The sequence below is a fragment of the Lemur catta genome, unplaced genomic scaffold (assembly GCF_020740605.2).
Source record: "Lemur catta isolate mLemCat1 unplaced genomic scaffold, mLemCat1.pri scaffold_41_ctg1, whole genome shotgun sequence".
In the NCBI taxonomy this organism is placed as follows: Eukaryota; Metazoa; Chordata; class Mammalia; order Primates; family Lemuridae; genus Lemur; species Lemur catta.
This window is the reverse complement of record NW_025423849.1, coordinates 1542707-1664602: the sequence shown is the minus strand read 5'-3', so window position 1 is coordinate 1664602 and position 121896 is coordinate 1542707. Positions and strand designations below refer to the sequence as shown.

Here is a 121896-nt window from a genome sequence, read left to right as displayed (position 1 = left end):
TTCCACTGTGTTTTGTAGCTCCCTGAATAAATTCTTCATTTCTAGGAGTTCAGTTTGATTTTTCTTCAATATTTTGATTTCTTTAGTGAATTTGTCTTCCAAGTCCTGGATCTTTTTTGTGGTTTCTTTGTGTTGGTTATCCATTTTTTCTTGCATAATATTCAGCTTATTTATGATCCATTTTTTTTTTTTGAGACAGAGTCTCACTTTGTTGCTCGGGCTAGAGTGAGTGCCGTGGCGACAGCCTAGCTCACAGCCACCTCAAACTCCTGGGTTTAAGCGATCCTCCTGCCTCAGCCTCCCGAGTAGCTGGGACTACAGGCATGCCCCACCATGCCCGGCTAATTTTTCTATATATATATTTTAGCTGTCCATATAATTTCTTTCCATTTTTAGTAGAGATGGGGTCTAGCTCTTGCTCAGGCTGGTCTAGAACTCCTGAGCTCAAACAATTCACCCGTCTCGGCCTCCCAGAGTGCTAGGATTTCAGGCGTGAGCCACCGCGCCTGGCCAAAATAGTTCTTTTGAAGGGATTTCTTGCTAGCTATACCAGATTTTATTATGTAGGCATTACATATGACATAATGCATGTATGTATATATGCATCAATATATCTAAATATATATATATTGTGTATATATATATATATATATATATATATATATATATACAGATAAAAAAGGTCTTAAAGATTTCATTTTAGAATTTTAGTCATGAGATAGTAAAACATATAAACTCGCCAGTTTATAAAAACCAGTTGGATGTAAATCATTTTTTCTGACAAAATGGCATAAGGTTAAGATTTTTTTTAAGTAGGCCATCTTATAAACTCTGTGAACCCAATTTTGAGTAAAGCAGTTTGATTCAGTTATCAATATACTAGATTGTACAAACAACAGTTAACTGTGAAAATGTGACTGAAATATGTGAGAAGGCTGAAACTTATGAGTTTAAAACTCTTATGAGTTCTAACAAGGTCAGACAGTAGTTTCTTGGACTCATTCTTTGTCCTTGAAGATAATAATGTCACCATTTCCTTTAGTATAGGGAGGGTGTCTTTATAGGAATTTTACGTTTTACTTTTAAAACAAGTATGAATGGCAAGAATATTTCTTAAAAACTGCTGATTTTCAAGAGGGTTTCTGTTTTTGATAAGCAGTCTGCCAGAATAGTTAAAGCTTTTGTAAAAAGAAGAGTTTAGCTAAGGGAACGATTAAGAGGAGGAATTGTAAAAGGGGAAGAAGAAAGTCTCAGAAATAAGAGCACAAGCCTGGTTTGAGATATTTTGTGGCCAGGCAATCTTTGGGTCTTGATTGATTTTTTTTTCAGCTTCAAGGTATCAATGAGATGTGCGTATCTTATTTAGAGTCTACAATTTTATAGCCATGGTCAGCAGAGAGAGACCAAAAGGCCACAGGAGTCTACCCCTGTCAGTTCCCTGTGACACTTCCTATATGACAAACACCAGGTCAGGGACTTTAACCAGACCCAGGCCCAAATGCCAACACCCAACAATGGGAAAGCTGTCTATTGTTCCAAATCTTGGAGGATCATATTTTATTCTACCTCTCCACTGACAGCCTCTTTTCCCACCACTCATACTGAAAAGCAATTGTCTGCACCAGCTTTAGGTATTCAAAACAGAAACACATTTTCTGATAGAAAGATTTGGAAAAATAGCTTTATTTAGAATCTGTAATTTTATAGCCATGGTCAGCAGAGAGTTCAGCTGGCTGTAAACCCATAGGCCCAGGGGTGCCACCCTCAGCGAGCCCGAGGCAGCCCCGGGGTGAGCTCCGCCAGGCCACGTAGGGGCCCGAGTTGCAGCCACACATGCAGGCCACGCGGCAACAGGGACAGAACAGCCCCGAGTGGCTCGTTCTGGAGTGTGTCACCAAGGGGGGGAGGGGGAGGGGTGGGCGGTTTCCCGCTGGCAGTTGTGCGCATGCACAGTAACGGCTCATTCTCATGCGCATGTGAGCAGTTGCTTTAAGGGTTCTGGCGGTGCCTGTGGTCGCTTGGCTGTGCTTGGCGCTGCCTGGCCATTTACAGCTGTCAGAAGTTGGAGACCGGGATTTCCCTTGCTGGAGGTCGTGGTCATATCGGGTTGTCTTCACTGCACTGGACTCCCGAGGCGGGGAATAGGCAGGGGTGGGCTGGGGTGGGGTGAGGGGTGAGAGTGGGCTGAGGTTCCCCCGAAGCTGGCAGCCGCCACCATGAGGAAGATCTTCTGCTTCGGGGCAGACAAGGGCGGGCCGCCCTCCGGCCCCTCCAGCCACTGTGGCCAGACCAGGGTGGGCCTGGAAGGCGAGGCTGGTGACAGCGCCTTCCTGCAGCCACGGTACCACATCCGGAAGAAGGATCTCGGCCAAATCCACCAAGCTGCCAGCGCTGGTGACATCGCGAAAGTGGAGCAGATCCTTTCGCTGAAGAAAAAGGTCTTGGATGCCAGAGATAGAAAGAAGAGGTAATGGGCGCGGCCATCCCGGGTTGGGGGCCAGGCAGGTGCGGGGGAGACGCCCTTCCCAGACTGGCAGTAGCCCAGGGTCCTGCCGGCGAGGGCGCCCGGCTGTCCTGCCTGCGGGCTCCGCAGCACCTGGGATATGGCACCTGGGAGGGGTCCGGCGCCAAGGCCAGCTTCATGGGCAGCAGCACAAAAACAGGACTTCAGCTGCTTCCCCATCCACTCATGATTCCCCTTCTAGGACAGCTTCTTGCCAGTTTTAGCTACTTAACTAGCACAAGTATACTGGGTGTTTGATTGTTAATGTACACATTTTAAATCATTATCTTATATACCTTATAGAAAGGTACATAGTGAGAGGAATAATAAGTATACTATAAATAATTCTGTGTTAAAACATCTTAGCAAGAAGTTCAATATCCATTTCATGTCACTGTACACCTATGAAAATGTGTTCTTTACTCAGGGAACTTAGAAGGAAAATTTGAAGTGGGTATATGGTACCATAGTCTTCAATAGGAAGACTCATTTTTCTGAGAATATGAGCTCTTTCTATTTTATCAGTTTTACATGAGCTAAATAAAAGTTATAAGGTTTCCAAATTTTTTAGTTAACACATGCTGTCTCGCTTTTACTATTGTGATGACATGAAGAAAAATTTTGTAATGGAGTAAGACTTGCTCTTCTAGGTATCCAAATGTGCTATGAATTTCCACAGATTAATCATTTATTAGCAGTTGAAGAGATAGATAAATGAATGGAACAGAATAGAAAATCTAGAAACACCCAAATGTATGAAAGAATTTAAAACTTGATGATGGTGACAAATCAAACATGATAAAAACTGACGTCTAATTTAAAATTGGGCAAAGTCCTTTTTTTGCAGATCTACAAGTGACCTACAAACATAAGAAAAAATATTAAGTGTCCCTGCTAAGAGAAGGATTTTAAGTTAAAAGAGAAATTAGATAATGTTAAGCTATCCACAAAGTTTGTCAGAATGAAGACATTAAATACTAATATTAAACATGGAAAATACTTATACTGGTGCTTACAGTTTATGTTGTTGATTTCTTTTCAAATAGACAACTTGGTGGTAACTACATACAAATGAGACTGACACGCTCCCTACTGCACTAAGGAGGCAACTGGAACTACACATTTAAAAATTGTGTATGCCCTTTACCCATCAGTTCCATTATACTAAAATATCCTCAAGAAATAGAGATCATACAATTTGTTTTTCTAAGCACTTAAAATAATAAGGTTTTAAGAGGAATGCATATGATGGATTTACAAATCAATTAGATTGTGTCCATAGATGGAATAATATGTCACCATAGAAGGTGGCATAGATACATATGTGTGCTGACATGTAAAGAGTATTTAGGTATATCAAGTAAGAATAAAAGTCAATTTGATTATTATACATATACACAAACACACTGTGGTGTTGTGTTAGCTTAAAATATGTACACAATATGATAAAATTTGTTATTTCTGGGCAATTAGGGTGTACGATTTGAAAGTTCTAGTAAAAGTTTGTCATTAAGGATATAATCCCTGGGAAGAGCCGTAATATGAATCTTGCACAGATAGAAGTAATTTCTTAATTTCTATGAATTAATTTTAAAATTATTTTGTGGATTGGAATATTCCACCAACTTTTATCCCTTCAGAAGTAAAGGGAATCTTTTCATCTGTGCTTGAAGATTTTATTACATACACAGTTTTTTAATGTGCATCTGTTTTGTTATATAATTTATTGCTTACATGCAAAAATTTTAGATTATTCATTATAATTTAGGTGTATCATTATGAAAATGAAAAATAGGAAATATAAATGTTACTATTACAAAGGTATAACTTTATAGGGGTCTTCTTTCAAAATATTTAACTCTTGTACTCTGTTTTCTCAATGCATTTATTCATCAAACATACTATGAAGACCTGTTATGTAACAGATGTATTCTACTAACTTTCAGGACACATCCATCCTTAAAACTATTTACCTGACCAGCCTGAGAAATTTGAGAAATTTAAAATTGGAGGATTAGGACTTAATTTCAGTTAAAGTCATTGCTCACTCCTTTCAAACAAAAGCATTTCTGAAGGTAGACAATTGTAAAAGATGACTTTAACTGCCCTTTTAAAATTTGTAACAGTATTAATTATTAACAGTAAACGTTCAAAATATCTGATTCTCACACAGTGTATAAATCTATATATTGAACAAATGAGGCATACCTATTCATTCGAATCCTGAGTTTCTTTTGGTCTGAAGTATTTGAAAATCAAAGTAAGAATTATTTGGTTTTAAAAATTTTGTTATTTCAACCTTCTTTTTCCATAGTACTTTTAAGAACTGAAACTTACATAAATGCCAGTGATATAACTAGAACTTCCATAGACCTATTGTATATGCCCTATTTCCCTTAATGTAACGCAGCATTGATTTTGTGATGTCCCGTTATTTTGCTTATCAATGAGATAATTTTTCTGTGCTGCCCATTGTAGTTGAAATAAATCATGAATAAAAGGTGCTGTTCCAGTATCAGTGATGTTAAAATGTGAGAAAATGAGCACCCTAGCATCACTGAAATACAATGTTATCTCTAGTCTTTAAATAAACCACAAAGTAGGTATAATTGCATTATTTTGCTTAATTAAAATGTTATCTTTGTTAAGCAGTAGTAATAATTACATTATGTAACAGTCATTGAGCTGTTATTTGCATTAGGAACTGTTCCACATACTTAGTACAGATTCTCATTTGAGCATCACAGTGATGTCCTATGAGATAGCTACTGTTTTTTTTCCCCTATTTTATTGAAGATGAAATTGAGGCACAGAAGGGCTAAGTGATAGATAATAAGTTTTTTTTTTTTTTTTGAGACAGAGTCTCACTCTGTTGCCCAGGCTACAGTGCCATGGCATCAGCCTAGCTCACAGCAACCTCAAACTCCTGGGCTCAAGCAATCCTGCCTCAGCCTCCTAAGTAGCTGGAATTACAGGCATGTGCCACCATGCCTGGCTAATTTTTTCTATATATTTTTAGTTGTCCAGGTAATTTCTTTCTATTTTTAGTAGAGACAGGGTCTCGCTCTTGCTCAAGCTGGTCTCAAACTCCTGAGCTCAAATGATCCACCTGCCTTGGCCTCCCAGAGTGCTAGGATTACAAGCATGAGCCACTGCACCTGGTCAATAGCTAATAATTGATAGAGCTTAAAGTAGGATGCAAATCCAAGTTGAACTGACGCCAAAAGCCAATCTCTTTCTAATAGGCTGCTCTTTTATTAATCTAGTGAGGAATAGCAGCTAATAAATATTGTACTTTTTTCACAAGAAAATTAAATATTTGCTTTAAAGGTAGAAGAAAACATGCTGTTTAATATTTATAATTACATGAATCTTTGTATATTTTAAGATAGTGCACTACAATTTCCTAAAAATCTCTCTCACTTTCATAGGACTGCTCTCCATTTGGCCTGTGCCAATGGCCATCCAGAAGTAGTTACTGTCCTGGTGGACAGAAAATGCAAGCTCAATGTCCCCGACAGTGAAAAAAGGACAGCTCTGATTAAGGTATATAGCAGCCACCTTTTGCAGCATGAGATGGATTTCATTTCAATATACACAATAAAAATAAATTTGTTTCATTTAAATGTAACTAGTCGGTGGGATCTTTGGAATGTTTCTTTTGAACTGTTAGAATTTATGATCTATTTCTTGATCTGATACTGATAGGCGGTACAATGCCTGGAAGAGGAGTGTGCCACCATCCTGTTAGAACACGGTGCCGATCCGAATCACAGTGACGTGTATGGCAACACAGCTCTTCACTATGCTGTCTATGGCGACACCCCATCGATCGCAGCAAAGCTCCTTTCACATGGCGCAAATAAAGAAGCCATAAACAAGGTAGAGATCAATGAACTGTATTTGAAAAATATCAAACGTTGACATATGTAACTATCAATTTTCCATATTTGGAAGCTCAAACGTTCCGTGAATGAAAATATTTTGAAATACCTTAATTGTTTTAAAATTTTACTTAAAATGTTTATACATTTAAAGAAGCATTAGAAGATGCAGTTTTCTTTTATACATTCATGGTTAATATTTGTGAAAACCCTGCATTTGTTAAAGGAAAACTTGTTAACTTTTTTTCCAAACAAGTGTTGTGTTTTTTTTGTTTGTTTGTTTTTTCTATTTAGTATAAAACAAGCCAGGGGAGCCAAATTTGCCCTGGAAATACGCTTTATCTTATAATTGAAAACTAAAGCATTATATAATAAATGGAATTCTTGCTGCTGCTGACAAGTTCCTTAGAAATGCAATTTATATCAAAGTGACTAATCTCTAATTGGCAAGTCGTAAGAGAAAGAAATGGAAAGGGAAAAAGAGAACAGTCAGAAATATGCTGGCCATTTGGAAATTAGGTAATTTGGGGAAATACAATGAAGAGTTTTTTGTGTGTTTACTTGTCTGTTTGTTCTTGGTTTATATGTTTAGACAAAGTGCTCTTCAGTTTTACGGAAAGTAATTCTTAGTTTGGGAAAGAGTGTTAGGGAGTTGTAAACTTGCCCAGAAATCAGTGTTAGGAGGACTCTGAGGAAAGCAGATTGGCAGTGAATAGGTGGTGAGGATGTGGGAAAGAGTTGAGAAGAGGGAAGAATATCCTGCTCTTGCCCAAACAGCCACTTATCCTCCTCTTGCAGAAACAGCCACTTCGACAAGACTCTACTAGAATTTCTTGTTGGGAAGGTGGAAGGTACAAAACTTCTAAATAGCAAAATCAAGTTGCATTTTGAGTTTCTTAGTCCCTGTTCTAACCCTGTGCAGCAAGACTAAATGGAGTTTTCAGCAAATGACTCCATCTCTCACTATTTCCTGTTTTGGGCCAGATCTCCAAGTGATAAAGGGCCTTGGCCATGTGAGAGAGACAGGACACTGAAGTGACTGCCTGCTCTGCTAGTGCTCAGCTAGAGCTGTGTCACAGTGACCGGGGAACATTTTTTAACAATCTAGAAGTCTAGGCTCAGCCCTGCAGATTTTAATTTAGTAAATCTAAGAAGGCCTGGATATGTATATTGAAACAGATTTCCTCAAAGCTGGGTGCAGAAGCGTGTGCTTGTTGTCCCAGCTACCCTGGAGGGTTGAGGCAGGAGGATCACTTGAGCCCAGGAGTCTGAGTCCACCTGTGCAACATAGTCAGACCCTCTCTCTAGCCAATAAAAATACTTTTCTTGAGATTCTGATGCATTCCTACTTAACAACCACTGAATAAATAAATATAATATAGAAATTCCCATGTTTCAAAAACATAAGAAATCTCCAGAAGAATTGGAGTTTGATAGATGCTACTTCCTTCAAATCTCTCCTTTCTAATAATATTAGCCTGACTTTATCTGCCTCTCTCTAGCTCTGTGGTTGAGCAGTTCCAAAGAATATTATTGGCAACATCTATCAGCTTATGGAATAACACCCGTTTCCTGCTATTTAGCAATCATTCACTGCCAGTCAGAGGGTCTTTAGAAATCTGCTTATGGACAGTCTTTCAATAAGTAGTAACGGGCCCTTTTGGGATTTCACATTTCTTTGTTATCATTCAGGGGATTAGTTCAACAAATGTTTACTACAAGCAAGGCGTTCTCAATTAGCACAGTAGCAAATCTTGAATCTTTTATTCAGGTACAGCTGTATTATGGACTATCTCAGTATGTCTGTTAAGTTCATACAGCTTTGACGTAATGAGGATGGCAGTTTTAAACACTTAAAAGCATGAAGTTTCCAAGAACATAGAGAGGAATTCTTTTAATAATTTAGTTTTAGCAGTCCTATGAACTAGTTAACAATTTGGGTAACAATCTGGGAAAAATAAACACAAGTAGATAGTAAACGAATAGATGTTTGAAAAATTCTTGTTGTGGGTATTATAAATCTTAATAGCAATTTTTATTCCATATTGGGGCTTGATATTTTGGCAAAACCTATGACACTAAAGAAAACAAAGATTTCACATGCAAGTACTTGCTTTATACATGACTATTTGGAAACATCATTAGTGAATTTTAGAACATGAGACTATAGTCAAAATGCAGCCCATAAGTAGGTTTACTTTGCCTCGATAAATTGAGTTTGCATGTAAAATTTGGGAGACATGCAGGAACCTGGGTTTCAGGCTTCCCTAAAGAGTCAAGCCTATTGTCCCTTGAGCTCATATGTTTGCTGTGCTGTGCAGAATCTTCCCCCTTTATACAAGGTGTATGTTCTCCAGTTTGCTGCTGTGCCTATCTAGGTATTTCACAGGCTCAGGACATCTACTTGCCTACCTAAGCACTTGAGAGGACAAAGCTTGTTTTTTAGTATTTTTTGAAATAATTTCAAGGTTTTCAAGACAGTTTATACTTGTTTAGAATGTATGTCATCTATATTATAATATACATTTATCCATTAGTAATATGTTTGGATTTTAGAATATAGAAATTTTTTTAAAAAATCAATTTTTTATTATATATACCATAAAAAATCATCTTCGTATTGGAATACCTATAAGCTTTTTAGGTTACCCATGGTGAGAACACTGAATCCTAACCACTAGACCACCAGGGAACTTTACCCATGGTTATAGTTGGCTAGGCTGTGTGTAATGAAGACAGCATTATATCTTTCTCCTCAGCATAAACTCTATAAAATGCAAATGATTTAGTGGCTTCCATTGTGCTAGCAATAATCCATATAGATCAGTATTAGAACTCTAATTGATAAGCCATTATATTTTTATTTCTGATTTATATTTTGCATGAAGTAAAAACCAACTGGAGTATCAATTAAAATAGAAATCAGAATACAAGTGGATTAAAATAAAGCAGATAGGCATTAGCATCTCAGGATCATCAGGATAATTGAGGAAAAAAATCATAGTGAGCCTTCTAATAACTAAGATAAAAATCTGTCACCTTGTCACAGGAGAAACAACATGGACCATGAAATAATGAGTTGAAATTCATTTGAAACCTCTCTCTTTTATTCAGAGCCCATTTCCTTAGTGACCCTTTGGAGAAGGAGTACCTGACATTGGTACCCTGGGGTCCTACGCTACTGTTAGAAGAGAATCACAGGAGTTTGTATCACCTGGAGGAAACCTCCACATTCACTGGAAAGTTCTTAAAACTGTATCTCTAAAGATTTAATTCTTCACATGTTGTTTACCAAAAAAACTAAATAATAATAATACTTGTCAAATAGAGATCAGGCAAAGCTTGAGAGATTTCTTTAATACTGGACATATGATGCACAGTTTTGCAGTACTTCTCTAGCCTGGATGGTCATGGAATCTTCCTTTTGGGATACAGTGTTTAACTTATGGTATCTAAATACTCTTTGGAATATCATGTAAAAAACGTTGCTGTAGGTACAATAATTGATATTAATTCAATAAAAATGCTTGAAGCATTTACTACTACATCTTAGGGTTTGGGAATATGGAGATAAAAGATACAGCCCCTGCCCCCAAGAAGCTCTTGGTTTAGATGGAAAACAATAAATTAAGTACAGCATATCATGGTAAATGTTGTGATAGAAACAAAGATTCTTAGAACCCAGAAACGTTTGAAATGAGTTTTGGAGATGGCAGGAGTTAGCCTGGAGAGGCAGAGGAGGGGAGTTTCTAAGGGAAGGAGCAGAACAGATGGGTGAGTGGATGAAACTACCTTTCATTTACTTTCTGTATGATACATTTAAGTTCATAGGCTCTTACATCAAATGTTCAGTTCAGTTGAGAAATATGAAATTTTTTGAATGATAAATTGATTTTTCTGTATTACAGGATCACCTCACTCCACTTCTACTTGCTGTAAGTGGAACTAAAGAGGAAATGGTAGAATTTTTGATACAGAAGAATGCAGATATAAATGCAGTAGATAAAATGAACAGGTATAGTATTTAGTGCTTTTTTTAAAAAAATGTGAATGTTATTTTAGGGTAGTAAGAGTCACTCAAGTCAGAATTATTAAATGAATGAGAAGATTAACATAATTGTTGAGAGGATAGAGTGACAAATATCAACACAAATCATCAGTTAGGTAGAAAAGCAATTATTTGGACTGGGGAACCTAAAGAACAATATGCAGTAGGATTCATCATCTCTTATGATACTGACTGATATTTGTTATTTGTAATCTGATGTTTTTGATCATGTCATCTTATATCACCTAAAGAGGTTTCATATTAGTTTTACTGAAGTGTGGACTTTAACTTTTAGATCACTTTATGACTCAATATGGAACTTCTTAATCCTTTTATAGTATTTTTTTAACTTCTTCTTATAGAATTTCCTTCAAAAATGGTATATGAAACATAAATAGAAGTTGAAAATCATTTTTTCTTTGGGACGACTCTTTTGCCTTAAGTGCTTTCTTTGAAAAATATTGATGTTAGGTGATCTGTAAAGGATTATTAATTGCTATAACTAGATACTGTGGGTTCATCAGTTGTTTTCCTTTTTCATTTCTAATGTATTTTGATGTTTTCTTTTTAATTGTTATGAAAATGAGAGAAAGACCACTTTAAGTGGATAAAATTTTTCTTTAATGAAGATAAGTCATAAGTGGATGATAAAGGGAAGAGACAGCTTTTCATTCACATAAAACCGGGTTTAAATTCTCGCTTTCCCACTTGCTAGGCGTGTGACCTTGGGAAGACCACTTCCCACCAAATGTGTATTCTAATATGAGAAGGAGAATAACACTATGCCCTTCCAGGGTGGTTGTGTACAAGTAAGATTATGTATAGAACATTGAATTCAGTCCCCAGCACGTGCTCATCAACATCATTAACTGAAACTACTATGGTTACTATTTTCACCATTACTACTAATGTTATTGTTTAAGCCTGCAGATAGCTCTTACTTAACTGACCCCTAGTTGACTCTGAATCACAGTCCATTATGTCAAAATAGGGAAGACATGGAGCATACTTCATGCAATGCTTTGCTTACTTTAGATAAGTGATCTCAGCAGAGAATGACCAACTTCTACTATGTCATACCTTAATGACACAAGAAGCTACGTTTTTGTCCCTTCCTTTTAACCTAGGTGGTAATTTACAAAGAGGCACGCTTGAGCACCCAGGATGCTTGTGTCAGTTAGTACATATAAAAGGTTAATTCTATACTGATAGGCAAAATATTCAGCTGGCAATCTATATCAAATTAGCATTTTAAATAACTATTAAAGTTCCCAAGGGTGAGGTTATCTCTTTGTTATTTTAGAACGGCCCTCATGCTTGCTGAACATCATAACTCACCAAGTATACTACACCTTCTTGAGGAAGGTATGGATGTTTTTTCTGAAGATATCTCTGGAAGGACTGTGAAGGATTATGGCACTACTAGTGGTTTTAATACGTAAGTATTTACATTAAAAGACCAGTGAACACTAAATCAAGGTGTAAAATATTTTCAAATTTTATATCTTATACATCAGGTGAGATTTCATAGTGTGTTTCAGGTAGTGTTGGAATGGCAGTGAATTAGTCGAATTCATCAGCCAGAAATCAAACAAAAGGCTAAACGAGTTAGAAGTAGTAATGGGTACAGAATTCATCATCTCAAGACTTTCAAGAAACCTTTATCATTAGGGATGGTATCAGCATCATCCATTTCATTTGAAGAATAACTCGTGCATGAGATAATATGCCACATGTTTGATCCTTCTAATTAGTTATTTGGGTCTTGAAATGTCTACTTAACAGAAAATGTTGTAGTGTCTTCTGGGGGCTATTTCCTATAGCCTCCTCCTTGAACTTTTCAGGAAATGGAATGGTTCTCTAAATGCAAAGAAGACAGTTGTTTTTACAAGTCTGAGAGAGGGGAATGAAAGGACACTTCAATCATTCTGTTGTTTCATTTATTCTGTTATTCCATTTGACACTGGTCTTGCTGTCTGGAAATGATTGACCTTTGCAGATTCAGATCCCTCAGTCTTCATATGGTGATCCATATTTAGACTTCAAGGCTACATACACATTTTTTGAGTTCGTGCACATATGCTCAACCATTGTTCCTAAATCACCAGTACCCTGCTCTGGCAGCTGGGCCTCCTAGCTACAGCCACAAACATAGTGAGCAAAAGGGCCCTCCCTCCACACTCCAAACCTTATGTGGAGCCCTCATCTCAGCCTAGACTTAGCCTAGGTCTTTATGGTAAGTTATCCTTTGATGCCCCTGATTGTCTTCCCTCTAGCAAATAGTTGAGATTGTTCTAAACTGTCAGAGAGTTTCAAATATCATTGTAGGAAGATATTAGAACTTCCTTTTTTCTTTGCTACAAATTTGTATGCCAAGGCTCCTTTTGCCTCTGTTTAGTGCCTTTTTTTAAGTATTGGAAAGTCACATTTCATCCTTCTGCAGAGTAATGGTCACCAACTTGTAGCTGGTCTCTCAAGTGATCTGTTTTCCATAACAATGAAAATCTCCCAAGCTACTTGGACCTGTACCTGAGGTTTCTTAAATTCTTTCAAATTCTATCTCTTAGGGAAACCATTCATCAGAATTCTCTGAGCTAAAAGTAGGTTAATTGTTTGGCTCTTCTGTTGATACAATACATACATACATACATACATACATACATACATACATACAGGAGGTTGATTGGATTTAACAGGGCCAAACCTCATCCCTGACTCATCAGTGTCCATATAGGGCTTTGAGCTTGCTTCATCAGCACATACATGAAAATTGAAAGAATATAGAGAAGATTACCATGGTCCGTGCCCAAGGATGACATGAAAATTTATGAAGCATTCCATATTCTGTGCAGTCCTGTGAACATCATTTGACTGTTTGCTGACTAGCTCAGAGGAAACAGTGTATGTCAAAGCAAAACAGGTGTGACTCAATATTAAGATTGTGAGTTTCACTAACAAGAAAATTGTGTAAAGTGATGTATGAAATGACAGTGGAGTTGAGTGTTGAGCAACATGTATAATGTCATATGCAAATATGTTGTCGGTACTGATCTCAGACATGAGAAAATATGAACCAGCATCTCCTTCATTGAACTTAGTAAAAATAAAAGTAAGGTTTTGCCTTCCCCATCACTTGGAGGGAACATGGAGATTAAGCATCTTGCTAACGAAGATCTGCTGGTTCAGAGTTTGAGTAGGCAGAGAAGGAATAGTAGCAGTCCAAGGCAGGTCTTGACATTTATTGATTATTCTGCCTTTGGTGTGATTGATTAGCTCAGTAATGGGGGGAGAGTTATGTTATCTAATTTAATGAGATAATATATTAATAAATTTGTCACAAATTATGAAATAACTGAGATACCCTGAATTACAAGCCACAAAGAATAGGAAAACTAATAATCAAAATTAGGACTTAATAACATTTTCTTGAAACTTCAACATTTCATTCAATATTGCAGCCTAGGGAAAAATGCAGAATGGGTTGTATTTGGGATTCTAAAATAATTTCAGCAATTAAATTAAAGAACAAAGTAATCCATTACTTGACTATTTCTTCAAGCATTGTAAAAATGTTATAGTATTAATATTAAATATTTATAAAAATGTCTATTAAGAGTGACACAAGGAAGAAAAATCGTCATGTTTTGAAGACATTGAGCCTAAGACAAGCAACTTTTCCATGAACAAATAGCTGTTGGTCATAGCACCTAAGACTTCTTTTAAGTTCAGGACACTTTTTGTTATGTCAAGCGTACTCTAGTTCGTTGACTGAACTATGCTGCTCACACTTCATGAGGACTTCACCTTAGTTTTGTATTCTTGAAATCAAAGCGTAATAAGTTTGCAGCGCTTACACATTTGAAGTGTGTGGGCTAATTAAAGTTCTGATATTAGCCCTGATTTTGTTGAAATACTCTGAGAATTTCATATATTTGGTAAATGTTTTCATATCAGCATTAAAATAGTAATATTACTTATTACATTTTTATACATAGCATTCACCACCAAATTTCAGAATATAAAGAAGAAAAGATACCTGACGATCTTTCTGAAAACAACAATCCAGGTAAGACTTCTGATAGTGAATTGCTCTTGGTCGTTCTACCATGGATAAAAAAATAAAGAGTAAGGAAGTTTTGAGCACAAAAGGGGCAGTTAAAAAGTCAATGTGTAAATTGTGTGCATATTTTAAAAATTTGTTTCTTAGTAATCTAGAATTTAGAATTATGTAAGAAGTTAATTGTAGGGAGTTTATAATCACAAACAGTATTGTCTAAAAAAAGTCTTCATTTAATTATGGTCCTTAAAATGCTCTATGATATTTTTGTATAAATAATAAAATAGGTTTTAAAGTTAGTATGTTATATGTTTCCTCTGTGGTGACATTATAATCAATTGGATTTCTTATTAAAATGAGTTATTTATATTTTATAATAAATGTTTCTGTCTAGGAAATGAATATTAATTAGAGTTGATCTGAACATTGCAGGGGTTACGGGCACCAATTCCCTGTGTGGTGAAAAATTTGCGTATAACTTCTGGGTCCCCCAAAACTTTACTAACAGCCTACTGTTGAGCAGAAGCCCTACTGTTAACTTAAGCAGTCAGTTAAAACGTTTTGTATATGTATCATATACTGTATTCTTACAATAAAGAAAACTAGAGAAAATAAACCATTATTAAGAAAATCATAAGGAAGAAAAACTATTTACTTTCATAAAGTGGAGGTGGATCATCAGAAAGGTGTTCATTCTCATCGTCTTCACACAAAGTAGGCTGAGGAGGAGGAATAGAAGTTGGTGTTGTTGCTTCTGTGTGGCAGAGGCAGAAGAAAATATGCATATGAGTTGAATATGCATATGAGTTGACCCCTATAGTTCAAATCCTTGTTGTTCAGTGATCAAGGGTATTACATAGTGTTTCCTGTCACTAAGGAAGTAATTATCTTTAATACTGGCAATTCAAAAATAGCTTTCTGGTATGAACAAATAGCAATAAGAACTGTAAAAAGTAGCCAGTGTGCAGTAGTGTCAGAAGAAGATTCATTTTTAAAGATACTGAGTACAAAAGTCAGATATTACTTGTTGAGAAGCACAAATTATCTTACATATTTTTATTCTAACGTGGTCTCATTATTATCGACCTCATCCCAAATAAATTGAAACTGCATGAGATATATTTACTTTGTTAAAACAAGATATATATTCTTCTATCTGCCAGATAGCTATCATGATAACAGTAATTTTATTAGAATAGGATACCCTGTTACCATTAGGCAAAAGATTACCATAGTCAGTATTCCAACAGACTTGCTTTGGGCTCAACAAATTGTAATAAAAGTACACAAACATTTCACAATAGCAAAAATGGTACTATTCTCCCTAGGTGTGACAACTTAAGCACCTGCTAATCTGAAGCGTACGAGACACCTTTAATTTAGTACGTCTTTATGAAAGAGCCTTTATAAGTTAGGTTTTGCAAGTTGCAGTAGACAATGATAGATGTAGTTTCAGTCCTTAGGGTTCTCATAATAAAATAGAGCTGTCCTAGGAAGTAATGTCTGTGGTTTTTCAACAGAATTGTCAAAAATCATTTTCATTCATTTATTTTCTTGACCAGTTGACAAATAACGCTCAAGAGTCTTTTAGGCAATAAGCATTTTTGTTATGTTACCAAATATAAATGTCTAAGAAATACACTCAGAAGCTTTATATTTTTATTGTCATTTTTATTATTTATTACTTTATTCAGTGCTTACTATGTGTCTGATGCCCTCTGTGAGCTCATAACTACCATTTCTAATGTACTTACCATGTTACATATGTGCCAGACAGTTTAAGTCCACGGCAAGGAATTCATGCTTTAAAAAATTGGGTAACATGTCAGGTAAGCATGCCAGGTAGAGCGACAGAAGAATGATGCTTGGCAGAAGGAACAGCTGACAAGATTGCATGTTTGGCAGAAGGATCAGCAAGTGCAAAATCTGAGATGCATGAGTGAACTTTGCAGGGTGTGTGAGCAGTTCAGTTTTCCTTATGCAAAAAGCATAAAATTGTAATGCTTGGGAATGAGATGAACACTTAGCTAAGACAAGATTGTGGAAGACTTTTTAATGCTTCCACACTAAAAAGTAGAAATGGAGAGATCTTATTTTTTTGGCCATGGGAAATTTCTCAGGTTGAATGCATTTGGCTGCAAATAATGGATGACCTAAGGAACAGAGGCTGAAACAATAGGAACCAAGTTGTTTTGGTGGTTCAGTAATGCCACCAGGATCCACTTTGTTGTCCCTCTTTCAAGGGTGCTCTTGGCACTGTTGTGCTTATGGCTCCTTTCCTGGTTGGCTCATTAGCACCAGTTCCAAACACAATGTTCTTACAAGATAGTATCTAAAGGTGGGAAGGGCTGCTTTTCTTCATATGTTTTTTGTAACTCGGGAGAAAAGTGGGAAGGATGCAGTGGTCTCCCTGTAACATTTTATCAGGTGGGTCACACCATATGCTCATTTTTAAATCAGTCACTGGGAAACAGATGTAATTACTGTGATTAGCTTAGAATAATTATTTCTCTTTTTGGAGCCAGGGAGGGGTATTAAGATGATAAATATTGAAATAGAATTGTGTTTCTCCAGCAAGAGACAAGAAGGAATGGCTACTGGGTAGGGAGCCATTAAAGTTTGTTGTAGTGATTCATTGAAGAATATTGAGCAGGGGAGTCTTAAGGTGGGATTTCAGTTTTAGGGCATTTTGTATATGGTCTAAATCAGGCATGGGCAAGCTTTGTCTCTAAAGGATCTAGTATTAAATATTTAAGGCTGTGTTATCGCTTTCACAACTACTCAACCCTGCCATTGTAGTGTGAAAGCAGTCATAGAAAATATGTAAGCAGATGGGCATGACTGTGCTCCAGTAACATTTTGTTTTACAAACCATATGGCATATGCATAGAGAAGAGCAGCAGTTCACCAAGGAAGATGAACACTTTTCTATAAATGTTGAATTTAATGGATATTCATATAGAGTCTTTTTAGTGTTTTCCAGACTCCCAGAAGGAAAGCCGCTCTTCAGAGTAAGTCACATTGTTTATATGAAGAGTTTTTAGGCACAGTGTGCCGCTCTTTTCACTTAGGGAATGGTGGGAATCCTCTCAAAGCCAATGTCCTGGATCCCAGCCATGAGCCAGCCTTGCAAGCAGGCCTTTCTAAGGATGGCAGTCTCATCCTTGCTGTATAAAATCTGTTCTGCACAGCAGTTACACCGCAACTTAATTTTTAGTGGTTTTAAAATTTTATTTAATAGCAGATAATATAATGATATAGCATAACATGGTAGTTGTTTTAGTTGCATGATCCATATTAAGTTGCAATGCTGTTTACTTTTTTTTTTTTTTTACTGTTAATGAATGTTTAACAGATATTTGTGCATAAGTTACTATGGCAATGCAGGCACTTAAAACAGGGGATGTGATATTATGAAATATATATGTGGTCTTTGATTTGGTTTCCTGGCATACAACTCCTAAAATTTTTGTACTCTCCAAAGTGATTATCTTTTTGTGTGTGAAGGATTGACTGATGGCTGGCAGCCACCAGGTAGCTGCAGGATGGAGGCTGGTCATCACAGACCAAGGCATGATTAGGGGGCTGGGACTTCCACCCTACCTCCAACCTCCAGGGAGGAGAGTGGGGCTGAAGATAATGTGATCTTCAATGGCCCATGATTTAATTTGTCGTATCTCTGTAATGAAGCTTTCATAAATAGCCAAGGAGTGAGTTCAGAGAGCTTCCAGATAGCTGAATATGTGGAAGCTGTTCTAGGGTGGTGCCCCAGGAGGGTATGGAATTGCTCTACCCCTTCCCCCATACCTTATCATATGCATCTCTTCACCCATATCTTTTGCAACATGTTTGCCTGAGTTCTGTGAGCCATTCTGACAAATTAGTGGAACCCAAAGAGGGTATTACAGGAACCTGGATTGAATCTGATCATTCAGAAGTTCTGGAGGCCCACATTTGCTACTGGTGTGGGAAAAAGCCAGCCTTGGGAACTGAGCCCCAACCTGTGGGATCTGAAGATAGTGATGGAACTGGATTGGAGGACTCTCAACAGGCGTCTCCAGCAGAATGAATTGCTTGATTGTTCATGGGGAGCCCCTGAACCACCACCACATTTGGTCAAAGAAGTCCTTTGTGTTGATAAATGCTGTTGCGGTGTGAGAACATACAGCAGCAAGGGGGACTGCTGTATACTCTGTGATTACATCTCCCAGTCTGTTAGTCCAGAAATCATGCTGTTTAAGTTTGACACTGTCTTCTTACAATACTGACTCTGCTAGTGAGACCATTTTCTGTCACTGTGGTAGGTTTCAGTTGGGATTATGATGATTGTACACAGCGGTTCACCTGTAGGTATCAAATTTTGAAAAATTCCAGTCTCCCTTGCATTTGATAAATCAAAGGAGGGGAGGCAACTGTTACTAATGTATTGATTGCCTACCAATAGTATCAATAATATTAATACTAGTATAGTCCTCAGGTATGACCCCAAAAGAATCCTTTGTAACAAAGCATGAGTCTTTTTCTTATTTTGGTCCAAAATCTAAAACATATACAAAAGTGTGCATTAATTATTTATGTTTTGTGAAGGTGGAGCCTTGCTGTGTCACTCAGGCTGGTCTTATTTCCGAACCCTTCAAAGGATCCTCTTGCCCCAGCCTCTCGAGTAGCTGAACTTATAGGCACATAACACCATGCTCTTGTATGCTTTTAATATTCTATATTTGTCTGTTGTTGATTTAAAAATACTTTGCTTTTTTTTTAATAGTGGATGGAATTTCTGAAGACTCTACAATCAGGTAGGATTTTGCAGATTTAAAAAAATTGTATGATAACTAAGGGAATGCAGAGAAAATAACCTAACTTTTCAGTGTTCTATTCTGGGCTGCAGACCACATTATGTGCTTAACATTTCATATCTTCTATAGTCATCACAACTGCTTCTCAAAGAATCCATGCTATTACTTTTTACTGATTAAGTAACTGTGGTTCCAAGAAGTTAATTAATTGCTCCATGATCCCATAGTTTGATTATCAGCCTGACTGGCTCCCAAATGTGTTTGCTTGTCCTTTAGCATAGATCAAGAGAAACCTGTGCAGTATTGCATCAAGGTACAGGTACAAATTAGATCAATTTAGAAAGTCAGATTTAGTTATATATTAATTCTCATCAAGAGTTCTTCTTAGAAATCTGGTTATTCCAAGAGCATGTCCTGATGTATTTGAGAATGACAGTGGTCCTTCCTTTTAACATCAAAGGTTTTAGGGCGGATCTCACTTCACTGTGGTTGTAGGACGATAGGTTTTACATAAGCAAGACCAGGCAAGTCCTAGAGAGGAATTGTTTTACTTTAAGTGAAGTGAAGGTTATCTACATATATGCTATGTTATGTTAATTATTTATCAGCTATTTAGAAGTTCTTTCTAATTGGTTTTTCTACTTAATGACTTACCAGTTTAGTTTTCCCATTAGGCTGGTATCCTTGCCTAATCCCATGAACGTGTTTTTTTTTTTTTTTTCCTAGAATCTTTTTTTCTCCCATGATTTTCTATAATTTTGTCTTAATATTTTTTTACTTTCTACTTTGCATTTCTTGGTTTTTTATTGTTTTTTTTTCCTGTTAAATATTCCCTACTTTTCTAAACAGAGAATGCAAAGCACATAGAAATTCATGATTTTAAGGAATCTTAGGGACTAATAAAAATGTCCTCTGGTACTTTAATCTGTGTTTAACATCCTGGTCAAGTAGTTGTTTAGATAGCATACCTGAAACTTTTTACTTTGGTAAATAACAAAGGATTGAAACCCAAGATATTTAAGTGATTTATTTGGATATAGTCAGAGGCAGAAATGAGATTTGAACTCATGTTTCTTCATTCAAGCCCAGTACTGTTCCTTTTTCATCATCTTGTAGGTGAGTGTTTTAATAATAGAAATGGAGAGTAGATCTAGGGAACCCAATGGAAGAGAATAAGAATGAAATTAGCTGCTGAACCCAGTGGCAGTGGATAAGAGTGGAATTAGCATTGGAAGGCCAATTTTGAAGAAGAACAATGCTGGGTTGGAGAGAAATACAGGTTTAAGAAAACAGATCAGAATATTGGGGCTTCTGACAAGTGTGATAAAGAGAAATCATATGAATGAATGAGAAAGGATGTTGGGATTTATCTAGAAAGGCACATTAAAATAGAGGGTTTGAGGGAGTTCTGAACAGGTTGCTGTGTTTTTGTTTGTTTAATTGGAGGAACTGGCAAACTTGAAATTTCTGTCAAAAGATGTTAAAAGAATTTGAGCCACTGGGAAGAGTCTCTGTAGCAGATAGGAAGGTGGTATCATCTACTTCCACTCCAACCTACACAGGGGTGGCTTACAGCCCCTTGAGTACTAGGGGGCTAGCGGTTGCTGAATTACATAGGTCTGTGGCCCATGGCACGTGTCCCTTCACCTCTGTCCTTTTTCCCAGTTCACTGATGTCTTTCCCATGTACATGTAGAGTAGAGACGGGGTAAGATTTGCCGGGAAATCAGTCATGGAGCTGGGGTAGCTGGTAATGTTCCTATCCTGGGAGAGGATGACTGAGACTCGTTTAGCCTGCTTATCAGGATGAGGGAAATAGAGGATTTCTGCTCTTGGTCATTTGAGCCTATTTTTCAGGAACCTGTGCTGTATTAGACTGAAGATTAAAAGTTTGAAGACTGCCATGGAGTCCTCCAGAAGAAGGACCTGGAATCAGGAGCCCATAAGAAGGTACTTAGATAGTACTTTGGGAAATAGAAGTATGACTACCAGGATTCTCCTTTTCCAGTAGTCTCTCTCCTTGAGTATCTGAGTGTCTATGAAGGTTTTTAAAGGCTTGCTAGTTTATATAGACCTGAATAAGGAATGACCTGTATGGGCAAAATAATCGGGTAATATAATTTTTAATTTTGTACTTTTTCTTGGAAGAATATCCCCAATAACAACATATAATTTTTTTTTACTTTTGTACATTTGTCTTTCAAACATTTCAGATGTTTCCTGGAACTCCCTGTATGGTTTTAGAGTAAAGGGGAGATATAGGGCCTTCTTAGGTGCTTTTCTTCCTGAAGAAGCAAGCCTCCCGATTTTCTGAGTTACACAGATTAGTCTTTGAAACAGAGACATGTAATGGAGAAGGGACAGCATATTTTTCTACCTTGTTTCAGGTTATCAGGTTTCTTCCAGTTCAGGTAAGAAGAGTCATGTCAGTCACTAAGTTAACAGACAATTTGTGAAGACATATTATACTCGGGATTTGCTAATATATTGGCGGTCGATATCTCTTATGAAGCTAAAAGTAAGTCTTCATTGACTACTTCATAGACTGTGAGAGGTGGAGACAGAAGTAAGTAACTAGAATATTTCTTAAAACAGAGACCAAATTTTACTAATAATTATATCAAGAAACATCATTTAATATCTAGATAGCTGACCTTTCATGTTGTTTTATTTTTTCTGGGTGAGTGCACCTAGATAGAACCCTGTAGATGTTTTTATTTTAAGGCGATAACCTCATTTATTTTTGTTGTATATTTTTTCTCTAAAGGATGTCCACCTACCCGACTATTGATGATTTAAGCAGTGTCGATACCAAGGTAAAGTGGTTTCTTGTGAAATTAATTTTACTACTCTGAATCTCCTTTTGTATAGTATATTCTCTTAAAATTTAGCAGTGGTTTACATATGACTTTATAATAGAAAATTGGTCAGAGAAAACCATTCTACATAAGTTTGATGAAACCCTTGTGTTACCTCTGACCTGTTATCTTCCTCTTCACCTCTTCCCAATGGAGTGTAGGGAGTTCGGTCCCCCAGATTAATTTTCAAGCTTGTGGACTGTACTTGTGGGTACGAATCCACTGCTCCTTACTAGCTTGAGATGGAAGGAACTGTGTTTAGCTATGGGGTTGTTCCTGCTGTCATTGCTTTTAGTTTGTGTGGAGGAGCCAGTTACTGAGGTAATCCTTTGTGCCCATGGTAGGCTCTGGTCCACCAGGTGGGGTATACGAATGCCTTAAGCTTTGGGAGGGGCCGTTAGCTTCCAGGTGTTGCTTGGACCCTGCTCCCTCCTTAAGTAGGGGGAGGAGCAAGATGGATCACAGCTGGGGTGCAATAGCCTGGTTGTGTGGGCTTCCATGGGGCTCAGAGTTTGCTTATCTGGCCATTAGGGGGAGCCACTGATACAGAGTTGAGAGTTGTCTCTGGAAGATTAGAGGGCTGCTCCTGATGGCAGGTGCCTACTCATGTGATTGCTGAGGCCTCTGGCCAGATTTTCCATTCTTATCTACAAACCTGGTCACTTTTCCCTCTGATCGGTCCGCTTTTGTTTCCTCTCCACCCAAGGTGGGCTCTCAAGCTTCCCCACAGTTTGTGTATCTGGCCTGTTGGCATGTGTCTCTGCACATCACTGATAGATAGGGGGATCTCCAATTGTACACTGCTTTTGTGCCACTAGACCCCAACGCAAGGTGGGTGGGCCTCTCTACCCCCCAAAGTCACCACTAAAGTGATGCTCCCACTGGGAGAATAATGGCAGCTAAAGGAAATTTTGGTTCAAGCTTAACTCTCTATTAAAGTGAGTGGGGATAGGGATGGTTGCTCTGATTCAGCCTGTGGCACTCAAGGCATTTGGTTTCCATAGGAACCAGTACTTATGCAAATTGCATCCCAATGGCACAGCCAACTCCAATATGGCACTTCTCAGTGGGGAAGGGGGCATGGGGCTCACCCATAGAACCCTGCTCTCTTGTGCTCCTCCACACCCTCCCAATGGGCATGGGTTCTCACTTGCCACCTGAACTTAGAACTGGATCTCTCCCCCATGGCCCCTGCCCTTCTGTCTGCACAATTAGCAGCTGAACACACCAAGCACCTGTAGGCAGCAAGATCACAAACTGAGGGCTGTGGGTGGAAAAGTGCCCCTGGCACTGAAGCATGTTACTGAGCACAGAGAACTCCAGGGCTGCTATGGTTTGGGGAAGGGGCTGTGGACTTCCTGCACCACTCTGAAGTTTGGAGTGGCACCTGTCTGTCTGCCTCTCTGAGCCCTGGTGGCAGCTCTGCTGACCCAGGCAGGCTGAGCTTGGAATGGGGTCTGGGAGTGCGCTTCTCTGGCTCAAGGCAGGCTCAGCTGGGAGTGTGTTGTTGTGTGGAACCAAGTCACTCAGTACAAGGTGCTTTGGTGGTTACTATGGTGTGGGTGCAGCCTCATGGCTAGGAGTTGCTTGAGCCAAAATTACTTCCTGTGATGCCAGGAGTCGGGGAGTGCAGAGGAGATGGCATCTGCATGCAGAGATGCCAACTCCCTTGTCTCTTCTGGCACTCCCCTATTGGATGAGAACCCTGCATCTCGTTGCTGCCCTGAGGCCTCTGGGTGGGGGAGGGGAAAAGAAAACCCTTACCATTTCCCTGGGCTCCAGGACATGCCAATAACTCCCTTCTACCTTCCTCTCTCAGTAACTCAGTTCTTCTTGGTGGTGTTCCTGGACTCCAGTGGTATCTATCCCCGAAGTCTACTTCCAAGCGGTAATCACTCTCTGCTCTCAGTCCAATCCTCAACTGTTCTGCTGGGATGGTCCAGCAAGCTTTTTCTCTAGTCAGCTACTTTGGCTTTCTCCCCAAGGACTCCTATGACTCTTATGTTAGGCCTTTTACAGAATCCCATATTTCTTGTAGGCTTTGCTTGTTCCTCTTGCTTATCTGCTCCATCTCTTGACTGACTTGTTCAATTAAAAAGTGTTGTCTTCAAGTACTGAGAATCTTTCCTCTGCCTGATCTAACCTATTCTTAAGGTCTTCCACTGTGTTTTGTAATTCCTTGAATGATTTTTTCATTTCCAGAAATTGTGTTTGATTTTTTTCTTTAATATTTCAGTCTCTTTGGTGTTTTTTTTATTCATTTTTTGCATTGTTTTGGTCCTTTCTTTGTGTTGGGTTTCCTTGTTATCTTGTATTTCGTTGAGCTTCCTTATAATCCACGTTCAAAATTCTTTATGTGTCATTTCAATATTCTGGTTTTGGTTGTTACCCATTGCCAGAGATGTGGTGTCCCCTTTTGGGGGTGTCCTTTTGCTTTGATTCTTCATATTTCTGGAGTTCTGTCTCATATTCCTTCTCATCTGGAGCAGATATTGCTTCTTACTTTTGGATTTTCTTTTGTTTAGAGAATGACATGCCCAGTTTATTCTCTGAACCAGTAGGTGGTGCTTGGAGGTGAGCATCAATTACAGCCCATATGATGAGTCAGTAAATGCAGTAAAAAGATGTACAAATTGACTTCACTGTTAGTAGGTGGTGCTTGCCAGAAGGAACAAGCTGCAATGCTTTTTGGGGGGGTCATGTGACCAGGTCTAGTCCCTCAAGAAAAGCACTCTCATGCCCCCAGTGGTTGGATGAACCCTGGGACTTCCAAGTGTGCCCTTACTTTCCACCACAGCAGTTGTGGGTGGGGGAGTGAGGGTGGGCATGTTTGGCTTGGGTGGTGAACTTGCCATCAAGATGAAAAATGCTATTAACAAGGGTTGAAGATCTGCTCCCTACCTCTGGACAAAGCTGCCAGGGAGGGGCTCAAGTGGCCCCATTCAACCAGAAAGTCTGTGTGAGGAGGCAGGGCTATCTGAGTCCCTCAATCTGGCAGTCTAGAGCATGCCTCACTCCTTTCCACCCTCCTTTATTACATGGTTTCTCCCAGGCCTCTGCCATTAGGCCCTCAAACCAGCCAAGGTCCCCTACAACTGTTGTGCAAGCCAGGATGTTCCCTTCCCAGGATCCTGGCCTCAGCTGGAAGTGTGGTCCTCCCATGTAAGAAGGGGTGCCCTTAGAGCACACTACATCTAGGACCCCCACTGCACTCTCCTCTTTGTCCCTGCAGGCACCCACATTTCATGACACTTATTCACAAATATTTCTTCTGTGCCTCCGGGCAATACGATTGAGACCTGGGCATACATGATCTGGTGTGTGGGCCCATCCCTGGGATCCAGTTCTTGACTATACCAGGGATGTGGATGCTGTTCCCAAGTCATCCATGGGGTACCGAAGCTGATTCTCTGTCCCCCCACCTTTGGTAGTTCCATGCTTTACTGGAGTTGCTGGGGAAATATCACCAGGGATGGCTAGCAGACAGGGAGCTCATGGTCTGTGTTACCCCTCTCTCCACTGCAGGACCAATAAGGAAAAGTGTGAACCCTGTTTCCTATAGAGGCCTCCATGTGGTCGCCCATTTGTTTCTCTTGGCAGCGATGGGTTGGGGAGGGAAAGGAGAGAAGAAGAGTTTGGCTGGAGGAAAATCCACTCTGGTCATCTCCAGCCCTCTCTCCAGGAGGCAGTCTGTCCAGAATGATGGGGTATCAGATTCATGCAGATCACCTGGGACCCACAGGGCCCCTGTGGCTCCTGTAGTCTGGGACAAAGTTGAGCAATGTCTATGTGAGAGTGAGTAATATGGAACCTGAGGGGTTGAAGCCCCCTAGGGAGGACAAAGGTGTCTGGTGGTAGACAAGAAATATGACACCTACTGTCCAGCTCAGATCTGTGGGGTGTTGTTGGAATACAGAATTAAGAGACATGGAAAGTTTCAAGAGTTTTTCAGGGCTTTGCTTGAAGGAAACTGAGCATATTAGTTCACATTCCAGAAGCTGCTTAGCAACAGGGGAGGCATTCCACTGACCAGGGGTGACTGCAAGGCTATGCTTGTCTCGAGGCCTGCAGGCCAGCACCTGGAGCTTGTGTAAGGCGGAGCTCGGCATAGGGTCACAGGTTAAGGAAGTGATCAAAGGATGCCAGCCCAGCAGGCACCTGTAGCTAAAGCTAATTAGCCTCATGGACAGTTCGTGCTTCACTCTGGACCACATGTCTCAGTTAATGACAAACTAGATAAAGAAATACATGGTCTGTATATTTCTGTTTTAGCTTTATTGCTAATTGGTAATTTTATCTTTAACTTGTATACTCAGCTAGGTCTATTCTTAACTTAGTGCTTAAGAAGTTTATCTTAGAAAAATTTTGTAACCATTTGCTCACGTAGATAGAATTAATTAAAGGATCTCTTGAAACCTTTGGGGAGCCTTTAAACCTAAATGAATGATCTGTACACATATATCTGTAACCGCTAACAGCTAATTGTTGTACCAATAAATACTGATGCAGGATTTCACTCAGTGACTCCTGGCTCACGGGAATGCTGGAGGACCTCTGCCTCCTCCATCATTTTAAACTACACTTTGTCTCTATCTCTATTATTTCCAAATGTCTTGCAAGGATTCTGCTTGGAACCTGTATTTCTTGGAGAATAGCTGACTCCCAGAAGGGCGGGAGGTGTCCTGGGAGGCTGGGAGCCTGGTTTCCTGTTTTTAAGGAGCTCCTTGCTCACTGGTGGCAACATTCTCTGGGCTTAGGTGGGCAGAAGGATGCTCCAGCAGCTCTGGAGCCCACCGACAGTCTGAGATGTGAGGGAGGGGGATGTTAACTCTTCCTCCACCTACCCTTCTTGTAGGTTTCCAAGCCTCTAATGGGTTAATCCCCACTGATGCCTTTCTCCTTCCAGTTGTGTTTTGCAGCCTCTTCCTGTGGAGTCTCCTGTAGGTTCAGAAACCCTTCCTTTAGACTGTCACTCAATCTGTGTTCGTTTGTCTGTTTGTTCTTTCTCTTTCATCTAAAGCTCCTCCTTCTTACAGAGATGCTCTGGCTAGTGGTGCCTCTGGTTCACCATCTTGCAGTTATTTATTTTAAACTTCTTGATCTGGGCTCCATTTAACATGAGCTTCTTGGGAAGGCTTTCCAGATATTCAAAGGAAATTGAGTGTTGTTAAGTAACTTGTTGGTTACTACAGGTGAATCAGCACAGGGGGAACCCCACGTCCAGTAATTATATGACGATTGCTAAATCCTTGTAGTACTGGCTTGGTGGAGTTGGGAATGATATAGGAGAATTTCCTGGATTATGAGGAAAATTTGTCATTCTCTTTCCTCACTCTGTGTGCTGAGTTGGTGGAGTTGGGGGAGGAGCAATGTGGGCACTCCCTCATGGTCATCATAGCTAAGACTTTGCTTAGGTCACACTGGACCCCAGCCAATCTCAACAAAAGCCCATGGTGACTGTTGCCTGGCTCCCTCTGATGTTTATGCTAGCCCAAGGGCTCTTTAGTTAGCAAGTTGTGAATCCTGCCAGGACTGGGTCTTTCCTTTAATAGCAGAGTGTATCTTTCGGGCTCAAGGTGATTCTAGGAGTGTAATTCATGGACTATGTTGTTAAATCCAGGGCCTTGGGAGTCTGCTATGTACTTTATTTCGCTGTTGGCATGCAAGTTGCAAAACAAAGTCTTCTGAATTTTTTCCTTTCCTTTCCCCAAATGGAAGAAGACTCTCCCTGAGCTGCACTGCCAGGGTTTGTGGGAAGGGTGACATAAGCACTGTCTTGGCCACCACCATTAGTGTATCTCTGGGTCATGTGTACCTCAAGCCCACTGGATCGGAGCCAGCACAGGCACAGGAACTACCCAAGGATGGTGTCCTTTGTGAAATCACTGCCTTACGAATTTATTTCAGGCCCCAGGCTGCTTTTTCTCAGCCAGTTGATGGACGTAGTCAGAACTAAGGTTTCAGGACAGAGAATTTCTCTTTGGCTGGGTGGGTCCAAATGCTCCCTCTGTGGGCACTGGCAGCATTCTGACCTGTGCTATGTTCCTCTGAAATTCAATACAAAGTCCCACAATCACTTCATTCTCTCTGACTCAGGGAAATGTATTCTCTTTGCTTGATGTGCTGGTGTGGCATTGCCTGCGGATGGAGGAGGGATAGTGTGCAAGGCTTTTTACTGCCCCAGTCAATGCCTCTTTCATTGATTGAATGTGAAACCTGGTACTGAGATCACTCACATGATTTTTGGTTTCCCTGAAGGTGCTTCCTTGCGTGTCTAGTTGTTGAATTTGGTGTTCATGTGGAGGGATGATTGCTGCAGGTTTCTATTTGGTCATCTTGCTCTTCTCAGATCTCCTACAGATGTCCTTCTTATAATATAATATGACTTTCTTTTTCTTTTGGTATGTCTACTTTTAGTTCTTTGAGAAATCTCCATATAGTTTCCATAGAGATTGTTGTAATTTATTCTCCTACCAAAAGTGTATAAGCCTCTTCTTTTCACCACATCCCCACTAGCATCTATTGGTTTTGACTTTTTAATAACAACTATTCTGACAAGGGTAAGGTGGTATCGCATTGTGGTTTGGATTTGCATTTCTCTAATGAATAGTGATGTACAATGAATAGTGATGTGTTTTCATATGTTTATTAGTCATTTGTTTCTTTCCTTTGGAAAAATGTTCATTTATTTTGCCTACTTTTGATGGTTTTTTTTCTTTTTTCGTGTTGATTTGAGTTATTTATAGATTCTGGGTATTAGGCCTTTTTCAGATACGGAGCTTGTGCATACATTCTGTAGGTTGTTTACCCTGTTGATTACATCTTTTGCTATGTAAAAGCATTTTAGTTAACTTAATTTCAATTTATTTATTTTTGATTGTATTGTATTTGCTTTTTGGGTCATAGACATGAATTCTTTACCTAACCCTATTTTGAGGATAGCTTTTTCTAGTATTTTTTTTCTAAATTTTTTTTATGGTTTCAGGTCTTACATTTAAGTCTTAAATCCATTTTGATTTAATTCTTGTATATGGTGAGAGATTGAAATCAAGTTTCCTTCTTCTGTATAGGAATATCCAATTTTTCTAGCACTATTTATTGAATAGGGTTTCCTTTTTCTAGTCTATGGTTTTGTCTGCTTGGTGAATGATCAGTTGGTTGTAGGTATTTGGCTTTATTCCTGGGTTCTCTATTTTGTTTTATTGGTGTATGTATCTACTTTTATTTTAGTAGTGTGATTTATTGGTTAATATTGCCTTATAGTGTAAATTAACATCATGTAATGCGATGCCACCTGATTTCTTTTTTCCTTAACATTGCTTTCGCTGTTGGTCGTACTCTTTTCTGGTATCATATGATTTTTTTGGTTTGTTTTTTCTAATTCTGTGAAAAAAGTGACATGGGTGTTTTGGTATAAATTGCATTGCATCCGTAGATTACTTTGTCAATGTGGCCATGTTCACAACATTTATTCTTCTAATCCATAATCCTGAGATACTTTCCCAATTTTTTGTATCATCTAGTACATTTTTAAAGTAGTATTTTGTAGTTCTTCTTGTGGAGATGATTCACAATCTTGGTTAAGTATATTCCCAGATTATTTATTTATTTATTTGTTTATTTGGAAGCTGTTATAAATGAGATTGAGTTGCTGATATTATTCTTACCTTGTTTGTTGTTAATGCATAGAAATGCTAGTGATGTGTATACATGGAATTTGTAACCTGAGACTTTACTGAATTTATTTATCTATTTCAGGAATGTCTTGGAGGTGTCTTTATGTTTTTCTTTGTATAAGATCATATTCTCAACCAACAAGGATAGTTCGACTTCAATTTTTTCTAATTTGTATGCGCTTTATCTCTCTTTTTCCTCATTGTTCTGGCTAGGACTTCCAGTGGTGTGTTAAATTGAAGTGGTGAAAGTGGGCATCCTTGTCCGTTCCAATTCTTCAAGGGAATGCTTTCAGATGTCCCCCATTCAGTATGATGTTGGCAGTGAGTTTTTTATATATGGTTTTCACTATTTTGAGGCATATTCTTCCTATGCCTAGTGTCTTGGGGGTTTTTGTCATGAAAGGGGTATTGGATTTTGTTGGATGTTTTCTCTGCATGTATTGAGATTAGGCTTTGGTTTTGTTTTTAATTCTTTTCATGTGGTGAATTACAGTTATGGACTTTTGTATGTTGAACCACATTTGCCTCTCTCAGGTGAAACCCACTTGATCATGGTGAATTATATTGTTGAAGTGTTTTTTGCTAGGTTTTGCTTGTATGTTTGTTTGTTTTTGAGGAATTTTTAAATCTATTTTCATCAAGGACATTGGCCTATAGTTTTCTTTTTTTGTTGTTGTGTCCTTACCTGGCTCTGTTATCAGGATGATATTGGTTTTGTCAGGTGAGTAAGGGAGGATTCCCTCCTTGTTGTAGCACAATTTCTGTAGGATAGTACAAGTTCTTTTCTGTAGCTCTGGTAAAATATACCTGTGAATCCATCTCACCCTAGGCTTTTTTTTTTTCCCATGGGAGTTTTCTTGTTAATGACTCAATGTTATTATTCATTATTGGTTCATCCAGGATTTCTATTTTATCCTGATTCAAGCAGGGGACTTTGCATTTTTCCAAAAAATGTGTCCACTTCCTCTAGATGTTCTAGTTGGTGTGCATAGAGGTGTTTGTAGTAATCTCAGATTTTCTTTTAAAATACGTCTCCTTTTCCATTTTGGATTGAGTTTATTTGAATCATCTCTTTTCTTGGCTAATCTGGCTCATGGTCTGTCAATGGTTTTATCTTTTCAAAGAACGAATTTTGCATTTCATTGACATTTTGTATTTTCTTTTTGGTTTTACTTTTGTTTAGTTTTGCTTGGCTATTTGTTATTTCTTGTCTCCTGCTAGATTTGGCATTGGTTTGTTTTCATTTTTTCTAGTTTCCTGCGGTATGATATTTGGTTATTAATTTGTTGTCTTTCTCATGTAGATATTTTGTGCTCTTATAAACTTCCCTCTTGTTACTACTTTTTCTGCATTTTAGAAAATTTTATAGCTTTTGTTGCCATTGTCATTCAATCGAAAAATATTTTTTCATTTCTGTCGTGTTTTCAACTTTGGCCCAAAGATCATTTCACAGGAAGTGGTTTAATTTCTATATATTTGTCCAATTTTGAGAGTTCCTCTTGGAATTGTTTCTCATTTTATTCCACTGTAGTATGAGACAATAAATACATGATATGATCTTGATTTTTTAAAACTTTTCTGAGATGTGTTTTGTGGTTTAGAATAAGTTCTGTCTTGGAGAATGTTCCATGTGCTGATGAGAAGAATGTGCATTCTGCAGTTTTTTTTGCAGAATATTCTGCAAATGTCTCTTAGGTGTATGTGTTCTACCATCTTAAATCCATTGTTTCCTTGCTGATTTTCTGCCTCAGTGATTTATCTAGTTCTGTCAGTAGAGTGTTAGGGTCCCCCAGTATAATTATGCCCCTATTGATTTCTTTTCCTGGCTGTAGTAGCATTTGTTTTATGAATTGGGGAGCTCTGGTGTTAAGTACATATATATTTAGTTTTGTTAAATCTTCTTATTGAATTGATCTCTTAATCATTATATAATAACCATCTTTGTATTGTCATTATTGTTGTTTTAGAGTTTATTTTACCTGGTATAAGATTAACTACTCTTGCTTGCTTTTTATATCCATTTGCATCGAATGTTTTTTCCAGACCTTCACTTTGATTCTGTGAGAATCTTTATGAATTAAATGTATTTTTTTGAGACATGATATTTTTGGGTTTTGTTTTTTTTATCCATGCCACGAATTGATACGTTTCAGTGGGATATTTAGAAGGTTTACATTGAATGTTAATATTGATTAGTGAAATACTGTTTCAGTCTTGTTGATTTGTACCAGTAGCTTTGTATTCTCACTTAATTTACTATTTTGTAAGAATTGTGACTTTTAACTTCTACTTATTTTTACACTGTAGAGTATTGACTGTACTCTGATTTTTAGAGCACTTTTGAGCATTTTCTGTAGAGCAGGTCCAGTGCTGTGAGTCAGGGGAGAAGAGTCTGAATGGAGGAGAGCTGGCACTCTGGTCCTCTTTTTCCCAAGGTGTACCCTGCAGGGGATGCACTCTCTTTTTACTTGAAGGGAGCCCACCCTGTATGTCCAAGCTCTGGGATCACACAGTTCCCCTAAGACCTACCAGTGCACTGTGGTTACTGCAATCTGACTGAGTATTAGAGAATATTTGTGTGGGTTCCAGTGTCAAGAAATGTAAAATGCTGAATTCCCCTGGGCAGGGCAAAGGCACACAATAGCTGGAAAAGCAGTATGACAACTGCTGCCTCAACTTGGGTCTGTGGTAAGCGTGAGTGATAACCAGTGGGCTAGAAGCCTGGTGCTGTATTGTCAAGAAGCTCTCAGTTCACTAAGGGCAGCAGTGCTGGGCTTATGAGGCTACAGGGTCTACCCAATAGTTTGGAGCCTTAGGACTGCCAGAGGTGTGAAAGGAGGAAAATCAAACACACTGACCTACCCTTTCCATGGGGCCACTAATTCCCTGGGGGTTCATTTCTTCTAAAATCTTGTTCCTTCTTGTTATTTCCTGTGACTTCTTTCCTTGGTGTCTCTGGCAGATTCTGGCACTCTTCCTGCAGAATTACACCTGGGCTATGATTTCATCTGAAACTTTCTCTTCTTTCTGAGATGATCTGGCTTCTGATATCTCTAGTCAGCCATCTAAGCTATATCCACTCCATGTTTTTCCTAGTTATTTAAATAATAATTTTATAACTCCTGCATTACTATGAGTTACTACAGGTTAGGAAACATATTTGTGTGTGTGTTAGAGTATGAAGAATGTAATCTGGCATGTATAAAGCATTTTAATATATTTTAATGGGAATAAATGAATAGATAAATGAATTTTAGTGCAAAGAAATGTTAGAATATTAAGGTTACAATGGAATGTTAAAAGTAACAATATCCATAGTATAATTAATAATTAAATCTATTGAATTTTTAAAATATAATTTAAATTTATGTTCCCCTTTAATAATTAGATTGTACAACTTCAGGAGAGTTATTATGAGAAAATATTTCATGAAAATGAACAAATTAGCAACATATCATAAGTAGGAAAGAGAACTATGTTATCTTTTCTAGTATCATCCAACTAGAAGTTTAGATTAGGATTTCAGATTAAAATTTCTTAAGTGTTCCTTATCTTCAACCGAAGTTCTATTAAAAAATGTCTTTTTAAGCAATACATTAATCTTTATAATTCTAATTACCAATTTTTTCTCCAAGTACAAAAGAGATGGAATATTTCTTTTTCTGATTTTTTTATCTCTGTAGCAATAGTGTCACAGCTTCCACATAGTGGAAGATGATTATGTTTCAATAATTTATTGTTTTATGGTAATTAAATTAAATTCTTTCCTATAGAAGGATATAGGAAAGTAAATTGTAGAGTAAATATTAATCAATTATCAGTTTTATCATGGATATACTGTAAACTAAAGTCTCTGTTTTATTCTCATATTTCTCCATGTACCTTATCATACAGAATATTTTTCCTTTTCTTCCATGGTTTAATCACATATTAGGTGGAGTGGTCATGTCTCTTTTTGTTTGTTTGTTTCATCCTCCTCTTCCACCTTGCAAAAATGATTTTCCCCAATCTAAATATTTCCTTGCAGAATGCATTTCCTCGGTGTGTACCCTGTCAGTGCCTCTTTGTCTTCATTGTCATCGTATTTAGTGAAAGCTTTCTACTGAGTAGCTGTTTGTGGCTTTCATTCTTCAATGATTGCCCCACAAGGTTTATTATTGTTTTCTGTCTTTCTTGGGAGAACCTGAATCTATACAATAATTTATCTTTAGAATTTTGACAAACATAATAGAAGTGATTGATAATATTTGCAAAGCCAACCCATTAAAATAAGTTATTACTAAAACCTAAACTCTCCCATTTTCCCTGGCAAGAGATAGTTAATCCAAATGTAAATCATGCAAACACATTTCACAATGTAACACAAAATTGATTAATTTAAGTATCTTAATGATAGTTACTTTAATAATCCTGTAAGCTGACTAGGTCCATTTTTGTCTCAGGCTATTTTGGCTAAGAATATAATCTAATTGGATATTATAGCATTTGTAGAATAATCAATTATGGGCAAAGGGAGTAACATTCTTAGGACATCTGTACCATCTCTCATAATCTTCACCCCATGAGAAGATGTAAATTAGTAAATGACAGAATTGAGGTTGAATCTACTCCAAAACCTCTTTTCTTTGCATTAGGTCATATGGTAATGGTGAATATTATAATTATTTTACCACTTTGATACTTGTTATCCTTAAAGCTATTGTTTTTTGTTCTAGGATGTTTCTGAACCAAACTTAACCAACTTAACTACTGCTTCTCAGCAATCCAGGAAATATTGTAAGCTTTTTAAAGATTGCCTATTTTTGTATTATCCACTGATTCTTCATTACAAATATCTTTATATATTATTTACTTTCTTTTTACTGTAGTAGAAGCAAAATATGCTACTGTGAGAACAGGTAAGGGAAACGTGTTTGAGGACAAGATTTCTGATCATCCAAAGGAAGATGTGTTTGAATGCTTTCCCACAACATCAGGCAAAGTCCAGGGCTTTTTAAATCCTTCCTTTCCACCACCTGAGCCTCAGCGGAAACCTTCCTCCGGGTCATTGGAAAACTGTGGTCTTACAAAGGTAAGTTATTATTTGAAAAACTTTTCTCCCCCATATATTTATGTACCCCTCCCCCATCCTCATAATGCTGACAAAAATACTGTAAAGAAATGGACCTCCTCAAGGCCATAATAGAAAACAAATGTAATAACAAAAGGAAGGATGGACAGGATTGAGATTTGTAAAAGCTGAGGGGAGTAAACAATTCTTAGGTTAGAAATTGTAGAAGGAAAGAATTAGAAAGCAACCCAAAAGAGCAGCTCAGAAATGTGGAAATGAAGAGGGGGATGATGGGGAAGAATTCATGCGAAGAAGGGCAAGATAAATACAAAGTTTGATTAAGAGAGTCAAGATCACACAAATTATTATGAAAAGATAACAGAAATAGTAGAGATAAATGAGAGTGGGAACTCTGTATCGTAAGGTATGTTAGAAATTGTTTTCATGCAAATCAAGAAAAGACAGGCAATGAAAAAGAGGCTGATATTCTTTTAAAAACTTATAGATTGCTTTAATGAAAAACAAACCGAAAAGTTAAGGGTGGCTATAATTAATATATTGTACATTTAAAACTAGCCATAAGAGAATAATTCAAATGATTCTGCCATAAAGAACAGATACTATTTAACATGATGCATATCTCAAGTACACTGATAAGATTCTAGAAATGTATCAAAATTTAGGTCCCTTCAAAATTTGTACATCTGTTATGCTCAAATAAAAACTATGTAAAAAGGAAAAAAATGAATCCTCATTTTTAAAAAATTATTAAGGTAATACATTTAATCTAGTAAATTATTAAAGTAATATATTTAATCGAGTAAAACCTATGTTCCTGGATAATGCCAAGTGAAATATATTTCAGGCCATATCTGATATTATGAATTATTAATTTTTGACTCTTTCATTTCTTCTTTAAGGTTTATAACTTATCTTTTGCATATCCATAACTTACTTAAATAATTTGTATTACTGTTTGGTATAATGTTGACAATCATTTTAGATCTGTTTGAAAATAGAGAAAGGAATAAACATTTTATTTGATCTTTTTTAAAATTTCAGGTTATATAAGGGAGGTTCTTAATCAGTATTCATTAAATAAGAATATAAATTTTGAGCTGCAACCCTCTTGAAGAAATAAATGCTACAATTGTTTACTTCTGGACATGTGATTTATCTTGTACCAATAATTTCTACATATAACAGACACACATATGTATACATCACATGAATGCAATCATAATTGATTATTGTTCCCTAGAATAAACTACTTATTGTCATAGCATTATAAAGAAGGGGTGACTGTCAACAGAGTATACACATTCATCTCTGGAAGATGGTTGTTTACTTTTAAAAAATATTTCTAGCATTGGGAACATTTTATATTATTCTCAGGAAGATTTATTAAGTTTAGTATTCATAGTTGTTATATCTTGCACATAAATTTGTTCATCTGCAAAACTCAGAAAGCCTGTAGACTTGATTTTGTAGTCCTCTCTCCACTCCTTATGTGAATATTGGGGCCTGTTTGACAATTGTAGATGTATTTAAAGATTCTTAAATCTTCAATTCGGGTAATCATAGCTTTATGTTCTTTATAGTAGATGCTCTGTCCAATTTTTAACTACCGTCCTATATGATGGAAATAGGAAATTAGAGCTATGAGTATGTTGCTTACATGGGAGTAAGAAAACAAGGTGAAATTTAATGGAGGGCTTTATGTTTCTTTCTTACATGATCATAGTACTTAGAAATACATCATAATTCTGCATCACATAAGCATTTCTCTTCTACAGTTTAAAATTTTAAGATTAATTTTATTTTTTTTAGTGTCATTCCTTTTTTTATTTTAAATTTTTTAATTCAGGATATTTTGGGGGTGCAAACATTTTGGTTACATGAAATATTGTTTGCCTCACCCTAGCTAGGGCTATAAGAGTGTCCTTCCCACATACAGTGTTCCCCATTTCCATTAACTGTGGGTTTACTCCCCTCAGTCCTCCACCCCCCAACTTGACCAGCACCCAGTGAGTATTACTACCCTATGAGCACCTTAGTGTTTATCAGTTAGTACCAATTTGATAGTGAGTATATGTGGTGCATGTTTTTTCATCCTTCTGATACCTTACTTAAAAGGATGGTCTCAATCTCTATCTAGGATCACATAAGAAGTACTAGATCACTGTTCTTTTTTGTAGTTGAGTATTATTCCACGGTATACATATATTATTTTATTAATCCACTCATGTATTGATGGGCACTTGGGTTGTTTCCATAGCTTTGGAAAAGTGAATTGTGCTGCTATAAACATTTGATTGCAAATGTCTTTATTCTCTTCCTTTGGATAGATGCCTAGTAGTGGGATTGCGGGATCAAATGATATCTCTATTTTTAGCTCTTTGAGGTATCTCCAAATTACTTTCCACATGGGTTGTACTAATTTGTAGTCCCACCAGCAGTATAAGAGTGTCGCAATCTCTCGTATCCATGCCAGCATTTGTTATTTTGGGCCTTTTTAATAGAGGCCATTCTCACTGGAGTTAGGTGATGTCACATTGTAGTTTTGATTTGCATTTCCCTAATGATTAGAGATGTTGAGCACTTTTTTATATGTTTGGTGGCCATTAATCTGTCTTCTTTTGAAAAGTTGCTGTTCATGTCCTTTGTACATTTATTGATGGGGCTATTTGATTTTTTCTTGTTGATTTTCTTAAGTTCTATATAGATTCTTGTTATCAGCCCTTTATCAGATGTGTAGAAAGCAAATATTTTCTCCCATTCTGCAGTTTGTCTGTTTGCTGTAATGATAGTTTCCTTGGCTGTGCAGAAGCTTTGTAATTTGATCAGGTCCCATTTGTTTATTTTTGTTGCTGCTGTGATTGCTTTGGGGGTCTTCTTCATAAATTCTTTGCCAAGGTGGATGTCTAAAAGACTCTTCCCAACATTTTCTTCCAGAATTCTTAAGGTTTCGTGCCTCAGGTTTGAGTCCGTTATCCATCGTATGTTGATTTTTGTGAGAGGTGAGAGGTGGGGATGCAGTTTAAATCTTCTGCACATGGACATCCAGTTTTCCCAGCACATCTTGTTGAATAGAGATTCTTTTCCCATATGTATGCTTCTGTCTGCTTTGTTGAAGATTTGATGACAATATGAGGATGGTTTTATGTCTGGGATCTCTGTCCTACTCCAAAATTCTATATCTGTGTTCTTGTGCCTATACCATGGTGTTTTGGTTACTATAGCCTTGTAGTAAAGTTTGAAGATACTTTCAGACCCAAAGTCAAGGGCTGGAAAACAAACTTCCAAGCAAATGGAAACCAAAAGAGAGAGGCCATGGTGATTCTGATTTCAGACAGCATAAATTTTAAAATAGCAAGACTAAAGAAAGACAAAGATGGTCACAAAATCATGGTGAAAGGAAAAATCCAACAAGAAAGCTTAACAATTCTTAATATTTATGCACCGAACACAGGAGCACCCAGATACATAAAGCAAACCCTGTTTGATCTAAATAGCATGATAAACAGTAATTCCATATTAGGAGGGGATTTCAGTACCCCACTGACTGAATTGGACAGATTCCCAAACAAAAAGTAAGCAAAGAAATCATGGACTTAAACAAAGCTCTAGAACGAATGGGTCTAACACACATCTACAGAATATTCCACCCAAATAAAGCTGAATATACATTCTTCTCATCATCTCATGGAACTTTCTCCAAAATTGATCAAATCCTAGGCCACAAATCAGACCTCAACAAATTTAAAAACATAGAAATTGTACCATGTATCTTGTCAGATCATAGTGGTATAAAACTAGAGATCAATTCCAACAGAAACACTGCTTCACAAGGTCATGGAAATTAAACAATCTCTTGCTGAATGATTACTGGGTCAAGGGAGAGATCCAGATGGAACTTAAGATTAATTTTAAAAATAGTCTTCTTGCAGCATCTTGAATTGGTACTTTAGAATTAAATCTTTTTATTCAATTTAAAAGTGTATGTTATGATAATATTCCAGAAATAAATATTTTCATATATTAGTACTATTATATCTCACATTCTTCAAATTTTTAAAAGTATAGTTGAAAAAATTGAACTGTATTTTTCCTCCTCTTATTCTCATTTTCAAAATTTCTGAGTTCTGTATAGAATTTCATTATTTAATTCTACCATTTTCATATACTTTACAAATACTCATCCTTTTTCTCACATTGCCCTGTCTTGAAATGCTTCACACCCATTCTCAGCACTTTTTCTATCTTTCACAATGTGGCCATATATCTTTGCAGTATTTCCTGATCTTCCCAGGCAGAACTCACTGCTCTCTCCTTTGTGCCCTTACTGTCCTTTATTCACTTTAATTGTAGAATCAGTGAATTATTCTTTTCCATCTCTCTTTCATACATCTCAAACTCCTCTTGAATCTAGGGCAAAATCCACCGTTTTTTTATATTATCAGCTTCTGCCAGAATAGTGCCTGTGATTTGATAGACAGAGTAACGTTCATTGTCTTATAGACTAATTGAGTGAGTGAGTGAGGGAATAAATGCAATGTTTTCTGAAGTTGGGATTTTTTTTTTTTTTAAATAGGAAGGAGCAACAAAGCCAGCATCTGGACAAAAGGAAAATGGTATTGGTATTATTGAACATGCTCCGCGAGAGCAAAAAGTAATGTCAATTTTATTTATGTGCACAAAAATAACAGAAGTGGTAAGTTAGTGAATACCTATGATACTCTTTAATCCTTAAATGCCATCACACACATACACAAAAAACATTTAAAGTATGCAGACCCCAATATATTATCCATTTCTTTTAAATATATTTCTTTTGCTGTCTTTCTTGATACTGTCTACTTTTTTCTTCCTAAAACTGGTTCAACCTTGAAATTATTTTTGCTATTAGTTTTATTTTATTGAGATAAAAATGAATGGTGATAGACTTGTATATGTATTTAAAATGTATGATAAAAATGTTCTCATGAGTGTATCTGTGAATACCATTTTATAGACAAGATGTCTGCATTAAAGCCTGGAAAAAATGAAGATGCAGAATCACCTCAGGATTTGGAGGTACTGTCTATTGTTGTTGTTATTTTAAAATATAAGTATCAAATGATGTTAGAACCTAAAAGAAAATGTTTAGACTTTATGTTCTCACCTCTGTTTATGCCTGTAAAGAGTTAGTTTCTTGTATTTTCAGCTCACAATTAACAAATTGGTTATTGCATAGTACAATTCTTCTCACCTGTGGGATTCATTTAAGAAGCTACTATAGTATAGTGCAACAAAATAAAGCTTAGAAAAGGAATCAGTTTGGGTTCTCAACTTAGGTTTTTCTACAACAAAAGAATTATTCCAGGTCAACTTATGATCAAATGAATCATTCTATGTTATATGTGGGTGTGTAAAAGTCCTAATGATACTCAGAGAGAAACTGTTTGAACGATTGTCTTTTCCAACGTGGAACTTAAAAAGATAATATCTGCAACTTGAAGGTGTTCGTATAATTGGGTTGTTAAGTATAGATCTGCAAACAACATTTCCAGACAAGGAAAAGTATGGGAACAGTAAATATGTAGGACTATAGTAACAACAGTTCAGTTTAGTGGTGTTTTAATAAGTAGAATTCATTTTTAAAAATAGAAGCCATTGGATATTTTTGTGGCATCCATGTTTGTACTAGTGTCAGCATAATATAATGACAGTGTACATTGAAGTGACAACTGTGGAAAGATATGGGAAGGGTCTGATGATAGAACAGCTGCTGCACAGTGGTACCAGCACTGAGTGGAAGCCAGAAGACATGTTAGTGTCCTGGTACTGTCGCTTAGTAGCCATGCAATCTTGAAAAAAATGAATGATTTATCCTATTCAGATATCAGTGACCTTCTTCATAAATATGGTACTAACATCTATTCCTTAAGTACGCGCAATGAACAAATGTGGTAAGAAACATAAAAACATTTTGTAAACTGGAGAGAGTGTTTATACAAATGAGGGACCAAATGATTACACTGATACTCACTAACTTAATGAATGCTGAAGGTACTTTTTGCAAACCAGAAGGCAGTAGTCCTAAGAAAAGAATGGAAGTTATAGCAAGCATATGGATTCCTAATTTTGGTTATGTTCAGTTTCCCAGCAGACTATTACCAGAGATGTCCTGTGGGAATATAGTGATTTGATGCTTGAGACCTTCCTGATGGGATTTTACATGTTTTGACGTTGATTAAATGTCTGTTATTGAGTACCAACTACATGCTGGGAAGTAAGACACTGAATATACAAGATGAGGGAATATGCTATAGGGGTAGGAAGAGAAAAATAAGTAAACAACAAAGAGCTATAGGTCATTATAAGTTCTGCATATAAGGAAAACAGAGACTGGTTAGAAAATATTGAGGTAGTTTGTAGTTAGGATGGGGATGGAAATGTGAATAGAATTCTGTAGTCAGAGAATATCTTTCTGAGGGTGACATTTACATCGCCGACTTTCACATGACTAGGAATGAGCAAGCTACGTGAAAGTCTAGGAGGAGGACATTCTGGATGGAGAGATGAGTGGATCACATCTCTTCATTTTACCCTTAACATCCTGGAATGACCAGGAAGCAGGAAATGGGACAACCACCATCCTACTCAATTATTATTAAGTATAGAAAAAATGTACAAATAAGTGTCCAGCACCATTTAGATGCTTTATGAATAAATATTCTTATAATTCTCTCTTCATTAAGGTTTGCTATTCTTTTTTGCAGTTTTCTTTTTAATTGGGAAAGAGTTACATATACTTTACTTTGTGTATCTCTAATATTTGTTTGCTTTACCTTGTACATGTGTAACATTTCCTTGGTTTTATTGAAATATGACATAAAGATATGTTTTTTTACTACTCCATCATTTTATTCATCCGTTTATACTATCAGTAAAAACTTTATTAAAAAATATTTAGATATTTGCAAGCCCTTGTTTCCAAAATGATGCAGCTTGTTAAATGTGCTGTTCTTCCTGAACTTGACATACTCTGATGTTTGTTATCATGCTAAGTATCTTATTTTAACACTAAACATTTCGAAGGTTAAAATTATTCTAAATATTTAATTATGTAATTATTATAGTAGGTGTATTGTATGTATGTATATATATTAAATACTCTTCTTATTTTTGGTGGGGATTGTAAAGTACAATCAGGTATTTTGAAGTTACTTCCTTGTTGAAATGTGCATACCCATTAATATTTTGTCTGTGACTATATTGCCTTTTTCCTCCATTCTTGGTTTTCAGAGTCAATAGCCAGAAATAGATAAAAGGTAACCTTGAGCTGGATAACATTTGTGAAGTTCCCTGTACAAATGTTTTGGTTTTTCAATACATACTTCTCTTATTTTTAAGTCTAATTGCCTTTACAATAGGAAATTCAGGTAGTTTTAAGAATATGATTGGAAAATTTTGATGGAATTCATTATTTTTATTTTTTAATTGAAACTTATTATTGATATTAATTTTAACAGAATGTCTCCACGAATCTCCCACAGAAGTATGGTGGTGATTTACGGTGGGCTGCAGTTCACAAACAAGAATACACCATAAATGGACAAGTAGAAGGTAAGAACCATATTTTATTAAAAGAAAATCATTTAACAGACTGTTTATTTAAAAACATGTACACTGATACATTCTAAAATCCAAAGAATATCATCAAGCATCAAGAAGCAGGCATATGTAATGGAGGGTGGTCAAATAAAATAATTCTTCAGAAAAAGGAAGAGCAGAGTGTTTGAAATGTGGGAAGCATATAAAGTGAGCTTCCAATACCAGAGTGTGTCAGAGAAGTATAGCAAACATTTCTCACTCTTCTTATCTCCCTCACTGTTGGGAAGGCACTAAGGATTGAGGCACCTAAGCCTGCAGCACTATCTTTTCTATACCATAGAGGAATAGAAGCATATGTGGTCAGCTGTACACATGCATAATTTAATGTGGTTTGAAATGTTCTTACTTCATAGGGTAGAATTAGTACTGCTCAAGATAAAAACTTTGGAGAGAAGAAGAGAATAGGGTCAGTTATTGAGAGATGAGGGAAGATAGAGGCTGATAAGCAGCCCATTAGAAACATTATGACTTGTAATACAATTTCATTTGTGGGGACATGATAGGGAGGAACATGAGGCTAGATTCCAAAAGGGTCAGTTCAGGTAGAGGAATGTGGAAGTACACTCAGTGTAGACCAGAGCGTCTCAAACTTTCATCAATCAGCTGTGTTAAAAATGCACATTCTGAGTCAGCAGCTCTGGGATTCTGCATTTCTAGTAACTTCTCAGCTGATGCTCCTGCTGGTGGGCCTTGGGTATAGACTTCTTTTTAGAGAAATCTGGAAGAAGAGCCATTGGATAACAGTTTAAGACGTTACAGGATCAGGGGAAAACATTATTTTGTTATCATTTCTGAGCATGTTTGTAGCCAGAGGGGAAGGAGCCAAGTGATGAGGAAGGAGAAATTAGAGATGTGAGGTACTACTGCTAAATGAAGAGGAAAGATGTGGTGGGAATAATAAATCAAAGATGTTGAAGGAGGAGAATAAGGGGCACAGATCTCTACATGACTGCTGTAAAGGAAGAAAGATTGTGAGGGGTGAAGGAGGGAGGAATGAAAGAAGTTAGGAAGGTGATTTTGGAGTTGATGAGGAAACTTGGGAGCACTTCAGATGACTTCATTATATTTACACTCAAACAGAAGCTTAGATTCTTGCTACTTTAAAGGTTAGTAGAAGCAGGAGGGAGTGCTAGAATTGGGGTGAACAATAGTAATTTATTTTTCCTCCCCATAGCTGTCAGACAGCAAATATACATGTTGCATTAATATTAGTTAATCAAATGAGATTAATTTGAATATAGAAGCATCAGCCGCTTTTTTAAGATAGCTAAATTTTTGGTAAGGTAATTGTTTCATAAAAGTCTTTTAAAGACTACTTGGTAACCAAACTAATTTTAAAAAGAAAAAAAATTACAGAGTTCATCCTTGAATACTAAAATTGTTATTTCAATATAGAAAATTTATTATACATTGCTTCTTAGATGTGGTGTTAAGGCTTTTTGTATGTGTGTGTATCAAGAAAGTTTAAGATGACTAACCCAGAGGATACAAGAAATGTAGGCATACCAATAGCCCATATAACTAATGAAAAAGGTGAATATTTTCATTAACTAGCATTCTACAAATGAATCCAAGCTGATCAGTTCAGAATAGTTTTTCCGATGAAAGATGAATTATGCTCTCAACTGCATTGCAGCTGAGTACTTCTAAATCGTGGGACAAATTGAAGAACATGATAACTAATTATAGTATAATGGTACAAATAATTCTGCTGGGTTGTGTTACAGATATGCTGTAGCATTCTCCCATCAGTTTTGATGGTTACCCTCTCAGCGTCATGACTTTCTCCGCTGATTAATGATCCCTTTTCCCCTCATCAATCAGCATGTTCACACAGATCTATGGCCACTTTCCTCTTCAGTTAACAGACATAGCTAATAGTTAATAGAATTTGTGAGTGAATCTTTGAGATGTTGTATGCCTTGGACCAGGTGTCTCCCCAAGTGGTTTCTTGAAGCTTGGGTTTTTTTTCTTTTTTTAATTAGAAATATTTCTTAAAGAAGTAAGTATTTCATCATAGATTTAGCTTCATTTAAACTCTAAATTTATACAATGAAAATTTTATTTTCTATCTATTTCTATAAAGACTGTCTTTTACCTCACTCTTCTAACTAATCCAATTTAATTCAATGTATGGATTTTTTAGCAGAAGAAGACCTAGAAGTGACATCAGAGAATGAGCAAGAGAGTCATGAAGGAAGTGAAAATAACCAGCCACCGGTATGTAAAGATTTAAATTTAAATTTCTGGTTTAACATAATTTTCTTCATTTTAATAACATCATTTTGCACTAACCTGTTAGAGTAAATAATCATTTACTATTTTATAATTTTATTTATTTATATTTTTATTTTTCCAATTTATTTATTTATTTTCATTTTTCAAAAAAATTTCAGAATATTATAGGTCTACAAACATTTTGGTTATGTGTAATGCCTTTGCATTGCCCAAGCCAGAGCTACAAGTGTGCCCATCCCCCATACAGTGTGCTATGCGCTCATTAGTTATGAGTTTACCTACCCCCATTTAAAGTAGTTATGCAACTGAAAATATTCTTACAATCTCTAGTAACTTATAGCTGATGTTTACCTTGGAGTTGAAGCATATGTTTTTCCAAATTTTGTTTACTCTTCCATTTTTACAACTTCCTTACATGATAAAGAGGGTGACATCAAATATTGAATTATAAGCAATAGAAATTATGAGTAATTTAAGAGTGATGACCACTGAGTTGTATTCATGTCAAAGGAGTAACCATTGCCAGTGGTTCAGAATTTTCAGTTTTATGTTATCAATCATTAATGGCACGGTTAAAGATTTCTTCTGCCTTGTGGTCTCTAATTGACTTCATCATCTATGTCCAGGGTGAGAATAGGGTCATAAAGTCATCTGTACTGTCTGTTAAGGGACTCATATCTTTAAGAAGGGGTCCTTTGGTGTTAGGGTACAAACAACTTTCTAACTTGTTTTAATGTGGGAAATCATGAAATGTTATTATATTTTTAAATTCACTGTCATTAGGAGACTTTAGACTGTTAGTGGCCTCTGAATGGAGGTTTTTTCCAAGTTCTTGGTGTTAATCAGGAAAAGAATTTTAGGATGGACCATGAAAGTCAAGCAGGAAGCTTTATATTGAATGATTGAAAGCAACAGTGCACTCTCTCAAGAGTAAGAGAGTGGGCAGGCTTTGAAAAGAGCATCTGCATCAGGAGGAAGAGGTTTTTGGTGTTCTGAAGTCTTATTAATCGAGGGGAGGAGTATTTATGAGTAAGGGGCTGACTTTTGCTATGAATTTGGGTAGTAATTCCTAAAATTGGGTTTGCTCTCATTTTAATACTGTATATGGCTGTCTTTGAGCCATCATGGTGATTTCAAGGGTGGAGCAATTGTAAAACTCCAGTAATAATTGGCCTAAGTTCATGTAAAATGACAGAAATCATAATGACAAGCCAGCTGAAGCTGGTTCTTGCCTATGGTTAACAGCCCCTCTAGTCAGCTCCTGTCTAAGGGTTATTTACTGTAACATCTGCTCCCACTTTGCAAGTCCCCACATGTGATCTCAGCCCTGTCTCTGAAACTTCTCTTCTAACAAGACTATATTAGAACTAGTCTTAAGCAGATTGTCCATCTAGATTCGTGACATTATCATCTTATGGTATATCATTTGAATTAACATTTAAGAAATTCCTTTTCTTTCTAATTGGTGTGTTGATTTTGGATCCTAATAATTAAAAGTGTGACACTCCCCAGTTAGCAATCTTTAGAAAAAGTACTTAAGTGCTACCCTTTCTACTTTCTCTTCATCAATTGCCTGATCCATTCTGATTTTCTACTTATAAAAGTTCATGGGTAAGATGGAGTTATCTAAAGATATAATTGTATATAGAAATAGATTTTATCTGTTATGTAAATGATAGGAGTTCAGAATATTTTTTTCATAATCATTATTCCTTAATCAACCTGTTTCTCCATCTCCAGTCTTCCAAGTGGCCTAAGGACTGGGAAGCTAATTCATTCATATGCCATATCATCTCAACAAGAATAAATGTAAAATAAGTTAATAAAAGTATGTAGTAAGGTCTAGGATTTTTTCACCCCCTAGTGACTTAAAGATGAATTGCATTGATTTGAACAATAAAATGAAAATACAGTGGGAAGGAAGCAGTGACTGAGAAGAGATAAATATGTGTCTAACCTTGAGATTTGCAACAAATATGCCCAGCCAAGTGAATCTGTTTAATGTGCTTTTATGTGTGCAAGATTCATCTATTTGATTCAAACTGTTGGAACTTAAAATTCCATCATAACCACTTTAAATATTATTGACCAGAAACATATATAGTTCCACATAGCTTTTAAAATCGCCACTCTCAAATGTTTGTGAAATCAGAATTTACATTATGTTGCAAATATGGTATAAGATTTGACAAGTATGATTTGATCATATGAGTAGAAAAATCCCCAGCCAAAAATACAGTATTTGACTCCAAAATGGAAAGGTGAGTTCTGTACGTTGAGTTTTAAAGCTACACAAAAATCTAGAGATACTCTTTTTTAAATGTCGATGTAGATGAGGCCTGCCCCCCAATTAAGGCATTTAGTTATTTTGCCAAAGTCAGACAGTTAATTTATCTGACTAGTTTTTGACTAGTTTAATCTCGTAATTTACCTGATTCAGCATGATGCAATTCCACTATCTCTTTTTCTTTTTTTGTCAGAAATTGCTAGGTAATGCCACTTTAGGAGCTTTGAATGAATCATTTAATCTTTCTCGGTTTTACTCCAGTTATCAGTAGGTGAAGGAGCTAAAATAGATAATTACTTTATACTGTACATCCTCCAACTGTAAAATTGTATGGCTACTGAATGTGAAATTTGGGAAGCATCTCATTTTTCAGGACTCCACACCAGCAACTGAGCACTTGCACTCTGCTCGTTGTGTGGTGACAAACTTGGTTCATATACATTTGTGTGTATCTTCGTCTTTTGATATTTCTCTATCCAAATGAAAAAAGAATGATAAACGGCAGCGTCAAAAGATTAACTTGGTGCAGAAAAGGGAAAGCTTTCTCTCTGTTCCTGAAGCCTTACAATATTGCATCCTCTAAATCTGGCCATTTAACGTAAAATCCAGGTGATAAGACAGAAGAAGACGTGATTTATGTCTTTGTCTTTTTCTTTCTGTCTCTGCCAGTCAAATGGGGGTGGAAATTCCTATTATCCAGAGAAGAGTGGATGTGAATAACAACAAAAAATTAAGAAGGGCCCTTTTAGAAATTTGGGAAAATTCTGTTTCATTCACTCAAACAGAAATGAAGTAGACTTTATAAAAATTTCAATAATACCATAATAATTATAATTATATGGTAATTATGTACAATAATATTCAAGTAAGCACAAAATATTTAATGATTAAAAATATGACAGTTAAGGTGAGTCAAGGGATAAAATCAATGAAAAGAGAAAAAGTTATTTTTATTGATAAGGTAATAACAATTATTCGTACTATCAAGCTTTCATTAAAGGTTGAAGAAAAGGAGAAGCACAAAAGCAATAAAATGGCAGCATCAGAAAACCTATGTGATGGTGCTGGTGATGACAGTGACGATGACGCATTACTTCAAGAAAGAAAGAGTAGAAAAACTGACAGTTGGCAATTTCCTAGGATGGAGAATGAAGTGTGTGATAGGTAAGCCTGTAGCAATATTTAACAGTAGATAATTTTATTGTGCTATACAATTAATTCTAATTGGACTAATATTCATGATTAACAAATTTTATGCTTTCTGTAGGTATATTCAGCCTTGCTCGGTGATCAGAAAAATGCACATTAATGATGTAACATATTTTCCAATGATACTGGCATTTTATTAAAAGATTAGCAGTGTTGGCAAATGTGAGGAAAATGCATTTTGATACACTGTTGGTAAATAAAATTGACAAATCCTTTTTGAAGTGTAATTTAGTAGCATGTATCAACACTTCAAATATGTCACTCCTTTGGCCTACCAGGAACTTAGGATCTGGGACTAGATGCTGCAGGAAAACATGACTTGTAGAAACACATGTAAACACATACGAGTTAAGGACATTTATTCTATATTGTATATAACATACAAGAAGCCAATATATTCATAAAATAGATAGCCTATGTATGTCAAAGATCTATAATATATGTGTGTTCAGAATATTTATACAAGTGTGTTACGTGCATACATGTATATGCATGTTAAAGATAGTTACTGTAACATCATCATCTCAAAAACTTCGAGGTAGTCTACATACCAATCAAGAAGGAAATAGTTACATTGTCATGTCCATATAATAATGTCATATGCAACCATTTAAACAACAAAGTTAGATCTGTAGTGTACTGATTACTTCACAATTGATGGATATTTAAAGCATATAGTTTGATGACACATCTTAAGCAAATTATGTTAGAATTCTTGTAATATCTGCTGAGGTTCAAAAGGATGCTGCATGCTACACTGCAGCTCTACCTTGTTCCCAACAGAATTGCTAATTATTGATTTGTTGGGGTTTTGTTCTCAATGCATGAGTGCTCACCTGCTGGATCCTCACATTAATCCAGATATTGCCAAGGGATTGCATATCCATATCCCATATAAACATTTTCATATTTTGGGTAAAACTTACTAAAATACATCAAAGGATCTTTAATCTACTAACCAGGTATTGGCCACCTCATTCTGTAGAAAGCCAGATAGTAAATGATTTAGGCTTTGTGAACCACAGGGCCTCTGTTCATTGTAGTCCACAAACTGTGATAGACAGTAAATAAATAGACACGGTGGTGTCCCAATTAAACTTTACTTATGAAAACAGGCAGCGGGCTTGACTTGGCCCCAAGACACTAATTTGCTGACCCCCGTGCCAACACCAAGGTGCTGCTAATGTGGTGAATCTTCTTTGTAAAGATAGCCTGAATTCATGGCATTAACCTTCCTTTTAAATATATGTCAGTATGCATCATACCGTATTTTCTACAGTGACTTTATATGTTACAAACATTCAGTTTAAAAATGAGATTATTTTGTGCATTTACCCCTTTTATTCCTGTCCTTGAATCAGTATTTTAGTATGAGTGATTGCTTTCTATATTTGATGAGTATAAAATATCCTGCAATTGGATGATGTTTCTAAAGGCAAAAATACTACTTTTGAATGTTTTGGTGTTTCTATGGTCTTTTTTATAAGTATGGGCAAAAGTATAAGCAAAAATCAGCTTATATGATCTAGAAATGTTCATAGGATCTTGTAATTCTATAATTTTTGTGAATTTATTCTTTAATACCTTGGTCTGGCGTTTTTTAAAATGCCATATGTATACAATTTGGAAACATTTAAAGTGTGAAAATATACTATATAATTATTTTATAGTGATTGAAATATATAGCTAAACAAGAAGAACATTAGAGTGTCCATGATCATGCCACTTAGGTATGATGGCCTTGAAAAAACTGCCTAGTGTCTGCACATGGACTTGAATTTCTTTGCCATTCACTCTTGAACTCATTCCAGCAATTTTCACTCCCAACTCTAGTGCAAAATTGGTTTTCTCAAAGTTCCCACTGATTTTCACTTTAATAAATCTAGATATAATTTCTGAGACCTCATTTTACTCACTCTGTCAGCAATCTTTTCTCCAGTGAAAAACTCTCTCCTCCATAATCCCTTTTACCCTTGACTTTCAGTATATCACTCACTCACCTGGTTTTTCCTCCTTCTTTTCTAGTTCATCCATCTTAGTCTGTTTTGTGTGTTCATCCTCACACCCCACCTTTCGCACATTGAAGTGTCCCAGGGCTCAGTCCTCAGGCTTCTTTCTCATGACTTTTACTACCTTGTGTGTGCTAATGATTTTCTTAATTCCAGACCTATAGACAAAACTGCCTACTTGACCTCCCTCTTTGGTTAGCTATTAGGTATCACAGCTTACGAGGTCCAAAATTGAGCTATTGATGTTCTTTCTTATACCTCACCCTCATCATGGAGTCTTTCCTACCGGAGTTAATGGGAACCCTTTCAGTTACTCTGGCAAAAACCTTGGGGTAATCCTTGACATCTCTCTCTCTCTCATTCTCTCTTTTTTTCTCCCTCTCTGTCTCTGACATCTCATACCAAATCTGTCAGCAAATCTTGTCAGGTCTTCCTTCAAAATAGATGCAGAAACCATTCACAGATTGGTGAAGCCACCACCAATGTCTAAGCCACCACCATCTGCTGTCTAGATGAGTGTAACGCACTCCTAAATGGTCTTTTTTTTCTAGTCCTCTTTCCATCAATGCTTAACCCAGTGCTCATATTAAAACAAGTCAGAGGATGTCATTCCTCTGCTCAGAACATCCCAATTGCCTCCCATTTCAGTCAGAGTATATGTCACCATTCTTCTTAATACCTAAAAGGAAGCACGTGATCTGATCTTTAGTCCCTCTGCCTTAATTTTCCATTTTTTTAAATCCCTTTAGCTCTGCTACTGCCTCATTGAACTTCTCACTATTCCTTAAACTCTACAGGCACACCTCTGTACTTGGCAGTTCTGTCTATTTTAAATGGTTTTCCTCAGAAATCTTTCTGGCCTCCTTTTGTCTATTTCTTCAGTTCTTTCCTTAACAACTGTTTTCTCAGCAAGGCTTTTTCTAGACATGCTAACATTTCCACCATGCCTCTTCTCCGACACATAAACATTTCATTATCCTGCTTTACCTTTTCTCCTCTAACATATGATGCAGTTTGCCCAGCTTTTCTGTTTACTGTCATTGTGTGTTTCCTTCACTCTCATGATAGGACTTTTGCGTGTTCACTGCCATACCCCTGTGTCTGGAAAACAGCCTAGCATGTAATGTCATAAGGACCTACTCCATACACTTGTATTAACTGAGTGTATGGAGTTTACCCTGTGGGTATTGTTTTAATCATTAGACTAAATCTCATTTAAAAGTGTGACATGGGTTCATTGTGACAACTTTACCTAGCGGTTATGCATTTTTGAATTCTTACGTACACTTTAATAAGCTATATTCTGTATATTTATTTGTTTTCATTTAGGGAGAAAAGCCCAATAATGTGTTTACTCAGTATTTACTCTTTTACTGTAATGATGATTGTCTTACATATGGTAAGACAGATCAAAGGAATTGCAAACTTCATTTGTGTTTATTAAGAAAAGTAAAATATAAGTGAGGTAATTTTAATGGACTTAACAATTCTTTCCAAAGAGTGGTGAGCCTTCAATATCTGAAATAAGAAGATGAAGTTGGAATTTATTGCTTTCTCTAGTAAGAGAGCTATGCTGGTGAGGCAGTTTCTTCCGACAGAGCAGTTGCTGATCTTACACAGGGTTTTGGGAAGAGTGGCATTGAAGGACTGGCAGCCTTTCAGAGGAATACGTGGGTTGACATCATCTGTACTAGCACGGTTATTTGAGTGACACAGTGGTTGAGTGCTGGGCACTCCCAGGCATGTTTATTGGAATGAGTTTGTGTCTGACTGGCTGTCTCTCAGAAGCAAGTGGCTGATACTGATTGGTGAATGAGGCCAGTGGTCACTGATGGATTGACTAGATTTAAAACTACTTGGGGGTGGCTATTTGTTACCATGGCTACAGATCAGTCATTTTCTAAGTGTGAGGACCAGACATTTTGTGTTGAAATCAGCCTTCTATCAACTATGTTCAAAATGAAAACTATTTGTTATTCTAGAATCGTAAACTTATTTTGCAGTTTGAGTCAAGAGCAGTTGTTTGATAATTGCTCTCAGGAAGATTTCTCCCCAACCCCCTTTTCTTTCTGGCCTGCTTAGTCTTAAACAGAACAGTTATCTACATGATTCATTTTATAGCTGTTACTTTTGTTTTTGTTTTTGATATATTTAAAGGCTCATGCTCAACTCCTAACATAATCTCCTGTGGGAAATTTTGGTTTCTTTGTAAATTCATATACGTATATGATAGTGATTTTCTTACACATGTGTTTATTCCACAAAAAAGTAAATACACTTTTCTGTTGGTATATCTTACTATTTACATTAGAATTAGCTAGGCTAAAAGTATATAAAAGTCAAAAAATTATTTTATTTTCAAACAAAATTATAATTCATCACAATATTACCATTTATAAATCCTATATAGAATGATATATAGGTATTCTAAAAGTAAGGATTTCCCCTAAGATATTTGCCGATTTCTTACATTCATGTTATGTGTGCTTCATGCTATTTTATAACTTTTGAAGTGAAACATTGTCATATTTAAACAGAAAACCAAAAATATAGCACAAATCTAATTATTGCTCCTATGCCTAAGAATCATTTCTTGTAGGCAGTGAGCTCCCAGCTTTCAGTGTAGGATTCAAGGTCAGCGTAGCGTTCACCTCTCAGCATTTGCTTCTATGTATTTTACACTTTTCCTTTCAAGTTCCTAAGAAACACCTAGACACCCTGTGCCTCATCTTGGTACTCACATTCTTTCCTTAAGTTGGTTGGCTTTCTCCTACTTTTTGCCTGGTGAGCTTCTTTTATGTATTTTGTCTGTTCTGTGAAGCCTTCCCTGGGCTCATGTAGAACTTTTCAAAAAGATTCAGTCTTGTGTATCACATTGTATCATAATTGCATTTGACCTTTTTTTTTGAAGCAAGGAATATGTATTTCTTTGCATATTGTTGGTGCTTCATAATATTTTTTTAAATTAATAAGTGAATTGAAATGGAGAAGATGTAGAAGTTTATAAAAAATTCCCTTTTATATATTGTCAATAGAATTATTAGAAAACATTATCTCTTTTATGTGTTTGTTTTAAAGTACTGGTCCTGCATTGCATATAAGGGAAGTAAAGAAAAATGAAAATGAAAAACAGACCTCAAACGAATCTGTGATGAGCAGTGTATGCGCAGGCCAGTTTAGTACCTGGAGGTGTGAATGATGACAGCGCCTGAAGTGAAATAGAATGAAGGAACATAAAATCTATAAGTCCTTTATGTCCTTGTAAAAGAATGTCAGCAGTGATTACTTTTACTGGAAATATAATAGTGTTGCCTGCCAAAACTAGAGAATGCTCAACTGTATCCATGCTGTGAAATGATTGATTAAGATGAGGACAAGTGAACTTGTACAAGGAGTAGAGCAGTAGTTTCTTTTTTTTTTTTTTTGTATTTTAAGCTAAGTATTATTATTTTTCATTTCAAAATATTAAGAGAGTACAAATGTTTTCATTACATGGGTGGGTTTTGTAAAACTTGAGTCAGGGCTGTGAGTGTGCCTGTATCCTCTGAGCAGTGTTCAGTATACCCTTCAGGGTGGTCTGTGCCCCTTTCCCTATTTCCCCCTGCTTGATTTCCAATGACTTTTAGTTCCCTGTGTGTCTGTGTGTGCCCCTTAGTTAGTTGTAATTTATTATAGAGTGGATGGAACTAGAGACCATTGTCCTAAGTGAAGTAGCTCAAGAAAGGAGCAGTTTCAATAAATGGTTACCATGGAACCCTGACTGTAGTGGACAGCATGGACAGCTCTTGAGTGACATTTTCCTGGGAAAGGCAATGGAGAAATGGGTAATAACTGAAGAAGAATGTGGGATTCAAGGGAGTTTTATTTCTTTATTTTAAATTAGAAGCTTTTAGAGAATATATTTGTATGCTGTTGGGAATGACCAAGTAGAGAAGGAAATTTAATTTTGTTTACATGTCTGAGCACTAGAAACCTTCATACATTACGTTTTAAGCATTTGTAGTAAACTAATTGTCCTTAGAAGTTCTATTCATGTATGATTTTATAGTAGGATGTTATTTCTTCAGAACTGGTTCAGAAATGAAATTTTCTAATTGAATTAAAGATGCCAATGATGACTTAAAAATTAAACTGTAATAGATAGGATTTTTAAAAAGTGTAGTAAAAACACACAGACACTTAAGGCATATTTATTACAGTTTAAACATTCCTTTTTGACCATGTATATATTACAGTACCTTTGCCAGTAGCATAATAAATACCTATGATTTGGTAAGGTGCTCTAAAGTATCAGGTATATGTGTCAACTTTATAATTATTTAGATTGTGGGGAGGGCTTTCTTCATGTACAATAAAAAAGCAAACTATTATGATCTACCACAGATTATTACTTCTGGATTATAAAGTTCTAAAGTATAAAATAAAGTTTCATTGTACCAACAATGTCATTCACATGTATTACATGCTGAATAGAATAAGTATTTGTTGAATGCATGAATGAACAGTTGAATAGATAAATGAATGCTTGCTGATGACGTTCTGTAGAAAAAATAAATGTTTAGTTTATTAAAATATGTTTCCAAAATTGGTTGAGTATAAAACCTTTTAAGAAAACATTTGTAAGGTTTAGAAGTTATTATGTATGATTTTGGAAAGAAATGGAATGATAATATTGTTTCCTCTGCTATCATCTCACTTAAAACACTTAAAAATAAATGTTACTTTCACATCACATGGGGAAACCCATGCTTTGGAGTCAGAAACCTGGGTTTGAATGCTGGGTCTGCTACGGACAAGCTTTATGGGCTTGAGCAAGTTCTGTGGCCTTTCTGTGCTTAGCTTCTTCCTTTATAAAATACCTAATGTGTCACCTACCTCACAGGATTATGGTGAGGACAAAAATGAGTTTACCACATGCACAGTGCTTAAAATAATGCATAGTATCTGCATAATAAGTTCGGAATGAGCTAGCTAATACCATCATGAGAAAAACGTTTCCCTCATATAAGGACATAAGTATGATTTCCCAAATAGGTTTCAGTGCCAGTAAAAGCTTGTTTTTAGTGAAAAGGAGAATAATCACAATAAAAATACCCTGATAGATTTCTTTCTATCAAATAATGTAGCTAAGATGTGTTTCCTTTTGTTTTGAATGTCAGAAAGCTTGATCTAAATTTAATTCTTTGTTATGATATTATTAATATATTTTCTGTATCTCTTCATATTACTTTCTATCATTTAAACTTCCTTGTAAAAATTATTATATTTTATATTGCCTGTAAATATAATTACCTGTAACATTTTGAAGAGGAGAAATAAATTTACATATGAATTTTATCATATAAAAATTAGACATTTATATATACAAAAGTTTTAGCTATTCTTTGTATTTCATATATTTATTGTTTCTCTGAAAGAAATTGTTTGTGTTTTTCCAGGCCTGCAAAGAAAACACCTAATGAAAAGAACAAGGTATTTAAAAATAAATTATCAAAAATATTGTTAGAATATGTATTATACAACATAAAATAAGAAAATAGTGGACATTTTGTTGTAAAGTCATTTGCTTTGAAAAAGTGGTAAGAAGCAGTAGGCATCGATAAAGGTATCCTTCGAACAAAAATCCCTTTCTTTTAGAAGAACCTATGATTTTATTCATATAAAAGTTGGATAACTAGCACTTCTGTACATTTTTTTATGCTATGAGTATTTGGAGACATATTGAAGCAGTGTTATTTATTTTGTAGGTGAAAGAACAAATACAGTCTATGAGTGACCATGATGACTTAACTTGGTCATCTGCAACAGCCCCAGAGGATTGTGAGTTGCCTTCCTCTTACTATCAGCATTTTATCTTGCTTGTTGAACAGCTTGGAATGTATTGTAAAGGTAGAACCATTGTATAAATGTAAGACCTTCTTACGTATCCTAAGTAACATATATGTACCCATTGCTTAGCACGGCACCATACAGCACTGATGTGCTATAGTCACGAGTTCATCCCAGAAATATACTTTATGTTAATGTACAATTAGAACTAATGTATATTGTGCACTGTCAGCTGAAGAGTTATGATAATTCCACTGTGTTTTTCTCTGTGTGAATGGCATGCCCAGTCTTTTTGTTGACTCTGCTTCTCCTCCTACCTATAGCCAAGGGCAGGTTGCCATTAACTCCCACCTAGAATATTGGAATACACTTAAAACTGTTTTCCGTTCTACCCTAGCTGCCCAAACTGTGGTCTACTCTTCAACCATAATTATATATTTTGAAAACTCCAGATCTCATCATGGTCCTCCCTTGCTTAAAACGCAGCTATCACCTTTCATTGCTATAAGGTTAAAGATCTCAATTCTCCAGCATTATACTGCATAATTTTCTACCCTTCTTTCTCTCTGTGTTCCAGCCACCATCTTAGATGCTTGTCGCTCTAATCAATGGCTTTCATGAAGCATAATTAATATATGATAAAGACATAGATAAAATATACATTTTGATAATTTTGGACACATATGGAGACATTAAACCATCACCACTGTCAAGATAGTTAACATCCATCACTCACAAAAGTCTCCTCATGCCCCTTTATATTCCTTTATTAAGAAACTACTCAATTGTTTTCCAAAGTATTTGTACAGTTTTTCATTGCCATCAGCAGTATCTGACAGTTCCGGTTGCGCTGTATTGCCACAAACACCATGTTGTGCCATTTTTTAGAATTTTTAAATTTTAGGCATTCTGGTGGGTGTGTATTGTGCATATCATAATGGTTTCAATATACATTATCCTAATAACTAATAACCTTGAGCATCTTCCCATATGCTTACTTGCCATCTGTATGACTTCTTTGTGAACTATCTTTTTGGAGGTTTTTTAAAATATATTTTGGATACTTTTACTTTATTAACAATGTTTTTGTTTTTTTTTTTCTGCAAGGACTTTGTCCCAGTTTGTGGTTTAACTTTTCTTTCTGTTGGTAGTATCTTATAAAGAGAAGAAGTTTATAGTTTTAATGAAGTCCAATTTATCTATTTGTTCAATTATGGATTTTGATTTTCATAGCATGTCTAAAATGTCTTTGCCCAGCATAAGATCACAAAGACTTTCTACTGTGCTTTCTTCTGGAAGTTTTCTAGTTTTAGGGCTTATATTAATATTTGGATCTATGGTTCCATTTTGAGTTCATTTTTGGTTATTGATATTCAATTGTTCTGGCACCAGATGGTATCTTTCCAATTATATAATGGAATGTAATTATTTCAGTGATATTGTATAGTTTTCAGTGTATAGGTTTTCTTGATTTTACCAGTTTTGTCTGTATTTCATTGTTTGATGAAGTTGTAAATATTTTTAAAATTTTAATTTGCTTGTTTTTTGCTAGTATGATTTTTTTCCCAGCCTGGCTCATGGGAATGGCCACTCTTCCTGGCTCTGTGTGAACACCAGGCATGGTTTCCTCTATTTCTTTTAGCTTTTCCCCACCCCCCACCCTTGGTTTAGGTAGTTTCCTAGCAAACATGCACTGTTCGTTACTCTACTAAATACCCAACAGGGGATCTCTGCAGGTCTCCAGGTTTCTTTCCCTGTGCTATTCTCTCCTATCCAGTGTTCTGTCCTGTGATCTCTCTCTGCCTTGGTTTTACCAGACTCTCAGTTTCATCACCTCAACTCGGGGAGTCTGGGAGACTCTACCTGAGGTTTTTCCTCCCTCAGTCATGGCCTGGAACGTCTGTCAAGGCAGAGAGCTGAGGCATTCATAAGGCTTAGCTCACTTGTTTCCTTTCTTTCGGGGATCATGGTCTCCATTGCTTGAAGTCCACTGTCCTGAAAATCGTTGTTTAATGTGCCTTGTCTATTTTGTTCTGGTTGTTTCAGGTAAGAAGGTCAATCAGCACCTGTTCCTCCAACTTGGCTGGAAGCAGATTGCAGTGGAGCTTCAGCCCAGGCTGTAGAGTGGCTGGAATGTTTTCCTTCTCCCTTTGCTCAACTGCTTCCTTTCATCTTCTGTTTTTCAGTGTTGCCATCCCTTCCTCAGAGACAGTTTGCTGGGCTCAGTGTAGATCAGTTTTTCTTAAGTGCTCATAGAACTCTCTTTACTTATAGCATCTATCTGAATTTATAATTGTCTTTGTTCCTGACCACACTTAAAGTATTTAAATAAGAACAGAGGTCTTATCTGTTTTATCTTCAGAGCTGGGTGTAAGGTCCTCCACATTGCAGGCCCTCGCTATATATTTGTTCATTGTATGAATGAATGACTGTTAAATGTGCAGTCCTTTATATCCCAAAAGTACTCATGTATTTTATATCTTTATTGTTTTCTCCCTAATACAGATTTTGTTATCCTATTGAAAATGCAAGATGCCATTCTTTCCCAGCAAAGATTAGTAGAACTTAAAAGCAATGAGTGTGAAAGACTCACAATAAAAATTGGAAAAATGGAAAACGAGGTTAGCGTTCTGCAAGATGAGCTCTATGAAGCTAAAAAAATAATGTCACAGTTAAATTATGAAAAAGCCATATGGGAATGTGAACTCTCTACTTTGAGGTATGACATCCTAGTTTTAAAGAAATGTTTGCATGTACTGTTTACTTCACACTAAAGATCTACAGGAGAATTTGAGTAATTGCTACTTCCATTCTGGGGTTTAACAGGGGTAAAATCTGTGATGTTGTAGAGTGTGAAATTCTTCAAAGTAAGACAGTAAGTTATAAACTGTGAATATGTCTACTAATAAATGCATATTCTTTTACTTCTTAATGCTAATGGCTACATAGAAGTCTAAAATTTGGAAATCTCATTATTCCAGAAATTATGTTTTGAATTTTAAAATTTTCTGTATTATAATCAATGCTACAAGGAACAGCTTTGATATAAATATTTTCCTACATTTCTAACTATTTACTTTGAATAATTTCTTCAATGTAGAATTTTTGGTGAAAGTATAGGAACTTTTAAAGAAAGATCTTTGATCAATATTGATATTTTTTTCTCAAGAAACTTCATATTAATTTACAATTGAACAGAATGTGAAATGGCCATTTTTCTCAACCCAGAATGAATTTTAAAAATTTTATATGCTTTTATTCTGAATATGCATGGAACAAAAAGTAACATGGAACATAATTACGGATTTGTTTCTTCAACATCATTCTCTCATACAGAGATAAAGTTAATTCAGAGTTCTATGTTAAAATACATATTATCCTATGTTATTTAATTAAATATTAGATCTTCTCTTGTTCCAAAGCAGATTTTAAAATTTTTTATGAAATATAAAATAATGAGCAAGATACACTGAACATGTTACCAAACAAAGAAATGCAAAAGGTGTGGGGTAATAGATACTGGACTCCTTAGGCTGTTCCTGGATCATGGTAATCTGTAGATACATGTTCTGTGAAAGACATGGGAAGGTGCTCTCCTACACGGTAAATTATTGTTAGGGATACCTGCAATATGTCATGAAGTTGACAATTTATTTCTACTGAATGTCTAAGCTTGTTTATAAACAGTGACTTTTTAAAACTTAGTTAACTTGAAATGATCTGCCCTAATTGAGGGGTAATTATGACTGTGTGAAAACAAGGAAACTTTCAACTTGTATCTTTAGTGGATCATTGCCAGTATTCTTTTCCATAATATTTACCAGAGGTACTAGTAACACAAACTTATCAGTTAGCAGATAGTTCTTTCATCAGTACTCTTTATATCCTTTGGAAGAGACTGAAATGAGAAATTAAAAACCTGAGAAGTAGGAAAAATATTCAAGAGCATGGAAATTTTATTAGGATAATAAACCAACATATGAAGAGGCAGATCATAAAGTGGACTTTGTATTTTCTACAAAAAACTAATTTTAAAAGATAAGTGTATTTAATTGCAGATGTACCTTAAAAGAAGAAGGAGAGAAGAGAAGAAATGCTGATCTGTTATATGAAAACACTCGAGAAGAGATAAGAAAAAAGGAAGAGGAATGCAGGAAAGAAGTTGAAATGAAACAACAAGCTGAAGAGTCTGTCAAAACACTGAATGCAGAAATGAATATATTAAGAAACTATTTGTCTGAGGTAAATTGATCTTCGGTAAAACTTTCTATTTTTTTTATATTTCAGCTTATTATGTGAGTATAAAAGTCCAGGTTATATATATTGCCATGTCCCGCCCATCACCCCCCCCGCCCCCGAGTCAGAACTTCAACCATGTCCTTTCCCCAGATTAACTTCATGTCAACAATATTGCTTACATCAATTTGGTAAAATATATGTTATGTAGGATTAAAACACAAGAAAAATGTTATCTTAAAAATGAATTATGGCATTTTTAGCTAAAATTCCTTATTATAAATATTGGCATCTGATAAGTGTTCAGTATATGCGTTCTGCATGGAGCAATGAAGGGAAAGTTGAGTTTAATCACTAATAAAAATGTTAATTTAGGCATTTTTATATTACAGTAAGGTCTATAGCTTTGAAACTCTAATGAAACTAGTTTAATGTTCTGTAAATTTTTTTTCACAGTACTATATATGTGTGTATTTAAAATTGTTGATCTTTGATGAATTTAGCTGTCATTTATTCAATTAAAATTGGAGTAATTCTTGAGACAAAAAAGTCCTTGTCTTCCATAAGCTCTTGCTTTTCACAGCTTTGTTAAAGGTTATACTCTTAATTAACTTTTTGGACTTTTTTCCCTGATGCTATTAGACCAAAAACTTTACTATATCTCTAGCTTGCAGAAAAGTACAACGAGAGTCAGAGGCAGCTATATGGAGAGCGGAATGCCAGACAATTACAAGGTTGGATTCTGGCCAATCAACTTTACACACAAACTGAAACAGAAATGACTCTGAGGGAAATGGAATCTCAGGTATTTTCTTTAGTCATTTTCACATACGTGTTTGTGTGTGCTTGTATGTGTATATATTAATATGTAAAACACAAACTATATGCATCTTGGAAAGTATAAAGTATTTTAAGCTGCGTGTCTGTGTATTTATACATGTATGGCAGTGATGGTGGTGGCATTTTTGGCCCATTGGATAAAATATTGTTCTCAATTCAGTTACATTTCTCTGCCATAGTCCAGTAGTTATAGTCACAATGGCCTCATCCAAATCAGAGGCTTTTAATGTTTTCTGTAGGAATTGATGGTATTTTCATAATCTCAAATCCCTTGCTACTAAGAATAGATGTTCTAGTTTTGGGAAGTGATTCCATTCCCTTGATATATTAATGGAGAGGTTAGTTTATTACTTGCACTGATGGTTAAGGAGGAAAAGGACAGCCAGTTCAGAGACCATATTTGGGATGCCATGCTCCTCACTATGGAGAGGAGTTACAATTTGCTCCAAGTAGTGTCTTATTTCAGTACAAAGAGGTTTTGCAAACAATAGTATGCCATAACATAGACTTAGTGAGAATTTTTTGATAAGTGTTTTGTTCCTAGTAAAATGATTGAGTGCATTTTCCCCTGTTCACACTGATTACGGTTTCAAACATTGTAACCAGGAGAAAATAAGAGCCATTGTGATGGCAATTCATGATTTTCTTAAGAAGAGCTCAATCAATGTTATCTTAGTTATGGCTGGTGTTTTGAAATGAAAGGCTTCCTTTGTGTTTATATGCTTACACAAGAGAAGTAACTGTGATTTGGTAGAGGTAGAATCAGAAGACCTGGGGGAAATTCCACAGCTTGCCTACATTGTTAACCTCTCCTTTTCAGAACTGTGATAACTAAATGAGTTTGTTGATGTATGTAGAAATGGTGTAGGACAAAGCCTAGATACATCATTTGTCCACCAATGTACCATACACACTGACTACAAATAGCTAGGAAGGTAGAATATCTATAAGGAAATTTTATCTGTCCAAATATATGCAAAGCTAAGTCTCTTCCTATGGGTAACGCAGAGGTTAGCTGTTACAGTGTAAACCCAATTTTTTAATGTAGTCAAATCTATAAATCTTTCTTCTTATGCCTTTGATTTTGTTGTAATTCAGGGAAAGGCTTTTCCAATTCTGAGATTCTTAAAAATTCTCTAATGGTTTCCTTTTTCCTTTCATGGATTCATTTTCCAGAAATGAATGTTTGATGTTTTGAGAATTTATGCTCTATTATACAGTGTGAGGTTTTGATCCATCTTCTATTTCCAGTTGGATATCCTCTTATTGCATCATTTTCAATGTATAAATGGATAGGTTCTCCTTTATTTTAAGAAGAAATCATATGTCATTTCATTGAGTGCTAACTAAAAGTTCCCTTTGTTGTACTTAGATTTGTCAGAGTTATGAAAAAGAACGATTTCTCATGCATACAAATGACATGTTGCATGAAGAAATAGCCATGCTACAAATGGAAATAGCCACAATAAAATATCAGAATGAGGAAAAAGAAAATAAGTATATCAACCACATTAAAATTGTGGAAGAAGTGAATGAGAACCTTCAAATGACCATGAAAAAGAATGTGGAAAAGTTAACAGACACAGTATCTCAGTATAGTGACCAGCTTAATGCTCTGGCATGTGAGAATGCCTTGCTAAATGCTCAACTACAAAATGAAAAAGAGAGCAAGGAACAACTGCAAGCAGAACTTGAATCCTGCAGTTCTAGACTGACTGCTGCAATACATGATCAATACGTTGATCAAATTCTGATGTCAGGAAGAGACGTCGAAATGTCTTTCCAGAGAGCAGGACATGAGTGGTTTTGCTTACGGAATGAAATAAATGTACCTGTGTCTGATCTCAAAGAAAACCATGAGATTTTTGGTCAAAACTGTTCTAAGGCTCAAAGTCAAATCGGTAGCCTGGAAGATGAGCTCCATAGCACAAGAAATGTTCTGAGAGATAAGACTCTGTCTTTGGAATGTGTCCAAAGACACCTCTACCAAACAGAATGTCAAATGGAAAAGATGAATCAAATGTATGAAAATGAACAATATCACGTGAAGAAATACATTGGACAACAGGAATATCTAGAGGAGAGAATATCTGAACTAGAAAGAGGAAATATGTTGCTTCGAGAGCAACTGGTGTACGCTCACAGCAGAGCAGAGCATAAAGAGGAGACACTGATGAATATGCGAGAGCAATTTCAAGATACTGTGAAAAACCTTCTAGCTGAGAACGGAAAGCAAACCCGTCTGCTAGAAGATAGAAGTAAGCAGTTAATCGGTGAATGCAATCAGTTGAAAGAAAGGCTGTATCAAAATGAAAAAGGGAAACCAGAAGAAGTAAGTATCAAGAAACATAAATCTTTTTCAAAGTTCCTGAAAGAAAATTTAAAGTAATCTTTGTTTGTGACCATATGTTGAATCTAGTTGAATATAAACATATCTAGATGATAAATGTATTTGCAATATCAGGCTAGAAACATACCTTGTTTCCAGCTAATAAAAGTTATACATAAAAAATACTTTTTTTAAATTTATATTTTATTTCAGGATATTATGAGGGTACACATGTTTTGGTTATATTTTATGTCTTTGCCTCACCCAGGCAGGGTTTAGAAGCACGCTCTTCCCCTCTACCATGCTCACCATGTCCATTAGTTGTGAGTTTATGCCCTCCCCAAACCCCTAATTCCTGGAGAATATTACTACCGTGTGAGCGCCATAGTGTTGATCAGTCAGTGCCAATTTGATGGTGAGTACATGTGGAGGCTATTCCTCTGATCCTGTGATACCTTATTGTGGATAATGGGCTCAAGCTCAATCCAGGAAAAGTATAAGTGGTGCTAGACCACTGTCATTTCTTATTGTCATACACAATTGTGTAATATTCTTTGTATACATATACCAAATTTTAGTAATCCAGTCATGAATTGACGGGCACTTAGGTTGGAACAGAACATGGTAGACCGTGGTCAGGTTCAACAGTAGAAGCAGGAAATTCAAGAAACAGCCACACAGTTTATTGCAGAAAAATTAAGAGAAGTCAACCTATTTTTACAGGTTAGTTAAGTGTGAACTGCACTTGCATTCATTTCCCTGCAGATTATATTGTCATATGTACATTGTGTGTGTTTTTTCTACTACACTTTTAGCAACTGGTTTTGTAGATTTCTAGAATGAGGGTGGCGTTTGTTTCTCCCTTTAACTTTTTCAGTTTCTATCATCATTACAACTAAATCGATCTTTGAGAGTAGTGATGCACCTTAGAGAATCATTTGTATATTTAGGCCAGTTAGCATGCAGTTAGCATAAAACAATAGTACTAGGAAAAGAAAAAAAAAATGGGATTTAGAAATTCTACCATACTCTTGAATTGTACTTGTGTTACAATGTTCAGTTTTTAAAATTGTAAATTATTTCTATTCTTTAGATTATTAGATTCCTTGAGTACTAATTTATGAATGATTCAATTTTTTAAAACCCAAATTGAATGATCGATTTAGTTGATAATTGCTGATAAATATTTTAAACCTCATCTTCTTTTGTCATGTATTTAAAATTGCTCTCTGAGGATGGGTGTGGTGGCTTATGCCTGCCAGCACTTTGGGTGGTGGAGATGGGAGTATCACTTGAGAACAGGAGTTCGACACCAACCTTGGCATCATAATGAGACCCCGTCTCTCCAAAAATAATAAAATGTGCCAGACATGGTGGTGCACATCTGCAGTCCCAGCTAGTCGGGATGTAGAGGCAGGAGGATCGCTTGGGCCCAAGAATTGGAGGCTGCCGTGAACTGCGACTGGGCCACTGCACTCCAGCCTGTGTGACAGGGAGATACTTTCTCTAAAAACTAAGATAAAGCAAAATCAAATAAAATCACCGTCTGATTCAAAAGTGAAGGAAACAAATATGCAAGAATTGTTTAGGTTGTCACTGCTAAAAATGTATCCTTTTAATTTGTTTCAGGCACAAGCAGCATCGGAAGAATACAGACGACAGTTGAGAGAGAATCATCTGGCTGCAGTAAGCAGTCAGAGGGAATTCAGAATGAATAATCTTGAATCCCAAATCTCCAATATGACAACTGCTCCAGAAGATTTTCATTGTATTGAACTGGAAAAATATAAACACTTCTATCAATTAGAGTTAGAAGACAGAAAATACTTGCCAAAGAAACTAAAAATGTAAGTCAAAATATGGAATGGAAAATAAGTTAAGATCATTAATTTGCCTTGAAAGCACGCCTTTTACTAAGACAGGTTCATGAAATTAGTGGGAAGTGAAAGATAGCTAGATAATATAATTTTGGAAAATTATATTAATAAATAAACTTGCCTTTAAAATGGGAGTGCAGAACAGTTTACATCTCTCCCTCTTTTCTTGTTTTATCTGGCTTTGTTTCTCCTTAATAGTCTCACGTAGTTAACCTGACCTGATAGTCCTTGAGCTAAGTATTTTGGAAGCTTTATGATTTAGAGAGGGATACTGTCATAAAACTGCTTGTCACCATCCCCCTAAATGAAAATATTAATGAGTTTGACTCCTTTTTGGAAGACTACAGCCCGAACCAAATAGCCAAGTACTGCAACTACTTTTGGTGCATTCTGGCACTCAGTAAATTATCTTGTTTATATTGGTTTACCAAAAATAATAATTTCTACATTTTCTTTTTTTTTTATTTATTCAGGATGTTATGGGGGTACAAACATTTTGGTTACTGAAAGGGTGAATGAATGACCTAAAGGACACATTTCACACACAGGTTATGTGAGAGCAATGTGGCTGGTTTATTCACCCGGGTGTGGGTGGGCTGAGTCAGAAGTGTCAACACAGAAGGGAGTTCAATCAGGTTTTTTATAAACCGGGATAGCCGACCCCCTCCCACCAGCTGTGTTCAGTTCTTTGTTTCTGGGCCACACTGGCAGGTGGAGAATTGCTTCCTGCTATGGGCAGCAGAGGACAGTGGGCACAACAGTTGTTTGTAGTACATTTTTCTTAAAATGACCAAGTCCTATGGCCCCTTTCCCCAGTCGCATCCATCCTTCTGTTCTGGCATAGTCCTCATCAGGAGACCTAGGGAGGGATAGCCTTGGTCTCCATCAGGGAGGGAGCGGGAAGGAATGCTGGCTGCAGCTGTCTGATCTACAAAGTCCGGGGTCTCCCCAGACTGCTGTGGCTATTGTTTTATGAGCCTAAGCTTTGCATTAACCACATTCTGTCCTATACATCCTTTTTGGGTTTCTACCTGTAATAAACCTAACGGTTGCATACAATGCTGTTTGCCCTGCCCAAGCTTGGGCTACAAGCATGTCCCTTCCCCATACAGTGTGCTCTGCTTCCATTAGTTGTGGGTTTACCCTCTACCCTTCCCCCGACCAGCACCCACTCAGTATTACTACCATGTGAACACCATAGTGTTGGTCAGTTAGTACCAATTTGATGGCGAGTACATGTGGTGCATGTTTTCAACCCTTGTGATACCTCACATCAAAGGACGGGCTCAATCTCTGTCCAGGATAATATAAGAGGTGCAAGGCTCTTTCAGACATCAGCCTAGGCAAAAAATTTATGAAGAAGAACCCCAAAGCAATCACAGCATCAACAAAAATAAACAAATGGGACCTGATCAAATTAAAAAACTTTTGCACAGCCAAGGAAACTATCATTAGCGTGAATAGACAACCTGCAGAATGGGAGAAAATATTTGCTTTCTACACATCTGATAAAGGGCTGATAATAAGAATCTATATAGAACTTAAGAAAACAACAAGAAACAATCAACCCCATCAATACATGGGCAAAGGACAGGAACAGAAACTTTTCAAAAGAAGACAGAATAATGGCCAGCAAATATAAAAAAGTGCTCAATATTTCTACTCATTAGGCAAATGCAACTCAAAACTACAACGAGATATCACCTAACTCCAGTGAGAATGGCCCGTATCAAAAAGTTCCAAAACAACAAATGCTGGCCTGGATACGGAGAGATAGGAACACTTTTTACACTGCTGGTGGGACTGCCAATTAGCACAACCCCTGTGGAAAGTAATTTGGAGATACCTCAAAGAGCTAAAAGTAGAAATACCATTTGAGCCAGTAATCCCACTACTGGGCATCTAAACAAAGGAAAAAAAGATGTTCTAGGGCCAGGCATGGTGGCTTCCACCTGTAATGCTAGGACTCTGGGAGACCAGGGCAGGTGGATCATTTGAGCTCAGAAGTTCGAGACTGAGCAATAGCCTGAGCGAGAGCAAGACCCTGTCTCTACTAAAAACACAAAGAAATTATCTGGACAACTAAACATAGACAGAAAAAATTAGCCAGACATGGTGGCACATGCCTGTTGTCCCAGCTATTCAGGAGGCTGAGGCAGAAGGATTGCTTCAGCCCAAGAGTTTGAGGTTGCTGCGAGCTAGGCTGATGCCATGGCACTCTAGCCTGGGCAACAGAGTGAGACTTTGTCTCAGAAAACAAAGAAACAAACAAAAAGACATTCTTTCATAAAGACATCTGCACTCCAATGTTTATAGCAGCACAATTCACAATTGCAAAGATGTGGAAATAACCCAAATGCACATCAATACATGAGTGGATTAGTAAAATTTCAGATATGTAACTATGGAATACTACTAATCTACCTTTTTATAGGGATAATCATTTTGTTGTGTGTATTTAAGGAGTATAAAATGATGTTTTGATATGTTTGTACATAGTGAAATAGCCATTATATTGCACCAAACTGATAAATTCACATTGTTCATTTTCACTTACTATTCCTTTCAATACAAGTGTTTCTTATGGCATCCACAAGAATCTTATAAATAGATCCATTGCAGAAGGCAGCAATTATTACTTGTTAAGCCATACATTGCTGCATCATTGATAGACATTTCTCTACCCTCCTTACTTTATTTAAATTACTTCTTTTTTAGCAATTCCCCTAGGAATATATATATATATATATATATATATATATATATATATATACACACACACACACACACACACACACACACACACACACACACACACTCACTTCTTTGGAACAATTGTGAAAGCGTAACTGCACAGAGTAGGCATGCTTTGACACATCTTCAAAGTTAAAACACTATTTACTGGGAAGTTCCATTTACTCTTATGGTCACTTTTTGAAAATTTAATCATTTAGGAATCATTTAAGAAAAAATGAAATACTAAACATTTGTCTTTTTGCAATCTTCACAGAGCTACTGAGAGGCCAGCAGCGTTCAGTAGCAGTCTTGTTGCAGAGACACAGGAGACCAGAAGTTTCTCTGGCCCTTGTACAATGAGCACAGAGTCAGCTTCTGCTGGAACTGTTGTTGATGGGTTAGGTCTTCACAGAGAATTTCCTGGAAGAGAATACTCACTGTTTTCTTCTTCCTGCCCATGGACTTTAGATACCAGCTTGAAGAATAACTTGAGTGAGGTTAGTTATATGATCTTCTTTCCTTTGGGTTTCAGATTTCTGATATAATTACTGTTTTTAGTTTGGTGAAATACTGAGTTGTTTAAATGACCTATGCATGATTAGTAATGGTTATAATTATCTGAGTTAATAAAGAGAGGAAAGAGAAAGTTTTCTATTTTCTTAAATTCCCTGCAGCTCTCATTTTCAAGAGATACCCAGATAGTAATGTTATTCAATACATGTAAGTAAAATGACACATTTTAGATTTGTTTAAAGGCTGCATTTAAGTTAGATGTTAGAGATTGAATTTTCTGTAATAACAGGAAGTATATTGAGAGGTCCTTTGGCTTCCTTCCAATTGATTTTAGTTTGGCTGTGGTTGTGGTTCATAACACTTTTGAAGTTTTCCTCTACCATCTCAAAGTTTCCACCCTTAGTCACAAGGGAATGATTGGCATCCAAACACTTAACCACATCTGGATATTTATTATTTATAGCAGTCCAAGAGAGGTAAGTTTTATGAATTAAATAAACCTGTAGTACTACAAAGATTAACTTCTCTTTTTAAATTAAAAGATTTGTCATTTCCTTACATAAAAGTACATGTTTAATTGCTAAGGTAATTACAGCCTTTTAATCTCAAGTTTTGTAAAATTTGCCTATTGGTGGGCAATTGCACAGCACTTTTTAGTTAAATGAGGCATGTACTTGAACTTTTAAAATGGCATTCACTTTTGTCTCTCTATCTTGCCATCACTTGAATGATTGATGACTAAGATGGAAAATCTATCAAGACATTTTGCTGTCTTTTTTCCTTCTATAATCTGTGCCAGGCACTGTATTGCCCTTCAACTGGCGACAACAATTCTGAATTTCTAGTAAGGGAAATATGAGGAAAATGTGTGATTTAAGGGGAAAGTAAGAATAAAATGAAAGAGTCTTTTAAAACATCATTTAATATTTGACAGTCTCACTTGTCAATATAGATAAAATCACTCAAGCCTCCCACCAGCCAGGACAAAACTAGAAGCATCAATACTCCAGACACTTTTCCTAAGCCTCTGGGTGCCCCTCCCAGAGCAGCTCCCTTCCTGGGATCTGGGTCCGTCCCTTTCCCTTCTGAGCTTTCATATGTAACCTGGGAAAAGATAATTACATTAATAGGCCCTTAGTTCAAGTCACATTACGATGTACATTTTACATAGTGTTTATTAATGGTAACGTAAGATTCTGTTGATAAAGCCTTCTCCCTTTATCTGGTATTGAGTTGTACTTTTACAACACCTGGCTGGTAATACTGTTATCAGATTATTCATTTGTTCATGCCTTTCTATGGTGGTGTTCTCACAAAAGTGTTCTTGAAAACAGTCTCTCAAAATACTGGGAAAAGTGTTAGTCAGACATTTGTGAAGGCATCAGATGTCATATTATGATTATCACCACAATATATTTATTAGCTTGAATATACTCTTTCAGGCCCCGTTTTGGGCATTTAGAGGGAGAATACCTTTTATACAAAGGAGTTAAACAAGAATCCTCTATATGAGAACATTTACAATACATTAATAGTTAGAAATGTTTTCACACATTTTTAGAAATAACTAAAAATTGCAGCTATAAGCAGCCAGATGTTTCCAAAACCTGGTACTAATTTCTGAAAAGAAATAAAAATTACAATTCATGAGCTATATATTTTTGACCTCTTTTCTAATTCTAGAACATCGTGAATCAAAGAAACTAAGTTTGAAAACTGGCTCTAACCTATATTTATCCTTATTTCAAGCAAATTTTGGGAGATCTTAGTGTTCATATGACAAAATGTCAGTCATAAGACAGGCAGCACAATATTTTTACCTAATCTTAGCCAGTAGAATATTCACATGACATTATGACAGTGCCATTTTCTTCATATGTGTATTCATGATTCTGTGCTAAAATGTTAGTAGCATAGAACATACTTTAATATTTTAGTTTTATTAGAAGTGGAAAATAAAAATTTTATTTTAAGGAAAAATCAATTACAGTGAAAAAACCTCATCATGTTTTATAAAGGGTAGAGTTTTCCTAAGAATTTCAAAGTAACACATTCATGTGAAAATGTGATTTGAATTGTCCAACCTTTGTACTGATAAGAGAAAATGTCACCCTTTTTGAAGTCATGTATATTCAGTAGACCAATATTAATTGTACTTTTTTATTAGATGATTGTAGACAGCATCACACATACACATTCTGTTATCTAAATGTGAAATAAATAGGAATTTTATTTTATTATGTGATTATTTCTCTATTTAAGCAATCCTCAAGTTAAGTCTAGTCTCTCTAGCAATGCCATGAAAATGTCTCTGGTTTACCTGAAGATTATAAATAATATTTGACTTATTTCAGATGCAGCAGGAGTTGGAAGAAATAACTTCAGGACTAGAAGTAGGTATGCTGCCAAATTTTATGAATTAAATTGAGAGTAATGATTTGATTTCTGAAATCAGCTGTAAGTAAGAAGTGGCATCCCTCTCTATTATTTGGTTAATAGATACTACATTAAATATTTCCTCTTACATGAATCTAGTGAAAGATGTGAAAACACTAACATTCATACTGAACAGTATACTTATGCTTCATGATTTCATTATCATATTCCATAGCTTCAGAGAAATCTCATGAAATTTATGTTTTGTTTTGTTATTTTCTGGATCTGCACTTTATTCACTCTACCATCCCTATGAACCTATTCATGTGTCAGGCAGCACACTGGAACTATTCTCAGAAAACGAAGGCATCATCAGCTTTCTACGTTTATGATAATGATTTAAGGCCAAAACCCCCAAACTCATCTAGTGACACTAAGCCAAGCAATTATAGTTCATAAGCAGTCACTTGACCTGTGACCTTTTAAATCCATCATCTACTTTTTCACTGGCATACTTTTGCCCTCAGAAAAGGTTCCATATTTCTTAGCATGGAAACATCACCCACATCAATGTGGTTCTTGTCAATTTTTTCAACTTCATATCTTGCCACATACCCTACACTGCCCCTCTGTTCTAGCATCTCAAAAACTAGACTACTTAGAATTCCACAATGTCCCTCCTCACTGCCACCTGTTTTCCTTTACTTCTTCCCTCTATCTGATAATTGTCCCTCAGCTATCAAGTTATGTATCACCCCTCCCAAAAAGTGTACTCTACTGATAGAAAACTTGGACAGATGACCCTTGTCTGTGTTAAAAGAGTGCCCATTTTATACTTGTTATGGTCTCTCTGACTCTGCAGGGTATTCCCTGCTTCTCCTCTTTGCATATTACAGTATACGATTGTTGAGGTCGGTCATGTGGACTGTGTCATCTTCACCTTGTCCTTCCAGTGCTTGTCATAGTTCCTTCGCATGTGGTTGTTGAATGAGTGAAGGGAGCTGAGAAAACCAGATGCTGAACCACAATGATAATTAATTTAATGTGCAACTATGGACAATAATATTTAATATAATAATAATAATATGATAATATAATATTAATATTACAATACGAGTTTTGTATTGCCTGTTTACATATATATTTATCATTCTTATTAACACCAATAAAGTTCTTGCCTCTTTCTTACTAGCTTACACTTATTTCCTACAAAATCTTTTAGGTAAAGAATATAATTCTTTACTTTTATTTCCAGGTGCTACTGGATACAGTCCTCTAGAAGAGTTTCTCCTCTAGGATACATTAATGAGTCAAGTCTAAATGAATATATTCTTTGGAAGGCATCTCAACAATATATGCCAATTTTTTTTTAAATTATATGATGTGAAAGACTTTTAATTGGATCTTGCCAATGAAAGCCAATTTTATATCCTCAAACTGTCAAAGTGTGAGCTCTTTCAATAACCAAACACTCAAGTTTTCATGAATACTTTAGTGAAGTTACTTGATTTCTCATTCATCTTTTACCATTTTCATCACTATACATAATGATAAATTTACATTTAGACAGACATCATTTTGGTTCAGGTACTGTGGTCATTGTCAATGTTTGGAGGTGTTACAATTCTTACAGTGCCATCAGACTTATGTAATTTTAATTTTCAGCACAGATTTATATGGCTCTTTCTTCCTGGAGACAAAAAGTTTGCCTAACTCTTTTGATTTTTTCTGTTCATTCAGATTTAGATCCTGTGTGTTTTGACAAGTGTATCACAGAAGTGGTCCTGTGGATCTTCTCTTTGCATCCTAACATGGGATCTACATCTGATTTGTCTTATTCCTGATGATGTTAGCATTGACCGCTAATGGTGGTATCTGCTGTGTTTGAGATTTGACTTGCTGAATGAGCCAAGCATAGTACCTGAAATAAATCTAACTCAGTCAGGTGTGTAATTCTTTTCACACTAACCTTACTTGCTTCAATTTCCTCATATTTTGGTGCAGATTTTATTTCTAAATTAGTGACATCCTTTGGTCTGTTGTTCTCTTTTTTTCTTTTGCTGTCTTTGTCTGGTTTTGATGTGAAGGTGATACTGGCTTTATAAAACTATTTGGTAAGTAATTGTCTTCTTCAATTTTTTAGGAGAGTTTGTATAACCCTGGTGTTAATTCCTTGAATGTTGGTTAAAATTCTCCAGTGAAACCCTCTAGGCCTAGAGACTTTGGGGAGAGGGAGCTGTTTTATTCCAAATGCCATTTGTTTCTTAAATAGTTACGGAGCTATTCAGGTTATCTATTTAATATTGGCTCAGTTTGGATAATTTGTGGTTCTTGAGAAATTGCTCCATTTGTTATACATAGTTAAGTTGATGAGCATGACATTTTTTGTAGCATTCATTAGTTATCATTTTAATGGCTGTAACATCTGCCTTTTTTGCTGCTCATGTCTGATATTAGTGATCTGTATCTTCTCTGTTTTTATCTTTCTCGGTCTTGTCAGATTTTTGTTGATTTTATTTATTTTTTTAAAGAACTAGCTACTTGTTTTCTTGATTTCTTATTATTTTCCTGTTTTTTCATATAATTATTTTTCTTCTTATATTCACTATTTCCTCCTCATTCTTATTTTCAGTTTCTCTTGTTCTTTTTTAGTTTCTTAAACTAGGACTATTGATTTGAACTTTTCCTTTTATAATAACGTAGGTACTTAGTGCAATAAATGTCATCTTCAGCACTGTTTAAGTGGCGTTCACATAATTTCATTAGTTATATTTTTATTTTCATCCAGTTTCATGTATTCTATATTCCTTTCAGCTTTCTTCTTAGACCCATGCCTTTCTTTGATGGGTACTATTTAATTCTCAACTGTTTGGAGAATTTCTGTTATCTTTCTCATAATTTCCAGGTGTATTCAATTATTTTAATTGAACGTACTTGTATGATTTCAATGGTTTTAAATTTCTTGAAGTTTATTTTATGACTTAGAATATGGACTATTTTTGTGAATTCATCATGGATTATTGGAAAAAAAGTTTCATCTGCTATTATTGGGTGGACTGTTCTATGACTACCCACTTGTGGGGGCTGAGAGTGTTATGCACTTGTTCTACGCCTGTGCTGATCTTCTGTCTGTAGATTACTAGTGTAGGGTGGTGAAGTCCTCAGGTAAAATTGTGCATTTATCTGTTTCTCTTTTGAGTTCTGTCAGTTTGTACTTCATGTGTACAGAGGCCATATTGTGTACACATTTAAACAGCTCTTATGTCTTGCTTGTTTGTTGGCCTTTCCATTATTGTGTGATGTACCTCTTTATGTCTAGTAATTGTTTTTGCTCTGAAGTCTACTTTATCTCATATTAACATAGCCATATTAGTTTTTAAAGAGAACTGAGGTTGCGTAGTTTATCACTTCCATCCTTTTACATTCGCTGTAACTATGCTGTTAAATTTGAAGTGCGTTCATTAACAGGCAGCATAAATTTTGTTGAATCATGCTGTTTCCCACTCCACTTTGGTATTATCTTTTAATTGACACATGCCCACTATTTGCATTCAAGGGAATTGTTATATGCTTAAGGGTCAGGTGTGTGCTACTTTTTGATTTGTTTTCTGTTTGTTAATTATCTTGCTCTTTCCTCTGCATCTCTTTCCTTACCCTCCTGTTGGATACTTCAGGAATTTTAGGATTAGATATTGATTTTTTTTTACAGTGTTTTTGATAATATATCTTTTATAATTTTCTTAGTGGTGACTTTAATTATTATTATACATGCACAACTTATCAGAGTCCACTGGTGTGGATGTTTTACCATTTGAAGTGAAATGTAGAAACCTTATTTCCATTTAGCTTCCTTCAGCTTTTTATTTTTTAAAATGGAATGGTGCTAAGTGACGCCCCTGTTGCACTGGATGCCACATCAAATATCATTCAAAAACGTATGGGAAGAAGCATATTTTATCCTCCCCTATTTTCCCATTCTGATGTTCTTCTTTTTGAGGTTCCAAGCATTCTTCTGATACCAGCTCCTTTCTGTTTAGAGAACTCACTCTATACATTGGTAAGAGGAGGTTTGCTAAGCACAACTTGTCTTAGTTTCCTCCATCTGAGGACGCCTTTATTTGCCCTTCCTTTCTGAGTGTGAATTTTGCTGGATGCAGATTTAGTGGCTGATAGTTCTTTTCTTTCAGCAATTTAAAAATGTTAGGCCTCTTCCTCCCATCCTCCATGGTTTTGAATGAGAAATCTGTCATTTGAATCCATATCTCTCCATCAGTCTACATCATTTCTCTTGGGCATGCTTTGAAGAGTTTTTATCTGTCTTCATTTTTCAGTTTTCAGAAGGTTTTAAAGGACATGTCTTGATCTGGACTTCTTTGGGTTTATCTTATGTAGAATTCACTTAGATACTTGAATCTGTAGGGTTTTGTCTGCCAAATTTGTGATATTTTCAGATATTACTTCATTGAATATTTTTTTCAGTCCTACTGTCTCTTTCGACTTTCTTTTTTTCCCTGGGTCTCTGATGATACAGATGCTGTCTGATGGGTCCCCGCGGCTGTCTTGTTTGTTCTGTTTTATATCTGTTTTTTTCTTTATTGTTCAAAATAGGGAAATTCTATTGATTTGCTTTGAAGTTCATTTATTCTATCTTCTCCCTTTTACTATTGAGTTTATCCCCCAAATTTTAACTTAGTTATTATAGTTTTAAAATCTACAATTTCCATTTGGTTCCTTGTTTTTATTTTGTATGTCGGAGTATTATAGGGTTACAAAGGCTTTGATTACATAATTGCTTTTGCACTGTCCCAAAACAGTGCCCATTCACTAGGGAGTATGCACCATAGCCGCTATTTGTGGATTTACCTAATCCCTCTTCCCCATTCCTACCTGCTCAACACCCTATCAATGTTTCTTCCCATATGTGCACATTAGTGTTGATCATTTGGTACGAATTTAATGGTGAGTGCCTGTGGTGTTTTTCCATTCTTATGATATTTCACTTAAAAAAATGGACTCTAGCTCCATCCAATATAATAGAATAGGTAGTTAATCATTTTTAATTTTTTTATACGGCTGACTAGTACTCCACGGTACACATCTGCCACATTTTTTAAATCTGCTCATGTATTGATGGGCACTTGTATTGTTTTCATATTTTTGCAGTTGTGAACCATGCTGCTATAAACATTCGAGTGCAGATGTCTTTTTCATAGAATATCTTTTCCTTTGGGTAGATGCCCAATAGTGGGACTGCTGGATCAAATGATAGTTCTACTTTTAGTTCTCTGAGTTATCACTATGGTACTTTCCATAGAGGGTAGTATCAGTTTCCAGTCCCAGCAGCAGTATATGAGTGTTCCTATCTCTTGGTATCCACACCAACATTTGTTGTTTTGGGACTTTTTGATAAAAGCCGTTCTCACTGGAGTTAAGTGATATCTCATAGTGGTTTTTATTTGCATGTCCCTGAGGATAAGAGATGTTCACCACTTTTTAAAGATGTGTGTTGGCCACTAGTCTACCATTAGTCTTTTCTTTTGAAAAGTTTCTGTTCATGTCATTGACCACTTTGTATGGATTTGTTTGATGAGTTCGATATAGATTCTGGTTATCAGCCCTTTATTGGATGTGTAGCATGTGAATATTTTCTCCCATTCTCTAGATTGTCTGTTTGCTCTCATGGGAGTTTCCTTGGCTGTGCAGAACCTTGTTAATTTGATAAGGTCCCATTTGTTTGTTTTCACTGATGCCATGATTGCTTTTGGGGTCTTCTTTATTAATTCTTTGCCTAGGCTGATGTCTGTGAGAGTTTTTCCAACATTTTCTTCTAGAATTCTTAAGGTTTCATGCCTTAGGTGTAAGTCTGTAATCCATTGTGAATTGATTTTTGTGAGAGGCAAAAAGGGCAGTTCCTGTTTGAGTCTTCTGCATGTGGCTATCCAAATTTCTTAGTACCACTTATTGAATAGATATTCTTTTTCCCACTGTGTGTATGTTTCTTGTTTATCAAAGAGCAGATAGCTCTATCTGGATGGTTTTGTATCTGGGTTTTTAGTCCTGTTCCACTGGTCTATGTCTCTGTTCTTGTGCAAGTACCATACTGTTTTGGATACTCTAGCCTTGTAGGATAGCTTGAAGACTGCTAAATTGGTGCCTTCCATTTTTTTCTTTATGCTTAAGGTTGCTTTTTCTATACGGGGGTCTTCTCTTGTTTGATATAAAGTGTTCATTTATTTTTTTGAGATATGCAAAAAACGTTGTTGGTATTGTAATAGAGATTGCATTGAATCTGTAGATCAGTTTGAGCAGTATGACCATGAGCATGGTATGGCTTTCCATCTGTTTATGTCCTCTGCTATTTCCTCGCTCAGTGTTTTGTAGTTCTCCCTGTAGAGCTCTTTCACCAGCTTAGGTGAATATATTCCTGGGTATTTTATTTACCTTGTTGCCATTGTGAAAAGTATGGAGTCTTTGATTTGGATCTCTGTTTGCCTGTTGTTTGCGTATATGAATGCTACCAATTTATGTACATTAATCTTGTAACCTGAGACTTTGCTGAACTTATCAATTGCAATAATCTCTTGGCTGAATCTTTGGGGTCTAGATAAAATATCATATTGTCAGCAAAGCACAGTAGTTTGACATCCTCTGCCCCCATTTGTATTGGCTTGCTTTCTTTCTCTTATCTAATTGCCCTGGCTAGGAACCCAAGCACTATGTTGAACAGAACTGGTGATAGAAGGCAATATTGTTTGGTTCCAGTTCTGAGCAGGAAATCTTTCAAATTTTCCTCATGCTGTATAATGTTGGCAGAGAGTTTGTCCTATACGGCTTTTATCATTTTGAGGTAAGTCCCATCTATGCTTATTTTGTTAAGCGTTCTTATCATAAAAGTGTTCCAAATTTTATCAAATGCTTTCTGTGCATCTACTGCGAGGATCATATGGTCTTAGCTTACACTTCTGTTTATGTGGTGAATTACATTTATAGGTTTGTGTATGTTGAAACATCCCTGCATTTTTGGGATGAAGCCCTCTTAATCATGATAGATTATTTATTTGATGAGTAGCTGAATTAGATTTGCTAGGATTTTCTTGACATTTTTTGAATGTATATTCATAATGGATATTGGTCTGTAATTTTCTATTTTTGGCGAGTCCTTTCATGGCTTTGGGATCAGAGTGATGTTGGCTTTGTAAACTGTGTTGGGGAGGAATCCTACCTTCTCAATATTGTGGAATAATTTCTGCTGTATAGGCACCAGTTCTTCTTCGTAGGTCTGATAAAATTAAGCTGTGAGGCCGTCTGGTCTGAGACTTTTATGTTTAGGAAAGTTTTTATTGCTGCTTCAATTTCAGTACTTGATATTGGTCTGTTCAGGAATTCTATTTCTTCCTGATTGAGCCTAGGGAAGCATTGTCATTCTAAGAATTTGTCCATTTCCTCCACACTTACAAGTTTACCTGCATAGACATTTTCATAGTATTCATACATGATATTATGTATTTCCATGGTATGAGTTGTAATTTCTCCTTTTTCATTCCTGACTGAGCTTATTAGCACCCTGACTTTTGTGCTTCTGGTTCTAGTGAGGATCTTGCCAATCTAGTCAGGATCATGCCAATTTTCTTTTCTTTTCAAAGAATGAACTTTCTGTTTCATAAATCTTTTGTATAGGTCTTTTATTATTGATTTCATTTAGTTCTGCTGTGATCCTTCTTATTTCTTTTCATCTGTCGGGTTTGGAATTGGTTTGCTCATCCTTTTCCAGTTCTTTGAGATGATTCATTAGATTGTTGATTTGTGATCTTTCTGTATTTTAGAAAAAAGAATGTATGACTATAATTTTCCTCTCAGGATTGCAGTAGCTGTGTCCCACAGATTTTTGATAACTTGTGTCCTTGTTATCATTTAGGTCAAAGAATCTTTTGATTTCCATCTTAATTTCCTCCTTGACCTGAGTATCATTCAGAAGTATGTTGTTTTGTTTCCATGAATTTGTGTAGAGATGATTGTTTCTGTTGGAGCTGATTTCTAATTTTATTCCATTGTGGTCTGAGTGGATACATGGTATAATTTGCATTTTTTAAAAAAAATTGTTGAGACATGTTTTATTGCTTAGGATATAGTGAAGCTTAGAGAATGTCCCAGTAGCTGATGAGAAGAATGTATACTCAGCAGTTTTTGGGTAAAATGTTCTGTAAATGTCTGTTAGGATCATTTCTCATAGAGTTCACTTTAAGTCCATTGTTTCTTTGTTTATATTTTATTTGGAGGATTTGTTCTGTTCTGTGAAAGGGGTTTTGAAGACCCCAGTTATTATGGTGCTGCCATTTATCATTTTGCTTAGATGAAGTAGTATTTGCTTCATGAATATGAGTGCAGCTCTGTTGACCATGTAAATATTTAGAATTGTTATGTCTTCTTGTTGAATTGTTCCTTTTACCATTATATTATGACCATCTTTGTCTTTCATTACTTTTGTTGATTTGAAGACTAAGTTATTCGATATGAGAGCTGCCACACCAGCTTTCTTTTGGTTTTCCTTTCCATGGAATATTGTTTTCCATGTCTTCAGTTTGAGTCTGAATGAGTCTTTGTGAGTTAGATGTATTTCCTGAGGATAGATGTTACTTGGCATATGTATATGTATTCATTCACCTAATTTATGTCTCTTCAGTGGGCAGTTCAAGTCATTCATATTTATTGAAATATTTGATAAGTGGGTCGGATCTGTGCATCCTGTTGATTAGATTTCTGTTGCTTTGTTTTATCTCTGTGCCATTGTGGTATCTGGCCTTTAACCTTTAGCTTTTGGGTAATTTTACACTGATGAGTTCTATTGTGCTGATCCATGACTAATGCAGTTCTGAGTACTTCCTGCATGGCAGGTCTTATCTTGAACAACTCCCTCAGAGATTGCTTATCTGAGAACAATTTTATTTCTCCGTCATATATGAAACTTAGTTCTCCAGGATACAAAAATCTAGTTGGGCCTTATTTCCTTTGAGAAGAGTGAGAGTAGAGCCCCAGTTGTAAGGTGTCACTTGAGCAGTCTGCAGTTAGTGTGATGTGTTTCCCTGGGTAAGCTACTTACTGCTTTCCCCTTACAGCTCATAAGAGCACCTCTGTCATGTTTAATTTCTCCACTCTGATGACTATGTGTTGTGTTTTCCTCTTCATCATGGCTCCGCCAGGGGTCCTAGGAGGTTCTTGTACCTGGATATCTAGAATTCTAGCAAGGTCAAGGAAATTTTCCTCAATCATTCACTCAATTAAATTATCTAACCATTGTGTATTTTCTTCTGCCCCCTCAGGAATGCCTATGATTCCTATGTTAGGCCTCTTATCATAGTTCCATATTTTTGTATGCTTTGTTTATTTCCCTTATTTCTCTGTTCTCTCTCTGTGACTGACTGATTTAATTGAAAGGTGGTATCATCAAGCTCTGGGATTCTTTCTTCTGCCTGACCTAACCTGTTCTTAAGGCTTCTTACTGTGTTTTGTAATTCCTTGAATGAATTTTTCATCTCCAGAAGTTCTGTTTGATTTTTCTTTAATACTTGAACTGCTTTAGTGAATTTTTCATTCATTTCCTGCACTTTGGCTTTTTTTGTGTGTTGTATTTCCATATTTTATTGAATTGCATTGAGGTTTCTTACAATCCATGTTCAAAATTATTCACCAGTCATTTCAGTGTTATGATTTTGGTTGGTATCCATTGCTAGAGTGCTGGTGAAGCCTTTCCTGGGTGTTCTTTAGCTTTTATTTTCCATACTTCTAGAGTTCTTTTGCTGATTCTTTCTCGTATGGAGCAATTTTTACCTCTTTGGAGGTAAAACCTTTCGATTTTCTTTTGTTTCGATAATGACATATACCGAGTTTAATATCTGAGCCCTGAGGTCATGCTTCTGTGTGAGAACTGACCACACCCTGTATGGTGAGTCAGTAAATGTAGTAAAAGGGCATGTAAACTGACCTCCCTATCCGTAGGTGTTGCTTGCTGGGAAGAACAAGCTTCAGTGTTGTTTTTGGTTCCTGGGACCTCCTCTAGTTACTCAGAAGAACTCTAGTGTCCCAGATGGTGGGTGGGGCTCTGGAACTGGCAGATGTGTCCTTATTTTACACTTCAGCAGGTCCAGGTAGGGGAGTGAGGCTGGGTGTGACTTGGTTTCGTGAACCTGCACTAAAATTCCACAGAAGTTTTAGCAGGGGTCAAATTTCTGCCTTTGGGCACAGCTGCCAGGGATGGGCTGAAGTAGGGCCTACTCAGCCAGAAAGTCTGTGTGTGGAGGCAGGGCTGTCTGAGACCCTGAATCAGGTAGTCTGGAACAAACTTCACTTCTTTCCACCCTCCCCTATTCTGTGGTTTCTTCCAAGCCTCTGCTGGCAGGCAGGACCTCAAGCCAGCCTTGTTGTACTATGACTGTGATGGGGACTGGGAGTTTCCCTGTCCAGGATCCCAGCCAGAGCTGGGAATGGGGCCCTTCTGGGGGAGGAGGGGTGCCCCCACATGTACACCATAGGTGTGAACCCAAACTGCACTCTCTCCCAATCTGCCCCTGCAGGCATCCACAGCTCATGAGAATTATTCACAAATATCCCATCTTGCCCCTGGGTTTTGTGATTGGGACCTGAGTGTACTGGATCTGACATGTGGGCCCATCCTCTGGGCCCTGGAGATCAATCCCTGAACATAGCAGGGAGAAGCATACTGTTCCCAAGTCCCTCCTGGGATGCTCAAGCTGGATCAATGTCCCTCCACTTCGGGCTGTGTCCCACTCTGCTGAAGTCACCAGCAACAGTACCAGGAATGGCCAGCAGGCAGTGCACTCACAGTCCAAGCACCTCTTTTTTCTGCTACAGGACCTCCAGAGAAAAGGTATGAGCTCCATTCCCTGTGGGAGCCTCTGTGTGGTGGCTCAATTTTTTCTCTCAGTAGCCATGGGAGGGGAAGGGGAAGGGAAGAAAAAGAGTCTAGGTGGAGGAAAGTCCACTCTCTCGTCTTCTTCAAACCTCTCTCTGGGAGGCAGTCCACCCAGAATGACGAGTGTGTGGAATCACTCTCATCATCCAGGACCCACTGCACTCATGTGGCTCCTGCAGTCTGGGCCAGAGTTGAGAAATGTCTGTGTTGGGATGAGGAAGATGGAACCAGAATGTTTGGGGCACCCTGGTGAAGACAAAGGCAGCAGGTGTGTCAAAAAGCAATGTGGAATCTCCCATCTTGCTTGGGTCTGTGCGGCATGAGATGCACTAAGCGGTGCTGGGAGTCTGGTGCCCTTTTTGAAAGCAGCTCTCCACTCACTGGGAGCAGCGTTGTCTGGGCTTGCGTCAACAGAATGTCTCTCCAGCACCTCAAGAGCCCAGGAAGAGTCTGAGATACAAGGGAGGGGTATGGTACTGGATCCAGGTACCCTTCTGCCTGGACTCCTAGCCTCACTGGGCTTAATTCCCATCGATGCCTTTCTCCTTCCAATCTTGCTCTTCCTCCTCTTCCCCTGGAGTCTCCTGTGGGTTCAGGAACACTTCCTTAAGCCCCCTTTCTTATCTACATTTGTCTGTCTGTTTTTTCTCTTTCATCTAAAACTTCTCCTTCTATAGAGATGCTCTGGCTGGTGGTGCCTTCGGTCCACCATCTTACCCCCCATAACCATTTGGTTGTTTCTCATAACTTCTTTTCCTTTCCTGAAATTTTTAAGGTTTTCATTTGTTTCCAGACAATTCCTAATTGCTTATTGGCATGACCTCACTCAGTCTCATTGTAGCTGGGGCAGCGTAGAGGTTCAGTTGCCTGCTGGGCCCTGCTGACAACAGAAGTATGTGAAATGGAAGTGCTGATTAGCCTGGACTCTACTATCTTGTCAGTGTGTTGATTCTGGCTTGCAGTGGTGGCTCAGCTTCCTACTTGTCTCCAGTGACTCCAGGGTAGGGAAGGTGACACTCACCTTGCCTCTCAGTGTGTGGGACTCTTTCTTATTGAGTTGAGGTGGAGGCTCAGCTTCCTACTGAACTCCAGTGCCATCAGGGCTGCAAAGATGACACTAGCTCTGCTTCACACTGTCTTGGTAAATCTTTTGCATGCTGGGTGGGTGTGGGGGCTCAGGTTCCCTCTGGACCCCATTGATACTACATTGCCAAGGGAACTGTAAAATTATTTCCTTTTGTCAGGCAGGGGATGGAGAACAGCTTCCTACTTTGTCTGTTGCTACCACTCCAAAGTGAAAATCATAATGCCTACTTTTGCCAGATGGGAAATAGAAGATGAGCTCCTTTGTTGGTGCCAGTAATACCAGCAGGCAAGAACATCAAAGCATGGCTGCTTCTGTTCAGTGGATATGAAGTAGATAATCTGCTCCCCGATGGACTCCACTGGAACCATCCTGGTATTTCATTGCAGTTGGGTGGGTATTGCCAGCAAGGTTTTCTGCTGTTAGACCATTCTTTTCCAATCCTTTGGTTGGGAGAGCAGGCTTCTTGTTTTGTTTCGTCTGTGCCACTTAGTGGTCCTGATTGGAGGCTTCCGCAGCACTCTTCTCCAGAGCATATGGGAAGAAATTGAAGACCCAAGGAACTCATCATTGTGTTATTCCCCAGTAAGTGCACCTTCTTTTCACCTTTCAGATGCTGAGGCTTCTCCAACTTGGCTAGATCCAGATTTGTATTGTCTTAAAGTTAAAATTTGTGTGTGTGTGTGTGTGTGTGTGTGTGTGTTTGTGTATTTGATTCCTTTTTAAATCCTTGAATCTTCTGGTGATTAGGTTGGAGATAATTAACATGCCAGCTGGGGAAAAAAAACTGTAATTTCCACAATAAAAACAATAGTCCTTCTGTGTGACAACTTCATTTGATTATCCTAAGAAATAATGAACTGGAGGCACAGATATAATGAGTGTTAATAGGGTCTCATTTGTGATTATCAACATTGTAAAACTTTTTCACAGCCTATTAAAGTCCTACTATTCTTCTATAAGTAAATGGGAGTCTGTGGATAGAATTATGCTATATAATATAATGGCTTTGAAACTGAATCATGGTCAAAGGTTAACCCAACAAGTTTGGGGAAAAGATCTCAGGAACTAACTCCATCACTGTGGAGATGAGCACAATTTTCCAGGTACGTTGATGTCTCTGAGAGAACCTGATGCCCCACGGCCCCAGTTCACTGAGTTCCCTGTGTGCCACCGACCAGACATGAATGTCCTGGTTCTAAAGCTCATGAGGCCCTGCACTAGAGATGTATGAAGACTAGTGTACTAGTTTTCTGTTGTTGCATAACAAACTACCACAAATTTAGGGGCTTAAAACAACACTCATTTATTAACAAAGAGCTCCCAGTTTGGGTGGATTCTCTGCTCAGGGTATCAGAAGACTGAAATCAAACTGTTATCCAGGTGGGTTTTTTGTCTGCAGGCTCTATGGAGAAGTCTGCATCCAAGCTCATTCAGGTTGCTAGAATTCAGTTCCTCACAGTTTTAGGGATGGGGTCTATTTCTTTGCTGGGTGTTAGCCAAGGTCCAATCTTGGCATCTTATAACTATCTGCACTCCATCTCATGGGTTTTCTTCTGTCTTCAAGCAAGCAGTGATGTGTCAGGTCCACTTGTGCTTTAAATCTTTTTGACTTTCCCTTCTGTACCAGCCAGAGCAAGGTTTGTGTTTAGAATTCCTCCTCCCACAGCGAACCTTCATGAATCTTTTATCGACAGAGTCTACATTCAGGCCCTTCTGGGAACTCTCAGAGGGACCTTCGTGGTGAGACGTTCTAGTCAGTCACCACATGGTGTTCACATCTTGATCCTTTTCCTCTTCGTGGGTCCAGCAGTGTCCTCCTGCTTGTGCACACTCACAGGTTCCATAATCCTCCTCAGGTCACCACCACTTTCACCTGGTAAGGCTGAAAATTCCACCAGTGCCAAAGCAGGAGATTCTTTGAGGTGCTCCATGACGAGCAGTGGGATGGGGAGAGACGGTCATCTTCTCATCTTTTGTTTACATGCTTTAAAAGTAGTGTTAACATTTCAAAGCTTTTAGTGGTGCAGTGTTTTCTTTTGCTTTTTTACATATGATTCTTTGTCCCTTCCTCCATGGGTCTCAGGCATCAACCAACAGCCCTGGGCTAGGTGATGAATCTAATGATCAACCGCCAGCATCTCATCCAGACAAGATTTCTGCTAGGGTATCTAAGCTTTGGTCTCACTTTGACTCATGACCAGTAACTTCATGAAGGTATTCAGTGTTGCCCCCAAATTCTAACATGTTCTCTAGTCTGGTGATGCTCCCACGGTATTTTTTTTTTAATATTTCACAGCTTTTCTTCCTGCAAACCTCCAAAACCTCCAGTGCTCACTCTTTGGTCGAGGTCCTTCTTCCTACTGAGACTGAGAAAACAAAAACAATCAGAAGGGATCTTCCATATTTTCTCCACACCTGTCCACCTGCATGCTGTGTGTGTCTATGCCCTGGCCTTCTCTCCTGATGCCATAGGCATGCTCACTGCCCATGCCCCTTTCACACCAAACCCTCCCCCTTTCACTAGAATCTATCTACCATCTTCTACACACGGATATACCTCTAGACATTGACCAATGCCCCCTCATGCACTGAGAATTTCTCCTCACTATTATTTTGTAATTTTTGCTTCTCGAAAATAAATAATACCTTTTTTTTTTTTACCATATATTCTCCTCAAGCCACTCTATTTCTCTTTTCCAATTTATATCAATATTTATAGTTTTCAATTCTTCTCCTCCAATTCTATGTAGAACTCATACAAGCCATCTTCCCCTTCTCCCAACTTTGCCATGGTCAGTCACCATTGGCCTCTTCCTAGATCCAAAGTTTAATTCTTAGCCTTCATCTTAATTTAATATTGGAGTAATCATTGGCCTTGTTCATCCCCACTCTTGTCTAGTTCTAAAGCTCTCTTCATTTGGCTTCTAGAACACCACATTCTCTCATTTACCCTCCTACATCAGGAACCATTCCTTTGCAGACTCCTTTGATAGTTTGTTTTCATTCTTCTTTGTTTTTATTTTCTAAACTTATTTCAGAGGGAAGTTTATATAGTCTGATGACTTTAAATAGCATCACTGTGCTGATGGCTGATGATTGTATATATCCAGCCTGGTCCCACACTCCTGATCTACAGTCTGGGATGTCCAGTTGCCTGTGGGGTCACTTAGCCTTTGTACCTGGGAGTCATTTGGAATCACTATTCTCCCATTCTTCTGCTTTGCAATCTTCTCCCTCTCCAATCTTTCTGTTTTTCAGTTAATGGCAACCACATCATACCAGTAGCTTAGGAAAGTGTTCTTGCTGTCATCCTTGCTGTCTCTCTTTCACTTAAACCCATATGTCATATATCCACCAGTGCCGGGGCCCTAAATTATACTTTTATCTGGTATCTGTGAGGCCTCACTGCCTCTCCACCACTGCTCTCACCCAGATAGCATCATCTTTTGCTGTAGTTTTTATTGTCCTTTTCTATCTCAGATGGCCTCTGCTGCCTTAGTCCTTGCCCATCCACATTTTATTCTCAGAAACCAGAAGAGGGTCTTGCCTTCAAGACAGTGCAAGCCACCCCACAGTTCAAACACCTAAGATGGTTTCAGGTGACACAGCAAAGCCCAGATTCTTCCCCAGGGCTAACAGATCCCTCCTGCCACTCCCAGTGCTCCTCTCTGACCTCATCCCTGTCTTACCTGCCTTGATGGTTTTGCTGTTATTCTTTTCCCTGAACATGCCAGCATCTTGCCTCAGTTCCCCTCTATCTGCTGTTCACTCTGTCATCAGGGTTTTGTAGACATGGCCCAGGCTTGGCTTCCTCTTTGCTGGAGATACAATATGACAATGGTGTCAGAACTTCTCTGACCTCCCTATGAAAACAAAGAACCCTACTGCTCTCCTCCATACTTTGCAGAGTTTATTCTCCTCCATGCTTTATTTAAAAATATATTTTGAAATAATTTTAGATTTAAGGAAGAATTCCAGAGACTTCACAGAATTTCCACATGTCCTTTTCTTAACTTCCCCTAAGGTTTACATGTTATTTAACTATAATACATTTAACAAAACTAAAAAAAATAAATAACATTGCTATGATACTATTAACTATATTGTGTAATTCATTAGAATTTTACCATTTTTCCATTCCTATTTTTGTCTGTTCCAGGATCCAGTACTAGATACAGTGTTGTGTTTAGTCATTATGATTCTGTAGTCTTCCCAAATCTTGACAGTTTCTCACTTTTTCCTTGTTTTTCATGACCTTGGAACTTTTTATGAATACAGATTATATATTTATAGAATTCCCCTAGTTTATGCTTCTCTGTCTAGTTTGGGGCTATGGATTTGTGGAGAGACTAACACAAAGGCGAAGCGACCTTTTCCTCACATCATACGGGGGCAAGATATCACTGCTGACATTAACCATATCACCTGGTTAAGGTGGAGTCTGCCAGGTTTCTCCAATGTGAACTTACTATCTTTCCCTTTCCACACTGTGTATGTTATAACTGCATCAGACTAACCACAGCAGGTAGTAAATATGTGGTTAAATATATATTGAGCTTTTACAAATCTCGTTTTCAGGTTTCACCCAATAATATCGATCCGACTTTGGATCTTGCCTGCAGCGACTACTGCTGTGGTGTTCTAATAGTGATTTCCTATTTCCCCATGTTTTCTACATAAATTATTGGAAACTCTTCCATAGGAAAGATGATTCCTCTCTCCCATTTATTTATCCATCATATTATTTTTATTAGTATGACTCATGTATATTTATATTTCACTTTGGATTATAACCCCCCAATATCACACTATTTCTTGTTGTTGCTCAGATAGTGCTAGCTTTGGCAATTGGTAGCTTGTTCAGGTAAGCTCTATGCCTCTTTGACCTGCCCTCTCCTTTTGTTCTTGGACACTTTTTAAATTTGTTTTTGGCACCACAGGATGCTCCAGGATCATCTGGTATTTTCATTGGCCTGGTCCTAGAATCAATCATTTCTCCAAAGACCTGATTCCTTATAGTTGAAAATGTTATTTAGAAACCAAGAAATAAAAAAAAAAACTAATAAAATGAAGGATAAAAAAATAGAAACCAAGATTTATTTTCATTGCTTCTTGGCAGTCAGAACTAGAAAATTTGTGTGTGTATGAACCCATGGTTATACTTATATCTCTATATAATCTGTATATTCATCTCTTTATATACTGATATCTCCAACCTTCATCCAGCACCACAGGATTTTTGCGCTTTCAATGTGGTGAAGTTGAACACTATAAGTGAGAGATTGAAGAAAGCACAAGAAAGGTATTGTAGAAAAATTCAAACAAGTCAATCTATTTTTACAGGTTAGTTAAGTGTGAAATGCACTTACTTTATTTCACTGCACATTATATTTTTGATGTGTACATTGTGTGTGTTTCCTCTGTTTCCATTACAGCAATTGGATTTGTAGATTTCTAGAAGGAAGGTTGCCTCTGTTGCTCCCTTTAGCTTTTTTAGTTTCTGTCATCATTGTAACTAAATGGATCTTTGAGAAGGCTGATACTCCTTAGAGAATCATTTGATTATTTGGGCCAGTTAGCATAAAAGAAGACTATTAGGAAAAGAAAAAAATTGTGATTTAGAAATTGTACCATATTCTTGAATTGTATTTCTGTTAAATTGTTCAAATTTTAAAATTTTAAATTACTCCTATTTTTCTTTGGATTATCAGATCACATAAGTAGTAATTGAGGAATGATTCAATTCTTTATAAGCCAGATGAAATTATCAATTTAGTTGACAATTGATGTTAAATGTTTTAAACCTCAGCTTCTTTTGTCACATATTTAAAATTGCTCTCTGAGGTTGGGTGTAGTGGCTCATGCCTCCCAGGGTGGTTGAGGTGGGAGGATCACTTGAGGCCAGGAGTTTGATACCAGCCTGGGCATCATAATGAGACCTGATCTCTACAAAAAGTAATAAAATTTGCCAGGCATGGTGGTGCACACCTGCAGTCCCAGCTACTCAGGAGGTAGAGGCAGGAGGATTGGTGGAGCTCAGGAATTTGAGGCTGCAGTGAACTATGATTGGGCCACTGCACTCCAACCTGGGTGACAGAAGGAGACATTGTCTTGAAAATTTAAGATAAAATAAAATAAAATAAAATAAAATGGCTGTCTGATTTAAAAGTGAAGGAAACAAATATGCAAGAATTGTTCAGGTTGTCACTGCTAAAAATGTATCCTTTTAATTTGATTCAGGCACAAGCAGCATCTGAAGAATACAGAGAACTTCACTTAGAAGTCAGATGGAACTCAGAATGAAAGATCTTGAATCTGAAGTCTCCAACAGGAAAACTTCTTGAGAAGTCTTTCATTATATTGAATTGGGAAAATACAGGCACCTCTATCAATTAGACTTGGAAGCTAGAAAATACTTGTCAAACAAAATTAAAAAGTAAGTCAAAGTATGGAATAGAAAATAAATTTAGTTCATTAATTTGCCTTGAAAACATGCTTTTTAGTGAGACAGGTTTATGACATTAGTGGGACATGAAAGCTAAGTACATACTATAATTTTAATGGTAGTCCAGAACAGTTTATATCTCTCCATCTTTTTTGTTTTATTATGACTTTCTTTCCCCTTAATATTCTCATGTCATTAACCTGACCTAATAGGCTTTCAGCTAAGTATTTTTGAAGTCTTATAATTTAGACAATGATGCTGTTATAAAATTGCTTGTTACCAGTCCCTAAATAGTTTATCTACTTTTTGAAAGATTACAAAGTAAACCAAAAGAGTCAATTACTGCAGCTACTCTTGGTGGTTTCTGGCACTCAGTATATTAACTTCTTTATACTGCCTTACTAAATACAATAATTTCTACCTTTTCTTAGTGATAAGCATTTTACTGTATGTATCTAAGGAGTACAATGTTGTGTTTTGATCTACTTACACATAGTGAATGGCCATTATAGTCAAGCTAATAACATATTTCCAATAGGTTAGTAATGTTTCACTTACTAACCCTTTAAATACAAGTATTTCTAATGACACCCTCAAGAATGTTATAAATAGATCCATTCCAGAAGGCAGCAAGTGTTACCTGTTAAGCCTCACATTATTGTTAGACATTTCTCTCTGCTCCTTACTTCATTTGAATTACTATTTTCAGACATTCCCCTAGGAATGCTTATACTTCTTTAGAACAATTGCAAAACTATAACTGCACAGAGTCGGCATGCTGTGACACATTTTCCGAGTTAAAACACTATTTAGTGGGAAATTCCATTTTCTCTCAAGGTCACTTTTTAAAAATATAATCACTGAGGAATCATTTAGGAAAAAAATGAACTACTAAACTTTGTCTTTTGCAGTCTTCACAGAACTACTGAGAGACTAGCAGCATTCAGTAGCAATCTTTTTGTGGAGACAGGAGACCAGAACTTTCTTTACCACTCATGGACAGTCCTATAGTCACCTCCTGGTGGCAATCTTAATAATGGTTTAGGTCTTCACAGAGAATTTACTTCAAAAGAATACTCAACGTTCTCTTTTTCCTGCCCATGGACTTCACATACCGGCATGAAGAACAACTTGAGTGAGGTTAGTTATATTATCTTCTTTCCTTTGGGTTTCCGAATTCTGATATAATACTTGTTTTTATTTGGTGAAATACTGAGTTTTTTTAAAGGACCTATGCATGCTAAGTAAAGGTTATAATTTTCTGTGTTAATAAAGAGAGGAAAGAGAAATTTTTCCATTTTCTTAAAGTCCCTGCAGCTCTCATTTTTAAGAGATACCCATGTAGTAATATTAATGCTATTCAATATATGTAATGAAAATGACGCTTTTTAAATTTCTTTAAAAGCTGCATTTAAGTTAAATTTTAGAAATTGAATCTTATTGGCTAATAACAGAAAGTATATTGAGAGGTGCTTTGGCTTCCTTCTAATTGATTTTAGTTTGACTGTGGTTGTGATTCATAACACTTTTAAGGTTTTCCTCTACCATATCAAATTTTCCACCCTTAATCATAAGGGAATGATTGGCATGCAAACACTTAACCACATCTGGATGTTTATTATTTATAAGAATCCAAGATAAATAAGCTTTATGAATTAAATAAACCTGTAGAACTACAAAGATTAACTTCTCTTTTTAAATTAAAAGATTTGTCTTTTTCTTACACATAAGTAGTAATACATCTTTAATCCCCATGGTAATTATACCATTTTTATCTCAATTCTGTAAAATGTGCCTGTTGATGGGCAATTGCACAGCACTTTTTAAATAGTTAAATCAAGCAAATATTTGAATTTTTAAAATGGCATTCACTTTTGTCTCTCTGTGTTGGTATCATTTGAATGATTGTGACTATGATTGCAAAGACCATCAAGAGTCTTTAAACAGCAATGATGACCAAACAGAATCAATTATATTCTTCCTACCCAGAACTCCATGGAATGCCAAACATGGTGCCCATGTCCCCTGAAGATGTAAGAAGAGCATCCCAATCCAAAATTTGATTTCACCAAAGAATCTATTTCTGGAAAATCTCAAAATGTATTCAACAATGAAAAGCTATGGTAATTGTAGAGCTGTTTAGGAAAAAAAAATAGTTCAAGTATACTTGACCCAGTTTAAGATATTTGTTCAATGTTTCACCATTTTTGACTAGGGGGAGAATTTTAAAGGCTCAGCACGGTAGTGCATACGGCAGTGCCAGCTACTTGGGAGGCTTAGGCAGGAGGATAGAGGGACAATATCTTTTATATAAAAGATTTAAATAAGAAACTTCTAGATGAGAACATTTACAATATAGTTTGAAATGTTTTCACACATTTCATAAACAAGTAGATAATTGCATCTATAAGTAGTCAGATGTTTCAGAAACTTGGTACTAATTTCTGAAAATAAATCAAAGTAACAATTAAAGAACCATATATTTTTTGCCTTATTCTAATTCTAGAAGATCATGAATCTAAGAAACTAGGTTTGAAAACTGGCTGTAATGCATATTTTTCCTTTTTTCAAGCAAATTTTATGAACTCTTTGTGTTCATATGAAAAAACGTTAGTCATAATACAGACAGCAAAATATTTTTATTTAATCTCTGCCACAATATTCACATGACATTATGATAGTGCCACTTTCCTCATGTGTATATTTAAGATTTTGAGCTAAAAAGTTAGCAGCATAAAGCATATTTTAAAATTTTAATTTTCTAGAAGTGGACTATAGCAACTTAATTTTAAGGAAAAATCCATCAAAGTGAGAAAAACTCATCATACTTTTATATAAAAGGCAGGATTTTTCTAAGAATTACAAAGTAACACATTCATGCGAAAATCTTACTTGAATTCTGCACCCTTTGTACTAATAAGAGAAAATGCTACCCTTTTGAAATGATGTATATTCAATAGACCAATATTAATTGTGCTTTTTATTAGATGAATGTAAGTAGCATCACACATATATATTCTCTATTGTCTGCATGTAAATAAATAGGAATTTTATTTTATTTCTGTGATTATTTTTCTATTTAAGCACTTCTCAAGTGAAGTTTAGTCTTTGCAATCGTCTCATGAAAATATATCTGATTTACCTAAATATTATAAATAGTATTTGACTTATTTGAGATGCGGCAGGAATATTATGAAGAAATAACTATAGAACTGGAAGAAGGTATCCTGTCAAATTTTATGAATGAAATTGAGATTAACAAAATGATTTCTGAGATCAACTGTAAAAAACAAGTGACTTTCCTCTCTATTGTTTGGTTAATAGATACTGCATTAAATATTTCCTCATCCACACATGTAATTAAAGACGTGAAAACACTAGCATTCATACTGAAGAGTATACTTGTGCCTCGTGATTGCATCATCATGTTTCATAGCTTTTTACAAATCTCATGAAGTGTATGTAACTTTTTTTTTTTCTGGCTCTACACTTTATTTACTCCTGCCATCCTCATGAATCTGTCAGTGTGTCACCCAGCACACTGGAACTATTCTCAGAAAACCAAGGCATCATCAACTTTCTACCTTTAGGTTAGCAACTTCAGGCCAAAAGACCCCAGATTCACTAGCAACATTTAGCCAAGCACTTGCAGTTCACATGCAGTCACCTGACGGGTGACATTGTAAATGAGTCATTCACTATATCATTGGTGTACTTTTGCCCTCAGAAAAAGTTCCATATTTCTTAGCATGGGAGAAAGCACCCCATATTAATGTGGTTCTTGTTAGTTTATTCAGCCTTATCTCTTACCACGTACCTACTCTGCCCCTTTGCCGTAGCATCTCACTAAACTCCACTACTTAGAATTCTACAGCATTCCTCCTCACATCCAGCACTTTGCATTTGCTGCTGCCCTCTATCTGGCACACATTTTCCTTGTCTCTCAGCTATCAACTTCCATATCACTGCATCAAAAAGTTTATAGTGTTGGAGAGAAGACTTAGACATATGGCCCTTCTGTGTGTTCCAATTGTGCCTTCTTTTAAACTTGTTATAGTCTCTATGACTCTGCATGGAAATTGCCTATTTGTCTGTTTTGTTTTTCATAGTATACTATATGATTATCGAGGTCAATGATGTGGCTCTATCATCCTTACCTTGTATACCAGTGCTTGTCATAGTACCTTAGCACATGGTTGTTGAGTAAGTGAATGAAGACTCAGAAAAGCAGAAGCTCTGATACCTAACCACAATGACAATTAATTCAATATGCAACTACAGGCAAATTATATTTAATAATAATTTTATATTACATTTGTACATACATATTTTTTATTATTAACATGCTGATAAACTTCTTGACTCTTTTTTACTCACTTTCACTTAGTTCCAATGAAATCTGTTAGGTAAAGAATACTCTAACTTTCCTTTCCAGATGCTGCTGGATACTCTCCTGTGGAAGAGCTTCTTCTCTAGATTCACTGATGAGTCAAATCTAAATGAAGACATTCTTTAGAAAGCATCATGGAAATATGTGCCAATTTTTTTTAAAAAAAATATACAATGTGAAAGACTTTTAAGTAGGTCTTGCAAATGAAAGCCAGTTTTACATCCTCAGACTGCCAAAATGTTAGCTGTTTATAATTTTAATTTTAAGCACTGATTTATATGACTCTTTCTTCTTGGAGAAATAAAATTTGCCTAAGGATTTTCATTTTTCTGATCATTCATTCCTTCATTTGTTTATTTCTGATTAACTTTTGGAAACAGTCTTAAAGTTAGAGAAAAGTTTCAAGTTCCAAATGCTTACACAGAACATACCTAGGCTCAATCAGAAAAAAATAGAATTCCTGACCAGACCAATATCAAGCACAGAAATTGAAGCAGCAATTAAAAGTCTTCCAACAAGAAAAAAATGTTCCAGACCAAATGGATTCACATCTGAATTTTACCAAACTTACAAAGAAGAACTCACACCTATACTGCAGAAATTATTCAACAACATTGAGAAGGATGATATCCTCCCCACCTCATTCTGTGAAGCCAATATCACCTTGATGCCAAAGCCAGGAAAAGATGTAGCAAAAGAAAGAAAACTACAGATGAAAATCACTGGTGAATATAGATGCAAAAATCCTCCACAAAATTTTAGCAAACCAAATCCAAGAGCATTTATAAAAGTAATTCACCATGACCAGGGGGTGGGGTCCACTTTATCCCAGGGATGTAGGGATGGTTCAACATATGCAAATCTATAAATGTAATTTACCACATAAATAAAGAAAGAATAAAGACCATATGATTCTCTCAATAGATGCAGAAAAATCATTTGATAAAATACAGTGCACTTTTATGTTAAAAACTCTTAACAAAATAGGCATAGATGGAACATTCCTTAAAATTATTAAGGCCATATATGATAAACCCACAGCCAATATCATACTGAAAGGGGAAAAATTGAAAGCATTCCCACTTAGCACTGGAACCAGACAAGTTTGCCCACTACCTCCATTTCTATTCAACATAGTGCTGGAAGTGCTTGTCATAGCAATCAGACAAGAGAAGGGAATTAAGGGTGTCTGATCAGGGGCAGAAGAAGTCAAACTCTCACTCTTTGCTGATGATATGCTATTATACCTAGAAAATCTCAAGAATTCAAACAAGAGACCCCTGGAATTGATATATAAATTTAGTGAAGTCTCAGGATACAAACTTAATGCACAAAAATCAATGGTATTCATATATGCCAATAACAGTCAAGCCAAAAATGAAATAAAAAATGTAACACCTTTCACAATAGCATCAAAGAAAATTAATTATTTAACAATATATATAACGAGGTGAGAGATATGTATAGGGTGAACCTATGAAACACTGAGAAAGTGTAGAGGATGTGCACAGATGGAAATCCCTACCGTGTTCATGGATTGGTAGAATCAATATTGTTAAAATGTCCATTCTACTTAAAGTGATCTGTACAATTAATGCAATCCATATCAAAATTCCACCATCATCCTTTACAGATTTAGGAAAAATAATTCTACACTGCTTCTGGAACCAGAGAAGACCTTGTATAGCCAAAGCAATCTTAAGCAAAAAGAACAAATTGGGAGGCATCAGTCTGCCAGACTTCAATCTTTACTACAAGGCTATAGCAGCCAAAACAGTATAGTACTGGCGCAAGAACAGAGATACAGACTTTTGGAATAGGACGGAGATCCCAGATATAATACCATCCTCATATTGTCATCTAATCTTCAACAAAGCACACAAAAGCATACATTGCAGAAAAGAATTTCTATTCAATAAGTGGTGCTGGGAAAACTGGATATCCACACATAGAAGATTAAAATTAGATCCCCACCTCTCACAAAAATCAACTCACATTGGATAAAAGACTTAAACCTAAGGCATGAAATCTTAAGAATTCTGGAAGAAATGTCGGGAAGTCTCTTAGACATTGGCCTAGGTAAAGGATTTATGAAGAAGATCCCCAAAGCAATCACAACAGCAACCAAAATAAATAAATTGGATCTGATCAAATTAAAAAGCTTTTGCACAGCCAAGGAAACTGTCATTAGAGTGAATAGACAGCCTACAAAATGGGAGAAAATATTTGCTTTCTATACATCCAATAAAGGGCTGGTAACAAGAATCTATATAGAACTTAAGAAAATCAACATGGAAAAATCAAACAACCCCATCAATAAATGGGCAAAGGACATGAACAGAAACTTTTCAAAAGACAGAATAATGACCAGCAAACATATAAAAAGTGCTCAACATCTCTAACCATCAGGGAAATGCAAATCAAAACCACAATCAGATATCACTTAACTCCAGTGAGAATGGCCTTTATCAAACAGTCCCAAAACAATACATGTTGGTGTGGATGCAGAGAGATAGGAACACTCATACAGTGCTGGTGGGACTGCAAATTAGTGCAATCGCTGTTGTAAGCAATATGGAGATATCTCAAAGAGATCCAAATAGACCTACCATTTGATCCAGCAATCCCATTACTGGGCATCTACCCAAAAGAACAAAAGATATTCTATAAAAAAGACATCTGCATTCAAATGTTTATTGCAGCAAAATTCACAATTGCGAAGAGGTGTTAACAACCCAAGTGCACGTGAATACATGAGTGGGTTAATAAAATGTGGTATATGTATACCATGGAGTAGTACTCAGGCCTAAGAAACAATGATGAATGGGTTAGGGTTAGAACTAGGGTTAGGGTTAGGGATTAGGGTGTGGGTAAGCATTAGGGTGCTCAATACATTTGCTGCTTGGTGGATGTTAGGTAAATGTTGGTTAACCGAGTTACCTTCCCTCCACCAGCTAGGGATTGTGGAGGTCCTGGAGGTCCCTGCTACTGTGTTTACGCTTTAACCAAAACTTTAGAAGAAATGCAGCGGCCCCAAGGGAATTGAGGAAAGCACCATTCTGCTGGTCGTTCAGGGGCAAATTCAGAAGCTGAATTTCTAAAAGTTGCCCCAAAGCTGTTCAACCCTATGTGCGGAATTTTAAACCTTCGCGGGGCTGGGAAGGAGGCAAGACTACGAAGTGACGCACAGATCACACGGGATTTGTGATGCCCCCGCACAAGACAGGCTACGTAGGACGAGGATTACTGAACTTGAAGCCTGGCTCTCTGCCACTACCTGACCTGGAACGAGTCCCTTAAGTTTTGACTAAGTCCCCTGTCCCCTCCATCTGTGAAATACGGAGGATGTGGGCTCCATAATAATACCCAGGCGTTTAGGTTCTACCCTTTGCCAGGTGAGGCGTTTCCCACATTCTCTCTTTCCATCCTTGGAAGAACAGCGGTCGATTTTACTCACCAACCGCATTTTACCCGGGACGTGCAGTTCAGTGTTTAAGGAGCACGCCCCAGGTCACACAGCCAGACGCGGCGGAGCTACATTCCAATCCACAGGGTCCGAATCTGACAGCAGAGTACCTGCCCTAACATTTCTCTCACCTACCCCAATCCCGCCACCTCCTTTTCTTCCCTAAACTGGCCTCCAGCGCGCCCTTTTGCTACTGGACATGCTCTGTCGCTCTGGAACAGTTTTCACTCGGCATCGGGAAATTTTTCACACCTCTCTGGGAGCCGAGCCCGCCCCGCCCACACCTCCTTCTCACCAGATTGGTCGAACTTCGAGAGGCGGAGATAGAGGGACCGGGAGCGAGGAGGCCCAGATGACCTCCCAACGCCCCAGTGCTCTGAGAGTGCGTGCATTCCTGTGAGAGAGCACAAGAGGCCCAGGGACGCACACGGTGGGCGGGGACAGGAATTGGAAAACTGGGGAGGGGGGTATGGGCTGCCGTTGCCATGGCAATGACGCCGGCATCGGGGAGCGACCCTGGCCCCTTGCCCGGTAGCGCGCACGCACACAGAGACATGCACGAGCCCGCTCGGCCCCTCCCCACAGCCAGGCTGGGGGGAAAGGTCAAACTCAAGGGCGGGCCTGACCGGCGGGAGGGAGCCCCCGCCCCGCGCCGTGAGGACTGCGGACCCGCCGAACCCCGCTGCCGCCGCGGCCCGGGGTGCGGGCGGGCGGCCCCTCGGCGGGAGCCGGCCAGGTGAGCGCGGCTGGAGGAGAAGGTGTCTGGAGAGGAGAGGACGCTGCGAGCTCAGTCCCCCGCGGGACCCCCTTCCGGGAGCGCCGACGGGCTCCGGGCTCGGCCTCTGGGGGAGTTGCGGGGGCCTCGGATGGGGGACCGGGGTGCGGCCGCCAGGCCAGGCGTGGGTGCGACCCGGGTGGGGACGGCTTCGGGACATGCGCGGCGGGCGGTCCGGGGAGCCCCGCGCTCGCGACGAGGCGCCCTGCTGCGCCGGGGCCAGCGAGGGGGGCGCGGGTCAGGGCCCCGGGCGGAGCGGGCCGGGGCTGGGCCGGGGCTGGGCCGGGCGGGACCAGGGTGGACAGATCCGCCCGGGAGGCGCCAGGGCCCAGTCTGTGAGCGTGGCCAGGCCGGTGCTTGACGTTTGCTGCCTGTGGAAATTTCAGGACTAACCGATAAAAAAGTTACTCGGGAGACGGAGCCGCTTGACTGTCACGCGTTCTTCCCCGTGCATGCGGGAGATGGGTTGGTCTTGCATACACAGCACACACGAAACTGAATCTATGCCCAGTGGGCTTTAAAAGTAATAAAAACTCCAAAGCCCCCGAACAAGGTTAGACGAGTTTCAGGTGTCAGGCTTCGTGTTCCGTGGGAGAAAAATATAAAAGGACGCCCAAGTACTTGATGTGCCCAAGCAGTCAGGCTTTTGTAATCAGCTTCGGAGCGCATCACAGTGGTGTGTAGTTGTAAGGGCCAGGGTTAAGGAATCACGTTGACCCAGCGCCGCCGGGTTGGAGCCTCCCTGAGAGTCACCTAGAAAACTGTTACCAGCCCACTGCTGCGCTGACTGTGAATAAGCAGTGCTGTCGCTGGCTTTTCCCTTTTATGTTTTCCACCGTCATAACGTACGCGGGTATGCTACCTGCTTACGAAATGTTAGAATGAATTATCCATAAACTCTCCACTTTGGAAGTTACTAGGCAGGAGCTCTGGCATGTGTCTTTTTTCAATATTTGAAAGTTGTTTGGAGATTTCAAATATAATGGATTCAAAGTGATAGGGATTTTTTGAGTCTAAATCATACCAAGTGAGTAATGTGGGGTTTTTTTGTTTGTTTTGTTTGGGACAGGGTTTCTCTCTGTCACCTGGGCTAGAGTGCAATGGCCTCATCATAGCTCACCACAGCCTCAAACTCCTGAGCTCAAACAATCCTCCTGGTGCAGCCTCCAGAGTGGCTGGGACTACAGACGCTATGCCCAGTTAATTTTTCTATTTTTAGTACAGAGGGGGTCTGGCTCTCGCTCAAGCTGGTCTTGAACTCCTGAGCTCCAGCAATCCTCTCACCTCGGCCTCCCAGAGTGCTAGGATTACAGGCGTGAGCCACCGTGCCGGGCCTTGGTGATTATTTTCTATCAGGTATTTATCCATATTCATTTTAGGCTAATAATAATTTTGTTCAAATACATTCTCTACACTCTTAAGGCTGATTTCATTGATCCCAAGTGAATTTCTTTTCCTAGAGGAAGGTAATTGCATGTTTTGACAAAAGACTCAATGGAAAAATTCTACTTTATTCTACACAGTTCTACCAGTGAGAAGTAATTTGGATATTATGTATATTACAATTCTGCTTGTCAGAATTCTGAAATGGAAATATTTCATATGTGCTAAATATTTGCCATTTCCCAGGGGCAGTGAGCTGTTTACGTACGTTCTGCTCTGTGCCCAGCAGTGCCGGGCTTCCTCCCCTGCTGGTGTCCAGGGCACAAGCCAGAGAAGCTCAGCTCCATCTCTCTGTGGGCTCAGGCAGCCACTCCTCCTGCTTAATAAATAACTGAATTCAGTAGGGTAGAATTAGGAAACTACCTTTTTCTTCGCATTAAAAAGGTAATGTAAAATTTTAAGGAATGTTTCCGCAACTAACTTAAAATGGTATTCTTTTGGACTTTTCTTTCTCAATTCTTGAAAAACGCTTCGGCGGGGCCTTTTGGGGATATTATTGAAGAGTGGTGTTTTCAGGTATTAGAAAGCCCAGTTCAGTCCAACTTTCCATCCTGCATACAACTTAAAGGTTTCCTGTAAGCTCTCCACCCTCAGCCCAGCTCAACCCTGCCCCTAAAGCTTGAGGTTCAGCGGTGGGAAGGATGGGCAATATTTGTTCTTTTACTCTCTTCTTTCTTCCCCTGTTTCACCCGCCAAACTCCTAGACTGTGGCTCTTGGTATATATCCATTTGGAGAATAAGATACTAGCTCCCCCTTCTGCCAAGCACTGGCACTCTCTGAGTGAGTCACTTGAAAGTCTTCCTCAGTTGGCTCTGGGGGGGGGTGAGACCATCCCTGTCTCATCTCTACCTATAAATTCACCTCTGTAGAACTGTGTTTCTAATGAATCTCTATTTTTCTCTTTCACAGGATGCCGGGGACATGAGCAATGGATGATTTTGGCTTCCTCTGAATAACTCCTGAGAGGGCATGTGTAGTTCCTCTGTGGGAGGACATTGTCACCTGTGTCAACAGCTTTGAGGCTTTAGCTAAACTTGTGGGAGGTAGGCAAATGTCTAACTATACATCCAGTTATGTTTGCTTATGTTAAAAGTCATATTGAGAGGAGAAAAACAGGATTATAAGTGGAAGGAAAGGGAAAACAAAAGATCATTGAGAAAATGGAGGGAGAGAAAAATCAGGGGAATTGGAGAGAGAAGACAAGACCGCCAACCTGGATATTCTGAAATTGTTGCTAATGTCTTGGCTTCCATTAATTCACTCTAAGCTATGCCTGCCTGTGGATGCTAAAGCATGATATTTTATTTGGAAAGTGTCTAATGTAGTAAAATAAGTGATAACTTTAAAATGAAAAAAAGGCAACGAGGAACACTGCACTAAATAGCTAAAAATTATTTTTTTAATTGTAGCAAACATTGAAGTTGTTCTACCATCCATTTTCAGTTCCTTCGAGCGACAGCCATGGTGTTTAGAAGTGGAAACCTCATCTTCAGATCCAGAGGAGGGCTCTGGTTGCTCTAAACCACTTGGAATAATCCCATTTCCCTGTCATAGTGATTGACGCAGATGTAAGTCAATCAGGGAATGGCACTTTCCTAGTTACATAAATTGGATCGGGGTGGCCCAGTCAGAGTGAAACTTGAGACCATATGGTTTTAGAACCACCGGTTCTAACAACTGTCCTTGGCCTTTGCTCTGCCATTGGATGTGAAGGAGTAGCCAGCATGCGTGCTGCTGGCAGTCATTTTATGAGGCCAGCCTGACAACAAAGCCATCATTTAGAGGCCGGCAACACTGCCTTTTACATCTTTTTGGCCAAAACTGGCCACATGATCATCTCTATCTTATGGAGAGTCTGAGATAAATCATATTTCAGCTGGGCAAATTGACCCTCCCTAGAAAATGAAGGTTCTATTCATAAGAAAGGTTCTACCAAATTGGCCTTTAGATGACCCCACAATGTAAGAAAAGCACGCCACCCTCATTTCTCTCGCATCATCTCTTGACACTTTTCCTGACAAATTCTATGCTACTGCCAAATGAACTTTAATTAATCCCCACTGCAACCCAAACATCCACTCACATAACCCCCTTCGCATGTAATTTCTTGCCATATGTCTGCCTTTCTTCACAGCTTATAAACTCCATGGAAGTTCCCTAATAGTGTCCCATAACTGACCATTGTCTTGATACACACTGGGTTCATAGTAAGTCTTTCTATACTTATGGATGGAAGCATAGATAGATAGCTGGGTAGAGAATGGGTGGGTGGGTGGATAGATGGGTGGATATATGGATGGACAAATAACCGAGTGGGTTGGTGGCTAGATGGATATATGGGTAGATGGATGGTTCAGTTCATTTATGAAAGGTTAGATGAATGGATGGATGAACGAATGGGTGGACAAATGAATAGACGGACAAATAGATCAATGTTACCTATACTCTCTCATGCCTGTGTTTACCCAAATGCTGCTCCCTTTGCCTAAAATGCTCTTCTCCCTCTCTCCACCCTGCTAACTCCTGTCCAACTTTTAATATTCAGCTGAGACATTCCCTCCTCCAGAAAGCTCTCCCTGACCATCCTTCCTGGACTAGGTGTCTTGCTTTTTGCTCCTGCAGTGCCTGGTGTATCTCTCTACAATTAGCTTTACTGCTTTGCTGTGCTGGGCTGCAGGTCTGGCTCCCCTTGCCTTCAGATGCTCAGCTGTCCGAGAGCAGCACCTGACTCTGAGTCTGTGTGCCCTGCACTGACCCCGCTGTCAATCATGGAGTAGGAGCACAAGAAATTTTCAATGATCTTAGAATACAAATGAAAGTAATAAAGACCACATGTTCCTTGTTTCTAGAGAAAGATATGGCATGTGGAAGACACTGTGCATGAGGTGAATGAGGAGTTCTTCCAGCTCTCTTCTCCAGCCCTGGAGCTCCAGAAAGAGGAGGATGAGCCAGACCCACTGCCCCCAGGTGAAGGCAGCACATTTGTGGTAAGCCCAGCAGACGAGCATCTCAGCTCCTAAGGTGTCCAGGGGAGTGGGACCCATGGAGTCACGGCCCCTTCCACAGAGAGGTGTTGGGACTGCAATAGCCAGCTCTGACCAGAATGTCCGCCAGTCAAAGTCAGGTTCTGTTTTGTTGGTTTCATGAATGGAAAGCTTAGAGCTGGGGCTGGAGACAGGGAAGCCCACACCGTCAGATTAGGTTGAAACTCTCTAAATTAATTCACAGCCTGAAAATACTGAGGACGGGCATGGAAAAGGAGCACTAACAATGGCTGTTGTAGATGTAGCCTAATTAATACTGCACACCTCTGGGACCAGGAGCTTTCTGCAAGATGCATCTTCCATCCAGGCTGTTCCCTGTCCTAGCTGCAGACACATGAATGGATGGAGAAGAAAGGAGGATGAAAGATAGAAGTGATCATGCCATTGTGTCTGCACTGAGCTCAAGATAACTTTATTTCCTTAAAAATATAGAAAAAGTAAAGCAAGGCCGGGCGCGGTGGCTCACGTCTGTAGTCCTAGCACTCTGGGAGGCTGAGGCCGGTGGATTGCTCGAGGTCAGGAGTTCGAGACCAGCCTCAGCAAGAGCGAGACCCCATGACTACTAAAAAAATAGAAAGAAATTATATGGCCAACTAAAAATCTCTATAGAAAAAATTAGCCGGGCATGGTGGCGCATGCCTGTAGTCCCAGCTACTCGGGAGGCTGAGGCAGGAGGATCGCTTAAGCCCAGAAGTCTGAGGTTGCTGTGAGCTAGGCTGATGCCACAGCACTCACTCTAGCCCGGGCAACAAAGCGAGACTCTGTCTCAAAAAAAAAAAAAAAAAGAAAAAGTAAAGCAAAAAAGCCAACTTTATTTGCTAAAGCTGACAGCCAGTCTTTGGGTGTTAGTTCACCAGTTTGATTGTTTTCATACTGTATAAGATACTATTCAACCAGACTTGAAGTTTCTGGCACCTTTTATGTCATTTATCTCTAACTGTGTGTCCTGTCCCCACTTTGCTATCGGGTCATGTTTAATCCTCTGTTCTGGGCCCCTGGACTTTCACACCGAAGCCCAGGGCCTCACTTTTCCCAGCCTCGTCCGTGCGTTGCTAAAATTAGCGAAGCACCCTGGGTGGCGGAGGGGCATGGGTAGGCACCTTCTCACATCCGCCTTCCCAGTGTGGGCGTCTGGGCTGGGATACCTTGAAATACCACAGAATCCCCTCTTCCCCTGCCAGGGAACACCCTCTGCCATGGTGACCCCAGGAGTCCGGGCCAAGGGGCAGGTTTTCTTCTCATTCTTACTCAGCAGGGAAAGTCAGGTTGGTCCCTCAATATGGAGAGTTTCAGGAGAACATCGTGGGTATCTGGGTCTTGATGTCTGAAGATCTGGAATATCAACTCTTCTTGGTCAAACTGACCTCTCAGTACAGAAACGATAAGGAAGGGCACCTGTGTTCACAAACAGCTGAGGGGACATTTCTCTTGTGAGCAGACAAGGCAGGGTGTGGCCCAAGGACTGGCCACGAGAGGCACAGATGCCCTTCCCAGTGAGGCTGCGGGAACTGTGTCTCTCACGGCCTTCCAGGGTCCCTGAGCCCCAGAGGTGAGTCCCCTCGGGAAACCCAAATGCAGATGCTGGCTTCCTGTCATCTCATCGCACCAATCATTCTTGCCCTGAGCTTTATCTGGACTTCCTCCACAGCGTTTGCTCTAAGCTGAGGGGTCAGTTCCTCTGTGAACCCGCCCTCCGTCCACCTCAGACGGGCAGCCGTGAAGGTAGCTCGACAGCAGAGGGACTAGGTAGGTGCAGCAGCCTGTCCTCAGCTGCACTGAGGGGCCAGAAGAGCATGACTCGTTGAGGATAAAGTAACAGGTGATCATCCTTAAAAATACATTCTATACAAATATCCCTGGTTTTAAGGAAGGGAAAATTAGGATTAGATGTGGGATTATAAAATATGCTGAGATTTAATTATTCAATAATCATTCTAAATTATTAAACATGACAATTGTATAATGATATAGTTGGCCACTGTTGTGCATTACTGTGGTGACAGAAACTTGTGAACACTGTGTCTTCATTTGTTAATCATGAGGTCAGTCCCTGGATGGAGCTCACTGGCATATTCCCATGTTTGGGGTGGATGTTGGTGCCTAGAGAGTGTCTAAATGACAAAAGTCAGGGCCAAGACCACAGAGAGGGCTCAGGATAGAGTGAGCTGAGAGCGTTCAGGGGTCACCTGTCCATGTTGTGCATCTGTCATTCCCAGGTGGCTCCCAGCATCTCCTCTTGTGAGTGGCAGGAAGATAAACTTCACCCACTGGAGACAAGTGGCCCATATGGAGAGAAGCTGGGACCCTGGGCCCTGAAGAGCCACCAGGCCCTGGAGCTGGAGGTGAGGAGAGTCCACCTCGCTCAGAGGATTGAAGACCTGGAGTGGGAGCTGTCCCTGCTCCATGAGGCGGCCAACAGCAGTTCGAGCATGGGAGGGAGCTGGCCCAGCCGACACAGCGGCCTAAGGGGCACTGAGTCACATCAGATGCTGCATGGTGGCCACCTCCGGGAGGTGCCTTCTCACCGAGAACATGAATGGGCTCCCCTGGTAGGAAGGAGTGGGCATCTGGGGCCCGGAGTGTGTGCTGGTTTTACGACGTGCTCCTACAGGGAAACACCTGGATTTCTTTCAGAGCCTGGACCTCAGCTTGTGCTCAATTCTGCCTTGAACTTTCTGGGGTGAGGGAAAATAAACTGACATGGGTTGACAAAATCAGGGTGTGCTCCTATCAGAGTCTGTGCCCAGTTTTTTCACTCAGCTGTGGGCTGTGGCTTCCCCCCAAAACTTCAGTTGGTGCCCCTGGCTTGAGGGGTGAGAAGTGCTTGGCGGGGGGCCCTGAGAACATAGGTGCAGCCAGAGCACATCCACGCCCCATCTTCCATCACACCTCACAGCTGAGTCTCCTGGGCCCCCAGTGTGGCTTGTAGGGAGTCCAAGCAGCCATGTCCCCTCCTGGCTCCTGCCGACCTCCTGGACACAGAGGAGGGTTCGGTCTGTGGCCTGGGCCTCGTGACCACATCAGATGTCCCAGTACCAAAGGAGACTCTGAGAACACCCAGTCAAACTGGAGTTCTCTGACCCTGGACACACCTGGCCCTGCCGTCTGAGCCTGGCTCCAGCAGTTCCATCCTCAGAAGACCTGTCCCCTGCACTGTGCCCAGGTGAGATGTGCTTCACCTCTAAGCCCCAGCCCAGAGGCCTCTCACTCCACGGAGCTTTTTCCCACCCCTTCCCAGATTTCTACCCCGTCTCCACCACATGTCTGCTTCCCACCACAGTCACCTGTGCCCTGGATGGCCCTGTCTTCCAGTCGGAGCTCCTCAAAGCAGGGTGTGTCTCATTCACCTTGGTGTCCCTCTCACACACACAGACACGCTCACACACGTGCACATATAGACGCGAACCAACATTCAGACACACACACAGACACAGTCACAAACACAGACATGCATACTCTAACAGACACACGCACATATACCCTGAAAACACTGCTTTGCACCCACAGGGTAATAAGGGACCCATGAAGGCTTTAAGAATGTAATTGACTGTAAAGACAGCTTCTAACCCAGAGATCACACAGTCATGTCGGGGTGCCACAAAAGCACGTGGGAAATTGTGCAGAAAATGGTACAAAACTGAGTGCCAAACCCTGTCCCTTGGCACCTGACAGGTGCGAAAATGAACCTGTCCTGGTGGTCTCTGTCCCAAGTCAGGGGAAAGTATGAGGCCCTGTCAGGGACCCAGGACACATTACAGTAACAAAGAGGCCAGAAGAAAACATGTTCTCTGAGCACAGCTGTTTGGATTCCAGCATCAAGTTCCATCTTATCAGTTCCACAGGCATCAGAAATTATCTTGAAGCATTTAGGCAAATTATGTTGTGAAGAGAGCTGGATTTACAGAGATTAGGCAGACAAAAAGAACAAAGTTAAAATCAGAATGGAATAATAAGCCCAGTTTGAATAATAGCTTTAAACCAAGAAACTAATTTTAAAGGTAATCAGCTGAACATATTAAAAAGTCCAGACATACGTGGTGAGAATTATTATATGGAGTCTTGCTTCAACCACTTAGGAAAAGCCGTTTATAGCATGGGAAGTTCAACTTGTCCTGGTTTACATTTCCATGTCTCTGGCTATAGCATCAGATAGTTTGGTGAATTTCTGTGTGGCCCATACATTACCCACAGACTTGTTTCTTGAAATTTATCTAGTTTCAACGTATAGGGGTTAAGGCACAAAGAAGTTTGCCTTTTTGTAATTCTTTGTAAGAAATTTGGATGAGAAGAACCCAAAAAAATTAAGAAAATAGTATACAGAGCTACAGTCATATAATGAATGTATTATACCTGTTTTTTTTTAGAAGTATAACTTTTTTTTCTCTATATTGATCACATAGAAACCTCAGGCTTAATAACTTCTTAAGGCTAGGAAGCCAAACCAAGGCAGACTTCAGGTTTTATTTACTGTTGTAAGGATGCTGGCTCTGACAGAAAGTGAGTTTTTATTTACTTTTTTTAAGTCTAGGGACCTTTGAAGTCAGGCATTGTATGCATATTTTCAAATATGATATTTTAGTCAAAGCTTTGGTAATAAATCTGGAAAACAAACATTTCAAGTAGACAAACAAAAATGTTTTAAATAAAAGTCATACGGACATGATTTTATCAGGTATTCAATGTCATATAGTCAACATTTGTTCTGCTTAATCTCCATTAGTAGTATCATGAATCCATCCATTTCTTTAGCAGAGTTCCGGAAATTTTTGTTTAGTCAATTGTCCTTAAAGTTATCAGAAACCTGTATGTAAGAGTGTTTGTTGGAGTCTGTTTCATGAATCTGAGTATAAATGATTTTTAGAGATTTTAAAAATCTGATGAAAGTTTACAGTCAACAAGGAAACGTCACTATATCTATGACAGATAGTAACCAGAATTATGACTGATAATATATTAAACTTCTATAAACTTACATGCTTGTAGAAATGATGTTTTTGAAACATTCATATCAACAGCATACCAATAAATGAAACTAAGTAAGATCTAGTGTCACTTATCATTGGACCATGTTTCTTATACAATTTATCCAATGAGTCTAATCATTTAATATCCTTTTAAGATGAGAGATATATATTTGGAATCTTTCCAGGGACCCAACTGGAAATTTTCATAATTAATTCTAGGTTAAAGATGCTTAAGTTAGAATTCAATTTGGGGGAGGTTTGTCAAAGATGTTAAAGGGCTCAAAACATTTGACCAAAACAAAATCAGAGAACACTGTAAAATAGCAGTCATTCATTTAACCAAAGTGATAATCAAAAGGCTTTGAAAGCAGTACAGAAAGTTACATGGATGCAAAAACCTTCACCAGTAAGCAGGTAAACCAGGCAAGAAAGTATGTTGACAGCTTTAAAGACATTTCTAATTTTGTGTTATCATTAATTTTTAAACCAATTAATTTGCCAAACTTTTCTTGTCATATGAACTAAAAATAATTTAATTTAATTACTAAATATTTTATGAGTGTTCATTTATTTAAACCAATCAAAATACAACTTTTGAAGAGATTTCTTGCTGACTACACAAGATTTTATTATGTAGATATTACATATGACATAATGCACCAATACGTCTAAATATATATATATATATATATATATATATATATATATATATATATATATATAGTGTGTATATATATATATACATATACACATAAAAAAGGTCTTACAGTTTTCATTTTAGAATTTTAGTCATGGGATAGTAAAACATATAAACTCACCAGTTTATAAAAACCAGTTGGACCTAAATCATTTTTCTAACAAAATGGGATAAGGTTAAGATTTTCCTAAGTAGGCCGTCTTATAAAGGCTGTCAACCAAATTTTGGGTAAAGCAGTTTGACTCAGTTTTCAATATACTGGATTGTACAGAAAACACTTCACTGTGAAAATGTGACTGAAACATGTGAGAAGGCTGAAAACATAAGAGTTCTCCTAAGAACAAAAAGACCAGTGTTATTTTCCGAGAGGGTCAGTTTGGAACCTGTGACTCCCAGTGTGGAGTTTGCTGTACTTGCTCTTTCTCATTGGCACTTCTACATCTCCAGTATCTGTTACAGCCCGAGCAGGTTCACTGCCTGCTGCTCAACAGGAGATCAACACACTGAGCCAGCAGGGGTTACAGCAGAGAAACAGTTTTATTATCACAGGCACCATGCGAGGAGAGGGGAGTAATTTCTCAAATCCATCTTCCTCAATCATTTGGGAGAAAAGGTTTTTAAAGGGACTTTGGTGAGCAAAGGGCTAGGGAATGGGGTCTGCTGATGGGTGAGGGATGAGCTCATAGGGTTGGAATGCAGAAATTATCTTTTCAGTTGGTAGGTTTCCTGGGTAGGGGCTTTCGAGGCTGTTGGATCCATTCCCACATCTGTCCACGGGTCTGGTTGGTGTCAGCAGGTCTCCAGGATGCAGAGTTTGAAAAACACCTCAAAGACCAGTCTTAAGACTTAAACAGCAATGGAGTCAAAGTCTTGTGATTTACAATAGCAATTTTATCTATAGAAATAGTGGGGGAGTCACATATCGGGTGCCTGTCAGGGAGGCACAAGTAGTGCAATTAAGTAGTAACCCTTTGCAGCAGCAAGGAAGTTAGGGAACAATGGCTCTTTGATTTCTGTCTGTATCTGTACTTCTATGAAAATGAGACCTGGATTACTATTTATACTTTGTGGCTTCACAGTACTTTAATATGGACAGTTTCATCTCCATGTGTCCCTGCCAGTCTGTGAGAACAAAACAGGTTGTGAAATATTTGATACAAAAGGCCTTTGGTCCAGTTCTGGCAGATACAGGGCTTGGTTTTGTCACGAAACCAAGTCAGTCCAGACTTTTGGTCTGTCCATATGTAATCATTAGTGTCCGTCAACTTAGCAAAGGGAGCAAGCTGCAGAGGCCTGGCTTGCGAGCCATCCAGAACATCTTATCATTTAGCAAGCATTGACATCATGAGGGGTAGTGTCAGCATCATCTAAGAGGTGCAAGAATGCCTCCTGTGGAATCAAACCATTGATCACAATATTGCCCTAGAATGTCACCCAGAAGAGATAAAAATTTTCTTTCTAGTGACTTTACCTGAGAAAAAGACACTTTTTCTGTGTTCAGTTACTCACCAACAGCAGCAGTACCATAACATGTTTTCTTTGGCTGTGGATGCCACTGCTTGTCATATCTCCATCTTCCAGACCAGTCCCACCAGGCACTCACTTTGGCAGAAACAAAAATGAGTTCAAGTTCCTTTGTATGATTTACATGGTGGCACAACTAGCAATTGGATTGATTAGTTAGTGTGGCCAGGGTTTGAAAAACTGGTGCAAAGGGATGCTGGGTCTGTGTCTGACCTGCTGGAAAAACAGTAAGAGTTAGTAAGAGTGAGTCATAGTTTGAAAGAAAAGTCATAGTGGAAGATTAAAAGGGAAATTGGGATAGGTTGAGGCAATCCCCACTCAGCTTCCCATGTGCAATCCTCGAACAGGGAGGCTCAAAAGAAAAAGGGTTAATGAAGAACCCTTCTTGAGGGGAGGGGATAAAAAGAGAGAAAAAAAACACACAAAAAAGGAGTTGTTAGATAGAAGATGTGGTTTCTTGATCTAAGATCTTGGGAAAAACCTGTCTACTTTTTGGTGATGTCTGCTTCAGGGGCCTGGGAACTAGCCCTGGAAATCCTTGCTTTCGGGTCACTGTAGGGGTGATCTTCCTACTGTCTCAGTGCACTTTGGTGTAGCTCGCATGAATCCGGGAAAATTTTTCTTTTATTTTGATGGCCATGTAGGTAGTTAACAGTACTTCAAAGGGGCCTGCCCAGAGAGATGATAGTACATGTGTTTCTCTAAAAATTTTGATGTATACAGACTCTCTTGGTCAAAAAGGATGGCAGAGCATATCAGTTGGTGGAAGCCATGGTCCTTTCACCTGCTGATGATATGTTTCAAGCATATTAGTCAGTGTCTGCATATAGCTAGTCCCGGTATCAAATTGTTCACTTAAATCCCAACAGTTTCCAGACACCCTGGCAACAGAAGATCACCTGCCTCCAGAGGCATCTTTGGAGTCTGTGTAAATAGTGGCAACATTTCCTTTTACCAATATATAATCTCTAATGAGGGCTATAACAAAATTGACTCAAGGAATTTTTGGGTGAGCTTTTGAGTGCCCAGAAATATTTTATGTTAAAACTAAGTAACAGTTGCATGTACCCTCTGGAGCTTGGACCTAGAGGCTTTATGGCGTCACTCAGTCAGAGACTTTCAAAGAATGAGGATGTCTAAGAGGACACCCGGTTTATGGAGTAAAACATTGTCCATATGCTGAACAAGTAAGGAAAAAGAATGGATCCCCGGCTAAACGTCAAAGTATGAATCAGCTGTGACAATTTGAGAGAATACTGAAGGACATTCACAGTTTCTCTGACTACTCAGGTCCATGTTAATAGTCTCACTGTGTAGGTGAATGTAACAGAAATTGTGAAGTAGAGTGAAATGGAATTAAAAAAAAAGTTGAGCAGAGGTCAATTATTGTACTATTAAAGTCACATACTCTAAAAAAGCATTTCAATTAGTTTCTATTTTCTAGAAAAATATTTGATGTAGCAATTATTTCTAAGATAATCAATTAAAGTACCTTTGTATATATTGGTAGCAAAATATTATATACACAACATATATAGACACAAGGAAATATAGCTATACAGATGGAAGAAGATATAATCAGTCTTACAAACAATTTTTTTCCATGGATCTTAAAATTATATTTTAATCTAACTACAAATCTTTGCATATTTTGTTGTTTTAAGCAATTGCTAGCTAGGTAACACTTTGCTGTTAGGAAATTTTTGCAATTTCTATAACTGTTTGCTTAGACACGCACCTAGTATGTATACATGCATAGGTAGGTGAAGTAAAGTAGTTAATTTAAGGATCCCATATTTGGCTGCATCTTGGCTGTGACTCATAGGTCTCCATTAGCAATTAAAACACTATTTCTCCATAAAAACCAGAGAAGAATAAGAAAGAAAGGAATGCAATACAGAAATATCTGTGAATTCTTGAACACATGACTAACATGGATTGTACCCTAACAATTTACTGTGAGTTTCTTTATGACACAGATAGATATTGTGGGTGGTCCACACAGGGTTTCACCACTGAGTCGGTTCCCGCCTCTCACCCGTGTCTGAGGTTCTGTCTCCAGGGGTCTAACACCACCGAGAGGGCTCAAAATGCCGAGTGATCAGCTCTCATGTGCGTTTCCTGGATGAGCCTTCTTTTAAATAATTTTGTTGGGGATTCCCTACAGGGACACGTCACGCCAGGGGCAGTCCCCCCAAGCACTCCCACTTGTACCCACAGTCACCCAGGCGTGCCTTTGGCCGGGAGGAGGAAAATGCCCTTTCTCTTTGGAGCTCAGCAACTCAGTCTCTCATTTGTCTACAAACGGGACAGTTCAGTTTCCTCTTTCCTTTTATAACGGCCCAGAAAAGCCAATTCAGAGAAATTTGGGGAGGAAGAGGCCATGAATGGAGAAGACCTTTTTGAGTTCATCACCATGTCAAAATTAGGACCCCTCAAAACTACTTCCCAGTAAAAGTATTGACAGATCAGAAAAATCCATGACCATCAACCAAGATCGTGAGGGCCGTGCAGTCTCAAGAGAACTAACCTGTTCCGACCAAGTGAAATCTTGAAGCGGTGTGAGCACCCGAGGGGGCCATGCCTTTACCTGGCACTCATGGTTGGCTACTCTCTCAGGGGTTGGTGAGTCTTCTGGGTGCCACACAGGTTGACATCATCTTGTGAACAGACAGGAACCCAAACTCTGAAAAGTAAATGAAAGAGGTTTATCCTGAGCTGAGTATGTGTGACCATGGACCAGAAAATCACAGGCAAGAGGTTTTCAGCGAGTGCTCTCACTCTGATTGGGTTACATCTTGGCTTTATACCTTTCAGAAGGGCAGGGTTTGCCCATAATTCAGTACACAGAAGGTATACATTGGTTTTGCCCCAAAAGGCATGACATGTCAAAGGGGGGTATTACAGGTTACCGGTGGGTTTAAGGATACTGTTTGGAGATTCTCTTTGTATTGTAATAACCATTGTGTTTACCCTAAAATAAAGTATTATATAAAATTTAACAGCTTAGGGATTTGTTCTCCTAAGCAGAAACTGTGCTGTGTCTGTGCAGTGGACACATAACGTCCTAGCTAGTAAGAGTTGGACAAATGAACAGTGGATAAGACCAAAGGGAAAACTGAAGCTGCCAGTTTAAGCCCTTGTAACCACAGGTTCAAATCCCTAATGGTAACGTTCATATCAAATGATAGAAAGAGGGAGTTAGAAACACATTTTATGTGTACCTTTGCACAGACATTGAAATCAGGGGAAGAAAATACATCGTATCTAGGATTCAATGGCCAAAACCATAATAACTTCATAAGCTTTTGACCATAAGTATGTCTTTCTGTGCTCCTATGTGCTTCATGTTTCCATTATGTTAATTTTCTGACCATTTATTTTAGTTCAGCCTGTCTCCCTTTTTAGATACTTAAGAACATTAAACACATGGGCAGTTTTGTTCATAAGGCAGGAGATTTTGCTGTTATTGTGAGACTAACATTAAATATCCCTAACTTATCAGAAATGATACAAACACAGACCATTTTGCTTTAGGATGGGTTTAGACTTGTAAGATTTTTGTGCTAAAAACTGACACTTTAAACACATCAAACTGTCCAGGAGCATACATAAAAATGTATGCTCACAATTTGAAAAAATTTTCACTTTCACTTCACCATTCATACTTACCCTGTTTAAATAAGCCAATTCATTTACCAAAGTTTACTAAATTCATAGGAAATACAGAGTAATCTTGCTTCTTTTTAAGTAAGTTAGGAGTGCTGCCTTATGTATAAAACAGTCTGGCATCATGTAAACACAACACATACTACAAGGATATCCACAAATAAATCTAAACACATGCACACATATAAACATACACACACGTACACACACACACAATGTTCCATTACCTTTAACCTCACAATTCTAGCCATGAGGTTCTGATAGAAACTCCCCGGTTTACAAAACATCACTGGACCAGAATTACCTCTGACAAAACTGGTCTCTTTCATATGTTTGAATTTTCATGGCCCTGAGAGTTAAGCTAATTAAGCCTATGGACCAAAGTGTTGGATAAAAGAGTTTGGTGGCAGTCTGATTTTAAAAAGACCCTTTTATCCTTTTTTTCTTTCTTTTCCTTAGAGGAAAAAGAGTGCTCAATCTTTGTGTTTTAGCTTGAACTGGCTGTAAGATCTCCAAGTAGCTTTGAATGACAAATAGCATAAACTTTGAGTCCACCTCAAGAGCAACAGGAAAACTTAGCAGGTTGAGAGTTGACAGAACAGACAACAGAGACAGAGAGCTTGAAAGACTGGACATTTTAAATTCATAGAGGCAGGTCGAGCACTTGAGCTCTGAATTTTCATGGATGCAATTTGCCCTTCAGTTAAAACATGTGCACAAGAATTGGCCCTAACCAGCTGCAGTCCTAGCGTACCTGGCACGCCTTTGAATCTTGCCATTTACACACACACTTGTGAGTAGAGTTGCCGGAATGCGACCGGGGTGCCCAGATAGGATCATTCTCCTTGCCTTTTCTCACTTGTAGAGGATTGGCTTCCCATTTTTCTTTACAGGAAGCAACCGAACAGCGGTCTAGGGGTCAGTGTAGTGGATCAGAATGTGCTGATTGTGGGCAGGACCGCACAGGGTTTCACCACTGAGTTGGTTGCTGCCTCTCACCCATGTCTCAGGTTCTCTCTCCAGGGCTCTAACACCTCTGAGAAGGCTCAAAATGCCAAGTGATCAGCTCTTATGAGCATTTCCTGGCTGATCCTTCTTTTAATTAATTTTGTTGGGGATTCCCTGCAGGGACATGTCTGACCGGGGGCAGTCACCCCAAGCACTCCCACTTGCACCTGCAGTCACCCAGATTTCCCTTTGGCTGGGAGGAGGAAAATGCCCTTTCTCTTCGGAGCTGAGCAACTGAGACTCTTATTTTTCTACAAATGGGACAGTTCAGTTTCCTCTTTCATTTCACAAAGGCCCAGAAAGGCCAATTCAGAGAAATTTGGTGAGGAAGAGGCAATGAATGGAGAAGACCCTTTAGAGTGCACCTCCAAGTCAAAATTAGGATCCATCAAAACAGCTTCCTAGAAAAAGTATCCACGGCTCAGAATATACCAGGACCATCAACCAAGATTGTGAGGTCTGGGGACACAGGAGGACTTACCAGTTCAGCCCAAGGGAAAGCTTGGAGGTGGGTGGCTTTGGATGCTGTGCTGCTACCTGTTGCTGATTTTGAGCTCCTCCTTCAAGGAATCCTGAGTCTTCTTTGAACCTCAGGTGTGAGCACCATCTTGTGAAAAGCAAAGAACCCAAACTCTTTAAAATAATTAAAGAGGTTTATTCTGATCTGAACATGCATGACTGGCTCACCTGGAGCACATGGCCTCAGGAGGTCCTGAGAATATGTGCCCACACTACTGCGGTGCAGTTTGGTTGTATAGGTTCATGCAGGTAGGAACTACAAATAACTCCCTAAGTCAGTATGTGGAGGGTGTGTATTGTTTTCCCTGAAATGGCAGGACATCTTAAAGTGTGTTCTTATATGTTATATGTGCACTTACAGTTTCTTTGACTTGTAACTGGTTAAAGTATGAAGCTTTGTCTTAAGTCTTGGAATTTCTTAACTTAAGAAATCTGTTGCCCAGATGCGGTGGCTCACGCCTGTAATCCTAGCACTCTGGGAGGCCAAAGGTGGGTGGATTGTTTGAGCTCAGGAGTTCAAGACCAGCCTGAGCAGGAGCGAGACCCCATCTCTACTAAAAATAGAAAGAAATTATCTGGACAGCTAAAAATATATATAGAAAAATTAGCCGGGCATGGTGGCGCATGCCTGTAGTCCCAGCTACTCGGGAAGCTAAGGCAGGAGGATTGCTTGAACCCAGGAGTTTCAGGTTGCTGTGAGCTAGGCTGACGCCATGGCACTCTAGCCTGGGCAACAGAGTGGGACTCTGTCTTAAAGTATAAAAAATATAAAAAAATAAAAATAAAAAGAAATCTGTTAATGAGAGATAAGCCATTGGATGTTTACTGAAACTCAAGAGGTCTCTTATGTAAATTGAAGGCGTATAGGTTTGTTTTAGGCTATTTTCCTTCTATAGCCTTAGGTCTGTTCATGATTTGGTGTCTCACTGTCATAAAGTATGATGTCTCCAAAAGGATAAAGGTGCACCTACCGTTTCATAGCCAGTATCTGAGCCTTAGGTTATTTCTGCAGTGCCCTTTGCCAAGAGGACGTCCATTCCATCACAGCTGGGGGGATTAAGATTTTATTTTAGTTCATACAAACCTGACTGTAGAGAGTTGTTCTTTTTCTCTTGATCCACCACAATCACTGTGCGGCCTCTTCTGAAGCTAGTGCTCTGCGGAATTATTTACATTAAGCAGAAAAATATTATCACCTTGCTATGAATACCTGGTCTACTCCTAGCAACACCAAACCTTAACAGTGCTAGGTGAGTTTCCAAATATTAGAGGTTGCTTCTCTCTTCTTAGTGTCTCCTTTTGACCAAGCTAAAGTCAGGTTTCTGGATGTAAATCAATGACCATTTCTGTGATTTGCTAATCAGCTGCTTGTCTAGGGAGCATGGCCTATAGAAATACTAGGGCTTTTAATTCACCATCTTATAATAGGACATCTTTTTGTTTCTAAAGCATTTCATAGTCGTGAACTAACCTAAAATCATACCTACCACAACAATAAATATTTCTTTCTTTATCTTTTGGCAATTGATATATCTGAATGATGGCAATTAATGCAACCATCTGGAATTATTTTATTTCTGTGAGAAGCTTATATTTCAAGGCCTGATTTAAGTTTCTTATAGCATACTCAGCTTCATAATTTTTAGTTTTTTTAAATTATTAACCACATAAAACCACATTAAAATCAAGGTTGTTTTGTCTATAAGGTTTAAATTATTGTGAATAGTTCCCAAAATGCTGGCAAGTAATTGTTGGGTTCTTTCTTTAGGTGATGAACGAAGAGTGGCTGGATTCAGAGTGAAGCAGCAATGAATAGAGACCTTTGAAGATGAAAGCAGTAATATTTCACAGGATGCCAGGTGACTGCCAGTAAAAGAGTCTGTGGAGAATAGGAACCAGTAAGTGTAGTAGAAACTCTGGAACTAAATCAATGGAAGTTTTCATACATTTTTCTATTGCTGTTATAGATCCCAAACAAGGTGGATATGGCTTGGCCACTAGATCTAACAAAATACTGAAATAAGCAGTAGGTCTCTAATGATTCCCACATACTTGAGTCAGCACTTGGTCAGAGTTTTCATGAACAAAACATGAAAAAGGATTTGTGAGCCTAGAATCCTAGAGAAAAATCTGATAGTTTATATTTCAGTATTTATGTTTAAATAGCAGCATGCTTCTTTTAACTTGAAAAGTACACAGTTATTAAAACATACTTCTATTAATATGTTTTACTAATATATAATTAACCTAATATCAACTCTCTTTTGGATTTGCCAGGTTTGGAGCACTTTAATTTTTGCACAGAGGGAAGTAAAACTTACTTTTTTGTTGTTTTTAAATACCAAGGTTGAAGGACAATGGCTCTCATAACAGTTTTGAATTATTTAAAACCTAAAGAGTTTTAACAAACCTAATGATTCCTATTTTCCTTTGTTTTGTAGAACAAAATTACTGTTTTGAATTTTGGAAAGCTAAAACAAAAAATAGTAGTTACAGAAGACATGATATAAATCATAACTAATGTCAGAAATAATTTCATACATTTTAAAAACACTGTAACAATTGTAATTGAAAATAAATTATGAAAAGCAAACAAGACTTCTTTTTAAAAACTGATTTAGGAGTGTAAAAAACAATAACCAAAATTTAACAGAATTACAAGAAGAAACTTCCACATAAGCATAAAATAGCCCAGTCATTTTAAATAAAAATGTCACTCATTTTGTTTCTGCTTTATAAGTATTTATATAATAATTTAAAGGAAAGGACTTATAGGTTTAGACATACACAGATATATAAATATAAAAATTGGTAATAATAAAAATTCCCTATGGTTTTAACAAATAATTAACTAATCAGTATATTAAATAATACATATATATCATATTAAATTTGTCCTGTGGATAAACTATTAATTTCTTAAATAAGAAGGAAATCATATCTAGTTTCTTGTATACATATTTTCATGTCTCTAATTATCGTATCTTATATAATTATTTAAATTAAGTGTCTTCATATTAAATATAAATGTTATATATCATAAAATATAATTTATATATTATAAATGAAATTATATAATATTTATATTAAATATCATCTTTAATTAAAATAACCTTTTCCAGACAGAAAAAAAGAACTAGAGAATAAAAAAAACATGAATTGTTTTACTGTTTTTTCTCCATCAACACATATTAACAATTGATTAACAATTGAAATAGATGAATATACACATATTCACATACATATACACACACATACATATTTATTTGTGTTGTATAATTTTGAACATACTGTATGTGCATGCATATATATATATATATATATATATATATATATATATATATATCTCCTCTGAGGGCAACTGGAGGATATATATTTTGTCCTTAAGCCATTGCCATTCAAAAATAACAAGAATAGATATTATCATTATTTATAAGTGTTTTGTGTCTGTTTTTTACTAAGAAACTTTCCAGGCTTTCAAAACTTATTAATTAACTGAATGATTTATCTAAGATCTTAAAGGTAGATAAGGATAGGGAAATTGTAATTTATCTAATACATTAAATCCTTATGATTTGTAGCTTGTAAAAATATTATGAAATTAAAACGTTTAGAATGGCATCCATTATCATTTCATTTAGTTCAATATAAGTTGGTACATATAATTTTGTGTTTTAAGCAGTGATGAGATCAGTGGTAATTTACTTATAAATCCAATATAGGAAATTTATAAAATTTAAGTCACAAGAAATTTTACCCTCTTATTAAACAAACAAAAATATTGTTCCTAACATATGTTTCCATTGTAAGCTGATTTTTTAACATGAAATCATACCATACACTAAACTTTTTTGATGTTGAAACCAAAGCCATTACTTCTTAGCTCCTAACTATCGTAACAGAAGCTTACTATGTAAATAAGCTTTTAAGTGTCTACCAAAAGAAACACCACTTAATAACTTTTTTCTTCTTCCTTTTTACGTTTATAGCTTAATTGATGTATGATTAGCATACCCTAAAATTTGCCCACTGGAAATGTAAACTCAAAATGTTTATCAAATTGTTTTGATAAATTTGTACTTATGGAAACATCACCACAATCCAGTTTTAGAACATTTCCATCACCTGCAAAAAGTTCCTTCACAATCATTTGCAGTTAATCCCGTCTCCCACTCCCCACCTTAGAAAAATGCTGACCTACTTTGTCTCTATAAACTTACTTTCCTAGACATTGTATGTAAATGGAATCACACAATATGCAGACGTTTTTGGTCTGGCTCCTTTCACTCAGCATGTTTAAGTTTCATCCAGATTTTAGTACTTAGTAGTGTGCTTTTAATTACTGAATAGTATTCCATAGTATGTATATACCACATTTCTTTAATCATCTGCCAATTGATGCATATTTGGATTGCTTCCAGTTTGAGCCATTATGAACAACACTGCTAGAAACATCCACGTATGTGTCTCTGTATGAACGTGTTTTCATTTCTTTTAAAGAGATTCCCAGAAGTAGACTTACCAGGTTGTGTGGTAAGTCTAAGAAATTGCCAAACTGATTTCCAAGGTAGCTGTACCTTTTTACACTCCCACCTACAACATGTGGGGATTCCAGTTTCTCTGCATTCTCATCAACACTTGTTATTTTCTGGGTTACTGCAGTCATTTTAGTGGGTATGTAATAGTATATCATTATGGTTTTAATCTGAACTTCTCTAATGGTCAATAATGTTGAGTATTATCACAATGTGCTCATCATTCATAGGCCCATTAGCCATTCTTATATCTTCTTTGGTGAAATGTCTGTGCAAGTCTTTTGAACATTTTTTAGTTTTATTCTTATTGTTGAGGTTTACATGTTCTTTATATATTCTGGATTCAAGTCTATCATCAGATATATTATTTGTGATTTCATCGTCCAGTGTGTGGCTTGTATTTTAGTTTTCTTAATGGTGTCTTTAGAAGTGAAAAACTTTGTAATTTCTATAAAAATCCATTTTAATGTTTTCTTTTATGGACTATGCTTTTAATGTTGTCTGTATGAACATTTTCCACAACCCAAGGTAATGCATTTTTTCCCTATTTCTTATTGCAATTTTAAAGTGCTGGCTCTTACATTTGGATTTATGATCCACTTTCAGTTAGTTTTTATGTGCTGTGTGAAGTAATAATGCTTTTTTTGGCTTATGGGTATTCAATTGTTTCAGCACTATTTGTTAAAAGACTGTATAACTTTGTCAAAAATCATCTGACCATAAATTTAAACATTTTTTAAGGACTCTCAAATAATTTTCATTGATCTATATACCTGATCTTGTGTCAACACCATGATGTCTTGATTACTGGAGATTTATAGTAAGTTTTGAAAACAGGTACATAAGTCCTTCAACTTCATTCTTTTATGTAAAAAATGTGTCTTCATTATTTTAAGTCCTTTTCATTTCCATATAAATTTTCAAATCAACTTGTCTATGCCAATAAAAATGTCTACTGGGATATTTATAGGACTTGCTTTGAATTTAGAGTTTAATTTGGGTAGAATTGTGATCTTGACAATACTGAATCTCTAATCAATGAATACAAAATGTCTTTCCACTTATTCCTATCTTCTAAATTTCTCTCCGTGATGTTTTATAATTTTCAGTGTACAGGTTTACAAATTTTTTGCTAAATTTATTCCTATTTTATTCTTCTTCATACTATTTTGAAAGAAATTTTTATTTCATTTTGTTTATTGCTAGTATATAGAAACAATTGATTTTTGTAGTTTGATCTTGTATCCTACAGAGTTATTAAGCTCATTTATAACCTTAAAAATCATCTGACCATAAATTTAAGCAGAAACAGAAAAATAAATGCCGTATGTTCTCATAAGTGTAAACTATGGCTACACCAGGGCACAAAGAATGGTATAATGGAGACTTAAAAGGAGGGAGGCGGGAGGGGGTGAGGGATGAAAATTATTTATGGGGTACAATACACACTATTCAGGTGATGGGTACAAAAGCCCAGACTTCACTATATCACATATACATGTAACAGAATTCAACTTGTACCCTATTCTATCAAAATAAAACAAAAATGAACAAAATTTTACCATTAAATAAACATATAAATAAATAAATGGGCTACATGAGGGGTGGGAATCTCCTAGCGAGTGAGATCATTCTTGGCATTTTCAGGAAAAACTTGATGTCAGAAGCATCAATGTGAAAAACATCACTCCTCCATCCAGAAGAATTCAGGCTGCTTGGACTTATAGATGTGGCCAAAAGAGGGCCCAGCTCTGAGGTCATTAAGTTACTGAGCCCTTTTGATGACTCACTAGGACTAGATGTAGGACTTACCTCAGATATAAGCCCAACCCCTCCATTTCCAGAAGAGGAAGACCTCACAAGTCGGGACATCATTGAGAGATAGCAGAAAACTTTCCAATTTCATTGTGAGGAACAAAGCTGAGCTCTCTGATGGTTTATTTTCTAAGGACCTCTCTCAGGTGGCCACTTTCATTCCCACCACCTGAATTCTCTTTCTGCAGCCCAGGCTACAGTGGGAACTGCGTGGGCTTTCTCACTAAGAAAACCGACCTTGCTATGAAGCTCTCTCTGTCCGCGCATGTACGACGCATCTCTCACAGGCACAGCGATCCAGAAAACTCAAGTGGCCGTCTCCATTGCGGTCATCTGGACTTCCAGGCAAACAGGACACACAGGGGACAATGAGCAGGTAAGCTGAAGACTCTGGAAAGCAGGGCTGGCTCCGGACGAAATTTCTGGAAACCAAAGTGGCAAAGTGGAGGACTGTGGCAGCCAGAAACTGAGAAGTCATGGAGGATTAGGAAGCAGAGGGCAGGAAGCTGTAGAATAGATGAGACTCACTGGAAGTGGCAGGCAAGAGGGTGTCCTTGAGACATGACCACAGGAAGGTG

General features: G+C 37.7%; 3 protein-coding genes, 4 long non-coding RNA genes and 1 other non-coding gene across 11 annotated transcripts in view; 6 read left to right on the top strand and 2 right to left on the bottom strand.

Annotated features, from left to right (window-relative positions):
- Positions 1-2210: 2210 nt before the first annotated feature.
- LOC123629759 (ankyrin repeat domain-containing protein 26-like) lies at positions 2211-39689 on the top strand. Its single transcript, XM_045539163.1, has 12 exons — positions 2211-2467; positions 5935-6049; positions 6212-6385; positions 10296-10402; positions 11739-11873; positions 14431-14501; positions 19258-19288; positions 21145-21237; positions 22055-22103; positions 34537-34597; positions 34690-34892; positions 39466-39689. Exons 1-12 carry the CDS (start codon positions 2217-2219, stop codon positions 39592-39594), a joined length of 1419 nt encoding a protein of 472 aa, XP_045395119.1. The 5' UTR covers positions 2211-2216; the 3' UTR covers positions 39595-39689.
- On the top strand, positions 13176-13282 carry LOC123629774. The gene has a single exon (XR_006732235.1). It is a non-coding gene; the product is annotated as a U6 spliceosomal RNA (small nuclear RNA).
- Positions 39690-39905: 216 nt separating the features above from the next.
- LOC123629760 lies at positions 39906-44716 on the top strand. Its single transcript, XR_006732219.1, has 3 exons — positions 39906-39947; positions 42389-42482; positions 44677-44716. It is a non-coding gene; the product is annotated as an uncharacterized LOC123629760 (long non-coding RNA).
- Positions 44717-48050: 3334 nt separating this feature from the next.
- LOC123629742 (POTE ankyrin domain family member A-like) lies at positions 48051-58995 on the top strand. Its single transcript, XM_045539158.1, has 5 exons — positions 48051-48219; positions 55712-55745; positions 56021-56093; positions 58608-58821; positions 58929-58995. The coding sequence occupies exons 1-5, from the start codon at positions 48089-48091 to the stop codon at positions 58993-58995; spliced, it is 519 nt and encodes a 172-aa protein (XP_045395114.1). The 5' UTR covers positions 48051-48088.
- A 1181-nt stretch (positions 58996-60176) lies between these two features.
- LOC123629746 (ankyrin repeat domain-containing protein 26-like) lies at positions 60177-94014 on the top strand. Its single transcript, XM_045539160.1, has 11 exons — positions 60177-60344; positions 61006-61143; positions 62551-63510; positions 65137-65354; positions 68395-68617; positions 70988-71030; positions 88250-88325; positions 89264-89459; positions 90380-90608; positions 91458-91591; positions 93904-94014. The coding sequence occupies exons 1-8, from the start codon at positions 60270-60272 to the stop codon at positions 89301-89303; spliced, it is 1773 nt and encodes a 590-aa protein (XP_045395116.1). The 5' UTR covers positions 60177-60269; the 3' UTR covers positions 89304-89459; positions 90380-90608; positions 91458-91591; positions 93904-94014.
- LOC123629748 lies at positions 84302-87123 on the bottom strand. The gene is made up of 2 exons (XR_006732201.1): positions 86713-87123; positions 84302-85389 (listed from the first exon to the last, which is right to left on the bottom strand). It is a non-coding gene; the product is annotated as an uncharacterized LOC123629748 (long non-coding RNA).
- Positions 94015-109045: 15031 nt separating the features above from the next.
- On the bottom strand, positions 109046-115000 carry LOC123629751. 2 transcript variants are annotated; one of them, XR_006732203.1, is made up of 4 exons: positions 114931-115000; positions 112303-112458; positions 109758-109850; positions 109046-109637 (listed from the first exon to the last, which is right to left on the bottom strand). It is a non-coding gene; the product is annotated as an uncharacterized LOC123629751 (long non-coding RNA). The 2 variants fall into 2 exon arrangements; XR_006732202.1 differs by having other exon boundaries at positions 109046-109850.
- Positions 115001-116751: 1751 nt separating this feature from the next.
- Positions 116752-121896, top strand: part of LOC123629753 — an 8538-nt gene continuing 3393 nt past the window's right edge. The window contains exons 1-2 of one of the 3 annotated variants that reach the window (XR_006732207.1): positions 116752-116866; positions 121507-121694. This is a non-coding gene — a long non-coding RNA (uncharacterized LOC123629753). Of the gene's footprint in view, positions 116867-121026; positions 121695-121896 lie in introns of those variants that run through there. The other 2 variants (XR_006732208.1, XR_006732206.1) reach the window with 2 other exon arrangements.

Coding starts and splice junctions, on each gene's coding strand:
- LOC123629759 (XM_045539163.1), top strand. CDS start 2,217: ATGAGGAAGATCTTCTGCTTCGGGGCAGACAAGGGCGGGCCGCCCTCC. Junction 2,468..5,934: donor GCCAGAGATAGAAAGAAGAG/GTAATGGGCGCG, acceptor TCACTTTCATAG/GACTGCTCTCCATTTGGCCT. Junction 14,502..19,257: donor TTCTGAAAACAACAATCCAG/GTAAGACTTCTG, acceptor TTTTTTTAATAG/TGGATGGAATTTCTGAAGAC.
- LOC123629742 (XM_045539158.1), top strand. CDS start 48,089: ATGGCAGCATCAGAAAACCTATGTGATGGTGCTGGTGATGACAGTGAC. Junction 55,746..56,020: donor CACCTAATGAAAAGAACAAG/GTATTTAAAAAT, acceptor TTTATTTTGTAG/GTGAAAGAACAAATACAGTC. Junction 56,094..58,607: donor TGCAACAGCCCCAGAGGATT/GTGAGTTGCCTT, acceptor TCCCTAATACAG/ATTTTGTTATCCTATTGAAA.
- LOC123629746 (XM_045539160.1), top strand. CDS start 60,270: ATGAAACAACAAGCTGAAGAGTCTGTCAAAACACTGAATGCAGAAATG. Junction 61,144..62,550: donor TGAGGGAAATGGAATCTCAG/GTATTTTCTTTA, acceptor TGTTGTACTTAG/ATTTGTCAGAGTTATGAAAA. Junction 71,031..88,249: donor AACTTCAGGACTAGAAGTAG/GTATGCTGCCAA, acceptor ACCTTCATCCAG/CACCACAGGATTTTTGCGCT.